We start from the raw sequence: 144,179 nt of genomic DNA, 5'->3' as shown, positions 1-144,179 counted from the left end.
AGGAAGTACAATCAAAATAACTTTATTCCTTTCCCCCACAGGCTTAGTGGGACTGGTTCCTCCCCTTCCCTGTCCCGTGATTTCTCTGGCCAATCTTAATAATTGTTTCAGCCGCAACCCCAATTGGAACTCACATGGGCCAAAACGGAGCAGCTCTTGGGGGCCCCCTGCTGGGCCAGGTGTAACCTCTTTAGTTTCTGCATGGCAGGGCTCATGGAGGGTTCCAGCATCAGGGTCATGGCAGCCAGGGCGGTGAGTGAACACCAGGGGTGCAGGCTGGGGCTATTTACCAACTAGTACAGGAGATTTGAGTGTTTTGACAATGGGTCCAGCCATAAAGGTGTGGACTGGCTCAGTATCAGCTCTACTCTTAGGTAATAAAAAAAAAATCTTCTGGTCTTGTCTAGGGCCAAGCCACTAGTTAAAATTTTATCTCATGCATTAGTCAAAATGCAAATCTTTAGGCCGGGCGCGGTGGCTCACGCCTGTAATCTCAGCACTTTGGGAGGCCCAGGCGGGCGGATCACGAGGTCAGGAGATCGAGACCATCCTGGCTAACACGGTGAAACCCCGTCTCTACTAAAAATACAAAAAATTGACCTGGCGTGGTGGCGGGCGCCTGTAGTCCCAGCTACTCGGGAGGCTGAGGCAGGAGAATGGCGTGAACCCGGGAGGCAGAGCTTGCAGTGAGCCGAGATCGCGCCACTGCACTCCAGCCTGGGTGACAGAGCGAGACTCCGTCTCAAAAAAAAAAAAAAAAAAACAAAAAACACCAAAATGCAAATCTTTAAGATGAAAGCCTTTCCTCTACCCCAACTTGAGGAAAGGTGGGAAGATCAGCCTCCTCTCTGTTTCCTAGCCTATACCGTCTGCTCTTCTTTCCCAGTCACCATGGCTCTGGCAGCTCCACGTTTGACAGGGTGGAGAATGGGGGAAGAAAATGATCAGAAGCAGGAAAGGTGGAACTTCACAGACACAGATGTAATCTGGCACTGCTGCCTCCTAAGGATTAAGTGGCAGGCAGGATCAAATGTTGATATTGCCGCCCAGTGGAAACAAAATGTAATGCAGTACTTAGATCAGGCAGAGCTTTCTCCCCTCAGCCTGCAGCTGACGCAGTGGAAGCACGAATACAAGCGTGAGCCACTGCGCCCGGGCTCAACCACCTTTTCAAATGGTATTTTTCCTTAACTGTAGACAACTGCAAGTATTTTTAAAAAGAGAAAGAAAGCAGTATAATGAAACTCCCTGAACCCATTACCTGGCTTCAACAATTATCAGTTTATGGTAATCGTCTCCATCTTGTCCACTCTTGTTTCATCTGTTCCCCAACCTACTCCTGGCCTTGCCTCTAGGTTATTTTGATGCAATCCCAGACATTATGTCATTTAATCTGTAAATATTTCATTGGAACACCTGAGAAAATCAAACACTTTCTTAATATCCTCAATTATTCATGCAGTCATTATTTACATTTTCCTAATTGCCTTATAAATTATTAAGTTAGTTGGCTTGAATTTGGACCCAAATAAAATCCATGCATTGTCATTGTTGATATGTTTCATTTCTAAGTCTTCCAACAATAAGTTGCCCTCTATCTCTCTGTTGTGCTTACAATTTCTTGAAGAAATAGGTCGTTTGTCCCCTGGACTTTCCCACGGTCTGGGTTTTGTTCACTGCACCTATGTGGTCATTTCGTGTGTTCCTTTGTCGCCTGTATTTCCTGTAAACTGGTGGTTGAAGCTGGAGGCTTCACTAGTTTTGGGATCGGTTGTGTTGGCAAGAAGGAGTTGCAGGTGGTATTCTGTATTCCTGTCAGAAGACAGAATATCCAGATATCTGCTTTGTTTTTGTGATGTTAGCCATCGCTGATAATCACTGCTCAGATTCATTAATTCACTGAGCATCGGGAAATGGTGGCATCTGTTGCTCATGTATTAGCTTTCCAGGTAGTAATTTTTATAAAGAAAACTTTTATCAACTTTTTGGTTACCAAGGTAAGAGTTCTTACAGGAAAGGCAGGACAAATACTTGATCATTTCTCTTTATTTACCAGTTTTCAAAAGCACTGTGTCAGTTTCCTCACAGTGAGTTTTGTTTGTTTGTCTTAATATCATCTTGAACTCATGCATTTAAACATATTTGATATATGTCAGTCTGTTGTAGTGCTGTGGTAGACAGAATAATGCTTCCCCCAAAGGGATCTATGTCCTAATCCCAGGAACTTGTATGCTATGTTATGTGGCAAAGAGGAATTAAGATTGCAGATGGAATTAAGGTTATTTACCAGCTGACCTTAAAATAGGGAGATTAGCCTGGATTATCCCAGTGGGCCAAATGTAATCACAAAGGTCCTTAAAAATAGATAAGGCAGGCAAAAGAGGAGGGCAGAGTAATGTAATATGAAGACTCTACCATTGCTGGCTTTGAAGATGGAGGAAGGTGGCCACGAGCCAAGGAATGCAGGCAACAACCTCCAGGAGCTGGAAATGGCAAGGAAACAGATTTTTCCCTAGAATTGCAGGAAGGAACACAGCTCTGCTGACATTTTGATGTGAGCTCAGTGAGACTTGGGTTGGATTTCTAACCTATAGAAGTGCCACTTTATTGTTTTAAGCCACTAAATTGTGGCAATTTGTTACAGCAGCAATAGAGAACTAGTATCATTACTATCCTTATTGACACTCATATTAACCCATCTTTGGCCAGTGTTATCCTTTTCAAGTTGACTTCCAAGATGAGGGTTTTCTTGCTGCTGATATGACAAGATGTTCCAGGGCCACCTACTGGTTAACTGGTTGGTATTTAACTTCTAACCCAATGTATCTGTTGAAACTTGTCCTCTTGAATGTCATTGGTGATTTTTAAATGGAAAAATCCAGTCCTTGTCCTTTTTGTTTTTTTCTGCAGCATTTGATACTACTCTCTTCTTCATTCCTTTTCCAAATGACATCTATCCTCCCTATCCTGTCATTGCCTTTCTTGGGTTTTATTTCCTAGCCCCCTAAAACTGTCCTTGGGCCTCATTTCTTTTTTCTTTTCTTTCTTTTTTTTTGAGATAGGATTTCGCTCTTGTCACCCAGGCTGGAGTGCAATGGTGCAATTTTGGCTCACTGCAACCTCTGCCACCTGGGTTCAAGCAATTCTCCTGCCTCAGCCTCCTGAGTGGCTGGGATTACAGGCACCCGCCACCATGCCTGGCTAATTTTTGTATTTTTAGTAGAGACGGGGTTTCACCATGTTGATCAGGCTGGTCTTGAACTCCTGACCTTAGATGATCCACCCCTCTCAGCCTCCCAAAGTGCTGGGATTACAGGCGTCAGCCACCGCGCCTGGACTTTTTTTTTTGAGACAGAGTCTTTCTCTGTCACCCAGAGTTGCTGGGATTACAGGTGCATGCCACCATGCCCAACTAATTTTTTTGTATTTTTAGTAGAGATGGGGTTTCGCCATGTTGGCCAGGCTGGTCACGAACTCCTGGCCTCAAGTGATCCGCCCACCTCGGCCTCCCAAAATTCTGGGATTACAGGCGTGAGCCACCGCGCCTGGCCCCTCGGGCCTCATTTCTTCTTTCTCCATACTCCTCCCCAGTAATCCCATCCATGCAATAATCTTTCCATGCCAATGAGACCTAAACAGGTATCTTCCTCCCTATCTCTCCTAAGTACTAATATCTCATTTCCGACAGCTCATTGATAGTTGCCACCTTTACCTCATATTCATGGCAAAACCTTAATTCCCATTGTCCCTGAACTCTTTCCTATTTCTGTTAGTGGTTTTCTCTGACACATAGATTTAAAATCTGGGTGCCATTTAAAAATCTTCCTTGTCCTTTGACTCTCCCAAAATAAGAAATATAACTGCTACCAAATATAGTATTATTTATTTATGTATTTATTTATTTTTGAGATGAAGTCTCACTCTTTTCCCCCAGGCTAGAGTGCAATGGCATGATCTCAGCTCACTGCAACCTCCACCTCCTGGGTTCAAGCGATTCTCCTGCCTCAGCCTCCCGAGTAGCTGGGATTACAGGCACCTGCTACCATGCCCGGCTAATTTTTGTATTTTTAGTAGAGATGGGGTTTCACCATGTTGGTCAGCCTGGTCTCAAACTCCTGACCTCAGGTGATCTGCCTGCCTCGGCCTCCCAAAGTGCTGGGATTACAGGCGTGAGCCACTGCCCCCGGCCAGTACTTATTTATAATATTCCCATTTTTGTTTTGTTTTGCCATGGGAAATGAGAATTTTTAATGTTTGTTTTGTTCTTGAGCACTCCATCCCTGGACACAGACACCCATGAGAAGCCAAATAATTGTCAGAGGTTGCTTTGTGAGTATGGAACCAGAGAATGGGGGTTGGCTGATGTGAAGAGTTAATGGTTTTAGGGAAGTTAATGGTCTCCAGCTAAGACGGTGCAGGTCTTCTTATGGAATTGCAGTATTTGAAGTCATTGCTAAGGCTCCTCCTTCACCGAGAAAGATTGCATGGTCCCTACTGATGCTTCTGTAACCTTTCTTTCTATGCTCCCATGCCTGACCAACCTTTTTTTGATTTCTTTAGAAATGTTAAGGCCAGCCGGGCATGGTGGCTCATGCCTGTAATTCCAGCACTTTGGGAGGCCGAGGTGGGTGGATCACTTGAGGTCAGGAGTTCAAGACTAGTCTGGTCAACATGGTGAAACCCCATCTCTACTAAAAATACAAAAAAAATTAGCCAGGCGTGGTGGCATACGCCTGTAATCCCAGCTACTTGGGAGGCTGAGGCCCGGGAGGCGGAGGTTGCAGTGAGTCAAGATCGCACCACTGCACTCTAGCCCAGGTGACAGAGGGAGACTCTGCCTAAAAAAAAAAAAAAAAAAAAAAAAAAGACCCTCCATCTGGTCTCTGGCAAATTTTCCAGGCACATAAAATCATAAAATTAACTGAGATGGGTATCTACTAAACTAGAGGTAGATATAACTAGGAGAGAAGCTATAAGTCTTTTTAACACTCGGTATAAGTTTTAAGAAATATCGCTTGAAAACAACTATTTGTATACATTGCTGCTTATTTGTATACATGCTGCACGATACTTGTGGGCCTTAGTGGCCTGTGCATCACTGTGGAGTTTAGCGCCCTCTTGTGTTCACTATGAGGCCAAGCAATGCCAGGTCGCCCTGATTTGCCAAGGGGTATTTTTCAATGCATTTTTATTTTATGCGAAGTGTTCGAATTTTGGCTACCAGTTTTTAAAAGCTGCTGTCACCCTCAGAATCACGTGTATACAGAGCCAGATCCAGGAAAAGCTGAGCAGAATGTGAAGTTCTTTAGATCCCTGATTTTTTCTTTCACCCTACTCTCAAGAACACTTTAATTTTTATTTATTTATTTTTTGTTATACTTTTTATTTCCTCATTTATTCCCTTCAGAGCTCCTAGATCATATCTGACCTTATAATGTGTTATTAAATCATCTAAATTTAAATTTGTGTAATTGTTAGGCTTCCAATAGGTATTTTTATGTATTAAGCATCAAAATATGTAGTAGATATTGGTGGATGGATGGAACAAAGAGAATCCAATTAGTTGCATCAGGTAATACAACTATGAGAGGGAGAGGTGGTGAGCAAGAAAGAAGAGAGCTGCGAGGCAGTTTCACTTTTTTGTGATCCACCACATAATACTCTGTGTTCCGAAAGAGCCTAGAAAATGACTCAACATAGGTGAGTGTAAAGACCGTAGCCCTTGACAGCCCTGGGTTTGAAACCTCCATTCCTGTGCTCATCAGTTGTGCACACTTGGACAAATTACTTAACCTTCCTGAGGTCTAATTTTCCTTTTCATTTATTTATTTATTTTTGATATGGAGTCTCACTCTGTTGCCCAGGCTAGAGTGCAGTGGTACCATCTTCACTCACTGCAACCCCCGCCTCCCAGGTTCAAGTGATTCTCATGCCTCAGCCTCCCGAGTAGCTGAGATTACATGTGCGTGCCACCATGCCCGGCTAATTTTTGTATTTTTAGTAGAGACGGGGTTTCACCATGTTAGACAGGCTGGTCTAAAATTCTTGGCCTCAAGTGATCCACCCATCTCAGCCTCCCAAAGTTCTGGGATTACAGGCATGAGCCACCACATCTGACCCCTGAGCTCTAATTTTCTAATCTGTAAAACACTAAAAACACTTACTTCATAGGGCTGTAAGGAAGACCGAGATAATGTATGTAAAATATTGATAGAATATACAAAATGTGTATTTTTATTTATTCATCTTTAGAGATAGGGGTCTCAAACTCCTGGCCTCAAGTGATCCTCCCACCTCAGCCTCCTAAGTAGCTGGGATTACAGGTGTAAACCACCTTGCCCAGCCAAAATATATGTTAAAAATTCATGTTAGCAGGGCACGGTGGCTCATGCCTGTAATCCCAGCACTTGGGGAGGCCAAGGCAAGTGGATCACTTGTGGTTAGGAGTTCGAGACCAGCCTGGCCAACATGGCAAAACCCTATCTCCACAAAAAAAAAAAAAAAATTAGCTGGGCATGGTGGTGCATGCCTGTAGTCCCAGCTACTTGGGAGGCTGAGGCAGGAGGATTGCTTGAACTGGGGAGGCGCAGGTTGCAGTGAGCAGAGATTGCACCACTGCACTCCAGCCTGGGCAACAGAGCAAGACTCCATCTCAAAAACCTTTTAGAAAAATAAATAGATAAATAAATAAATTCACGTTAAATTTTTAAGAAAGACATAAGGCAATACTGAAAGGCCAAATCAGACTAACCTGAAATTGCTTATATTTGTAAAAGCGCTGTCCTGAATGATTCTGAGAGAGGAAGGAACATATCGTCCTGGTGAATGATTGTTTGAAAACAAAGTGCCATAGCTCTCCAATGCACTGGGGAAAATGTTTAAGTTCAAAAAAAAGTCGGCTTTTTAGTCAAAGGCAGGGAACTGACTGTGAAGAGAAAGATTCACAAACTCTTCCAGAATCTCGAAATAACTGACAGATCCTAGTCACAGAATAGAATATTTATATCCTAGCTCAGTGTTAAGGCTCAAACAAATATCTAGAATTTACTAAACAGGATTAAATAAATTATACATAGTCATGAAATTCTTCAGACTCACTCTTCAGATAACATAAATAAACATTTAATTTAAGCCCTGTGTAAGACCCTTATTAGAAATTCCAGTCACAAGGTCTGTCAGGCCCACCAACTGCTTCCTAGGAAAAGTACCTTCCTGAGAGCCCTGAATTAATTGATATGGGCCCTAGGTGGTTTTTGGAGTAAGAGAAGGCTATCAGGACAAAGATAAGCACCAAGCAACCTATGAAGTGGCTTGGTTTAAAAAGCTCTACCTATCAAGGAGAGTTAATTAAGTCAATTGAATTTGCTCACTTATGTGGCTGAATGGGGGCGGGGTCAGCTAGTCAATAACAGGCATAGAGAAGACATCAAAGAGAAGCAAATACTAAAAAGGGGAGCCATATTAATCGTAGCAAATTAGATGAAAGATCCAACAATGGCTGGGCGCAGTGGCTCACGCCTGTAATTCAAGCACTTTGGGAGGCCAAGGCAGATGGATTACCTGAGGTCAGAAGTTCAGGACCAGCCTGGCCAACATGGTAAAACCCTGTCTCTACTAAAAAATTCAAAAATTAGCCAGGCATGGTGGCAGGCGCCTGTAATCCCAGCTACTCAGGAGGCTGAGACAGGAGAATTGCTTGAACCCAGGAGGTGGAGGTTGCAGTGAGCCAAGATCGTGCCATTGCACTGCAGCCTGGGCGGCAAGAGCAAAACTCTGTCTTAAAAAAAAAAAAAAGAAAAGAAAAGAAAAGAAAGATCCAACAACTGCTGAAAGGGCAAAACTGTTAATCTGGTCCCTAAAGCTGCCTCAGACTGAATAGAGTTACTTTTATAGGCCTATGCCATTCTAGCTTCCAACATTACAGTAAGTTTTTTTTCCAGTAAACCCCCATTTCTTGAGGGAGTCTGAGATCTCTGGTTCAGGCAATCAAATAAGATTAATTGACAGCAGTGTGAGATATAGAAATTAAATAAGGTAGTCTCTGCCATCCCAGAGCTTAAATTATTGTTGGGGAGATCATATATATTAATTCATGGAATATTTCTTAGTTTCCTACTGCCAAATAGTATATTGTTAGGGATACAAAAAATCTTTGTTCTATTTACAAAGATAAATAGAACATTGACCCTGTCCTCCAGGGCCTCAGAGACTGTGATGGGAAATATATGATATGAAGGGGATGCCCAGCATGCAATGGGGGTGGGGGGAGTGGGTAAGAGATTGAAGATGATTCTAGTATCAGTGGTTACTGCTTACTACTATTAGAAAAAAAAAATACTACCCAATGTGTCCATCTATGTGGAGGAAGCTCAGTTAATAGAACTCATGGCATCTCCTCATTCCCTTACCTCTTCCTCTGTAAATTTAGGGAGAATTGAAATAGGCCTGTATAGTTGAATTTCTCTTTCCTTTGGGGAGCTAACAGTTCAAGGAAGCAGACGTTCTAACTCCTCTGTCCAGCACTGCTTGCAAGTGGGTGCTGAAATCTGTCTAACTCTGGGATCCAGCTAGTAGGCTCGCTTGGTCTTGCCCTAAGCTTCCCAGCTTCATCTTTATCAGTAGATGAGGTGGTATTTAGTTTCCCACCTAACTTGTTCTTTGTTTTATTTTTCATTTTATTCAGAACTTGTGTGGGGAAGAGAGAGATCATTATTTGAACCCTCCTAGAGGCATCAACACACACATGGAGGTTTTTAAGACCATATGAACTCTTCCAACCACTATTGTCTAAGCCATTGATGAAAATGGAACAAAGCCAGAACACAGATTAATCAGCAATATATGACTTAAGGTCTGGGATAAAAAAGGATCTGGGTCAATTGTATTTTGCACTGAAATTTAAAAACGGATTTTCCAGTTGGTAGCAGGGCAGTAAGACATGTGGATTGTGGCTGAATCCCAGTAACAGTAGTGCTCTAGAGTTAAGATCCCCAAACCCTGCCATCCTCTAACTCCTGACTCAGTGAGACCCAGCCTTCCACACATTCCATGGGTTGGGTGTGTTAGGAGACAGTTCTCCATGAGCCTCTCATGCGTTCACTCATCTTGTGAACAGAGGTACTGTTCTGGAGAATAGAGACTTAGTTCTGGATGATTTTTTTCAAGGATGCTTGTATAATGAACAGCCTTGGAAAATAAAGATAGTGTGTTCCTCTAGAGCAAAAGGCAAGTTTTGTTTACTGACTAGGAAAATAAAGATAATTTCTCCCAAGGGAGCAAAGTCATTCAGGTTTAGGCTCATTATAAAAGATTCAGGTTCCCTGTGCTCTGGGATCCTTGTGGAATGTAACCCACTGCAGGTGTAGGTAATATCTGGCCATCTTTGTGTCACCCTGTGGGACTTGGAGTTAAGGAACTGACACAGAAATGATGATACTCTGGCTTTTGCTGTTCTAGCAATTAATAAATTATCCTTTGTCTCTGACCAAGAGTCTTGTGTCTTTTGCCAGCATCCACAAAATGGTGGCAGGCTAACTTGTTAGCTTCCAAGTAGAGTAAAACCTCAGAATCTTCATTATTATTATTATTATTATTGTATTTTTGAGACAAGGTGTCACTCTGTCACCCAGTCTGGAGTGCAATGGTGCAATCATAGCTCACTGCATTCTTGAACTCCTGGCTCAAGCGATCCTCCTGCCTCAGCCTCCCAAAGTGCTGACATTACAGGTGTCAGCCACTATGCCTGGCCTTCAGACTTTTCATTATTGATAGTATATCTTATTCTTTAAATACCCAAACCTCCAAAACTTGCTCCTGGCTCAAGCGATCCTCCTGCCTCAGCCTCCCAAAGTGCTGACATTACAGGTGTCAGCTACTATGCCTGGCCTTCAGACTTTTCATTATTGATAGTATATCTTATTCTTTAAATACCCAAACCTCCAAAACTTTCCTTTATCTGAGATATCTTGATGAAATCTCTTTTATTTGCTAGGAGCCCTGACTAGAACGTATTTAAAACAAATCATGCTGGAGAAAAAGGCAGTTCCAGCTATAGGAGTGACACAAACGTTAACTGGGTTTGGGAACTAACAGCACATGTAGACCTATCTGGAAGAGTCCGGGGAGTCACTCCAATGAGCGACTAGCTGGGTATTTGCATAGGCCACGATTCCACTTCTTTGTCTACATCTTTTGCTCCTCATCTTTGCATAGCCCAGAGGAAGTCAGTAGTGCCCTTTGACCCATCAGCAAGTCACCAATTATTGTACCAATAATCTCTTTATTTTTCTTTTGAGAGATAATAATGTACTTAAAGCTTCCAATCTTCTTCGTGTGTTCTCAGTCACTAACTAGTACTTAGGCATAACATTTGTATATATTTATGGGGTTCGATGTATTGTTTTGATATATGCATACACTGTAGAAAGATTAATTCAAGGTAATTAACACATCCATCAACTGCTTATCATTTCTGTGGAAAAAACATTTAAACATCTACTCCTACAGCAATTTTGAAATATACATTACTATAGTCACCCTGCTGTGCAATAAATCACTAAAACTTTGTATGCTTTGACCATTTCCCCTTTTTTCACTCTCTTCCCACCCACCGGCCAGCCTCTGGTGACCACCATTCTACTCTTTCCTTCTGTGAGTTCGAGTTTTTCAGATTCTACATACAAGTGACATTATGCAGTGTTTGTTTTTCTGAGCCTGGTTTATTTCACTTAGCATAATGCCCTTCAAGTGCATCCATGTTGTCACAAATGGCAGAATTTCCTTTTGATTTTTAATTTAATTTTATTTATTTATTTAATTTTATTTATTTATTTATTTATTTATTTATTATCATTATTTTTGAGATAGAGTCTCGCTCTGTCACCCAGGCTGGAGTGCAGTGATGTGATCTCAGCTCACAGCAACCTCCGCCTCCTGGGTTCAAGCAATTTTCTGCCTCAGCCTTCTGAGTAGCTGGGATTACAGGCAATGGCCACCACGCCTGGCTAATTTTTGTATTTTTAGTAGAGACGGGGTTTCGCTGTGTTGGCCAGGCTGGTCTTGAACTTCTGACCTTCTGATACACCTGCCTTGGACTCCCAAAGTGCTGGGATTATATTTATTTATATCCCAGGTTCAAGCGATTCTCCTGCCTCAGCCTCCCAAGTAGCTGGGATTACAGGTGTCCATCATCATGCCAGGCTAATTTTTTTTTTTTTTTTTGAGATGGAGTCTCGCTCTGTTGCCCAGGCTGAAGTACAATGGTGTGATCTTGGCTCAACACACAACCTCTGCCTCCCAGGTTCAAGCGATTCTCCTGCCTCAGCCTCCCGAGTAGCTGGGACTACAGGTGTGCACCACCATGCCCGGCAACGTTTTGTATTTTTAGTAGAGACAGGGATTCACTATGTTGGCCAGGCTGGTCTCGAACTCCTGATCTCATGATCTGCCCACATCAGCCTCCCAAAGTGCTGGGATCACAGGTGTGAGCCACCGTGCCCAGCCTAATTTTTGTATTTTTAGTAGTGACAGGGTTTCACCATGTTGGCCAGGCCTGTCTCGAACTTCTGACCTCAGGTGATCCACCTGTCTTGGCCTCCCAAAGTGCTGGGATTACATATGTGAGTCACCGCGCCCAGCCAGAATTTCCTTTTTAAAGGCTATCTAGTACTCTATTGTGTACATAGACCACATTTTCTTTATCCATTCATCTGTTGATGGAAGGCATAATATTTTTAAATTTTATTATCAGCCTCTAAACATGTCCTATGTTGTCACTGCATTTTAACTGTTCAGTCAAGGTGATGGACCATTCTGAGACATCCACATTCTCTCTGGGGACCCATGGGTAGTTACAATGACTGACCAGGGTTTGAAATTATGTAACATCAGATACTGAGAATTAAGGGCTAGAAGGCAGAACTGTATTAGGAAGAGCAAGAGTTTTGAAGTTGGAGAGTCTTGACTTTGAATCTTAGTTCTATAACTTACTAATGAACAATCTAACATCGCTTAGCTTCTGTTTCCTGATTAAATAAAGTGCAGTCAACAGTTACTGCCCCCACCCTCAATATGCACAGGATTAAGTGCTAAATGAGACCAGAAAACCCCTGGTATCCATGCAATTGAAGCACAAAATACCGTAGTTATAAAATAGCCACCATTATTGTTTTTAATAGGGATCTTTGACTTTGCTTAGCAAAATAGTCACAAATTGACTAATTTACAATCCATAGAAGAGAATTCAACTTACGAGAGGGCTATGAAACCTTTTATCTTGGGAATAAATGGAAAAACAGGATGCGATGTATCTGTGAGTGTCCAAATGTGTTTTCTTCCATAATTTACTCCAGGCACAGCATTTACTCCAGAATTTTAACAAGGAGACAGGAGTGGGAACCACTACAAAATAAAATCACAGGATTTAGAAAGCAGGCAATCCTGCTTTTGAGAAAAGTAAAGAAAGTCCAAGTATTATTTACCCTGGCCTGGGATGTAGAGGGAGGCTAGTTTGGGGATCTGGAAATAAATGGGACTGAGATGCCGGGAGATTGTGAGGAAAGACAATGTTATTCTTCTGGCATTAAGGCAGGGCTGAGATGTTAGGCAAGTTCTTTATAAGGGCAGGTCATCTGTAAGTGAACCTGCAGGTCCAAGATAAAGAGGGAGGGCTGGGGGGAGTTGATGAGGCCTGAGGTCCACCTCTTTCTTGTGTGGAGCCAAAGATGAAGTATCTTGCAGCAGAGCACTTCTACTGAGAATGGTAAGAAAAAACCAGGGTTGCTTTTTTTTTTTTTTTTTTTTTGAGACAAATTTTCGCTCTTTTTGCCCAGGCTGGAGTCTGGAGTGCAATGGGGTGACCTCGGCTCACTGCAACCTCCACCTCCCAGGTTCAAGCGATTCTCCTGCCTCAGCATGCTGAGTAGCTGGGATTACAGGCACACACCACCATGCCCAGCAAATTTTTTTGTATTTTCAGTAGAGACGGGGTTTCACCATGTTGGCCAGGCTGGTCTGGAACTCCTGACCTTAGACGATCTGCCTGCCTCGGCCTCCCAAAGTGCTGGGATTATAGGCATGAGCCACCGCCCCTGTAAAAAAACCCAGCCAGGGTTTTGTTTGTTTGTTTATTTGTTTTGTTTTGTTGTCTTTTTAAAAATCTGCTTGAAGATAATGGAGAAGAAATCAGGACTTGAAAGAAGACCTTGGAGAAAGAATTGCAAAGAGAGGTGAGGTGACATTCTGTAGCTGCATTTTTCCTCTGAGTGATTACCAATTCTGGGTGTGAAGCAAAAGCCTAAGAACCCAGGGACAGGGCTGGGGTAGAGACCCTCTACTGAAAGGCAGAGAAACCATAGAGCTCTTGGCAGTATCTTGGGGATAAAGAAACAATAACCAGAGACTTGAAGGAGGAATATCTCAGTGAGAAGGAAGGGGCAGAATATGTGCCCAACAGCCTACCCTTAAGACATTTGCTGCTGGGTACGGTGGCTTACGCCTGTAATCCCAGCACTTTGGGAGGCCGAGGTGGGCAGATCACCTGAGGTCAGGAGTTCGAGACCAGCCTGATCAACATGGAGAAACCCCGTCTCTACTAAAAATACAAAATTAGCTGGGCATGGTGGCACATGCCTGTAATCCCAGCTACTCAGAGGCTGAGGCAGGAAAATCGCTTGAACACGGGAGGTGGAGGTTGCGGTGAGCCAAGATTGTGCCATTGCACTCCAGCCCAAGCAACAAGAGCAAAAACTCCGTCTCAAAAAAAAAAAAAAAAAGACATTGCTACATTTTCAAGCTGAACAAGGCAGGAGGCTAAGAAGCCCAGCGGAAAGTCCCTAAAGAGCTGAACAGAGTTTTTGTCAAAGAAATAAGGTTAAAGACTTGCCTTAGGTTAGGCCCAGTCAATTCCCTAGGCTCTGTTAGAACTCCAAAAAGCTACACTTTAAGAGTGGAGTTGACGGTGGCTCACGCCTGTAATCCCAGCACTTTGGGAGGCCGAAGCGGGCAGATCACAAGGTCAGGAGATTGAGAACATCTTGGCCAACATGAGGAAACCCCGTCTCTACTAAAAATACAAAAATTAGCCAGCGTGGTGGTGTGTGCCTGTAGCCCCAGCTACTCTGGAGGCTGAGGCAGGAGAATTGCTTGAACCCGGGAGGTGGAGGTTGTAGTGAGCCGAGACTGCACCACTGTACTCCAGCCTGGGCGACAAGAGCAAAACTCTGTCTCAAAAAAAATAAAATAAAATAAAATAAATAAATAAATAAATAAAAGAAGAAGAAAAAAAGAGTGGAGTTGAATAGTGAGACCCTGTCTCTACAAAAAATTTTAAAAAAATTAGCCGAGCATGGTTGCACGTACCTTTAGTCCCAGCTACTCAGGAGGCTGAGGTGGGAGGATTGCTTGAGACTGGAATGCTGAGCCTGCAGTGAGCCCTGGTTGTGCCACTGCAGCCTGGGCGACAGAATGACACCCCATCTTAAAAAAAAAGTGGAATTGAGCCAGAGGTAAAAGTCTTTCCACATTTTCAACCCAGCCTTGAGTCAGCACAGTCTCTAAATGGATTAAGATAATCATTCCATCTAACAAAAGAAAGGGTAAACCTTCTCTGGAGTAAGATAACCTACAGAGCCACTATCACTTTTCATAGCCCAAGTCAGCATTCAATTAAAAATGACCTAGCATTTCAAGAAAAAGGACAAAATGACTGAAAATGGAGAGAAATAAAAGCCAACAGATTCACAAATGATCCAGATATTGATGCTATTGAAAAGGGATTTCAGCTGGGCGCGGTGGCTCAAGCCTGTAATCCCAGCACTTTGGGAGGCCGAGGCAGGCGGATCACGAGGTCAGGAGATCGAGACCATCCTTGCTAACATGGTGAAACTCCGTCTCTACTAAAAATACAAAAAATTAGCCGGGCGCGGTGGCGGGCACCTGTAGTCCCAGCTACTCCAGAGGCTGAGGCAGGAGAATGGCGTGAACCGGGGAGGTGGAGCTTGCAGTGAGCCGAGATAGCGCCACTGCAGTCCAGCCTGGGCGAAAAGAGCGAGACTCTATCTCAAAAAAAAAAAGAAAAGAAAAGAAAAGAAAAGAAAAGGGATTTCAAGTTATGATTAATAACAAAATAGATTTAATCAGGGAATTGGAATTTATAATGATTATGACTGGAGTGGCTTAATATGGGAGGTAGGGAGACTAGTTATAAGACTATAGCAGTTTCTCATCCTTGGTGCTATTGATGTTTTGGGCCTGATAATTCTTTGTTGTGGGGGCTGTCATGTGCACTGTGGGATGTTCAGGAGCATCTTTGGCCTCTAACCACTAGATGCTAGCGATTAGCAGCCCCCCACACAGTGGTGACAATCAAAATGCCTCCAGACATTGCCAAATGTTCCCTAGGTGACAAATTTGCCTCCAGTTGAGAACCACTGGGCTACAGTAATAGCACAGATGGAAGATATGCAAGCTTGAATCAGGAACTGATTTGAAGGATAATGCATAGAACCAAAAATACCCAGTGATGAGAGAGGAGGAGGGAATAAGACAATCTAGTATATATGAGTAATTTCTGGTTTGGATGGTGTAAAGGTAGGCAATATAAGAGGATCAGGTTTTGGAAGAAAATCAATGAATTTATTTTGGATATGTTAGGTTTGAGGTGCTTGTGTTAATTTCCCACCACTATTGTAACAACTTACTGTACACTTTATCCTCTTACAGTTTTGGAGGTTAGAAGGCCAAAATGAGCCTCAGTGGGCTAAAAATCAGGGTGAAAACAAAGCTGGTTCCTTCTGGGGATTTGATAAGGGAATCCATTCTGATATGGTTTGGCTGTGTGCCCACCCAAATCTCAACTTGAATTTTAGCTCCCATAATTCCCATGTGTTATGGAAGGGACCCAGTGGGAGATAACTGAATCATGGGGGCAGCTTCCCCCATACTGGTCTCGTGATAGTGAATAAGTCTCACAAGATCTGATGGTTTTATAAGGGGAAACCCCTTTCGCTTCACTTGGCTCTTGTGAAAGGAAAATATCTTGGCTGCAGTGAGCTGAGGAAAAAAGGAAATTCAAGCTGGAAACTGCTCAGGGCTAACCTCCCTCCCATTCTATTCAGTCATCCCTCTGTTCACTGAAATAGACACATATTCTGATTGCCTCCTTTGGAAAGGCTTATCAGAAAGTCAAAAGAATGCAACCATTTGTCTCACTTACCTGTGACTTGGAAACCCCCTAACCAATGTATTTTTATATATATTGATTGATGTCTCATGTCTCCCTAAAATGTATAAAACCAAGCTGTGCCCCAACCACCTTGGGCACATGTCATCAGGACTTCCTGAGGCTGTGTCATGGGTGTGCATTTTCAACCTTAGCAAAATAAACTTTCTAAATTAACTGAGACTTGTCTCAAATTTTGGGGGTTCACATTCTCATTCTCTTTTTGCTAGCTGCCACGTAAGATGCCACTTTGCTCTTCCTTCATCTTACGCCATGATTGTGAGGCTTCCCCAGGCATGTGGAACTGTGAGTCAATTAAATCTCTTTCCTTTATAAATTACCCAGTCTCAGGTATGTCTTTATCAGCAGCATGAAAATGGATTACTACAGTAAATTGGTATAGAGTGGGGTGCTGCTGTAAAGATACCCAAAAATGTGGAAACGACTTTGGAAATGGGTAACAGGCAGAGGTTGGAACAGTTTGGAGGGCTCAGAAGACAGGAAAATGTGGGAAAGTTTAGAACTTCCTAGAGCCTTGTTGAATGGTTTTGACCAAAATGCCGATTGATAGTGATATGGACAATGAAATCCATGCTGAGGTGGTCTCAGATGGAGATGAGGAACTTGTTGGAAATTGGAATAAAGTGACTCTTGTTATGTTTTAGCAAAGAGACTGGTGGCATTTTTCCCCTGCCCTAGAGATTTGTGGAATGTTGAAATTGAGAGAGATAATTTAGGGTATCTGGTGGAAGAAATTTCTAAGCAGCAAAGCATTCAAGAGGTGACTTGGGTGCTGTTAAAAGCATTCAGTTTTAAAAGGAAAACAGAGCATAAAAGTTTGGAAAATTGCAGCCTGATGATACAATAGAAAAAAAACCTCATTTTCTGAGGAGAAATTGAAGCCCACTGCAGAAATTTGCGTAAGTAACAAGGAGCCAAATGTTAATTGCCAAGACGATTGGGAAGATGTCTCCAGGGCATATCAGAGACCTTTGTGGCAGCCCCTCCCATTACAGGCCTGCAGGCATAGGAAGAAAAAATGGTTTTGTGGGCCGGGCCCAGGGCCCCTCTGTGCTGTGCAGCCTAAGTACTTGGTGCCCTGTGTCCCAGCCACTCCAGCCATGGCTAAAAGGGGCCAAGGTACAGCTCGGACGTCAGAGGGTGCAAGCCCCAAGACTTGGCAGCTTCCACATGGTGTTGAGCCTGCAAGTGCACAGAAGTCAAGAACTGGCCAGGTGCAGTGGCTCATGCCTGTAATCCCAGCACTTTGGGAGGCCGAGGTGGGCAGATCACCTGAGGTCGGGAGTTCGAGACTAGCCTGACCAACATGGAGAAACCGTATCTCTACTAAAAATACAAAATTAGCTGGGCGTGGTGGCGCATGCCTATAATTCCAGCTACTCAGGTGGCCAAGGCAGGAGAATCGCTTGAACCTAGGAGGTGGAGGTTGTGGTGAGCCGAGATTGAATCATTGCACTCCAGCCTGGGCAACAAGAGAGAAACGCCGTCTCAAAAAAAAAAACAAAAAAAAAAGACTGAGGTTTGGGAACCTCCACCTAGATTTCAGAGGATGTGTGGAAATGTCCCTGAAGTTTGCTACAGGGATAGGGCCCTCATGGAGAACCTCTGCTAGGGCAGTGTGGAAGGGAAATGTGGAGTTGAAGCCCCCACACAGGTCTCCACTGGGCTCTGCTTAGTGGAGCTGTGAGAAGCGGGCCACCATCCTCCGGACCCCAGAATGGTAGATCCACTGACAGCTTGCACTGTGCATCTAGAAAAGCTGCAGACAATGCTAGACCATGACAGCAGCCAGGAGGGAGGCCGTACCCTGCAAAGCCACAGGGGCAGAGCTGCCCAAGACCATGGGAACCCACCTCTTGCATCAGCATGACCTGGATGTGAGACACGGAGTCAAAGGAGATCATGTTGGAGCTTTAAGATTTGATTGTCCTGCTAAATTTCAGACTTGCATGGGGCCTTTAGCCCCTTTGTTTTGGCCAAATTCTCCCATTTGGAGCGGCTGTATTTACCCAATGTTTGTACCCCCATTGTATCTAGGAAGTAACTAACTTGCTTTTAATTTTACAGTCTCATAGGCAGAAGGGGCTTACCTAATTTCTGGTGAGACTTTGGACTGTGGACTTTTGAGTTAATGCTGAAATGAATTAAGACTTTGGGGGACTGTTGAGAACACATGATTTGTTTTGAAATGTGAGGACACAAGATTTGGAGGGCCCAGGGTGGAATGATATGGTTTGGCTGTCTCCCCACCCAAATCTCATATTGAATTTTTAGCTCCCATAATTCCCATGTGTTGTGGGAGGAACCCTGTGGGAGATAATTGAATCATAGGTTTGGTTTCCCCCATACTGTTCTTATGGTAGTGAATTAGTCTCACAAGACCTGATAGTTTTATAAGGAAAAACCCCTTTTGCTTGGTTCTCATTCTCTTTGCTGGCCACCATGTAAAACACTCCTTTGCTCTTTTATCATCTTCCACCATGATTGTGAGGCCTCCCCAGTAATGTAGAACTGAGTCAATTAAACCCCTTTCCTTTATAAACTACCCAGTCTCAGGTATGTCTTTATCAGCAGCATGAAAACGGACTAATAAACATTCCTTGCCTCTTTCAGCTTCTAGAGGCTGCCAGTACTCCTTGCCTGTGGCCACCTCACACCAGTCTCTGCTTCCTCTGTCACACTGCTGCCTTCTGACTCTGACTCCTGCTTCCCCCATTTATAACGATATTTGTAATTATATCAAGCCCATCTAAATACTGTGGGGTATACTCCCTATCTCAAGATCCTTAACGTAGTCACATTTGTAAAGTCCCCTTTGCCACACAAGGTACCATTCACAGGTTCCAGGGATTAGGGCATGGACACGTTTGAGCCCTTATTTAGCCTTCTGCAGTGTCCGTGGGAGAGCTCAGATAAATATGTCTAAAAGACAGTTGAGTGTATGGCTGTTGAGCTCAAGACAGATTTGCACTGTGGATATGAAGTCATTGGTGTTCTTAAGGCATGCGTGTGGATATTGCCAGGGGAAAAAATATAAAGAAAAATTTTTGAAGGCATAACTTTACGGGTCACTATTACATAAGGAGTGAGTGTAACAGAATTAGTGGCCGGGAGTGGTGGTTCATGCCTGTAATCCCAGCACTTTGGGAGGCCAAGGTGGGTGGATCATGAGGTCAGGAGTTCAAGACCAGCCTGGCCAAGATGGTGAAACCCCATCTTTACCAAAAATACAAAAATTAGCCAGGTGTGGTGGTGGGCATCTGTAATCCCAGCTACTCAGGAGGCTGAGGCAGAGAATTGCTTGAACCTGGGAGGTGGAGGTTGCAGTGAGCCGAGATCGTGCCACTGTACTCCAGCCTGGGCAACAGTGAGACTCCATCTCAAAAAAAAAAAAAAAAAAAATTAGTATCAGCTGCATATTACAGAAATTGAAATGACAATAGTTTAAATAAGAAGGAAAATTCTTAAATTGTTAAAGAAGTCTGAGTCAGCATGGCAGCTTCATCACTTCCCCAGTGTGCCAGGTCCTTCTGTCCTTGTGTTCTGCCATCCTCAGGTGTGTGGCTTCCATCCTCAGTGGTGCCAAAAACCCCAGCTGGCTGCCAGTGGAGCTTCAGCCACTCCATCCCGGTTCTAGGCAGGAAAAAGAGGAAAAGCAAAGGGCAAAAGGGCAGTCCTCCTATCTGAGTCAGGTCTCTTTACAGAAGATTTCCCAGAAGTCCCACCCAACTGACTTCCACTTGACCCATTAATCACGTCTATGGAAGTCAGACAATGTAGTCTCTTACAGGTATGTTTTTCCCTGAAAAGAACCAAAGTTCTGTTACTAAAAATGAAGGAGAGAATGGGTATTGAGTAGACCAACAGCAATCTCTGCAAGACTGGACAAAAAAGAGGCCTGCAGATGTAGTTGAGAAGGAATGACCAGTAAACTAGAAGAACCAATGGTGGGGAGGTTGTGGCTGTTTCCTGAAGGGCAGTTCCCTGCCTTCCTATGAACTCAAAAGGTAGTTAGATTTTAATATAGCCCCTGCTGTGTAGAAGGCCAAGAGTAAAGACATTAGCTCTCCACTTCCAAGGTATTCTGCTGGAGAACCAACTTGGGTGGAGGGGGGTTCAGCTGACAGGATCCCTTAGAAAATCACATACCTTGGCTGTATTCTCTTGTATCTAATATAGGCCTTGGTGCTAACCTGCTTGATCAAGTTTAGCATAAGGAGTAGGAAGCTATCAGAATCTTCAGGCAGTATACCTACAAAAGGAATCTGGCATGTACAGCCTACATTTGCTTTATAATGGTAAAAGACTCTCTGAATCTTTTATTAAGACAGGGTCTCACTCTGTTGCCCAGGCTGGAGTGCAGTGGCACAATCATAGCTTACCATAAACCTTAACGCCTAGGCTCAAACAATGCTCCTGCCTCAGCCTCTCAAGTAGCTAGGGCTACAGGCACATGCCACCATGCATGGCTAATTTTGTAAGAAATTTTCTGTAGAGATGGGGTCTTGTTGTATTGTCCAGCCTTGTCTCAAACTCCTGCCTCAAGTAATCCTCCTTTTTCAGCCCAAAGCATTGGGATTACAGGCATAAGCCACCATGCTCAGCCTAAATGAATCTTTCCCTGACCTTGAGGTACAGCACAAAAAATCCTCCTTCATTCTTATTTTGAGAGATACCAGGTTAGGAGGGGGTGAAATGGGCTGGCCCTGTCACTTCCCACTAAGCACTGGTTCTTTAAATATCTTAACCTAGTCTAATTCAGGAGACTCATAAATTAAAAATCTCTCCCATAGGTCTCTTCCTATACCATCTCTAACCTTTGCACTCAACATACAGTGTTTGTCTGGCTAGCATAGTGATTTTTTGTTATCACCATCACATATGCCCCATTCAAGAATTATAGGAGGTGGGCAGGTGTGGTGGCTCATGCCTGTAATCCCAGCACTTTGGGAGGCCCGAGGCGGGCGGAACACGAGGTCAAGAGATCGAGACCATCCTGTCTAACACGGTGAAACCCCATCTCTACTAAAAATACAAAAAATTAGCCAGGCGTGGTAGCGGGTGCCTGTAGTCCCAGCTACTCCGGAGGCTGAGGCAGGAGAATGGCGTGAACCCAGGAGGCAGAGCTTGCAGTGAGCCGAGATCGCGCCACTGCACTCCAGCCTGGGCAATAGAGCGAGACTCCGTCTCAAAAAGAAAAAGAAAAAGAGAAAGAAAAAGAAAAAAAGAATTACAGGAGGGGCCAGGAGCAGTGGCTCACACTTGTAATCCCAGCACTTTGGGAGGCCAAGGCAGGTGAATCACCTGAGGTCAGGAGTTCAAGACCAGCCTGGCCAACATGGCGAAACTCCATCTCTACTAAAAATACAACAATTAGCCGGGCATGGTGGCGTGCCTGTAATCCCAGCTACTTGGGAGGCTGAGACAGGAGAATCACTTGAACCCAGGAGGTGGAGGTTGCAGTGAGCTGAGATTGCACCTCTGCACCCTAGCCTGGGCAACAGGGCAAGACTCCATCTCAAAAAAAAAAAAAAAAAAAATTATAGGAGGTGCTCATGTTCCAGAATCAAAACTCTAACAACTACTGAACATTGCTCAACACAAGTTAGCAATGCATTGTGACAGGATGAGAGGCAGAACCACTAGTTCTTCATAGATAAGGGCCCTCCAGGTGGCATCCTGCTATGACCTGGATGGAACATCCTAATAAATCCTCCTGGGAGATGGAACAGTGGAGGGTTGCAGCCAACCACCTAAACATTTCCCACTCTAAGCTGCCTCTAATGCACATATTCCCATCTCAATTTGTTTCTCTTCTTGTTAAGATTCAGGAGAAATTGACTAGCGCTGGCATTATACCAGTAAATGGGATATTAAAAACTATGCCTTTCTTAGATTACTAGAGAAACTAGGCACACTTAGAAGATGAGAGTGTATACATATCAGTGTATACATACCTTTTGACTATAAGCCTTGGTTCCCCCCTTAGAAAAGCTTTCAAGGTAAATGAAGTTGATGGAGGTTGAACTTAATTGATTCTTGGTCCAGGTCACTAAAAGTGCATGAGACATCACTTGATGGGTCAATGGTTAGAATTAAGGGCCAGTCAGGAATACAAATCCCTAATTCCAGGCACTTCTCTCCCACTAAACCATCCTGTTCACTTCACTTGGAAGAATCATCTCAGTGAGCATCCTCTCTCCCAGGCAATATGTCCAATTGTTAAACAATTTGATAAATTGTTGCCCATCTAGTTCAAGAATAGCTAATCTTTGAATGTTTACTGACTGCCAGGCAACATGCCAAGTACATTCTCTTGTTTAATCCTTAAAACCACCCTAAGGGCTGAAATAATTAGTGCCAGTTTACAGATGAGGAAACTGAAGTAGAGAGAATGTGCCTAAGGTTCCATTATGCAGTCAGTGGAGTTCTCAGATCCTTGGGCTGTCTTCCTCTAACATTCACCAGTAAACAAGTATAGAAGTTTTCATCTTACTGACAACACAACATGGCCCAACTCAGTGCAGGTGACTTAGAAAATCTAGATTTCTCCTGCTATCCCCAAATTGCAAAGATGTGTCATCTCCTGGTCTGGACGCACTACACATGCCCAATTCAGGTAGAGACAACTATAATTTCGTTAAACTGAATTAGAAAATATTAATTTCCAGAATTTATTTATATTGTTTAAATGTGGCTCCCCATGCAAAGTTCCTGGGCTAAGAAGAAAGTAGACATGTAGTCCTTCCAACTTTTATGGGAGAGGGAGGCAGAGGACAAGGGGGTTGAGAATGGGTGTTAGAATGGCCATGTTGGGGTGTAATATGTAGAGCAACCGTTCTGATGTGATTGACCATTCTGAAACATATCTGAATTAAGAACAACATTCAAAGTGAAGGATGGGGTACAACAGAAACCTTCCTTGTAGTCAGGAAGTAGAGAATTAATATCTGAAATGGGAGGTGAGGCCATCTGCTATAAGAAAGGCAGTAGGGATAAAAATCATGAGGAGCATGATGAACATCTAAAATAACAATAAAGACTGGGATAAGAATGGATACATAAAAGGACAGCTGCGCAAGGTTTCTGCTGGTTCAGCTGAATCACAGACGGTAAGTTTACAGTGGTGCTGACGGACGGCAGTGTGATTTTCTCCTACGGTGTTCAGATCAGGTATGGAAGCAGAGAAAGATTGCTGGGCTGTTCTCAGGCTGTTTGCAGAACAGATGCCACAAAAGAAAACACAAGTGACAAAGGTAGGGGATGTAGGCAATGCAGTGATGGAAGAGATACACTGAGAGCCTGGCCGAGGAAGGGAGGCTGAAGAGTATGATCAGGACCTAGGGGTTTTGGTGAGTTCAAGGAGATACAGCAAATAATAATGAGAGACAAGGAACAATACAAGGTTGTGATCAAAGATTGGTGTATTGGGATTTCTAATTTCAGAGGTGTAGTAGTTCTGGAGTACTGATAAGTCTAAATTATGATGGGAAAGCCCTCAGAAGAGTTAAAATCAAGTAAAAAATTGAGGCTGCCGTGGCATTACGGATAGGTTATTTGAATGTATACAGCTATTACCAGGATAACTTTTAAAAATAAAAAAGCGTTGCGGTAGAGATCATAAGCCAGGTGAAGTGCCCAGTGAATGTAATGGTCTAGAAGTACACAGATGACAGCAAAAGGTCCAAAGGTCCATGCAGATGTCAGAAACCTCACACAAGTAGCTCTGCCTGTGAGAGAAGAGTGATGATTTGGAAGATGCCAAGACTACATGGCCTCTTTTGTGGACCGTGTGGAAGCAGTCTCTATTTGTGAGGGCTGAGAAGTTCACGGGCCTGGACAAAGCCCAGTTTCTATTAACAAAGTGTGTACGTTCTGTGAAGAGGCTAAAAGAGATGACCCAGTTTATGTGGAGTTTTAGAAGGCACCGAGGGGCTGGTGTCAGTACATGTGGTACTGCTAACAAGGGAGTGTATCTGTGTGACCTTTAGCAGTAACAACCTCTGAGCCTGTCCCCAATGCCTTATGAGGTGCTGAGGATGAATTGAGATGTAAATGCACTTTATAACTGCAAAGCAATTTAAGTTCAGCGACTAGAATTTGGGCAAAATGTCATGCTGAAGTATGTGGGTTATCAAGAGATTATTACAGCTACACATACATAAGGATGTTTATGTCTGTTTCATTCTATGTGAATGTGAAACTAACAAACTGAGGGAAGTGAGAAAATAAAAGCAGTCAAGTGTGTCAGATGTCACACAGTCTGAGTCAATTGAGAATAGAAAATATCGACAAATAGGTTAATTGCTAACCTTGGAAGTAGTGATTTTTCACTATGTGACTTTCAAGGAATTTGACATAGATATGAACAAATTTTTCTGTGCTTGCCAGTTACAGGCATTCACACATCATTCAATGAATCTTTTGAGGTGCTTATTCCCATTCTCCACAAATATGAGGTTGTGTTAATCACAGATTGACAAAGCAAAGCTCTAAACACAGAACTGAGAAACTCTGTAAAATGCCACACTAAATATTTTAGGCTTTGTCACAACCACTAACCTCTAACGTTGTAGCCCAAAGCAGCCCTAAACAATACACTAATGAATGTGACTGTGATCCAATAAAGTTTTTTCTTGAGACAGAGTCTTGCTCTGTTGCCCAAGCTGGAGTGCAGTGGTGCGATCTTGGCTCACTGCAACCTCTCCCTCCCAGGTTGAAGCAATTCTCTTGCCTCAGCCTCCGAGTAGCTGAGATTACAGGTGCCCACCACCACACCTGGCTAATTTTTATGTTTTTTGTAGAGACAGGGTTTCGCCATGTTGACCAGGCTGGTCTCAAACTCCTGACCTCAAGTGACCTGCCTGCCTTGGCCTCCCAAAGTGCTGGGATTACAGGCATGAGCGACCATGCCCGGCTAATTCTAGATTTAATAGAGTACAGGGGAAGTACTTTTGTTACAGATCACTGGTTCTAGTCCTAGACCCAGAATGTCAATACAGTAGCCACTAGCCACTTGTGCCTACGTAAATTTAAAATACTTTCTAGTCATACTAGCTGTATTTCAAGGGCTTAACAGCCACATGTGGTTAGTGGCTACCATACTGGACAGCAAAAGTCTACAAAATATCCATCATCACAGAAAGTTCTATTAGACAGCACTGTTCTAGACAAAATAAGCATGCAGGTGGCATTTGAATACCCCTTAAATACATCTGGCCCTTATTTTTGATTCTACCAACCTAGCCACTTACAGTAAAGCACTAGAAATGAAAACATGTGGTTTATAGTGCTAGCTCTTTTTTTTCCCTATTTCCTTACTTCTGAAAGTATATATCCCTGATAGAAATGTCCTTTTTAAAAAATTACAGAATCAGCCAGGTGCGGTGGCTCACGCCTGTAATCCCAGCACTTTGGGAGGCCGAGGCAGGTGGATCACCTGACGTCAGGAGTTCGAGACCAGCCTGTCCAGCATGGAGAAACCCTGTCTCTACTAAAAATACAAAATAAGCTGGGCGTGGTGGCGCATGCTTGTAATCCCAGCTACTCGAGAGGCTGAGTCAGAAGAATCGCTTGAACCTGGAAGGCGGAGGTTGCGGTGAGCAGAGATCACGCCATTGCACTCCAGCCTGGGCAACAAGAGTGAAATTATCTCAAAAAAATAAAAATAAAAAAGTTACAGAATCACATTTTAAACCACCAGAAGTACTTGGGTATAACTGACCTAGAACATGGCAGTTACTCATCTGTGCCAACGCAGACCTTAAGATAGGAGGTATAGAAATGAGAAAAATTGGCCAGACATGGTGGCTCACACCTGTAATCCTAGAACTTTGGGAGGCCGAGGTGGGTGGATCACAAGGTCAGGAGTCCAAGATCAGTCTGGCCAACATGGTGAAACGCCATCTCCACTAAATATACAAAAATTAGCCAGGCTTGATGGCGGGTGCTTGTAATCCTAGCTACTCAGGAGGCTGAGGCAGGAGAATCACTTGCAACCGGAAGGCGGAGGTTGCAGTGAGATTGCACCACTGTACTCAGCCTGGGCAAAAAGGGCGAAACTCTGTCTCAGAAAAAAAAAAAGAAATGAGAAAAATTATAAACCTGAAAAAAAATTAAACCTAAGTTACCACTGGGCTGATTACTTCTGGGTTAAATAATAAGATTTCTGAATTTGAAAACCAGGCAGGGCCTCGTGACTCACGCCTGTAATCCCAGCACTTTGGGGAGCCAAGGCAAGTGGACGGATTGCTTAAGCTCAGGAGTTTGAGCCCAGCCTGGGGCCACATGGCAAAACTCCATCTCTACAAAAAAATTAGCTGCGCATGGTGGCAAACACCTGTAGTCCCAGTTACTTGGGAAGCTGAAGTGAGAGAAATTGCTTGAGCCTGGGAAATGGAGGTTGCAGCCTGCCGAGATCGTGCCACTGCACTCCAGCCTTGGCAACAGAGCGTGACCATGTCTCAAAAAACAAACAAAACCCCACAACTAACCAAGATGAAAGGCTGAACACATTTCTGTATCTATCTTAATATGTTTGCTTCCTGTATCATTTCCAGGATGCCAAAAAAAAATCAACTCGCTACCCTTCACTTCAGGTCTTTCACATTAGTCTAGAATTGTCCCCTTGTAAACTAATTGCTACACTGTCCCTGAATACCACTAACTTTATGCAGTCACCAAGTCCTCTGCTACAAGGCCTTTCAAAGTCTGAAATCTTTAAAAGATTTCCAGGATGCATTTTTAAATTCCCCACCAGAACTCAGACTAGGACTTCAAATATGAATTATAGCAAGCTTTCCACATTTCTTCTATAAATTGCTTTCAGGCCTTAAACACCTATCTAATCATCCCTATCACCTTTGAGACCATGGATTCACATCTTCTCAGTCTTCTCACTGTCCCACAAAGATACAGTTCTCAGCTCCACCAGCATAGATTTATTTTCTCATTATTCTTTATGACTTACCTTGTGATCACCATCTCCATAAAATCTCCAAGGACTACTCTAAATGTGTATGGCACAGACTTTGCATGAAATAATTCAGTATGTAATTATACACTGTTACACATCACAAAACTATGACCAGAGGCATTCCTCTGTCCATGTCTGGCATAAATGCTGCAGTTCTCAATCTGAGCAAAGAAACTAAGAGTCAATTAGTGAAGTGTTATTCTAGTTCAGGCAGTCCTAGAAAACCAAGTAAACAATCTAGCACCATGACTGGTTAACACTGCTGCACTGACATTTAGGGCTCCTGCACTTTCTAATCATTAAAATTTGTGCATCAGTCATGAAATCAAGCACAGTCAAAAAATCATGATCTGTGGTTTTCTTTTTAATTATCTTTAGTCTTGTGACCACACATAATTTTAAAATTTGTGTATATCTCCATTACTTTAATCCTTTTAAGTTGGCAAAAGCACCATTCCCAATCACAAATACACAGTTCTACAGTTTCATGTTTCTGAATGGCTGTTTAAAGACAATCCTAAATTATAACTTAGTTTGACTTAGATTGTAAAGAATTCAAGAGTGAAGTTTAACTTGCTACCATTTTAAAAGCATGTGACCTTATAGATCTATAAGATGTGAGAGGTGTTGAATAATCTTTAATATTACACATAAACCACACGAAAATGCCTTTCAATAAGTAAAAGGAACCATTTTAAATACAGGGAATTATAATTAGATTGGCATAGTTAAGGCCAAAACTATGGACATTGCTACCTTATTTATCTTCAACCTTTGCCTTTAAGAGGCAAATGAACACAAAACACAGGTGAATCTTGCTTGGTTCTAAGACAGTGAAGGAATTTCCCCAGTATTTAAATATATTCACATAACCAGTTATATAAATCTAAATATAAAACGAATCTCCAGTAAGTTTTAAGATGGCACTCACCATCTTTGTGAAAAGTTGAACATGACTAACGAAGTCTAATCATATCTTTAAAAGGGGTAAACAGTGATAGCATTTACTGAATTGGAGTTACTATTAAAATTCAAAAACTGAACATATTCATTTAACCACAAGCCAGTCTTAGTTTTAAATCAGGACTGCCCAACAAAATATTCTGTCAGTCATTCATGATCTGAATTCTGGTGTATGAGATTAAAGGATGGCACACATAAAAAAGTCATGAAACATTTCTGTTTTGTAATAAATAAGGCAATGGCCAATTATTACTCATTAGTAGCTTTTTTGAGATAAGCTATTAAGTCTGCCCTTTCTTCCTTCTTCTTAATGCCGACAAAGATCATTTTTGTTCCAGGGATGTACTTCTTGGGATTCTCCAAATACTCCATCAGTGTATCCTCTCCCCAGATGATGCCTAAACAAGAAAGAATGCATCGGTTAAGTACTTCACACTCCTGATAGTTTGCCACATGTTATATTCCTGCATTTTGTGCTGTTTTATTTAACAAGTGACTTTTACCTTTGTTTTTATTGGCGGCTGTGTAAGAGTATCCAGGGGCCTGACCTGTCTTCCGCCCGAAGAGACCATGGAGATTTGGCCCAGTCTTGTGCTTGCCTCCCTTTTCAACGGTGTGGCACTGCGAACACTTCATAATAAAAATCTTCTTGCCTTTCTCAACATCACCCATATTTAATTCTAAAAACGAAAGCTCCAACTTAGTACATTTTTCCTCAAGTAACAAATACAGTGTAAATGAATGACCACTCTAGCCACTTAATTACCAATCCATTGCTAATTTATGTCATTAAATACCAGAATGAATCTTGTTTTGCTTTAATACTCTTTATAACAAATACTCTTTAATACCAAAAACATTTTTTAGGAGCACCTCCTCAAAAACGTATTTTTGTGTTTAGACGTGAAGGAACTAAGCCCAAGCAAAGAGGGAACCTAATTCAAACTCCAGTTTCAAAAGAGACAATCATGGTCACGAAGTCACAGATCTGAAGCTCAAGGGCGAACACATTAAGCCAAAATCACCACAACCGCAACTTTTAAGAAGACCTAACCATTTAATCTTACTACAATGTAAAGCCACCTCTCCCTGAGGATAACACAAAGCACACAAATGTTTAAAAAGCGGTCCTGGCTGTTTCTACCTGCCCAGGTCACAGGAGTAGCTTGACACTCGAACTTGTGAATGGGAGCGCAGGGGCAAGCTGCACGGTCCCCCGGGGACATCCCAAATCCCCTACCTGTGATCCCCTGGGGCGACCAAGAGGTCACCCGTCCAGGTCGGTTTCAAGGTGACTGATGAAACTGTTTCTAGGATGTCAGAACGACTGACGGAAGAAACATGTGCCCACGAAAAGAAATGGCCCCTTATTAGAAGAGCAACAGCTTTTGCTCTCAGAAGAACGTGAAGCGCTAAGCTTCGGCTTTCCGGGAGGGAAGTCTTGCCTATCATTTCCATAGCCCTTCAGCAACCACTATGGAAGGGGCCGCCTCTTCCTCGAATCTGTATCCAAGCCGCCTCCAGTCCCTGACCAAGACCATACCTGTCCCTACTTAGGGCTCCGCCGCACCTCAAGCCGTTACTCGCCCAGCTCGGTCTGACCACAGCCCAGGGTCCTCACTCCCCGCTCTCCCACCCAGCGCGGTTCCGCTCGGAGGCTCCCCGCGTGGGTCTCGGTCGCTCGCGAGTGCGCGCCACCCACAGCTCTGCCTCTAACCAGGTGCGGCTTCCGCGACCCGCTCTCACCTCTTTTTAGTCGCTGGCGCAACGAAGACTCCCGCTCTGAAGCCGGACGTCCCCACTCTCTAAGTCCAAGGACACGCCGGTCCGCGCTTAAGTACCGGTGTAAGTGCAACCAAACTCGCTCCGCGCTCCCGCGCCCTGACGTGCGGCCGAGCTGGCGGCTACGCAGTAACGTCGGCGCACCTCATTGGCTCCAGTCCCAACGCCTGCGCCAAGGACCTGCGCGCGCATGCTGGCGAGCATGTTAGGGTGTGCGGCGTGCGTGCCCTTCCTCTCCAGGCTTTTCCCGGCCGTTACGACAGGCCTTTGGTCGTACGACAACGAGGTGGTGTCGGGAGGGGTGACGTCACTCGCGGGCCTCTGTGCGCTTGCGTGTGCTGGAGGAGCGGGGAGGGTGGGGTGGAGTCGCTTGGTTGGCGCGTTTCCCTGCTAAAGTATCAGATCTTGGGCGTGGTGATGTAATGAGCTTTGAGCAGGGCGTTTTGCCCGTCCAGGAAAAGACGCCCTAATTTTGGCGCACCTAGAGGTCTCCTAGCTACCATCTTGTCAGCAGGCGACCTTTACCCAGACTCTGTCCTACTACCACAGCTGGCGCCAACAGCATCCTAGAGGGACAGCCTGGAACCAGGAGTTACAGGAGTTGGGCACCAGCTCGTGACCTTGTTCTAGTTCCACCTCTACTCTGTTACTTTCAGTCATATTCCAGCTCTCCGCTTGATGGACGCCCCAAGACTGAGGAAGGTGCTGCATTTGCGGCAGAGACAGGATTATCCCTCTGACCCCTTACCTGTCGGCGTCTTTTCTGCTAACGCCCTCCTCCCCCTCGCGTTCGTGTGCCTAAAGAACACAGGTTTGCTGGCAACATCTAGGAAGAAACATTTTTAGATGATTAGAGAATTCTTAGAAATCTAGAGGATTTGCATCCCGTATGATCTAGGTAAAGGTCATGTTCAAGTAAGCTTAATGCGGTTGAGGTCATATTAGAAATAAAGGCGTTAATACCACAGCTTTTAGTTATCATAGTTATCCTTTAAAACTAGATCCCCTTCCTGACATGCTCAGTTCTGTCACTGGTTTTCTTGACTCCTTTACCCCTCAAATTCTGGCCCCAAGTTCTGATTAATTTTTCCTCCTTTCTTGTGTTCTGTTCCCCGCCCCCTTGTATTCTGTTTGGCACTGCCGTATTCAGTCAAGTGTTTATTGGCCGGGCGAGGTGGTTCACGCCTGTAATCCCAGCACTTTGGGAGGCCGAGGCGGGTGGATCACCTGAGGTCAGGGGTTCGAGACCCTCCTGGCCAACATGGCGAAACCCCGTCTCTATTAAAAATACAAAAATTAGCCGCGCGTGGTGGCGCGTGCCTATAATCCCAGCTACTCGGGAGGCTGAGACAGGAGAATCGCTTGAACCTGGGAGGTAGAGGGTGCAGTGAGCCGAAATCGTGCCACTGCACTCCAGCCTGGGTGACAGAGTGAGACTCTCTCTCAAAAAAAAAAAAAAAAAAAAAAAAGTGTTTATTGAATGCATGTTATGTGTCAGGCATTTTTCTAGGTTCCTGGAGTATTATAAATCAGTGAGGACTCTTTCTGGTGGAGTTTACATTCTGGGATCCTTTCTCCCATCCTGCAACTTAAGTAATAGATACAAGGAGGTTGACGTAGATTATCTTAGATCACTTCCAAACCACTGGTCTTATTATTTCTGCTCCGATCCTCCATCTCCCTATATGACTGGAGTATTTTTTTTGTTTTTGAACCGTGTCCTGACTTCCAGTTCCCCTCTAATTTCACACACTACAGCCACAGTCTTCCTATAAAACAGAGCAGAAATCACAACACTTATTCAAGACCTTTTGTGCTTTTTGGAGGGGACAAAGATAGTGAGCATTTGGGTGTACTCCTTAAGTAGGCTTATTTGGCAAACTATTGAAATTTTTAAAAGACCAAGCTTAGCAACACCTTGAAAATTCAGCACATACTTATGAAGCCAGGTCCTGATATTGCCACTCATACCATTCTAAGGACAATGTAGTCCTTAAATAGGTAACTCTTCTATCATCAGAAGTAACTAGTCTCTGTTCATACTGATGAGGTTTCATGTGCTGTTACTGCAGATCATATAGATGTACCAATAAGTCAGTTAGCCAAGTGAATGGACTGAAGCCATTTTAAATTTATTCTCATGACAGGAAGAATAGAAAACAGGAAGGGTTTTATTTATTTATTTATTTATTTTTTGAGATGGAGTCTCGTTCTGTCGTCACCCAGGCTGGAGTGCAGTGGTGTGATCTCAACTCACTGCAACCTCTGCCTCCTGGGTTCACACGATTCTCCTGCCTCAGCCTCCTGAGTAGCTGGGATTACAGGCGCACACCAACACACCTGGCTAATTTTTTGTATTTTTAGTAGAGACAGGGTTTCACTATGTTGGCCAGACTGGTCTTGAACTCCTGACCTCGTGATCCACCTGCCTCGGCCTCCCAAAGAGCTGGGATTACAGGTGTGAGCCACTGCGCCTGGCCAGTTTTTGTTTTTTAACTAAGGAAACTGTGGATAAAGAGTTGTTATTGAAAGTAATGGGAAGATGAAGAGACAGAAAGAACAACCACAAAAATGAACAGTTAGCACCTTCCTGTAGTAAAGCAGATACCATAAATTTTGTGTTATATATGTATTCAAGAGATTCATGGTACCTACAATTTACTTGCAGTACCTAAGAGAATTAGTTGAAGAGAACAGTAACATTTTGCAAACCACTTTTTTTCATATTCATTTCTGTTATATCTACTCCCCCACCTCCATCTTTTTAAAATTATTTATTTTTTTTTTATTTTTGAGATAGAGTCTTGCTCTGTCACCCAGGCTGGAGTGCGGTGGCACAATCTTGGCTCACGGCAACCTCCACCTCCTGGGTTCAAGCAGTTCTCCTGCCTCACTCTCCCAAGTAGCTGGGATTACAGGCACGCGACACCACGCCTGGCTAATTTTTTTTATCTTTAGTAGAGACGGGTTTTCGCCATGTTGGCCAGGCTGGTCTCGAACTCCTGACATTGTGATCTGTTCACCTCGGCCTCCCAAATTGCTGGGATTACAGGCATGAACCACCATGCCTGGCCTCACATAACTTTTATTACAGTATATTGTTATAACTGTTCTACTTCATGATTATTGTTAGTCTCTTACTGTGCCTAATTTATAAATTAAATTACATCATAGTTATGTATGTACTATATAGACAAAACCACAGTCCAGGCATGTATCACTTAACAATAGGGATATGTTCTGACAAATGTGATGTTAGGTAATTTTGTCGTTGTGAACATTGTAGAGTATACTTACATAAACCTGGATGGTATAGCCTTAATAGGGTTTGGCTTTGTGTCTCCACACAAATCTCACCTTGAATTCTAATCCCCAACATGTCAAGGTAGGGAGCTGCTGGGAGGTGATTGGATCATGGGCATGGTTTCCTCCATGCTGTTCTTGTGATAGTGGGGGAGTTCTCACTAGATCTGGTTGTTTGATAAATGTCTGGCATTTCCTCTGTGCTCTCTCTCCTGCCACCATGTAAGATGTGCCTGCTTCCCCTTCTGCCATGATTATAAGTTTCCCCAGGCCTCTCCAGTCATGTGGAACTGTAAGTCGATTAAACCTCTTTTCTTTATAAATTACCCAGTTTGGGGTATTTCTTTAAAGCAATGCGAAAACAGACTAATACAAGCCTACTACACACTTAGGCTATATGGTATAGCCTGCTGCTTCTAGGCTAGAAACCTGTACAGCATGATACTGTACAGAATACTGTAGGCAATTGCAATGCAATGGTATTTGTGTACCTAAACATAGAAAAGGTACAGAAAAAAAAAAAAAAACATTGGCCGGGTGTGGTGGCTCATGCCTGTAATCCTAGCACTTTGGGAGGCCAACGTGGGTGGATCATCTGAGGTCAGGAGTTTGAGACCAGCCTGGCCAACATAGTGAAACCCCATCTCTACTGAATATACAAAATTACCCAGGCATGGTGGCAGGCGCCTGTAATCCCAGCTATTTGGGAGGCTGAGGCAGGAGAATCACTTGAACCCGGGAGGTGGAGGTTGCAGTGAGCCGAGATCATGCCATTGCACTCCAGCCTGGGCAACAGGAGCGAAACTCCATCTCAAAAAACAAAACAAAACAAAACAAAACAAAAATGATGTATTCGTGATCATCATTTACCAAAACATTGTTATGTTGTACATTACTATATATATATATAGGGTTTGGTACTATCTGCCGTTTCAGGCATCCACTGTGGGTAAGTGGGGACGACTGTATTTTTAAAAACTCTTCTGATTAAAAAAAGTCTAGTAAAATCCCCTACCCTACCCAATCAAAATTGAGACACAAGTAAGAGAAATCTCCAGGTTGGAGACAGGCGGTGAGGTAGGGCATAAGAACTGAAAATGGTGTGATAAGCATAAGCTGACTCCAGGGCCATTTTAAGGACTTATGTTGAATGAAAGAGCCTCAGGCTGTAATAGCAGTGCAGCAAAATGGAAGTAAAGCTCATACAAAATGGTAATGGGCGAGTTGAGGGGAAAGTTGGCAGAGATCCATGCATAATCCTGGTACACTTAAATCTACAGAATAAAATACAGTCTTTCCATCAGCAAAGAGAAGAACCAGGTTAGTCTTGTCTGTCTTGGCCTTAGTATCAAGTGGCAGAAAAAAGTATTCCCTAAGAATTCATAACCACAGGTCTGCCTTCATGCAGGCTTAGAGTTTGATTGTACTCTACTTGCATAGTCTGAGAAAACTTTATGAAAAATGAACAAAGACATTGTGGATGGGCAGTGTATCCCCGTGTCTGGCAGAAGCAAACACAAATCTTCTCCAGAGGAGTATCTCAATCCAGGCCACTGAGGATTCCCATTATCTGTCTGTCTGTCTGTCTGTCTGTCTGTCTGTCTATCTATCCATCTATCCATCCATCCATTATATCAATTCAGGGCTTACAGAGGTTTGGAACCTGGCAAACCACCCCCTACTTTAGGCCAGCATTTAGGCTGCACCCTGGTAGTGAGGGTGAACTGGCCAAAACCCAGATCTTACAAGGTCTGCGGCCTGACATATTTTCTGGCTGGCCAAGGAAAGCCTCAACTTTTGAACTTGGAATAAGGAGTTCTGTTGCCTCCAGATACCTGGTAAAACCAAATGAAAATTATTTCTGGCAGAAGATAATATCAGCTAGACTTCATTTCTACAAATAAAATTTTCAAATGAAGTATTCAGCCAACAACGAAAAATAATTGCATACACAATATGAATGAGAATCAGCAGAAGCAAGAAAAAAGATCATAGGGATTCCTGATTTTGGAATTATCAGGTAGTCTGTAATACATTTACATTTATGATGTTCTAAAGAAAAAAGCCAAAGTTGAAAATTTTTAAAGGGAACTAGAAATTATAATGTTTTAAAAAAAGATTTGAAAAAGAATTAATTAGAAATTCTGGAACTGAAAAATAAAATTAAGAGGATGCAATGATAACGTATATGTACCTTTTAAAATTTTTATGAGTACGAGGTAGGTAAATATATATATACTTAAGAGGTACATGAGCTATTTTGATACAGGCATACAATGTGTAATAATCACACCAGGGTAAACGGTCTATCCATCACCTCAAGCATTTATCCTTTCTTTCTGTTACAAGCAATCCAATTATATTTTTAGTTTGTTTAATGTACAATAAATTATTGTTCAGTGTAGTCACCCTGTTGTATTACCAAATACTAGACCTTATTCATTCTTCTTCAGTGGTGCCATTTAATGTCTCAGCCTCCCAAGTAGCTGGGACTACACGAGCAAACCACCACGCCCGGCTAATTTTTGTATTTTTAGTAGAGAGGGGGTTTCACCATTTGGTCAGGCTGGTCTCGAACTCCTGACCTCAGGTGATTCACCCACATCAGCCTCCCAAAGTGCTGGGATTACAGGCGTGAGCCACCACACCCGTCCCCAGTCTTCTAGCTTTATTTTTGTATCCAATAACCATTCTTAATACCCTCTACCCCCAACCACTAACCTTCCTGGCCTTTGGTAATCATCATTCCACTCTCTATCTCCATGAGTTCAATTGCTTTGACTTTTAGCCCTCACAAATATGTGAGAACATGTGAAGTTGGCCTTTCTGTGTCTGGCTTATTTCACTTAACATAATGACCTCTAGTTCCATCCATGTTTTTACAAATGACAGGATCTAATTAATTTTTATAGCGGAACAGTACCCCATTTTGTACATGTGCCACATTTTAAAAAATCCATTCATCTGTTGACGGACATCAACAGATTTCCAAATCTTGACTACTGTGAATAGTGCTGCAGTAAACATTTGAGTGCAGATATCTCTTTGATATCTGATGTCCTTTCTTTTGGGTATATACCTAAATATGGATCATATGGTGGCTGGATCATATGGTGGCTGGATCATATGGTATCTCTACTTTTAGTTTTTTGAGGAACTTCTAAACCTTCATTAAGTTCCATTAATTTGCATTCTCACCAACAGTGTATGAGCATTCCTTTTTCTCCACATCCTCGCCAGAATTTGTTATTGCCTGTCTTTGAGATAAAAGCCATTTTAACTGGGGTGAGATGACATCTCATTGTACTTTTGATTTGCATTTCTTTGATCAATGATGTTGAGTACCTTTTCATAGACCTGTTTGCCATTTTTAGGCGTTCTTTTGAGAAAGGTCTATTCATATATTTTGCCCATTTTTTGATTGGGATTAGATTTTTTTTTCCTATAGACTTGTTTGAGTTTCTTAAATATTCTCGTTATTAATACGTTGTCAGAGGGATAGTTTGTAAATATTTTCTCCCATTCTGTGGGTTGTCTCTTTAGTTTGTTGATAGTTTCCTTTGCTGTGCAGAAGCTTTTTACCTTGACGTGATCCCATTTGTTCATTTTGCTTTGATTGCCTGTGCTTTTGGGGTGTTACTCAAGGAATCCTTGCCCAGACCAATGTCCTGTAGCGTTTTCCTAATGTTTTCTTTTAGTAGTTTCATAATTTGAGGTCTTAGATTTAAGTCTTTAATCCATTTTGATTTGATTTTTGTATATGGCCAGAAATAGAGGTCTAGTTTCATTCTTTTGCATATGGATATCCAGTTGTTCCAGCACCGTTTATTGAAGAATCTATCCTTTACCCAATGTATGTCCTTGGCACTTTTGTTGAAAATGAGTTCACTGTAGACATATACATTTATTTCTGGATTCTTTATTCTGTTCCATTGGATTATGTGCCTGTTTTATGCCAGTACCTGCTGTTTTGATTACCATAGCTCTGTAATATAATTTAAAGTCACATAATGTGATTCCTTCAGTTTGATTATTTTTGCTCAGCATGCCTTGGCTGTTCTGAGTCTTTCATAGTTCCATATACATTTTGGGATTATTTTTGTTATTCTTGTAAAAAATGTCATTGGTATTTTGATAGGGATTGCATTGAATCTGTAGATTGCTTTGGGTAGTATGAATATTTTAACAATATTGATTCTTCCAATCCAGGAACATGAAATAACTTTCTGTGTTTTTGTGTTCTCTTCAGTTTCCTGCATCAACATTTTATAGTTTTCATTGCAGAGATCTTTTTACATCTTTGGCTAAGATAATTACTAGGCATTTTATTTTATTTGTAGCTATTGTAAATGGGATTATTTTCTTGATGTCTTTTTCAGATTGTTTGCTTTTGGTATATAGAAATGCTTCCGATTTTTGTTTGTTGATTTTGTATCCTGCAACTTTTCTGAATTTGATGATCAGTTCTAATAGTTCTTTGGTGGAGTCTTTAGGTTTTTACAAATTTAAGATAGTTATCATCTGCAAAAAAGGATAATTTGACTTCTTTCTTTCCAATGTAGATGCCCTTTATTTCTTTCTTTTGTCTGATTGCTCTAGTTAAGAATTCCAGTACCATGTTGAATAACAGTGGTGAAAGTAGGCATCCTTGTCATGTTCCAGATCTTAGAGGAAAAGCTTTCAGGTTTTCTCCACTCAGTATGATAATTGCTATGGTTCTGTCATATATAGCTTTTATTGTATTAAGGTATGCTCCTTCTATATCTAGTTTTTTGCGGGTTTTTGCCATGAAGGATGTTGAACTTTATCAAATGATTTTCAACATCGATTGAAAGGATCATATGGTTTTTGTTTTTCATTCTGTTGATATGATGTATCACACTGATTGATTTGTGTATGTTGAATCATCCTTGCATTCCTGGGATAAATCCCACTTGGTCATGATGAATGATCATGATGAATGATGAATGATCTTTTTAATGTATTGTTGAATTTGGTTTGCTAGTATTTTGTTGAGAATTTTTGCATTAGTGTTCGTCAGGGGTATTGGCCTGTAGTTTTCTTTTTTCTTTTCTTTTCTTTTTTTTTTAATGTGTGTTTTGTTTTGGCATCAGGGTAATACTGGCATTGTAGAATGAATTTGGAAGTATTCCCTTCTCCTCTATTTTTCAGAATAGTTTGAACAGAATTGGTATTCTTCTTTACAATACTAATCCAGGCTGGGCGCGGTGGCTCACGCCTGTAATCCCAGCACTTTGGGAGGCCGAGGCGGGCAGATCACGAGGTCAGGAGTTCGAGCCAGCCTGGCCAACATAGTGAAACCCCGTCTCTACTAAAAATAAAAAAAAATTAGCCAGGTGTAGTGGCGGGCCCCTGTAATCCCAGCTACTTGGGGGCTGAGGCAGGAGAATCGCTTGTACCTGGGAGGCAGAGGTTGCAGTGAGCCGAGATTGTGCCACTGCACTTCAGCCCAGGCGACAGTGAGAGACTCCGTCTCAAAAAAACAAAAACAAAAATAAAAACAAATAAAATACCAATTCAGTCTGGTAAAATTCAGCAGTGACACCATTCATTTAGTCCTGGGCTTTTCTTTGCTGGGAGACATTTTATTATGGCTTTGATCTCATTACTTGTTATTGGTCTGTTCAGGTTTTGGATTTCTTTATTGCTCAATCTTGGTAGACTGTATGTGTCTAGGAATTTATCCATTTCTTCTAGGTTTTCTAATTTATTGGCATATAGTTGCTCATAGTAGTTGCTAGTGACTTTTTGAATTCAGTAATATCAGTTTTAATATATATTTTTTCATCTCTGATTTTGAGTATTTTTTTTTTCTTAGTTATTCTGGCTAAAAGTTTGTTGATTTTATCTTATCAAAAACTAACTTTTTGGTTCATTTATCTTTTGTATTTTTAAATTTCAATTTCATTAATTTCTGCTCTGATCTTTATTATTTTTTTCTTCTGCTAATTTTGGATTTGGTTTGTTCTTGCTTTTCTAGTTCTTTAAGATGTATCATCAGGTTGTTTATTTTGAAGTTTTTCTACTTTTTGATGTAGGCATTTATTGCTATAAACTTCCCTCTTAGTACAGCTTTTGCTGTAGCTCATAGGTTTTGTTGTGCTGTATTTCCATGTTCATTTGCTTGAAGAAATTTTTCAATTTCCTTCTTAATTTCTTCATTGACCCACTGGTCATTCAGGAGCATACTGTTTGATTTCCATGTATTTGCATAGTTTCTAAAGTTCTGCTTGTTATTGATTTCTAGTTTTATCCTATTATAGTCAGAGAAGATATTTGATAGGATTTCTATTTTTTTAATTTTTAAAGTCTTGTTTTTTGGCCTAACATATCATCTGTCTTTGAGAATAATCCACGTGCTGTGGAGAAGAACATATATTCTTCAGCTGTTGGATAAAATGTTCTGTAAATAACTCTTAGGTCCATTTGGTCTATAGTGCAGATTAAGTCAGATGTTTCTTTGTTGATTTTCTGTCTGGATGATCTGTACAAAGCTGACAGTGGGAGTGTTGAAGTCTCCAGCTATTATTGTATTGGGGTCTGTCTCTCTTATATTTCCTTTATATATCTGGGTACTCCAGTGTTGAGTCCATACATATTTACAATTTATATCCTCCTGCTGAACTCACCCTTTTATCAATATATAATGATCTTCTTTATCTCTTTTTATAGTTTTGTCTTGAAATCTATTTTGTCTGATATATACATACTCCTGCCTTTATTTTTTAGTTTCTATTTGCATGGAAAATATTTTTCCATCCTTTTATTTTCACCATATGTGTGTCTTTATAGGAGAAGTGTGTTTCTTGTAGGTAACAGGTAATTAGAACTTGCTTTTTGTCCATTCAGCCACTCTATTTTTTTTTATTGGATAGTTCAGCCCATTTACATTCAATGTTATTATTGATAATAGGGACTTACACCTGCCATTTTATTTATTATTTGTTTTCTGGTTGTTTTGTGGTCTTCTCTTTTTCTTTCCTTCCTGTCTTCCTCCTTTTAGTGAAGGTGGTTTTCTCTGATATGTTTTAGTTTGTTGCTTTTTATTTTTCGTGTATCTGTTGTAGGGTTTTTTTTTTTTTTTTTGGCAGGGTTCTGCTCCATCACCCAGGCTGGAGTGCAGTGGCATGATTAGGGCTCACTGCAGCCTCGACCTCCTGGGCTCAATCAATCCTCCCACCTTAGCTTCCTGAGTAGCTGGGACTACAGACATGCACCACCATGCCCAGCTAATTTTTTATTTTTATTTTTTGTAGAGATGGGGTTTCACTAAGTTGCCCAGCCTGGTCTCAACTCCTGGGCTCAAGTGATCCTCCTGCCTCAGCCTCTCAAAGTGCTGAGATTACAGGTGTGAGCCACTGTGCCCAGCCTCTGTTTGTAGGTTTTCTGATTTGAGGTTACCATGAGGCTTGCAAGTAAGTTTTTTTTTTTTTTTTTTTTTTGATGGAGTTTCTTCCTTTCGCCCAGGCTGGAGTGCAGTTGCGCGATCTCAGCTCCCTGCAACCTCTACCTTCCAGTTTCAGGCGATTCTCCTGCCTCAGCCTCCTGAGTAGCTGGGATTACAGGCACCCTCCACCAAGCCCAGCTAATTTTTGTATTTTTAGTAGAGACGGGGTTTTGCCATGTTGGCCAGGCTGGTCTCGAACTCCTGACCTCATGACCCGCCTAACTCAGCCTCCCAAAGTGCTGGGATTACAGGCGTGAGCCACTGCGCCCAGGGCAAATAATATTTTATAACCCATTGTTTTAAACTGATGACAACATAACATTGATTGCATAAACAAAAATCTAACAAACAAAGAGAATACTAAGAAAAACTCTGCACTTTAACTTCACTCTCCCCACTTTTAAAAGTTTTTCTTGTTTCTATTTATATATTATTGTACTATGTCTTGAAAAGTTGTTGTAGCTATTATTTTTGATAGGTGAGGTTAATCTCTAAGTCTTTCTACTCAAGATATGAACAGTTTACACACAATTACAGTATTATAATATTGTGTGTTTTTCTGTGTACTTACTACTAGTAGTGAGTTTTGTACCTTCAGGTGGTTTCTTATTGCTTACTAATGTCCTTTTCTTTCAGACTGAGGAACTCCCTTTAGCATTTCTTGTAGGACAGGTCTGGTGTTGATGAAATCCCTCAGCTTTTGTTTGCCTGGGAAAGTCTTTATTTCTCCCTCATATCTGAAGGATATTTTCACTGGATGTACTATTCTAGGATAAAAGTTTTTTCCCTCAGCACTTTAAATATGTAATGCCACTCCCTCCTGGCCTGTAAAGTTCCACTGATAAGTTTGCTGCCAGACTTATTAGAACTCCTTTTTATGTTATTTGTTTCTTTTCTCTTGCTTGCTTTTAGGATTCTTTCTTTATCCTGGATCTTTGGGAGTTTGATTATTAAATGTCTTGGGATGTCTTCGTTGGGTTAAATCTGCTTGGTGTTCTATAACCTTCTTGTACTTGAATATTGATATCTTTCTCTAGGTTTGGGAAGTTCTCTGTCATTATCCCTCTGAATAAACTTTCTACCCTAATCTCTCTCTCTAGCTTCTCTTTATGGCCAATAACTCTTAGATTTGCCCTTTGAAGCTAGTTTCTAGATCTTATAGGTGTACCTCATTCGTTTTTATTCTTTTTTCTTTTGTCTCTTCTGAGTGTGTATTTTCAAATAGCCCATCTTCAAGCTCACTAATTCTTCCTTCTGCTTGATCAATTCTGCCCTTAAGGGACTGCGTTTTTAGTACATTAATTGCATTTTTCAGCTTCAGAATTTCTGCTGGATTCTTTTTAATTGTTTTAATCTCTTCGTTAAATTTATCTTGTAGAATTCTGAATTTCTTCTCTGTGTTATCTTGAATTTTGTTGAGCTTCCTCAACACAGCTATTTTGAATTCTCTGTTTGAAAAGTCACATATCTCTTTCTCTCTGGAATTGGTCACTGGTGCCTTCATTAATTTGTTTGGTGAGGTCGTGTTTTCCAGGGTGGTCTTGATGCTTGTGGATTTTTGTTGGTGTCTGGGTTGAAGAGTTAGGTATTTAATATTATCTTCACAGTCTTGGCTTTTTATTTTTTGTATCCACCCTTCTTGGGATGGCTTTCCAAGTATTTGAAGGGACTTGGGTGTTGTGATCTAAGTCTTTGGTCACTGCAGCCATATCTGCATTAGGGGCCATCCGAAGCCCATTAAACTGTGGCTTTTGCAGACTTGTAGGGGTACCACATTTGTGGTCTTGGGTAAGATCCAGGAGAATTCCCTGGATTGCCAGGCAGAGACTCTGTTCTCTTATCTTACTTTCACCGAAACAAATGGAGTCTCTGCACTGAGCTGCCTGGAGCTAGGGGAGAGGTGACACAAGCACCCCTGTGACCGCCTCCACTGTGACTGTGCTAGGAGAGACCTGATGCCAACACAGCACTGGGTCTGGTCCAAGGCTTGCAGTGACCACTGTCTGGCTACAGTAGCTTATGTTCCCTCAAGGCCTGCATTCAGAAGCTGGTGAATTCAGCCAGCCTTGTGTCCTTCCTATCAGGGCAACAAGTTCTCTCCATCTTCAAGCGGGTCCGGAGATGCTGTGTGTGAAGCCAGGGCTTGGGGTCGGGAACCTTAGGAATCTACCTGGTACTCTATTCCACTGTGGCTGACCTGGCACCCAAACCACAAGATAAAGTTATTCTCACTCTTCCCTCCTCTTTCCTCAAGCATCAAAGTCCTTCCCCATGACCACCATTGCACTAGCCCCTGGCTAGTACTTCCTGGCTATGCCAACGTTCACTCGAGGCACAGGTGCTCTTCAGTCAGCTTGTGATAAATGCTACTAGTCCCAAGTTTCTCCTTTCAGGGCAGTGGGGTCCTCTTTGGCCCAGGGCATGTCCAGAAATGCTGTCTAGGAGCCAAGGCATGGAATCAGGGATCCAGGAGCCTGCTTGGTGCCCTACTCCCCAGTAGCTGAGCTGGTATCCAAGTCACAAGACAAAGTCTCCTTACTCTTCCCTCTCCTTTCCTTAAATAGGAGTCTCTCCCCTGAAGCCACCACACCTGAAGCCAGCATGGCTGACTACTACTACTGATTATTCAAGCCCAAAGGCTCCTTAGTCAGCAAGTGATGAATCTTGCCAGGACTGGGTTCTTCCCTTTAAGGCAATGGGTTCCGTTCTGGCCCAGGGTGTCTCTAGAAATTTCATGTGGGGGCTAGGGCACGAAATGGGGGCCTCCCCCTAGTGCACAGTTCTACCGTGGCTGAGCTGATATTCAAGTTGTAAGACAATGTCTTCTTTACTCTCCCCTCTCTTCTCCTCAAGTGGTGGGAAGGAGTCTCTCCCAGTGCTGTCAGCAGCAGTGCCTGTGGCTTGGGGAGGGGTGATGCAAGCATTCCCTTGGCCTCCCCGGCTAGCATCTCACTAGGTCATGTACATTCTAAGCCCAATGGCTCCAAGCCCAGCAACAGAACTTGCCCAGGAATTGTAGTTCTTTTGGCCTATTCTGCCTTTCAAGTTTATTTGGGACCGCCAGAGCACTTTAGCCCACGGTGGCTGGGCCTACTAGAACTCAGGTTCTGGCTGCTTGGATGAATGACTCCTCTCTAGCTAGGGCTTGTCTAAATGCTCCCTCTGGGCACTGGCTGATTTCTGCCCAGTGTTGTTTTTCACTGTGACAGGGCAGCACTGAGTTCCAATGCAAGGCCCCGCAATCACTGCCCTGTCCCTCCCCCAAGCACACTGATTCTCTATGCTATGTGGCCACTGCTGGGGGATGTGGAAGGGGTGGTGTAGGCGATCCAAGACTGCCTTTTTTTACCCTCTTCAGTGCCTCTTTCCTTAATATGATGTTAAAACCAGGTACTGTGATTGCTCACATGATTTTTGGTTCTTATGAAGGTTCTTTTTTGTGTGGATAGTTGTTCAATTTGTTGTTCCTATGTCGGGGGCAATTCCTGGAGGCTTCTATTTGGCCATCTTGCTCCACCTCTCCACCAAAATGACTTTTTGGAGGGGAGTTATTAGACTACCTCTGGAAGTGCTGTAACAGCCCAATGGGTTCTTCTTGCCTGCTGCCTAGAAAAGCCAATGCATTGAGAGCAACTGTTTTTTGGAGTAGAGAAAGAGTTTAATTATCAGAGGGCCAGCCAAGCAGAAGGATGGGAGATAATTTTCAAATCTGCCTCCCGAAGAATACGGAAGCTAGGGTTTTCCTTTTTTTTTCTGAGACAGAGTCTCACTCTGTTGCCCAGGCTGGAGTGCAGTGGCACCACCTCGGCTCACCGCAAGCTCCTCCTCCCGGGTTCACACCATTCTCCTGCCTCAGCCTCCTGAGTAGCTGGGACTACAGGCGCCTGCCGCCACGCCTGGCTAATTTTTTGTTTTTAGTAGAGACGGGGTTTCACTGTGTTAACCAGGATGGCCTTGATCTCCTGACCTCGTGATCCCCCTATCTCGGCCTCCCAAAGTGTTGGATTACAGGCGTGAAGCTAGGGTTTTTCAAGGATAGTTGGTGGCTGGGTGTGGTGGTTCACGCCTGTAATCCCAACACTTTGGGAGGCCGAGGCGGGTGGATCACTTGATGTCAGGAATATGAGACCAGCCTGGCCAACATGGTGAAACCTCGTCTCTAACTAAAAATACAAAAAATTAGCCCAGTGTGGTGGTGCATGCCTGTAATCCCAGCTACTTAGGAGGCTGAGGCAGGAGAATCACTTGAACCTGGGAGGTGGAGGTTGCAGTGAGCTGAGATCATGCCACTGCACTGCACTCCAGCTTGGGCGACAGAGAAAGACTCCGCATCCCAAAAAAAAAAAAAAAAAAAAAAGGAAAAAAGAAAAGCAAGCTGGGGACAGTGACTGGTTGTCACTTTTTTTTAATTTGAGATGGAGTTTAGCTCTTGTTGCCCAAGCTGTATTACAATTGCGCAATCTCAGCTCACTGCAACCTCTGCCTCCCAGGTTCAAGAGATTCTCCTGCCTCAGCCTCTCAAGTAGTTGGGATTACAGGTGTGTGCCACCATGCCCGGCTAATTTTTTGTATTTCTAGTAGAAACAGGGTTTCACCATGTTAGCCAGACTGGTCTTGAACTCCTGACCTCAGGTGTTCCGCCCACCTCGGCCTCCCAAAGTGCTGGGATTATAGGCGTGAGCCACCGTGCCCAGCCAGTTATCACTTAACTACACCTACTTCTTAGCAATTCAGGCCCCTCCCTTAATCCTAACCTTGTGACCTTTCATTAGTTTTTCAAGGGTGGTTTTTGGTTCCTGAACAAGTAGGGGGTTAGTTTTGGGAAGGAAGGAGCTATTATTGTCTTTGCCTTACAGTTAAACTATAAATTCCTCCCATAGTTAGCTTGGCCTATGCCCAGGAATGAACACACAGTTTGTGAGGTTAGAAGCAAGATGGAAATAGCTATGTCAGATTTATTTGGCTTTCATCGTTTTTGTAAATGCAGTTTCAGTGACACTGGGAGCAACACACATCCATATCTCTTCAGTGGTTTGGAGCAGGGGCCCTCAATCCCTGCTCTGTGGCCTGTTAGGAACAGGGCCACACAGAAGGAGGTAAGTGGTAGGTGAGCAAACGAAGCTTCATCTGTATTTACAGCCACTCCCCTTCACGCACATTACTGCCTGAGCTCCACCTCCTGTCAGATCAGTGGTGGCATTAGATTCTCATAGGAACTCGAACCCTATTGTGAACTACACATGCAAGGGATCTAGGTTGCATGCTCCTTATGAGAATCTAATGCCCGATGATCTGTCACCATGTCCCATCACCCCCACATGAGACCATCTAGATGCGAGAAAACAAGCTCAGGGCTCCCACTGATTCTACATTATGGTGAGTTATATAATTATTTCACTGTATATTATGATGTAATAATAATAGAAATAAAGTGCACAATAAATGTAATGCACTTGAATCATCCTGAAATCATCCTCCCCAATGCCCTGGTCCATGGAAAAATTGCCTTCCACGAAACTGGTTCCTGATGCCAGAAAAGTTGTGAATTGCTGGGTTAGAGGACATGGAGCTGGAAGACCTGAGAAGGAAGAGAAAAAGGTTCTATTCCAGACTGGTCATATTTAGAAAACACTTCATATTATTGCAGGAGAGGGGTGGTCCTTGCTCCCAGAGCTCCCAAGATGGTGGCAGGCCGCTTCCAAAATGGCAGCGGGCCACTTCCAAGATGGTGGCAAGCCTCGTGTTCTCTGACCTGGGGTTCTTGGCCTCACGGATTCCAAGGAATGGAATCTTGGGCCATGTGGTGAGTGTTATAGCTCTATTAGAAGCCATGGGTCAAGGAAGAGAGCTGTGGAACCCAGTGACTAGTGTTCAGCTCGATTAGGACGAACCCAGGCACTTAGCCATGCAGGAACAATGGCAAGCCTTTTGCCTGATTGGGAGTGGCAATGGGCACCTCGCTGGATCAGGAGCACAGCGGACACCCTGCTGGATCCGGAGGGATGGAAGTCAGTGGCAGGTCTGCGAGGGTGGCAAACAGCAGTGGCGGACGGCAAGCGAAAGCTCAGCTCGAGCCGTAACAAACACGGACCAGAAGAGTGCAGTTCCAAGATTTAATAGAGTGAAAACAGAGCTCCCATACACAGGGAGGGGACCTAAAGAGGGTAGCTGTTGCTGGCTCGAATGCCTGGGTTTATATCCCGATCATTGTCCCTCCCGCTGTGCTCTCATGCAACAGATGATTAGCTATTTCTTTACCTCCTGTTTTTGCCTAATTAGCATTTTAGTGAGCTCTCTTTACTACCTGATTGGTTGGGTGTGAGCTAAGTTGCAAGCCCGTTGTTTAAAGGTGGAAGGGGTCACCTTCCCAGCTAAGCTTAGGGATTTTTAGTCGGCCTAGGAAATCCAGCTAGTCCTGTCTCTCAGTATAACCATTGTTGTCGTGTGCATTTTATTCCTCACTACTGTATATATCATTGACAATGCTAAGTACTTTTTTGAAATATCTAGGCTTTGTAGGTATTCAGTGCCTGATACATACGTTAAAAGTAAAAGTAGAGGTTGTAAAATAATACATTTCGTAAATATCTTTTTGTTAAAATTCCATATGAAATGTTGTTTGGGGGGAGAATGGCCAAACCACCTCTTGAGTAGTACACATTGTGTTTGTGCACTGTTTCAGGGGACGAGAGAGGAAAAGGAAGTGCAAAGAGCTCTATGCTGATGTTCACAGTGAGGCAAGATTAACCATTGTTCCTTACTTCTATGCATTTTATTGTACTTATCTGTGTATATAAAGGATAAACAATACCGAATTTACAACATCTAGTCTTTCTAGATGTTAAAGAGGTTGCTTGTGTATGACAAAAGTAGGGTTAGTAAACGAGTATGTTTTATACATTTTGTTGTAAAATTTCTGAAAATTTGAGCATTATTGACCACTGAGTTGATGGAGATGGGAAGTGTTTTAGGCCAGAATGTTCATATTTTAAAGGCTCTTTCAAATTATAACTACTCTTACATGTGTGCAATTTATTCAAGACTGCTGTACACATAGTGGACAAATTAACTCCTTATGTACGTTAAATGTAGAGGTAGTAAAATATCACTTTTTCTAAAATTCATAGGAAATATTGGCTTTTGGAAATGGAATTGTTACACCACTTCTGTGAGCAGTATATTATTGTCTGTACTTGTTCAGTGGTTTAGAGGAGGTAGGAGAGAAGGAATTGCAAAAGGTAATATGCTAGTGCGTTCATATTTGGACATTTTCAGGAACTGTTTTTTTCTGTATGTTTTGTGCATTTTGTTTTGCTGTATATATAGTGTATATAATGGACAAATGAGTCCTAATTTTGCAGCATCCAGTCTCTAGATGTTAAGAGGTTGCCAGTGTATGAAAGCACTTAGTAGAATTAGCACAGTTTTGTACATTTTGCGTTGAAATTAATAGCAAGCTTGTCTTCTGTAAATGACTTTTGGATATGAATTTGTTCAACCATCTCTAAGCGTTACACATACTTATGTTTGTCCACTGGATTGAAGGCAGAGAGAAGGAAGTGAGGATGGAATGGTTCAAGGCCAAAGTGGTCATATTTAGAAGATCTCTCAGATTGTGACACTTGTAATGCGTGTAATTTAACTGCTGTGTATATAGTAGACAAGTTCTGATATGAAATATCTAGTCTTTGTAGATATTCGGATGTGCCTGATGTTTTAAAAGCAGAAGTAGTAGAGTAACACTTTTTGTAAATAGCTTTTAAAAATTAATGGAAAATACCGTGTTTGGAAGTATGATAGAATTGTTAAACCACCTCTGTGAACAGTGTACTCTTTGTATCATTCATTGGGTTGAGGGAGGAGGGAGGAAATTGCAAAAGGTGTTTTGCTAATGTGTACTAGAACATTTCAGCTTATCCATTGCTCTACATATTATGTTCATTTGATTTAACTTTTCTGTACTGTATATATTGTGCATGTACTGGACAAGTGAGTCTTAATTTTATAATACCGAATCTCTGGATATTAAAGAGGTTGCCAATGTATGACAAAAATAGAGTTAGTAGGCTGGGTATGGTGGCTCATGCTGTAATCCCAGCACTTTGGGAGGCCGAGGCAGGTGGATCATGAGGTCAGGAGTTCGAGACCAGCCTGGCCAACTAGTGAAAACCCTTCTCTACTAAAAATACAAAAAATTAGCCGGGCGTGGTGGCAGGTGCCTGTAATCCCAGCTACTTGGGAGGCTGAGGCAGGAGAATCGCCTGAACCCAGGAGGCGGAGGTTGCAGTGAGCCGAGATTGTACCATTGCATTCCAGCCCAGGCAACAGTGTGAGACTCTGACTCAAAGAAAAACAAAACCAAAAACAAAACACACACAAAAAACCAAAAAGAACCAGTTAGTAAACTAACACATTTTGTAAAAAAAAAAAAAAAAAAAAAAACCACACACACACAAAACAAAAAAATTGAACTTTTTGATGAGCATGCTTGGAGTTTGGTATTTTCTGTCATCAAATAAAGGCAGATTCATTAGCTTTAACAATCAGCAGAGTTAAAGGAAAGGCTGACTTCCTCTTAGTTGAGAAGCATGACCATGACAATGCCTAAAGAGAAGGCTGCGCCACCCTTGCATGGAGGTAGAGTGAACACCATATTTAGAATGTAATTTCTAACTAATTTCCATGCAACCCAGGGAAGCTGGGTACAAAGCTATGAACATTACACAAAACTCTAGGAGTGCAATCAAAACCTCAAATTTTTATACTGGAGAGTTACATCTTCCAAAGTTTATTATTTGGAATTCCATTCCAGTGATGTACTCTGTGATAAAAAGTGTGTACACTATATCTCCCTCACCTCGGACACTCCCAATTGCATTACATATTAAAGGCTATAGAGAACCCAGTGACCAAGTCATGCAACTGACATTGTTGCTCCGATTTCCCCAGTGTTATTTCACCATGTAAACTTTTACTTCCTGTCATAATGTAAACTAGTGCTGTACAGAATGCAGTTGGAAAAAAATTCTCTAACTTTAGCCCAGAATAGTTTTAAGGAGGTTACAACCAAACGACATGTTGGTCATGAAATTAAAATAAATATTCACAAAATACTTCAAGAAATTCCTCTTGAACTTCCACGATAGACTATGTTTAAAACCTACCTCTTGGCACATTAAATGAATTGACTTGCATATGGGAGTTAGCCAAACTCTTAGAGAACACACTCCAGAAATGAAGATTTGGGGCTCTGTAATAACTGACACCAAGCCATCCTTTCTTGCTATAATTAGAACTCACCAGTTGCTAATTAAGGCCATTGCTAGATCTTCAGTAAAATAATTTTATCTGCTTAAAAGAAATAGTTATGTTTCTCAGTCAGAAGGTTAAGAGTAAGCAAACAATTCAATTTGTAATGTGTACATGCAGAGAGTTTTGGGTTTAATTTTTTTCGCTGACTTATTTTCTTTACATGTTTACATAAAGGAACAGAGTCCACATACTTTTAAGACAATATAGTTTGTAGAGGTGTCCATCCCTCAGTTAACTGGGTGTTTGGGTTTTGTCTTTTCTACCTAATGCTACTATGTACAAAAATTTACATAAAGGGACAGTGTTCTCATTTTTATTGAGATACTATAATTTGTGTAGTCATTCATTAATTATTGATCATTTGAGTTCTTTCCAGCTTTTCAATTTTTTTTGGTGAAACAATGATGTAAACTTTGTTGTACACATTTCTTTTTGTGATTTTGGAAAATTTCCTTGTAGTATAATCTGAAGATGAGAGATTAAAGACTATAATTTTTTCTAGTTCTAATATTTTATTGCCAAATTGTTAAACTTTTCAAGAAGTCAGAACATCACCTTTTCTGGGTTCCTCCAACCAGATACTAACTTAAATTCCTGAAAATGTAAACCTCATTAACAAGGCCCTTGTGGTTTAATCTAGAGAACAGAATCCAGCAATACGAAGGAAATTCTGTTATATTTTTTAGCTTCTTGCAAGAGGCTGGGTTTTGAAGGGAACAATGAGTATCTCAATTATAGAAATAATAGGAATTATGGCCATAGAATTGGTGCTTCATCCCCAAATGCTCATTATCCCTAAGGTCTTTATGGTCTTCTAGAATTGATTTATGGAAACGCTTTTGTGCACCAGTTTTTGAAAAAGAGTTCTTAAGCTCCAGCAGGTTGGTCTGAGGCTTGGTCACTCCAGCTCTAGGAATCCAACCAAGAATAGGTCTTGTTTCTTCATTGTTTTCCATATTCAAGAACAACTCTTCTTCTGGCTTACTTAAAAAATGTTCTAAAGTGAAAGCTTCTGTGTCTTGTTTATTTTGTAAAACACTAGGTTTACTAAGGCTAACAGGGTTTGGACACATATTATACTGATCATGTAGGGGAGATTTAAGATTTTCGTAGTGAATCCAATGGTTTGGTTTACAGTAAGGTGTGGGTTGGGTTTTTAGTGACTGCTGTCTCCAGTATAAATCTTCTGTCTTTTTAGTATCTGTGATTTTTGGAAATGGCTTTATGTCATAAATGCTAGTCAGGTCTTTTGTTGGGTAACAAGATGGGAGTTCATAGGTAGACAGCAAGCTCTGTTCTTCTATGATCTTCTCTTCAATATCCTGGTTTTTATGGGTCACACCGGCTGGTGTGTTATCACTAAGTGCCATCATTTCTTTAGAACTGGGTACAAAGGTATGAAAATTACACAAAACTCTAGGAGTACAATCTGTACAGGAACGTGGTCTTTGCTGGACTATAGCCTCCAGAGAACGCCGGTTCTGAATTAATCGGGCAATTCGTCCTTCCAACGGTCTGGGAGGTTTGAAGACAGGATGGAATTTTTCTTGCTGTAGTGGTGGGATAAAAAGGAGAAAAAATTAATCAGGGATATTGCCACAAATGGTAGGTCAAAAGTCATACCCATTTTCATTGTCTGAGTACACGAGATGGGTGTAGGAGTGTACATTGCAACGCTCTTTGATACTAATTTAAAGACTTCGAAATTTGGGTCCAAATACATTTTCCTCCTTTACTGGTTTTAGAGAGTATGAAAGGGGCATGTTTTTTATTTGGCTATACAGAACTCTTTGTGTGTGGGAACTCTGCTTTTAAACTTCAAAGATATAAAGCAATCACTCGAATAAAACTTCTGTCCATCACTAACAGATGGCATTAGCAGTGTGTGCAGTTATTTAATCTCAGCCAAAGTCTTCTTTATTAGGCCTTAGCAAGTGCCCTTAAACCTTGGCTGAATCAGAATCATCTGCAGAGCTGGCATGAAATTCCTAAGCTCCTAAGACCCTCCAAGACTGTGGGTCAGAAGGTCTGTAGTGGGCCCCAGGAAGCTGAATTTTCAACAAGCATTTCAGGTGATGGTGAGGCTGGAGATTTGCTATGCTTTGAGAAACATTGGTCTGAGGTGTCATGTCTGTGCTTCTTTTTAAGTTGTTTTATAAATATTATGAACTCAATTATGTCTGGTAACTGCAAAAGTAGTGAGTGTATTTAAAGTGCTATTAATAGATACATGCTGAGTGGTGGGAAGAGGACGCAGCTGACTGGGAGGGGGTATGAGGAGGAAACTTTCTGGAATGATAGTATTCTGTATCTTGATAGGGGTTTGGATTACAAAGGTGTGTTTGTTAAAACTCGATGAATGTACACTTAAGATTTGTGCAATTGCATTGAACTTTATTTCACCTTAAAAGAAAAAAAAACTGCAAACAAATATTGAACCCTGGTTGATAATATACATGCTGAATGTTTAGGAGTGAAGTATACTAATGTCTGCAATTTACTCTAAAATGCATACAAATAATATATTTTTATTATATCTGGATGATGGATGGTTAGAGGGATGGAAAGATGGATAGATTATGTGATAAAACAAGCATAGCAAAATGTTAGTGGTACAATCTAGGTGGTGAGTATATGGGTGTTAATTATAAATTTTTTTTACTTTTCTGTATGTTTCAAACATTTCATAATAATATGTTAAAGTAAAAAAACTGCCAAAGAATGTATGTATAATGATGATGGAATTGACAGCAGAGATAATACAAATGAGAGTAGTGAGAAAATAATCATTGTAGCTTGGACTTAAAAAAATGGACTTAGGAACATCCTTTTGAAAGCTAATCTGTTCATAGTCAGAGAAATTTCCATATTGAGGTAACAAATTTGTTACAGCCTTTAGCTAATCAAGTTTGAGTAAATACTGTGGTGAAAAAACTTCAGCTCTTTGACATGCTTTGTTAAATTTGTCATAAAAAAGGACAGGACTTATCATATTGTACTTTGACCATATATATTCCTGCATGCAAGAAGCAGTTTTTAGTGCTTTTATTTTACACTACTACAATAAAATATTTCATACACATCTTTATTACCATTAAAACATGTTTTCCCAGTCTGTTCTTTATGGTTTAATAAGAAACCAGCAAGATTCACTATAACTTTCTTTTAAACTTCCAATTATCTTAGGTATATTTTATCTCGTTATTCATAAATATTTAAGAGTTGATTTGCTTGCACAATGATTTTGTATATAGCATATTTGGCAAACATCCTGTATACAATGGAATATGTATTTTGTACATACCATACAGGGTCGAATCTCTGGAAATCTGGACAGTTGTTGAACACACCTGACAATATGTGTTCATATAATATTTTCTATCCTTAGAGAATGCTCATTGCAAATTCAACATAAAAATTATTAAAAACCCTTCAGTAAATGATAAAACACAGTCTATAAACCTGCTCCTGGTGTTATGATTTTATATCACCTTAGGAAATGCTGAAGCAAATGTAAAATCAGTATGTTCAGCTCAGTTTTTATTTTATTTTTTAATTTATTTTGAGACGGAGTCTCACTCTGTTGCCCAGGCTGGAGTGCAGTGGCACAATCTTTGCTCACAGCAACCTCCGCTTCCCAGATTCAAGCGATTCTTCCACCTTAGCCTCCTGAGTAGCTAGGACTACAGGCATGTGCCACCATGCCCGGCTAATTTTCGTATTTTTAGTAGAGACAGGGTTTCACCATGTTGGCCAGGCTGGTCTCCAACTCCTGACCTCAGGTGGTCCACCCGCCTCAGTCTCCCAAAGTGCTGGGATTATAGGCGTGAATCACCGCGCCCGGCCCTCAGCTTAGTTTTTTTGTTTTCTTTTTTCCCCCTGCCCAGCATGATCTTGGCTCACTGCAACCTCTGCCCCATCCCCTCCCCCCGCCGGTTCAAGGGATTCTCCTGCCTCAGCCTCCAGAGTAGCTGGGATTACAGGCGCCCGCCACCATGCCTGGCTAATTTTTGTATTTTTAGTAGAGACGGGTCTCACCATGTTGGCCAGGCTGGTCTCGAACTCCTGACCTCAGGCGATCCACCCGCCTCAGCCTCCCAAAGTGCTAGGATTACAGGCATGAGCCACCAAGCCTGACCCAGCTCAGTTTTTAAAGTGTTCAAACTGAAATAATCTTAGATGTTTTTCCATGTGTTTTTCACAATTTATATATCTTTAAAATGTTAATTTTGTTTTCAAAATTTGTAGTCGTTGAGAATAAAATTTAGGCCTCAAATAAAACAACACATATGCAAACTATTAGGTCATTTCATCTCATTTACATAATTAAACCAACAGATTATACTTTTGCTCATTAAAGGGCTTGATTATTTCTTCCAGGCCATTTCGCATAATCAATTTAAAAGTCTCTATTGACATCTGCAGAGAATGTATTGGCTTTTCATTGTAATTCAGCCAGCTCTCAATTATTATGAATACCAGGAGGAAGCCTTTATTTCTTCAAAAGCAATGGTAATGTACAAGATATATAAATATGCAAAGGGCTGGGCACAGTAGCTCACGCCTGTAATCCCAGCACTTTGGGAGGCCGAGGCGGGTGAATCACAAGGTCAGGAGATTGAGACCATCCTGGTCAACATGGTGAAACCCCGTCTCTACTACAAATACAAAAATTAGCTGGGTGTGGTGGTGCGTGCCTGTAATCCCAGCTATTCTGGAGGCTGAGGCATGAGAATCGCTTGAACCCAGGAGGCGGAGGTTGCAGTGAGCTGAGATCGTGCCACTGTACTCCAGCTTGGTAACAGGGTGAGCCTCTGTCTCAAGAAAAAAAAAAAAAAAAAAAAAGCAAAGATCTACGGAATTTACTAGGAATCTCATTAAATTACTAGTTAAATTCTTTTGTAAACCGCTTCTTTTGTAAGTTATTTCAGCAACAGTAGCATAGTAGAAAATCTGTTAAAAAAAAAAAACCACTCTGAAGAAGAAAAGAAATCTCTTTTTTTTTGAGACGTAGTCTTGCTCTGTCGTCTAGGCTGGAGTGCAGTGGCACGATCTCAGCTCACTGCAACCTCTGCCTCCCAGGTTCAAGCGATTCTTCTGCCTCAGCCTCCTGAGTAGCTGGGAGTAGAGGCGAGTGCCACCACGCCTGGCTAATTTTTGTATTTTTAGTAGAGACAGAGTTTCACCATATTGGCCAGGCTGGTCTCGAACTCCTGACCTCGTGATCTGTCCGCCTCGGCCTCCCAAAGTGCTGGGATTACAGGTGTGAGGCACCGCGCCTGGCCCAAGAAAAGAAATCTTGCTTGTTTTCCCAAACAGCAGACAAAGTATTCAAACCAGTTCAAATCAACTCAGAATTCACTTCTAAAATGAGTAAACATTTCCATTTGCTAACTTGGTTGCAAAACCCAAGACACAAAAAGTGGCAAAGCAAGAAGGAGCCCAGCACTCTCCCCCCAAATAACTGAGAGTTGACTGCAATTACTTACAGGCTCTGGGTCAAATCCTATCTTTCCTGTTAACTCTGCTACCATCTTTTCATGGTAATCATCCAGTTCAAGGGGGTCCATGGGCCCCAGACCTTAATGGAAACATCATCTTATTATTTTGTTAGAGTAAACGAAGAACGGCAGTTATATTACCCTTTATGGGAAAACTTACCCATTCCCTTTGTAATATAATTAGAACCAATAAAATGAAAACCAACCCTACCTCCCAGCTACCTATGAAGAGAAATTTACCACCCACCTTAATTCTTATTACTTAGGATTTAAATACTTAGATTGAGAAAAAGGCAAAAATATGAGAAGTTGAAAGCTTGTCGTAGCATTTGTTAAATATTCCAATTTTGTTCTAATTTTTACTTGTATGAAAGTGAACTCATACCTGTAAAATCATGAGTGTACGAAGTGAGCCAGTGGGACCTCTCAAGATTTCTTTGTATGTTGGCTTCTTTGGCAGAGCAAATAGGGTCCCATGAATTTAAAGAAGTGTTAGGAGCGAAGGTTTTAGGAGGTTTTGGGTAGAATATTGGCTTATTTTTCTCAACACCTCTGGGAAACTAAAATATGAACATAAAGATTACTGCTGTTAATATCATCTAGTAGAATAAGAGCTGATTCATCATCTCAGCAGGAAAGAGGCAAAGGAAATTCCAGGCTGACGTCAGATACTGTTTTTTTTTGTCATTAGTTACTAGTTAATTACTAATTGCTATAATTGGAAACATATATAGAGTTAAACACAATATTCTATCAAATAAATGGTAAGGTCTTTTCTAAAAGTCTTTTGCCTTAGCAGGGACTTTGATAATGTGTATTGGAGAAATATCCCTGAATACTCTACCTCCAGTGAAATTTTATTAGCAATACAAAGGGCTCTGAGGTGGTCTTTTGGCTAAGTTTAGCTAAAATTGTGTGCCTTCTACTTTTCCTTCCATGCCTGAAATGAAACCATTTGATGTCCTTTATGAATTTCCAACGAAGTTTAAATCACTCAAATTCAAATAAAATTTTCATTCTTCAGATGTAACTATAGAGTTTTATTTTATATTTTCAAAAGAGCTATGCATGTAAACATGAGTGAATAAGAGAGTTTCATTGCAGTCTTTTTGGTTACTTAGAAATTCACCTTTTCTCAGTATCTCTCTTATGATACTTAGTATTTACTAAGCACCTATATATGTGCACAGTAGTGGCTGGAAACGAGCATGGATCCGAAACAAATCTTGCCATCCAGGAACATATTGGCTAGTAGGGGAGATAAAGCATGAAACACAACTGACAAAAAGATTTTAAAAAGTAATCCTTTGTCATAAAAGAAGTAAAGACACTTTTTTTTTTTCTTTTTTCTTTTTCCAGAGACAGGGTCTCACCCTGCCACCCAGGCTGGAGTGCAGTGGTACAATCATAGCTCACTGAAACCTCCAACCCTTGGGCTCAGGTGATCCTCTGGCCTCAGCCTCCTGAACAACCTGGACTACAGGCCTGTACCACCACTCACGGCTTTTTCTTTAAAAAATACTTTTTGTAGAGACAGGGTCTCATCATGTTGCCCAGGCTGATCTCAAACTCCTGACCTCAAGAGATCCTCCTACTTCAGCCTATCAAGCATTAGGATTATAGACATGAGCTACCATGCTCGACCATGAGACACAATTATTTGAAAGTTCAAAGAAGAGAGAGATTGAATTCACCTGAATGGGGAAGTGGAGCTGGGAAACAGGGAGGGAGGGTGGAGACAAGAGGCCATGTCATGTTATATGCAGAAACTGGGCCTTAATGATGTGCAGAGATGTGGAGGCCAAAGGAACAGCAGGAGCAGAGGTATGGATAGTGGTAGCAAGTGTGGAACTAGCATTTCTTCAACATTAGGCTGCTGGGTGCCCTCACAGCCAGGCCCACCCTTAACACTTGAGGGCCTGGGATGAAAGTACAAATGGAAGTCTGTATTCCATTTGACTAAATAGTTACATTTATAAATCAAGTAAATAAATGTTAAATAAAATATGTTCCTTTCCCCTGCTTTGACAAAATATCTCTGGAACAACCCGGAAGACCAGGTTTAAATTTGGACTTCTTGGACTACTTCGAGTTCTGCACTGGGACAGGGTGGTTCGGGAAGAGCCAGCCGCTGGCCCCTGGCCTCAGCACCCTGACTGCTTTCTTCTTTACCCGCCCCATTTACCCACCACCCCACTTCTAGCAAACAGGCATGCAGTCATGTTTTGGTCACTCCTTTGGCCATGAGGTATATACCAGCTTGGCAGCACTGCCAACCCTTGGGAAGATGGACTTGAGGAAGAGACCCCAAGAAGGGCCTAGGATTGGGTTCAAAGCCATTTGGTCAGGGAATTCTGTGGTTCAAGATCATGGTTAGGGGAGGGAGACAGAGGAGCATGGGCTCCAGGTGAACATATCCTCTTGCTCCACAGAAAGGGCCACAGCCAGAGGAAGGCCAGAACTGGCCCTCTAAAGTGTGGGGTCTTCTAAAGTTCCTGGGCCTAAGGGTTATGCTATTCATAGCAACCCTGTGAGATTAGAGTGATCCCATTTTACATATACAGTAATCATGGTAAAAGGCACTGCTACCCCTATAAACCTTTAACAAATATGTGGCTTACTTATTCAGGGATAAAGAAAGCCCCCTTTGAGCTCCTTATCTTTTTCATTATTTGCAGAGCCAGCTTACTTGGAAATAAGAAGGACTGTTTTTTTTTTTTTTTTTGAGGTAGAGTCTTGCTCTTGCTCTTGTCCCCCAGGCTGGAGTGCAGTGGTGTGATCTCGGCTCACTACAACCTCTGCCTCCCAGGTTCAAGTGATTCCCCTGCCTCAGCCTCCCAAGTAGCTAGGACTACAGATGTGCGCCACCATGCCCGGCTAATTTTTGTATTTTTAGTAGAGACCGGGTTTCACCATGGTTGGCCAGGCTGGTCTCGAACTCCTGACCTCAGGTGATTTGCCTGCCTCGGCCTCCCAAAATGCTGGGATTACAGGCATGAGCCACCATGCCCAGCCAAGAAGGACTTTTAAAAAAATATTGTTCTACGGGGCTGGATTAATCTTGTGTCTTACACTGGTTGAACTAACAACAGAGACCTACTGAAACACATTCAAGGGCACGGGAAAGGAAATAAGCAATGTGAAATTTTATTGTAGCCTGTGATGTCTTGAGAAGGGGCTAAAGAGGCAGGAAACATTTGAGAGGGGAACTGGCCAGTTTTCAGTATGTTAAAGGGATGTTACTCTGAGAGGACAGTGAGAGAGGGGTGGTGGAAATCATTCACTCCAAAGGTATTCATTGGCTCAATACACTAAACTCAGGGTACAGTTTGTATCTGATATGGAAGATAAGCCCACAGCAGAAAGGAATTCCAGTTCCTGAGATGTTAGTTTCTAGACAGACACTCCAGTCTACAAAGAAGTGACATTAGTTGTTTTGAATTTGGAATATATTCTCAGAGGAATAGTACTATATAAATGGTGGTTACATTCCCAGCATAGCTCATATAAGATACGTAACTCATAACCTATTTAATAAACATTTACTGAATACCTATTGCATGCAAAACCATGTACAAGGTTCTGAGAGTTCTGTGCTAGGCAGCAAAACTCCATAAATTGTCACTAAAATAACATGGTTGTAATATATTAAATGAAACAAAAAAAGCAAATACAGTTTTTTTTTGTTTTATTTTAGTCTTGAATGATGGGGCTTAACCAGGTTAAATAGGGGAGGTTAAAAGGTTTACTGTGGAGACCACATTGCCATTTGCAGAGATGTTAGCATTTGGGAATACTGGTTCTTTATTAGATATTTTAATTAATTCTATTAGCACCATTTTTACACTAACAGGTTATGGTAAGGCACTTCGTTCATTTACATCTGGAATGAAGACAGAGAGAGAGAGAGAGACGGAGCGAGGGAGCAAATGAGAGACTGGCAGAGAGAATTATTTTTGGCATCTAGTCAGGGCTTAGGAAAGAGAGAAGGCTGAAGGGAGAAGAGGACACCTGGTTGGATAACAGCACTGCCTGAGATGGAATGGTGGGAACATTGTGGGTGTGAGACAGAAGATGAGGAGAGAGACAGACAGTTTGTTTCCCATTCTGGGCACCTTGTCTGTCAATGGGCCTGAGCAGGTGGGAGGGGGCACAGGGTGCTGGCAGCCACGGAGAGGTGCACTGTGGACGTCCAGTTATTTGGTAAGATGACTCCTTTCTAAAGGAGGTCCTGCATGATCACCAAATTCATTACGGCCACTTAAGGATGAGTGTGGAGTATGGGTGGTATGTTGGAGAGAGAACTGTCCCTGGAATGAGGAAAGTATCTCTAGGATGGGAATGGGTATTTTAGATTGGAAAGATGGCAGGTGGATCAAGAAGAAAAACTGCTCCCTTTTGAAGGGGTGATATCGGTGAGCTCTCTTTCAAAGGGAAGCCAAGGGTCTGTCCAAATATTTAGGTTTGCAGAAAGCTGGGTTTTAATGAACACTGTGTTATTCTCAGTGAGGCTTTGAAAATGGTTTTGTTAAAAACATTTCAAAAAGTCCAAGGTAAGGAGGTTTATGGCACTTGACCTTTGTGATTATATATCATCTTATCAAAAAATGATTACAAGGTAGATTTCATCCTAGAGACTATTCTCATATCCTAAAAGCTAAGGCTAGACATTCAAGTTCTTGAGAAATAGGACAAAAGTCTTCACTTGAGTAAGCAATGAAACAAACAGCCCAGAAGAGTCAAGTATTAAAACCTATGTATGGGCCGCACACAGTGGCTCACACCTGTAATCCCAGCACTTTGGGAGGCTGAGGAGGGAGGATCACTTGAGGCCAGGAGTTTGAGACCAGCCCGGACAACATGGTGAACCCGTCTCTACTAAAAATACAAAAAGTAGCTGGGTATAGTGGCACACATCTGTGGGCTCAGCTACTCTGGAGACTGAGGCAGGAGAATTGCTTGAACCCAGAAGGCAGAGGCTGCAGTGAGCCGAGATCGTGCCACTGCACTTCAGCCTGGGTGACAGAGCAAGACTCCATCTCAAAATAAAAATAAAACCTATTTATGTTTGCCAATTGGAAAAGGAAAAGGAATGTTGATTGGTTTGGTAATGGATGGAAACGGTCAGTGAGAAGAGATCTCAGCGGGAAGAGAAGGGTAGCAAGAGAGTCCCCGAATAGAGTGATAAGTACAATGATCACTAATGACTCTGGTGGGGAAAACTGGGCCAGTCCAAAGAGGCAAAGCTAGGGCAGCTCTGGGGTCTGGGTGGGAAAGGGGCCTCTGATCTCAGTAGCTGCTGAAGGCACAGCTGCTGCATCCACATGCAATGTGAAAGGAGGAGGGAAAAACGACATTTAACACACTGTTAACATGAAGCCCTGGGACTTAATTTTTAAAAGGTTAACGTTCTTATGTGGAATAGTCTCCTTTCCAAGGTTATCATTTCTTTGTTGCTAGGTCAACAAAGTTTTATAACCATTGGAATAATAATACTGATAGCAGCTAATATTTATTATGAACTAATATTTATTATGTACCAATATCGTGGAAGCTAGGTATTGAAGGATTAAGTATGTTACCCAGGTCACAGAACTGGTAAGTTTTAGAGCCATATGTTATACATATTTTCTTATTGGCTTGGATGGAAAGTACTAACATATGGTTCCCGGAGTTTTCTGTTTTGCAGCGAAGTGACACATTTTTGGACCTGCTTATCAAGTTAGTAGTGTCCCTTCTCCTTCCCTGGGTAGAGCAGAAGGAGAGAGAAGACTATTATCCCAGAAATGCAAGTTACAAGTCCTTGAAAAACAAGGCATTCTTGCTATGAGTCCCATTCTCAGAGAATGGTTTAATTGGTGTGGGGTGCAGCCTGCACCCCTGGCGATTCTAATGTGCAGCCGAGGTTGAGGACCACTGCTCTGGCAACAGGAAAGGTAAATACCATAAAAAAAATCCTCCTGAGCCTGGTGTGGTGCTGCACAGCTGTAGTCCCAGATACTTAGGAGGCTGAAGCAGGAGGATGCAGAAGGCCAGAAGTTTGAGGATACGGTGTGCCATGATTGCACCTGTGAACAGCCACTGCACTCCAGCCTGGTGTTAAATAATTAATAGACCTGAGAAAGGCAGCATGAGACAGAATCTGTCTCTTTTTTTTTGAGACAGAGTCTCACTCTCATCCAGGCTGGAGTGCAGTGGTGCCATCTCGGTTCACTGCAGCCTCTGCCTCCCGAGTTCATGTGATTCTCCTGCCTCGGCCTCCTGAGCAGCTGAGGTTACAGGCATGCCCCACCATGCCCAGCTAATTTTTGTATTTTTAGTAGAGACAGGGTTTCACCATGTTGGTCAGGCTGGTCTCAAGCTCCTGACCTCAAGTTATCCACCTGCCTTGGCCTCCCAAAGTGCCTCCCAAAGGGATTACAGGCATGAGCCACTGCATCTGGCCATCTCTTTTTCTTTTGTTTCTCATTTTTATTTATATATTTTAGAATTTAAAGCATTTAATTAAACAAAAACCAACTCATATATTGGGCAGTCGCCAAACCAAAATAGGTTCAGAGACTCTGCCACCGCCAGGTGGTGGAAGAAGGTTTATGGACAGAAAAAGGAAAGTGACCTATAGAAAACAGAAGTGAGACACAGAAACAGCCAGATTGGTTACAGTTTAATGTTTGTCTTATTTGAACACGGTTTGAACAGTTGGCTGCCTTTGATTGGCCAAAACTAGGTGATTGGCACAAGAGTAGGTTACAGTCTGTTTATGCATCCAGTTAGGCTGCAGTTCATTCTGTATGGAGAAATCTTCAGGCCAAACTTAAAAGACATGAGGAGGCAGCTGTAGGCTATACTTAACAATTCCCCCTTTCTGGTTAGTGGGCAACATAATGAGACCTTGTCTCTTAAAAAGAAAAAATCCTTTAACAGGAATAGAACATTGTAGATAAAGAACATTGTAAATTACCTCCCCCAATTAAATGATGAAAGGCAGGAAAAATAGGAAGGACAAGTATAGGGTATTATCCTAGAGCTTAGAGAAAAAAAAAAAAGGTGAGTCATGAGTTACTCCCATGAAGCTCAGTATCTATTTTAATTTTACTTCTTTGTCCGGGGAAATGCAAAACTTGATTAGAGTTAGGGATGAGCCAGAAGAAAATGTGAAAGGTTGAAAATTAAGAGCAGTTAATAAAGATTAAGAAAGTGGGATTAATCATCAGAAATAAGAAATAAATAAATGAATCAGCCAAAAATATTTATGTACAACGCACTGTGGGGATATACAAATAACATATTCTGTTCTCAAATAACTCATAATTTAGTTGATGAAATATGAAATACGTGAAAAGTTGCTGGTTATAGTATGTGTGGCAGAAGTCAGAAGAGGGAGGTATCATTTCTGCTGGAGTAATAATAATGCCTTATAAATTATAGTATTTTCTAGTTTTGAATCTTTCATATGATCCTCATATCTTGTGAAATTTACAGGACAGATTTTAGTGAAATTACCCAGATATGAATTAAAGCTCAGAAAAGGGAAATAATCTGCCTAGTATCGCTTACACAGCAAATGGCAACAGAGGAGTGACCAGCAAGCACACAGGTCTCCTGACCTGGTTCTCTTTGCTACATAACAGAAACAAGGAGGGTTAAGCTGAGCCTTGAATTAGCAAGTGTTGGGTAGAGAGGCCTTGGGAGGAGGGCATTCCAGGAAGGGAAATGGCATGAACCTGTTTGGGAACCAGCGGGTGGGGCCAGGCTGCAGGCTGGAGGTAAGGGTAGATCCTGAGGGGTCTCTGCACCTCAGTTAAAGCATCGGGATTTACACTCAGGCAGAGGGGAGCTATTCAGGATGGCTGCTAAGGAATGTGACATGAGGAAAACAGGATTTTAATGACTAGGAAGAAACTTAGCTACAGATCTGGAGCCTTTGGCTATAAGAACATGTAATGATAGGATGGGTTCTAGAATAACTTCTCATATTTCTGGGTTGTTTAGATATAGATTTTGCTTAAAAACTGAAAGAGATCCAGTAAAACAGACGCTTCGTTAGGAATTCTTTTTGACATTTAACTTTAAAAAAAACAAACGAGAAATGACTTACTTTATAGATGACTCTGTGACATAGCGGTGACCACATGCTGGGCCTGTCATAATGGTTTGCCAAGTAAAATTCAAATGTTTTCAACCTCCCAAAATTATCACTTGCCTATCTCATGGATTGCTGGATGCCAAGAGATAATACGTGGAGAACACTTGGCACTGCTTCTCACCAACCATGTTAGCTATTATTATTTTCAAACGTCTAGATATTTTCCCTCTTGATTTATAATTTTCTTTTTATCCATGTGGAGTTATGGGTCAGAGACTAGAACTTCACAAACCTGATTTCTGTGATAATGACATAGTCACAAATTCTGAGTCACAGTTTCCTTATCTATAAAATGGAAATGATGATGCTAACCTTAGGAGGTTATTGAAAGGGTTAAATGATGTATTTAGAGTGGTTAGGTGTGTAGCAATTTCTCAATAAATGGTGGCTATTGTTTTATTTCATTTTAGACTTGACACCAATATGATAATAATGGCTGGAACAATAATAGCTTGCAAATCTTTCTGGAAATCTCCCATTTACTCTCTGCATACTTGGAGTGACTGGATGCATTGTAAGTTGTAAGAATAGGGTTGGAGGAACACAGTGTGAGAAATGCAGCCCTCCTCCACCATCTTCCTGGGGAAAATCTTTTTTTTTTGGTAACTGTGGAATGTTCCATAACTACCAATAGTACATGAAATCAGCTAAGAAAACTGAAAAATGTAAATCATAGTCAAAATCTCAAATTTTACATTCAGATAGAAAATGAAAATAATCTTTTAGTTTTTTTTTTTTTTTTTTTGAAACAGAGTTCACTCTGTTGCTCAGGCTGGAGTGCAGTGGCATGATCTTGGCTCACTGCAAACTTCACCTCCCAGGTTCAAGCGATTCTCGTGCCTCAGCCTCCCGAGTAGCTAGGACTACAGGCATGCACCACCATGCCCGGCTAATTTTTGTATTTTCTAGTAGAGACAAGGTTTCACCATGTTGGTCAGGCTGGTCTCAAACTCCTGACCTCAAGCAATCTGCCCACCTTGGCTTCCCTAAGTGCTGGGATTACGGGCGTGTGCCACCATGTCAAGCCTAGATTTTTATAAATGTATTGACTAAAAATATTTGTTACTTTCTTTTAAACACACATTTAAAAAGATACTTACATCGTAATATACACCCTGACCTGGCCAAGTCAGTGCTTTCTTCTTTGAATCCATGGGAATATCAATCAGTTCATATCTATAAGGATTACCTGAAAATTTCAGGAAAAGCCATAAATAAGAACAGTCTTTTAAGGGATTAATAGGTACAATAAATATAAATGAGATAATACAAGGTAGAGATGGATGTTGGTGTACATTTTACCTATGTAGTTACAGCTTTAGAGAGATTCAGCTTGCTCTTGAATTCTTTTTATTTTTTATTTTTTTTAAGATAGCGTCTTGCTATGTTTCCCAAGCTGGATTCGAACCCTTGGGCTCAAATGATCTTTCTACCTCAGCCTCCTGAGTAGCTGGGACTACAGGGCAGGGCAGGCCACCACACTTGGCTTGTTGCTCTTGAATTCTTGAGCATGTACAGGAGCAGCATGTGGGCCACACAGAGTGCAAATGAGTCTTTAACCCTAGTGCTCTCAGTAGTAATAGGAGTCACTAGTACTTCACCTTTCTTCTTAATGAGAGAGATCTTAGGTAAATAATAAGTGTTCCTGGATCCTCTTTCTGGTCTTTTTTCCTGGCCTCTGGGGGCTCAACAAATACATTTCTATATTATCTGTTTCGGCTTTTCTCTGCCTAAATATCAAGTTTTCTGAAACTGAGTTAGTACTTGCTTACCAAAAAGGTATTGAAAGGGAACATCTTAAGCAATACAGCTTTTTAGATTTTGTTTTATATTTGATAAGCTTTACCAAACAGCATGGCTTGCTTTGCTCTCGTGATAAGTTTCAAGTTAAAGAATGTTCTGAACATCCATCTTCATATGTAATAAGAACAAGAGCTGGCGTTTACTGAACACTTACCATGTGCCAATCACTGTACTGTTTTATATATATCATCACACGCAATTTTTAACATTACTATAAGAAAGGTACTGTTATGCCAACTTTAGTGAATAAGGAAATTGAAGCAGAGAGAGAATAAGTGATTTGTCCACATCTCAAAGGTAGACTTCAAACTCAGGCAATCTGATTCTAGAGCCTGCACTCTTAACTTCCTAACTTCCTAACTTCCTTCCTTCCTTCCTTCCTCTTTCTCTCTCTCTTCCTTTTCCTCCCTCCCTCCCTTCCTTTTCTCTCTCTCTCTCTTTTTTTTTTTTTTGAGACAGAGTCTCTCTGTCCCCCAGGCTGGAGTACAGTGGCATGATCTCAGCTCACTGTAACCTCTGCCTCCTGGGTTCAAGAGATTCTCATGACTCAGCCTCCCAATTAGCTGGGACTACAGGCATGCGCCATCACGCCCAGCTAATTTTTGTATTTTTACTAGAGACAGAGTTTAGCCATATTGGCCAGGCTGGTCTCGAACTCCCGGCCTCAAGTGATCTGCCCACTTTGGCCTCCCAAAGTGCTAGGATTACACGCATGAGCCACCACACCTGGCCCATGCTTCTTAGTTCTAATAAAGAAGAATTAAAATAAGTGGAAGAGTAGAAACCTAATGCTGTACTAGTTCCTGGAAAGATTTTTTTATAAGTGTTGTTAGAGTATGCTCATCTTTTAGAAATTCCCTAATAGTGACTGAATGGTTGGAGAGAGGTAGAGGCTTGGAAGAGCAGGAAATTAAGAGGACAACTTGTTTTTTCAGTCCCTTATGTTACTGCATTGAAAACTGTTTTTATGGGCTGGCCATGGTGGCTCACGCCTGTAATCCCAGCACTTTGTGAGGCTGAGGCAGGCAGATCATTTGAGGTCAGGAGTTCGAGACCATCCTGGCCAACATGGTGAAACCCTGTCTCTACTAAAAATACAAAAACTAGGTGGGTGGGTGGATGTGGTGGCACATGCCTATAGTCCCTGCTACTTGGGAGGCTGAGGCAGGAGAATCACTTGGACCCGGGAAGCAGAGGTTCCAGAAAGTACCACTGCACTCTAGGTCTGGGCAACAGAGCAAGACTCCGTTTCAAAAAAAAAAAGTGTTGTTATGAATTCAACACATATTTCTGTGATTTCTTGCTAACTACATGTACTTCAGATAATTTCAGAAATTACTGAATTCAGGATTGAGAAAAAGAAATTTACTTTGACAATTTACGTAACAAAGCCATAAAAATTTTACTTGTTTAGGTATCATACCTATCATTTCCTTTAGAACATTGATAGTTCTTTTGCACGGCACCATCTCTCCCCACTTCTGCTATATAGCTAAGCATGGTGCTCAATACTAACAGCCAGTATACTTGATACAGCTTTCACTGCCTTTTTCCAATGCTGCCTGGTTTGAGAGGCAATGGGAAAGTTCAGCATACATATTGCTGAACTTATATGCAATACATACATATGCAAAAGTACATACATATTGCAGTCATTATATGCTAGCAGGGTAAGAGAATAACTGCTAACATTTATCTCTGTTATTTGATAAGTGGGTTCTATTATTAATATTCCCATTTTGCAGACTGGGAAGCAGAACAGAGAAGTTCAGAAACTCTCCCATGGACCACAGGTGAATAAGTGGCAGATCCAGAATTCTACTCATGCAGTCTGACTCCAGAATCCATGCTCTTACATACTCCACTATGCTAGCTTTCAAAATGTTACTGTCTGCTAATAAGACACTGAGGTTGAGGCTGATGATGGCAATATTCTGTCCTTGCATTTTGGTCCAAATATTTATGTATAGAGGAACTGCAGGATAGGACAATTCTTGAGTCTTTTCTACCTCACTCAACAAAGTTTGCCTTTGCCTACCATCTATCATTTCTGTCCCTCTCTCAAGTGTTTTCACTCTTTCTCCAGAGGTGGCCTCTCTGTTTACGCACATGTGTAGGTCTCCTCAGCAAAGACCGAGGTGTCTAGTGTGGGAGAGATTCGATGACTAGTGTACGGGATTCCTGATAAAACACATTCACAAAGACTCCAAGGTTTGCAGCTGGGAGAACGTGCTCCAGGGTGTTAAGAAGGACTGAACAAACTACTCCTATTGCTTTCTGCATCTTATTTCAATGGGGATCTTTCAATTCTATCACTGCTGCTGCACCCACGTCCAGATTCTATGATTGATCCAAACACTGTCCCTTGTGCTGATCACCTGGGCTAGGACGAAATTTTTAAAAGCTAAACCGTGAGAACAGGAAAGAAATAAAAATAGAAAATAGAAGTGGAATAAAAACCACCAATTCCACAACGTTTTGGTTTCTGATTCTAACATGGGAGGCTGTGTCGAGGGGAAAGTCTGGGAGCACCTGCAGAGAGTCTGATTTGATGGGTCCATGGTGGCGCTCCAGCTGATTGTAAAGTCGCAGCTGTGAACAAGTTTCCTGATCTATTGAGTCACACATTTGTAACTTGAGTCTTTTGTGCTCCTTGCTTTAATTTTATTATTGAAGAAATCCCAATAATAAGAATTAATACAGTTCTGATTCCAGATCATATTTTACCTCTTGTCTTCAAAACTGCTGAATCATAAGCCTTGGTTGGCACCGTGGGAGGAAAGGGCTGCTGGGCACGGGCTTTAATGCCCGTGTAGAGGTCCTCAGGTGACGTGAAGGTGGGGAACATGGCGCCGCGACAGATGTGTGTGTGGTAGGGGTGTTCAATTGGATATGGCAAGCAGATCTCTCTAAGATTTATTGAGGAAGCAAAACAAAATGAAAAGAACAGAAAGAAGTATGATTGAAAAAATTAATCACCAAATATTTATTGGGACCCTTTTTTTAATGGCAGAAACTGTTCTAATGCTGGGGGATAGGACAGTGAGTCAATGTCCCTGTGCTCATGGAATTAGCATTCTCTTGGAATGTATACCACAAACAGGACATTTTCTTAATTTTGCTAGACAAAACTAAATTTAATTTTAAAATAAATCATGCCCAATTCTTTATCAGTGAGTAAGTTTCATAACTGGTATAAAAATATAAAAATAAGTTTCACAACTGATTAAAAAATATAAAGCAGAAAATAAATGAGTTTTGTGTTTTCAGAATGGTACAGGAAGAATTTCTAGTTGCTTTTAATTACTGTGTCTTATTTTAAGAGGCTCCCAGGAATTGTTTTGGGCACTCTGCTTCAGCAAAGTGATCTCTAACCATCTTTGAATGAACTTTCAACCCAGGCCATCTGTTTCTTTAAGCAATCAATCAACAAAATATACCGCCTGTTTATATACACAGTACTGCTTCAAAATCAAAAGCCAAAAACAGCTAGCACACTGAAGGAAAAAATAAACATGTTAAAGAGACCATAGGGATATAATTTTCCTATCATTTGGAGAATTGGCAGAGGTTAAAAAAAACCATGTGGGAGCTGTCTAAACTAGAAGAAAAGCAAAATTAGGAAGTCCATGGGATAGAGAAATGTTATTCATAACAAGAAAATTAAGTAGAAAAAAGCAAGACCAAGTATTTATGTGTTGAATTCCTCCCCTCCGCCCCCATCCATATATTGAAATCCTAATCTCCAGGGCCACATATTGTAACCTTGTATGGAAATAGGGTCATTACAGATATACTTAGTTAAGACCGACTTATTCCATACTGGAGCAGGGTGGCCCCCTAACCCAAGATGCCTGGTATCCTGTTAAGAAAGGGAAAGTTGGACACAGACAAACACCTGAGGAGAATGCCATGTGAAGATAAGGCAGAGATTGGGATGATGCATCTACAAGGCAAGGAGCACCAAAGATCACCAGCAAAGCCCAGAAGCCAGGGAAGAGGCATTGGACAGAGTCTCTGTCACAGTCCTCAGAAGGAACCAACCCTGCTGACGCCTTGATCTCAGACTTCCGGCCTCCCACCTTGGAACTTGCCAGGCTACAAGCAGAAAGGTGAATCCAAGAAATATGACCTAACAAAAAGGACTCTACTTTTCAAACTGTTTATGAAGAGAATTTGAAAAGCTCAAGACAAGGGTTCTTCACTTTGTCATTTTTTAAAAAATAGAAAAACCAAAAAACCTAGACATTAATTTTAATAGCCTTTTGAATAGGTCTTTAGCTGAAACACAGTTTTTAAAATGGCAGCTTAATAATTTCTGTTAAGCTTGACAGAGGACTCCAGTGGCATGGAGGACACTGGGTGCTCAGATCTCGGCTTCTAACACCAGTCCCCAATCAAAGGAGCCAGGGTTTCTGGGAGTTATTATTACTATTATTATTTTTGAGTCAGAGTCTTGCTCTGTCACCCAGGCTGGAGTGCAATGGTGCGATCTCAGCTCACTGCAACCTCTGCCTCCAAAGTTCAAGCGATTCTCCTGCCTCAGCCTCCTGAGTAGCTGGGATTACAGGTGCTCGCCACCACGCCCGACTAATTTTTCGTATCTTTAGTAGAGATGGGGTTTCACCATGTTGGCCAGGCTGGTCTTGAACTCCTGACCTTGTGATCCGCCCGTCTTGGCCTCCCAAAGTGCTGGGATTAGAGGCGTGAGCCACTGCGCCCGGCCACTCTGGGAGCTATTATATAAGATGAGCCTGGATTATTGCAGAGTGACAGAAAGGAAATGCTAAAAGGGGAAAAAAAAAAGCCAAAACCCCACAATGATGGGGAAATGTCAAAGGAATATAGGAGTGAACTCAAAGAGCTCCTCATTGCCAATCTTAGTAACAAAAGAAAGTGGTATTGGATTGCTACTAAGTACTAAAGCACAAAATAAATTTCCATGAGTCTATACTGAGAGAAATAAGTGATTGAATAAATAAACAAATGGAGTGGAATCGATACATCTCCCATGTAGAATGCCAAATAATTTATGCAGGTACTCTGCTTTCAAGAAGGTGGAGTATAAATCCAGATGCCTTAAGTGTGGGCTGCACACAGACACACAGAGAGCTTCTTCTAGAGTGCAGTGTGGAAAGGAGGGAAGAAAGAGTGTGTGTGCAATGGGGAAACCTGCTGAGGACACCTCTGCCGGGCGGTCAGGGTTAACATCACCAGGGATAGATCATGCCGACAGCATGTACCCTTGCTACGATGCGATGAAAACAGAACTTTATCTCTGTGGTCTTCCTTCCGCAAATACATCATCCCAGTCTAACCATAAGAAAAATATCAGTCAAAGCCCAATTTGGGGGCATTCTACAAAATATCTAACCAATAATCCTAAAAACTGTCAAGGTCATTAAAACAAGGGAAGTCTGAGAAACTGTCACAGCCAAGAGGAACCTAAGGAGAGATGGTGACTGAATGTAATGCGGTACTCTGGATGGGATCCTGGGACAGAAGAAGGACATGAGGGAAAAATTGAGGAAATCTGGATAAAGCATGGATTTTGGGTCGTAGTAATGCATCAGCAATGGTTCATTAATTGTGACAAATGTGCCATATTAATGTCAGATGTTAACAATAGGGGAAGCTGCATGTGATGTATATGGGAACTCTCCACACTATCTTTTAATAATTCTATAAACCTAAAATTATATGAAAATAAAACACTTACTAAAAAAGATTTGCAGGGGATATAATAGGAGAGAAATCAAAGTAATGTTACCCTGGACTTGCACCAGCCTTTCCTTCCAACTGTTAAAACATAGTTTTCAGGCCAGGCACTGTGGCTCACGCCTGTGATCCAGTACTTTGGGAGGCCGAGGTGGGCAGATCACTTGAGCTCAGGGGTTCAAGACCAGACTGGGCAACATGGCAAGAACCCATCTCTATAAAAATTACAAAAATTAGCCAGGCATAGTGGTGCACACCTGTAGTCCCAGCTACTTGGGAGGTGAAGGTGGAAGGATCACCTGATCCCAGGGAGGTCAAGGCTGCAGTGAGCTGTGATGGCACCACCGTACTCCAGCCTGGGCGACAAAGTGAGACTCTGTCTCAAAAAAAAAAAAAAAAAAGAAAAGTTTTCATGGAAAGTCTCACTTCTTTTCACACTTCTAAGACATAGGAAATGTCCATTTTTTCTTTGATTATAACAGAGAAGGAAAATATAAGTTATTTACTTACCCTACTGTTGAATTAGGCGGCTTGGGTATCCTAGAATAAAAACAGGAAACAAGTTCTAACTTATATTAAGGGCTTTTAAAGGCTTATATTCCTACTAGAAACTTGATTAATGATGTAGGCTGGGCATGGTGGCTCACGCCTGTAATCCCAGCACTTTGGGAGGGCAAGGTGGGTGGATTGCTTGAGCTCAGGAGTTTGAGACCAGCCTGGGCCAAATACAAAATAGAAAAATACCAAAAATACCAAAAATACAAAAAAAATTAGCTAGGCATGGTGGTGCATGCCTGTAATCCCAGCTACTTGGGATTACCCAGGAGGTGGAGGTTGCTGGGTGACAGAGCAAAAATCTGTCTCAAAAAAAAAAAAAAAGAATAATAATGATATACCCCATTTTCAAACCGTAATGTTATTAAGATAATGCTCTTGATTAACTTTCTGGATCCCTGAATATTGACAAGACAGAGATATGTTGTTTCCTTATCTCAGTTGTCTGTTGATTAATTTTTCCATCCATTTATTCTAACCTCAGTCCTGCTCACCACTGTTTCTGTATTTTCCATTTGCAGTGAAGATACTAAGGATGACTACTTCTAGTGATAAGAGAGCTCTGGTGCTTTCTGACCTTTACTCTCATAATCAGGCAGTAGCCAAAGTGCTCTGAGGAAGCCTGACGTTATACAGGTGGTGCAATTTCATGGCCTAAAGTGATCCAAGTGTGGCCCAGCTGGAGAGGATATTTAAGTACCATGTGTGCTTTCTACCTTTGCTCAGGGTTGCTGATCTCTCGTGATAGTAAATGTTGCCCGATCAGCAGAGAGAGGATAGAACAAAACTGACCAAGTTCCTGGAAGCATGCCTTTTCTGAAGCAGTTCATTCCAAGGCTGTGCATTTACTAATTACTCCGAACCTAGCATGCCAAGAAATAATCCTGTAGCCCTAGAAAAAAGTCGACTAAAGACGGGTAATCGTTCATCTACATTGGATTTCAACAATTCGTTTCAGCTTATGCAAATAAAATTCTGAAAGATTTCAGACATGAGAAATGAACAGAATGTTATCAGTTTGATAGTAAAAATCAGTAAAACTGAATACACTCTTTATTTTTTTAGATGTTCCTCCATGCTAGCAGATATTCCCTAAAAGTGGCACGTAAGCCATATAAATTTATTATCCTGTAATGTATTATAAACACATGATTGCCACGAACTATAAAAGTTTATATCTTTTTAAATTTCAACTCTAAATCTGTGGGCATGAAACTAAAAAAAGCATGTTCTGTCTTCCATTGACATCACTGAGTTGGAGAGATGGTGGGGGCACAGACGACAGGGAAGTAATGAATATATGAATCCAAGGAATCTAGAGTTGTTATTAATAGGTTGGAAACTATATATAATACATTAAGCTAGCATCTAAAATTATTCTCATGTGACAAATTCCACTACAATATTGATAAGCATATGCCTAAAATTGATTTGATTCGAAATGAAAAAAAAAATTTATATTTAAAATATAAAATCTTTTTTAAAACTTCAAGATTTGAAAAGATAAAATGAAAGTAACAAATGCTGAGACACCTCTTCCTTGACCTAAATCAGTCCATTAATTTTACTGCCACCCTTCACATCTGCTTTGCGAAATTCACTAACCCCAAAGGGATAAACCGAGACAACCACAAATTTTGTCTTTTTGGCGCCATCTAGTGGCTAACTTCTATATTAAATTTTGACCTATCAACAACTAGTACTTAATAAAGAAGTGATAGTTTCATTATTTCTTCAATGCTGTTGTGTTTAATATTTATTTATTTATTTGTTTGTTTGTTTGAGATGGAGTTTTGCTCTTGTCGCCCAGACTGGAGTGCAATGGTGCGATCTAGGCTCACTGCAACCTCCGCCTCCTGGGTTCAAGTGATTCTCCTGCCTCAGCCTCCCGAGTAGCTGGGATTACAGGCATCCCATTAGCCCGCCATCACACCCGGCTAATTTTTGTATTTTTAGTAGAGATAGGGTTTCGCCATGTTGGCCAGGCTGGTCTTGAACTCCTGACCTCAGGTGATTCACCCGCCTCAGCCTCCCAAAGTGTTGGGATTACAGGCGTGAGCCACTGTGCCCAGCTGTGTTTTATTTTTATCTAAAAATGAAAATGTATGCTTTTGTAATGTACATGACAAACTACTTAAAAGTGTAATAAAATAATACACTTAAAAAGAACAACTTTAAGTGATGGGTAAATTAACAAGTATGCCTTACGTTAAAAAAGATACTTAGGAAGTGTTATTAAGAGTTATTTGTAGATGATAATAAAAAACCTCTATCCTCGTAAAATTCTGGTTGAAAATTTGTTGAGGGCCGCTATGGCATTTTCTATTGATCTTTTAATAAATGTAGCAGATTCTTAGTAGGTTGGGTAAGTAGGTCAAAGGCAGAGAAATAGACCAAGATAACCTTTAGGAATCCCTTTGAACATTAATATTCATTAGCTCCAGTTTTTTTCTTGATTTCTTTAACGCTAAAAACTATTCGTTTGTTATTTATTTGTTTTTGTTTGTTTGGTCTTGGTTTCTGGCATTAACTGTCTCTATTTTAAAAAAGGAATAATTTGTTTCTCTAAAAGTCCCCATTTGGGGCTTTAAAAATGTCTCGTATAACTCATTTCCACTTAAAAATGTTACTTGATTTTATATAAGGAAAAAAATCCAGACTTACAAAGAATCATTTCCATAGACATCACTTTTTTTGTTCTGGGTCAAATAATAAAACTGTTCAATAGGAAGCTTTCTGAAAATAAAGAAAAGATTAAATTAAACATGTTTTAAAATTAACACTGTATAATGGTGAGATAGTAAAAGACAAATAGATTAATAATATATCCATGTATATGTAGAAATTCAATATATGAAAAGGTGTCATTTTATTTTATTTATTTTATAATAAATAGAGATGAGGTCTTGCTATGTTGTTCAGACTTATCTTGAACTCCTGGGCTCAAGAGATCCTCCTGCCTTGGCCTCCCAGAGTGCTGGGATTACAGGCACAAGCTACTGAGCCTGGCCAAAGATGTCATTTTAAATCAGTGGAAAAAAGATGTATTTTTCTTTTTAAAAATTTTAAAATTATTTATTTATTTATTTATTTTTTTTGTAGAGACACAGTCTTGCTATGTTTCCCAGGCTAGTCTCAAACTCCTGGCCTCAAATGATTCTCCTGCCTCAGCCTCCCAAAGTGCTGGGATTACAGGCATGAGCCACCACGCCCAGCCAGGATGTATTTTTTAATATAGAAAAAATTCAGTATTCATTTGAAAAATAATCCATCTCTATTTACACTATTCAGAAAGATAATTTCAGATGGATTTAAAAATCTAAAGAATTTGGGGAAAAACCTATATAAAAAATTAAAAGAAAATGTATAGGAATATGCTTTTTCTTTGGTGGTAGGAAGGACCTTTAAAACAATAATTTTCTTCTAAAAGTCAAAAGCCTGAAAGAAAATTTGATCATCAAATTTAATTATAAGGCCGGGAGTGGTGGCTCACGCCTGTAATCTTAGCCCTGTGGGAGGCCGAGGTAGGCAGATCACTTGAGGCCAGGAGTTCAAGACCAGCCTGGCCAACACAGTGAAACCCCATCTCTACTAAAAATAGAAAAAATTTGCTGGCATAGTGGCGCATGCCTGTAATTCCAGCTACTCGGGAGGCTGAGGCATGAGAATTGCTTGAACCTGGGAGTCAGCGGTTGCAGTGAGCTGAGAGCATGCCACTGCACTCCAGCCTGGGCAACAGAGTGAAACTCTGTCTCAAAAAATAAAAATAAAATAAAATAAATAAAAATAAAAAAATTAAAAAACCTAAATTTAATTATCAGACAAAAACCATAAAAGTTCAAATAAAATAAAAATTAGAAGAAATGTTTGCAAATATTAATAAAGATAACACATAAAGGATTGTTTCCAGAACATAAAGAACCAACAAGAATCTATAAGTAAAATACAAACAATAAAAATGGGTGAAGAATAAACATAGAAAAGGAAATGTGAATGGCCATACCTAAAAGATAAGAAAAGTACTCAACCCAACTAGTAAGCAGAGAAATACATTCTCATAACCATGATACACTTTATACTCAATAGATGGGCAAAAACTATACATTTTGATAATATAGATGGCTGAGAGTGTGAGGAAATAAATACTTTTAGACACTATCATGACAATATAAATCATTCGGGCTACAAGCACTAAGATTTAAAAAAATCCCTATACTGTGACCCACTTAGGATTTGGCATGTATTTATTTATTTAAATGTTTTTTGAGATGGAGTCTTGCTCTATCACCCAGGCTAGAGTGCAATGGCGCGATCTCGGCTCAGTGCAACTTCCATCTCCTGGGTTCAAGTGATTCTCCCGCCTCAGCCTCCTGAGTAGCTGGGATTACAGGCACCCGCCATCATGCCTGGCTAATTTTTATAGAGACGGTTTCACCATGTTGGCCTGGCTGGTCTCGAACTCCTGACCTCAGGTGATCTGCCCACCTCAGCCTCGCAAAGTGCTGGGATTACAGGCGTGAGCCACTGTGCCCAGCTGGATTTGCCTTTTAGAAACCTTTGAGCATGAGCTCAAGAAGGCTTGTACAAGGATGCTTTTTAAAGTATGGTTAATGTAAAAAGAAACACAGAGAGAAAAGAAACAATACATGATGGCTAAATAATCTTTGATGCATCCATATTGTAGAATACTGTGAGAAATTAAAAAGAATGATGTACATCTATGTTTATCTACATTTACAGACATGTGACTATTTCTAGATTGTAGAGAGAATAAAAACCCAAACTGCCTAATACTATGTATCAAGTGATTCCACAGATATATGAAATAACACTGTATATTTTCAATGCATACATGTATAATAGTCTAAGTGCATAACAAAAGGCATGGAAAGAGACACCAAAATGGTAACAGTGGTTCCCTCTAGGAAGGAGAGTGAGACTGGGGGGTAGTCGTCAAAAGAGAATGGACCTCATCTGTAACCTTTTCATGTAGACTATGCTCAACTGCAACTTGTGGCTGCCCAATTATCTTTTGAACATGCAGCCTACATTTTTTTTTTTTTTTTTTTTTTTTTGTGATGGAGTCTTGCTCTGTTTCCCAGGCTGGAGTGCAGTGGTGCAATCTTGGCTCACTGCAACCTCTGCCTCACAGGTTCAAGCAATCCTCCTGCTTCAGCCTCCTGAGTAGCTGGGATTACAAGCACCTGCCACCATGCCTGGCTAATTTTTTTGTATTTTTGGTACAGACGGGTTTCACCATGTTGGTCAGGTTGGTCTCAAACTCCTGACCTCAGGTGATCCACTTGCCTCAGCCTCCCAAAGTGTTGAGATTACAGGTGTGAGCCACCGTGCCTGGCCCCAGCCTACATTTTTATAGTGCGTGTACTGTGAATGCCATCTACCCAATGTAGATTCCAAGAAACTTGCTTTTTCCAGCCTCCGAATGGCCCTGGAGTGTGAGGGTTATTTGTACCCCACAAGAATGCTCACCTAGAGAACCCCACCATTGAGGATGTTCTCAATAATTAGGTAGATACAACGACCAGCTCTGTGTGTGTCAGGTATTCTCCAGTCACCCCGGTGCTTGCTCAGTGGCTTCATAACGAAGTGATCATGGCGGCAGCACAGAAATTATCACATATGGACTCAGTGACATGAACTTCCCTCACTAAGACTCACCTGGCTATTGGCACATTTGAGTTTGCCAGCAGAAGTGACCAATCGTAAGCACTTGATAGGGTGACCTATACCTGGATATACTAGTCAGCTATCTGGTGGCAGGATAATTACACTGAACCCCTTCCATCATCAAAGAGATAACTTATCCTCATAAGATTAGACACTTCTTCAAAATAGGGATTTCCCTTCCCTTCCCACCATGCCTCTGCAAGTAACATCATCAGTAAACTTACTCAATGTCTCATTCGTTGCCATGCCATCTTAAACAATATTATTTTTGACTAAGGAACTCAATTTACCACAAAAGACATTGGGCAACAGTTGGCTGAATTCAAACAATTCACCATATTTATAGAATGTTATATTTTGCCATATTTGCAGAACATTAGGATGGCTTACTGAATATTCAATCACGGCTGAGTGATGTCCTAAAGAGTGTGGGACATGCTCTGAACCAGTGACCAATAAATAGATTCCCCCTTAGCCAGAATGCATGGTCTAAAAACCAAAGGGTGGAAGTGGGAGTGGTGCTTCTTCCTGTTATACTCATGGTTACACTTGAGAAACTTTGACTCCCTCCCCAGCTACCTTGAGCTTTGGTGGTTCAGAGGTCAAGGGAGAAACGCTTCCATCAGGGGATACAACAATGGTCACAATTGCATTGGAAGCTGAATTGATGTGGTAATTTTGGGCAGGGTGACTGATCCTGAATATCAAGGGCTAGAGGATATTATACAATGATGGGGGAAAGGAGTATTTCTGGAACCTGAGGAACCTTTTGAACACCTAGTATTGTCTTCAGTAGCATGGAGTTAATGAAACACTAGAGCAGGCTTACACAGGCAGAACCACTAAGAAGCTCTCTTAGAACATACTTTTGGATTGTTCTATCACGTAATGTACTCCTACCAGCTCAGGTATTGGCTGAGGGCAAGGGAACCTGGAATAGGTAGTGAAGGAAGGAAATTATTATTATTTATAAAAGCATTTTTAATTTCAATAGTTCTTGGGGAACAGGTGGTGTCTGGTTACATGAATAAATTCTTTACTGGTGATTTCTGAGATTTTGGTGTAACCATCACCCAAGCAGTGTACACTGTACCCAATGTGTAGTCTTTTATCCCTCACCCCTCTCCCAAGCTTCCCCCCAAGTCCCCAGAGTCCATTGTATCATTCTTATGCTTTTGTGTCCTCATAGCTTAGCTCCAACTTATAGGTGAGAACACACAATATCTGATTTTCCATTCCTGAGTTACTTCACTTAGAATAATGGTCTCCAACCCCCTCCAGGTTGCTGTGAATGCCATTATTTCATTTCTTTTTATGGCTGAGTAGTATTCCATGGTATATCTATGCCACATTTTCTCCATCTACTTGGTTAATGGGCACTTGGGCTGGTTCCATATTTTTGCAATTGCGAATTGTGCTGCTATAAACATGTGTGTGCAAGTGTCTTTTTCATATAATGACTTCTTTTCTGAAGGAAGGAAATTATAACACCAATGATAGCCTCATGACCAAGTGCAGGAATGAGGACTATAGTCGCTTCTTATATTTTCTGCCTTGCTGTGTCTTATATACTTTTATGTATTTTCTTTTTTCCTCTTCATTTTCCTTATTATTTCATATAGGATGCATTGGTGATGGTTAACTTTATTAGAGAGCATAGGTATAGAATATCGGGACAAGATTACAACTGAACTAGACCAGAGTGGGCACTTGGAATTGGATATAGCAGAGTTGGAAACTGCTTTCCTTTGGCCTCCGCTTTTGGGGAGGTGAGTGTATTTTCATTTGTATGAAAATTGTTGCTTTTTTTTTTTTTAGACGGAGTCTCACTCTGTCACCCAGGCTGGGTGCAGTGGCACAATCTTGGCTCACTACAACCTCTGCCTCCTGGGTTCAAGTGATTCTCCTGCCTCAGCCTCCTGACCTCGTGATCCACCCACCTTGGCCTCCCAAGGTGCTGGGATTACAGGCGTGAACCACTGCGCCCAGCCACATTTTCTTACATTGAAGCAGCAGTTCTCCAACTTTGCTGCATGTTGGAATTATCTGAGGTATCTTGTTAAAATGCAGATTCTGTTTCAGTAAATCTGGGGTGGAGGCTGAGACGGGGCATTCACCATTTCCTAGGTGATGCTGATGCTGCTGGCCCATGTACTGTGTGTTGAATAGAAAAGCATGTTATTGTTGCTGCTGTTGTTTAGAGTGACAGTCCACTGGCACTCAAGACTATCATCTTTACAATACCCTCTCTATATTTTGCTAGTTTCCCACATTTGGAACACCCCACTTCCCAGCCTTCCTAGCAGCCAGAGTGCAAATGTGCCCCAAGTTCTGTCAATCATCCACATCTATACTAGACTTTGATTTGACTGTGAGTAGCCTGAGAACATGAGCTTCATGAGGGACATCCAAACTGCCAACAGGTGGCAGCAGAGGTGTCCAGTTAAAGAGGCACTTCCTCCCTGAGGAGGCCAGTCCTGGGAGTGGCCTCTATTCCTGGATGCCGAACAATGAGCCTATTTCTCTAGGCATCCCACAGTTTTGTGAGCTAATCTAATATCCTCTCATAATCTTGTTCTTTTTTCTCTTTCTCTTTTCTTTTTTTCTTGAGATGGAGTTTTGCTCTTGTTGCCCAGGCTGGAGAGCAATGGTTAGTTTAAGAAGAACAGGATTAGCCGGGCGCGGTGGCTCACGCCTGTAATCCCAGCACTTTGGGAGGTCGAGGCAGGTGGACTGAGGTCCAGAGTTTGAGACCAGCCTGATCAGCATGGAGAAGCCCCGTCTCTACTAAAAATACAAAATTAGCTGGGCGTGGTGGCGCACGCCTGTAATCCCAGCTAGGCTGAGAGGCTGAGGCAGAAGAATTGCTTGAACCCAGGAGGGGGAGGTTGCAGTGAGCTGAGATCACGCCACTGCACTCCAGCCTGGGCAACAAGAGTGAAACTCCACCTCAAAAAAAAAAAAAAAAAAATTAAAAGATATGCCAGGTATAACTGGCATTCTAAGTGGAACAAGTATTTTCTCTTTCCCTGTCACATTCAGTAAGAGATCATGCACAAATCTCATTTCAAAGTAGATTACTCTTAAGAAACAAGTCTTTAGCTTTCTTTTTACACACTGGAATTCCATATGAATACTTCTAATTCTTATAAAGTATTGTGCATTTTTTAATAATTAAACTTTGGGAGGGCAGTAGCTGTAAATTCCATACAGAGCTATCTCCCCAGTCTCTAGAACAATGCTTCCTATACTTAAATTACTGAGCAGATAAATGAATAAACAGATGCATAAATAAAATGAACACATGAAAAGAACTTGGGTGTTGGAGTCAATACATCTGGACTCAAATCACTATTCCACAACTTTATAATTGTCTGACCCAAGGAAAGGTGCTGAATCTCTTGGGTCTGTTTATTCACTGTAAAACAAGGATGGCAATATCTGCTTCATAAAGACATTACAGTTCCATGAGAGCGTGGGCTTAAACACATCTGTTGAGTGAATGAATGAACGTGAGGTCCTCACTATCTATAATGTGTGTTGATGTCTGAATCTTTCTAATTGGCCTGTGACTGTCAGGGCTTTTTATTTGTCTGCTTTTTATTGCTTTTCTGAGGCTTTGATAAGGTCATCGGCGGCACATGTCCCTGTTGTTAATGTTTCTCTCTCTTGCTGTGGCTTGTCTTCCTTAATTTATTTCTTTTACCTGCTTTAGAACAAAGAACTAGTTAACTAGAGTGTTCATAAACCAGACAATCAGGATTGTTAGATAAAGCAGGAGGAAGCAGGCTCTGTGTCAAGTGTGTGATAGACTCTGCTCTGAGTAAATGTCTTAATCCTTAGGAAATATTTAATATAACATTTGCTATTCAGATTTTTTTCTGCTTTCTGTTGAATTTTAATGTGTTTTGAATAGAGTTGCTGTGTAACTTTAAGATTTATAAACTATTATTGAAAAGTTTTAACACTTGAAAACAATGCCCAGCAGATTCTAGTGACTATCAAAAAGACTGACAAACAAATTACAAATCAAAAGTTCCAAAAACCAAGAGCATCTGTACAGATTAGGCCAGGTCTTTGCTCAAACAAAAATATTTAAAATTTAATTGTTTTCTCTCTTTCTATCTCAGGAACATTCCCATTTAGTTTTAGATAAGATACAATAAGTAAGTGAAGGAATTAAATGAATCCAAATTTCTGATCACAATATTTTAACATCACTAAGGACAGCAAAAACGATTCATTTATTATTATTTCACAATTAGAAATTAATTTTTCATTCTGTGTCTTTTCATAAATAGTAAGAGAAATAAGTTTGAAGACAGATTTAAGCAAACAAAGGACTCACAATAGAAATAAAGAAAAATGGATAATAAAGACCTTTCTGTGAATGGCAGAAAGTTTATTTACCTTGGCCAGGTTTCTCCACCAAATCCATAATGCTGATGTCCTTTGCCCATGACACGAGGAGGCTCACACTTTGGCCTGTGGTCCTCGGGGAGTGAAATCGGTATTATCCCACCATACTCTCTTTCAGCCCCCCAAGGAAGCCTACACTGTTGAAGTGACTCCCTTAATTCCTGATACCTGTGAAAAAAGAGAGACTTTAAAGAGCCTCAGCAACATAACAGATGCACAAAACTGCATAACAGATTGCATAAAATTCCTACCACTTCATAAGTATTTTCAGATTAAATCTTCAGAACACAGAATTCTCAGTGTCAGGTAGATTATGATACTGGTTATTTAGGCATCATGGGACTGCTGAAAGAATGAAGTTAAATTTCTGAGGACTTACAGATTATCCTTTTTTTGGTCATCAGTTATAGTGTGTTTATTTTTTTCATTTTCATTTTTTTTTTTTTTTGAGACAGGTTCTCACTCTGTTGCCCAGGCTGGAGTGCAGTGGCATGATCTTGGCTCACTTCAGCCTCTCCCTCCTGGGTTCAAGCAATTCTCCCACCTCAGCCTCCCGAGTAGCTGGGATTACAGGGGCGTGCCATCACACCCGGGTAATTTTTGCATTTTTAGTAGAGACGGGGTCTCACCATGTTGGCCAGGCTGGTCTCGAACTCCTGACCTCAAGTGATCCACCCGCCTTGGCCTCCCAAAGTGCTTGAGATTACAGGTGTGAGCCACTACATCTGCCCATGTGTTTATTTTTAAAAACAGCTTTATTGAGATTTAATTCACTTGCCACACAATTCATCGATTTAAAGTGTACAATTCAGGCCAGGTGCAGTGGCTCATGCCTGTAATCCCAGCACTTTGGGAGGCCAAGGCAGCAGGACTGCTTGAGCTCAGGAGTTCAAGACCAGCTTGGGCAACATAGCAAGACCCTGTCTCTATTTTATAAATTTATAATTAATTTAAAAATGAAGTGTATAATTCAATGGCTTTAAAATTTATTCACAGATAAGTGCGAGCAACCCCACAGTCAACTTTACAGCATTTTCATCATCTCAAGAATACACTGTATTGCTAAGCCATCATCCCCTGTACTCCCCACCCTCACTCTATCCCTCGGCAACTATTATACTAATCTACTTTCTGTAGATTTGCTTATTCTGGACATTTCCTGTAAGTAGAATAATATAACACGTGGCCTTTTGTGATGGGCTTCTTTGACTTGGCATAATGTTTTCAAGGTTCATCCATTTTGTAGTATATGTTCATACTTCATTCCATTTACTTATTTATTTGTTTTTTTGAGATGGATTTTCGCTCTTGTTGCCCAGGCTGGAGTGCAATGGCACAATCTTGGCTCACTGCAGCCTCACCTCACCTCAGGGTTCAAGTGATTCTCCTGTCTCAGCCTCCCGAGTAGCTGGGATTACAGGTGCCCACCACCACGCCTGGCTAATTTTTTGTATTTTTAGTAGAGACACGGTTTCGCCATGTTGGCCAGGTTGGTTTTGAACTCCTGACCTCAGGTGATCCCCCCCACCTTGGCCTCCCAAAGTGTTAGGATTACAGGCGTGAGTCACTGTGCCTGGCCCTTCATTCCTTTTAATGGCTATGTAATATTCTACTATATAGATATATCACATTTTGTTTTACCATTCATCAGTTGATGGACATTTGGGTTATTTTCACCTTTTAACTCTTGTGAATAATAATGCTATGAATATTCATGTTCAAGTTTTGGTTTGAATACCTGTTTTTAATTCTTTGGGGAATTAAATTAGAAGTGGGTCATATGGTAATTCTGTTTAATTTGTTGAGGAACTGCCAAACTGTTTTCTACAGTAGCTGCTCCATTTTACATTCCTACCAACATTGTATGAGGATTCCAGTATCTCCACATCTTTGTCAACACTTGTTATTTTCTGTTAAAATTAAAAAAAAATTATTGCCATTCTAGTGGATGTGAAGTGGTATCTAATTGTAGTTTTGATTTGCATTTCCCCAATGACTAATGATGTTGAGCATTTTTTTCCATGTTCCTATTGGCAATATCTTTATTGGAGAAATATCTATTCAGATCCTTTGCATTTTTTGTTATTTGTCTTATTTTTGAGTTACAACAGTTCTTTATATATCCTACATATAAGTCCCTTGTCAGATATAATAGGCAAATATTTTCTCCTATTCTGTGCATTTTCTTTTTACTTACTTGATAGTGTCCCTTGAAGCAAAAAAGTTTTTTAATTTTGACGAAGTTCACTTGATCTGTGTTTTTCCTTTTATTGCATGTGCTTTTGGAGTCACATCTAAGAACCCAGTTACAAATCCAAGGACATAAAGATGTATCGCTATGTTTTCTTCTAAGTATCTTACAGTTTGGCCCTGACACTTAGGTATTTGATTCAGGATGAGTTAATTTTGGATACAGTATGAGATAAGGGATCTCATGCATCTATTCTTTTGCATGTGGATATCCAGTTGTTCTAGCTCTATTTGTTGAAAATCCTTCTTCCTCATTAAATGGTCTTGGCTAAAGATTATCTTTGGATTTTCAAAAATGGAGAGTATTGTAAAGGAATATTCCTAATCTTGTAAAGGAGCTACTTACTCATAAGTTTTATCTAGGGCTACTATAACAATGGTTCTCAAAGAGTGGTCCCTAGACTAGTAGCATAAGCATCTCCTAAGAGCTTCTTGGAGATGCAAATTCTCAGGCTCCATCTCAAAACCTAAGAATCAGAATCTCTGGGGATGGGGTGCAGTAATATTTTAAGAAGCCCTCCAGGTGATTCTTGTGCATGCTAAAGTTTTAGAAGCACTATTCTATTCAATAGTTACCTTGTATGGTAATCATGTCTCCAAGTCCCACTCCTTACAACAGTACTATGCAGTGGACTGGCGGTTTCCTAAATTGGTTGGTAGGGCTTATCTAATCTTGAAATTGGTAGCTCAGATGATTTTCTCTGCTTTTTCTTAACAAAGGAGTGAAGGGCAGGGATTCTATTGGCTCACTGTTGTAACCTTTACCCCAGTGCCTGGCACACAGGAAGTACCCAAATAATACTATTGAATAAATGAGTAAGACCAAAGAGATGGATTTGTTTCCTATACTGCTTTCTGTGATAGAGGAATGAAATCTCCTGGTTAGGAACACAGCCTTACAAAAACACCTGCAAATGTATCTGGCAAAAGTTCTGCTTCCTAATTAGGAAGGATTTAATGACTTTCAGTTTCCAGTAATGGTGGCCTAGGTTATTTGGACCAAACTTCCCACTGAAAACAACTAAAAATACTAGGAGGAGAAAAAAAAATCTTAAAAACAACTAGCTTTTTGACAAGACAGAAAGGGATAAGTGCCACATAGAGGGTAAATAGGAACCCAGTGAAGTAAGCAAGCAGGGAAGCCACTTCTGCCCTTAGGGCAGGACCAATCCTGGCAAATTTACATTTTTGTTTTAAGGTGAGGGATATGGAAATCAGCCAAGTGAGGAAACTAAAGGAGACCATCTACACAAGAAGCTGGGACCTTAAAATGCTTACCCTCTCATGTTCAAGGTGAGTCAGAAGTTAACCAGTTCCCTTGTGGCCCCAGTTTGCATCTACCCTAAACTTAAGCTTGGATTTAAGTGGTCCTGGATTGGTATTATGGTATATACCTACAAGGCACTTTGCAGGGCAAACAGGAATCCTTTCAGTAGGAAGGATTCTTGGGGGAAATCACAAGATGTGTTCTAAAGGATGAGTAGGAGTTATCTAGAGGAAACAGAAGAAATACTGGGGCATGCAAGGGAATAGCAGGTAGAAAGGCCTAGAGTTTAATAGACTGGAAAATTCCTGACAGTGTTGACTTCAGTCTAGAATCTCTCTTAGGGAAGAATTACTTTTGTTTGGTAAAATATTCTGCTAAGCCACTTGTAGACACAGAGACTCTGAAAGTATGGCTGTTGGTAGGAGCTCAAGCAAGCTCAGACTGATTAAACTGCTCTGCAGTGGGAGAAACTTGTTTGTCTGCTCTTGAAAGAGGGAGAGGAGAGGAAAGGGGAGTAAGGGAAGAGGGAGATGAGAGGAGCCGGCAGGATGGTGAGGCTACTGGGGACTGCACTGGTTGAAAATCCAGGGAGAAACCCTTGGCGACAGCTGGTTAAAGACCTTTTAAGAATGTGGAAGTTATGGCTAATAAGGTGTTTTGGTTACATGTAGCATGGCATGGTGTGACTCTCCTTCCTGATCCCCAACAGTTCAGTGAAGTTTACCAGGCTCACAAATGCTCTGCATGGACAAGGTCCTTAGAGAAAAATGAGGGATGACTGAGTTTCACATCTGGGTCAGTGTGTTGTTTTAAGTGGAACCAGGAACCCAAAGTCAGAAGTGACCATCAGACTTTCAAATGCTATCCCTATCCTTGTCCTGGGAACTTGGATAAATTTGGAGGAATTCCACAAGACATGGAGTAAAGATCTGAGTAGAACTTACCCAGATCTTAGGGGCTGAGAAAATAGAGTTGAATTTTGAACTATATTAGAAGAATTGATATAGAATTCTAGAACTTGGGGCATGTAGACAAGGGCCATGGAGAGAGGTGGAGCATGAGAGGAAAACAAGGACAGTATCCTGTGGGCCTTCTAAATCCTCTGGACTATACCCTGAGAACAGTGGGATCGAGTCAGAAACATGGAGGAGAGGAAGGGGGTGGTGGGGTGAAGGGTTGGGGGAGGAGGGTGAGAGGAGGAAGGGGGAAGAAAGTGGGAGAAAAAGGGAGGGAGAGAGAGGGGGAGAAAATGGGAAAGAGAAGGGGAGATAGGTAGGTAGATAGGGAGAGAGAAGGGGAGAGACAGGAAGAGAGAGAGAGGGAAAGAGAAAGAGGTATGGACTGTGGAGCTACTTTTTTCTCTTTACCAGTACAGTGCTTGGCTTAACATAACCCCCCCTCCCCTACCTGTAATAATTGTTGAATAGAATGAAGAAGCAATACTCAGGACTATAAGTGGAATGTATTATCTTGTGAAGTCACTAGATTGAGGGTTGGCAAAGCATGGCCCATGGGCCAAATCCAACTCCCTGCCTGTTTTTGTAAACAAAAGTCTATTGGAATACAGCCATGACCATTCATTTATGGACTATATACATACAGTCTATGGCTGCTTTTGCCCCACAATGGCAGAGTTGAATAGTTGGACAGAGACCACAAAGCCTACAATATTTACCGTCTGGCTCTTTACAGAAAAAGTTTGCTAACCCCACACTAGCTAGGCAAGGAGAGTCCTGGGCCCACTGATTTGGGGTGCTGTAGAAGGGATGCTGGCATTCAGCTCTCAGACCTCTACATCCTCCCTAGCAGTCTGACAACGATCAACAGCCATGGTTTGGGGGACATGACAAGTGAAAAATATTTAAATGCATTTGATTAATGACGACCTAAGCTTTAATACCTAAGTTTGTAAAAGTTACATTCAAAACCTAAATGAGTCAATTTCTCAACATCTGACCCCCGTATATTACATTGTCCCCGGAAGATGAGCCGGTAGAAAATGCTAATCAATCATTTGGGCTGGCATCCACCTAAAGCTGGAAAGTTGCAGGAAATCATTTAAAATAAAAGACAATGCATAAATAAGTCATATTTCCCTCTTACTTTAAGGTATCATGTCTTCCTCCCCTTAGCCTTAATACTCACAGAATTGTAGAGAAGGAACCAAATTAAAATAAAAATTGACATTTTAGGATGTAATAATTTAGGATTTCATTATAGAATTTCATTATAGGCTCCCATTTGTTTCTGGATTCACTTCGTTGCTTTCTGATTCTTAAACATTTTTAAAAAATGATAGTTATCTGCCAACTAAAAATGAGGGTTATGTTTTAATAATTTTAATGAAATTTTAAACCTTTCTCTTTCCCTCTCTCTCTCCGTCTCCCTTTCTCTCCTTTTCCTCTCCCTCTCTCTGTCTCTCTCACCTCTTTCTCCATGTCTCTCTCCCTCTCTCTCCCTTTCTGCTAGCCCAGTAGTTCTCAGTGTAAATAAAATACATCTCTATAACAAAGAGAATAATTATCAAATTATTGGTGCTACCATCTCTAGCAATAGAAAATTGTTTACTTGTTTTTGAAAAAGATACATTCCCTATAGATGAACCAATATTTCATTTTAAAGTCACTGTACAAGATTTTATGCATCAAACCCCAAATTCAGTAATTTAGCCAGTAATTACTGGAAGGCATGATTAAAGAAAAGCTCGAAATAAAAATAACCCTCATTTTTAGTTGGCAGATAACTATTATTTAAAAAAATGTTTTAAGAGTCAGAAAACAGCAAAGTGAATCCAGAAACAAAATGGGAACTGATAATGAAATTCTATAATGAAATCCTATTGTATAATGAAATCCTAAGCAATTCTCAAGGCACTTCCTTAATGGATATGTTTGTTTGCTCTGTAAGCTAAGAGAACTTGCTAGAAGTAAGGAGAAGTCAGCTGAATGAAAAAGAGGATAGGAATCTTGATGATTTTGAGTAGTTGTTCCTGCCAGTTAAATTTTCAACAGAAGAAATGAGAAAAAAATGCCACCTGTTTATATACTTAATATTTTTAATGGAGATCAAGCAAGTTTATATAAAATAGTAGCTAGCATAATTGTCCCAGAAAATCCAATTGAGTAAAGTAATTAAAGTGTAGCAATTAACTTGCTCTTGGTCATCAGGTAAGCCAGAACCATAGTCCTGGTTTTCTTACATTTTCAGTGCTGCTAGCCCAGTAGTTCTCAGCGTAAGCTGAAAAACTAAAAAATGCAGATTCCCTTGCCCCACTTCAGACCTGGGGAATCAGAATGTCCATAGATAGAGGAAGCCTGGGAATCTGTTTTTCTAGAAAACTCTTCAGGTGATTTTGAAGTACCCTGTCTGTAGACCAGTCCTGGGTAACAAGGGAGCTAGACCGTGTCACCTATTTTTATATTGTTTTACTTTGTTTTGATTTTTGAGAAAGAGTCTCGCTCTGTTGCCCAGTCTGGAGTGCTGTGGTGTGATCTTGGCATACTACAACCTCTGCCTCTAGGCTCAAGTTATCCTCCCACCCCAGCCTCCCAAGTAGCTGGGACCACAGGTGTGAGCCACCACACCTGGCTAATTTTTATATTCACCTCACCTATTGTGAAAAGAAAAAAAAAGTAGGCTGATATGAGGAAATCGTTTTGCATCACTGTTAAAACTGCCAAGTGAGTGCCATGATGGCTGCATCTAGGTTATAGGTATAGCCTACATGATCTAAGTTGTACCTGGATACATCACGATATTGAAAAGGGTGTCCCTTTAAGTACATCTGTGTTTAGAAAATTAAGCTGCTGAGTGCAAACGTACGCTAGGGCTCACATTCACCCTTACCATTATGAAGGTAATCCTGAAAAACCAGGGGCTTTCTGTTTTGTATTGTTTTATTTTGCTGTTGAGATACCTTGTGATTCAAATTGGGAGCCATGGACCCTGCACCTGGTCTGAAGAAGTGAGCCTCAGCAATGATACAACAGAGTTACCACCAGTATCCTGTTAACACCGTACAGAGCCGTTCCATCACTAACATTGAGAGAAAAGAGACTCTTTTGTAAGCTGTCTGGCTGCTTTTTAAGAGGGGGTTAAGAGGAGGGGTTCTGAGAACACATGATCATCCTGGTTTTCTCAATCTGGTGATTGTGAAAGGAAAGAATTCACGTGAAATAAAAGGGAAAGCAAGTTGTAGTTATTAGGAGCCAGGAGCATGGTTGTACCTAGATAGAGCTTCAAATAATACCTTTTTGTAGTTTATAGTTGGCCATATATCATGTTGAATTTTATAGTCAGCTTACAAAAAATGTGCTTCTCTTAAATTTCATGCCAGTTAAAGGGTTTTGGAGCTGATCACTAACCAACTATAGGACCGTTTAGGTAGAGGGGATCAACATTTCAGTGAAAAGCCTTTGACAGTGCTTTTTGATGGTGCATTCAGATATGGGAGCCCTAAATTCTTGGATTCCTTTAGGCCAAATATAAAACCTCACATTGCTGTTTTTGAGCCAGGGACAACTGCCCATTCCCAGATCACACACAATCCACTAAGGATTTTATTTGACTCAAGGGAAGCTCTGCCTAATGTGATAGCCCTTGGAGTTGAACAAGAATTTAGGGCTGAAAACCACTCTTGTGAATCAGGTCAATGATAGAGGAGTAGGGGCAGCAAGGACTGACCCAGAAGTGACAAGAGCTCCTTTTCCTCCAATACAAGTGTTGAATATGATCTTTACATTTAAAAAAATTGGAGAAGACACATATTAAGATGTTAACACAGTGGTTATTATCTCTGGATAAAGGAAGTACAGAGGGTTTCTTTCCTGTGCTTCATTTTCATAATTTTTCTGTTGGAAAAATAAAGAATTTGTTTTCCTTACAAATTTCTAAGATTTCTACATTATGAGGAATGTGTGTTAGTTTTATAATTATGGAAAAATAATTCTTTTTCTTTATTAATATAAAGAGCATGTTTGTAAACTGGAGAAGATCTGTGGAAGTCTGATCAAGATGGTGAAAGGCTAAGTGCAAGAAGAAAAAGGAGATGAATCTGTGAGAACCAGTGTTTAGTCTGGCAAACAGAACTCTCACAGGGGCCAAGAGAATCTTCAGACCTTGAAGGGCTGCTAGCATGGGACAATGAATTACTATTTTGCATAGCTTCAGAGGGAAGAACCAGAATCAGCAGGCAGAAATTACAAGGGAAAAAATTGTTCTCATTAGAAAGAAAATGATCTGACAATCAGGAGCATTCAAAAATGGAATGGACTGCCTGGTGTGGAAGTGCTGTCCTTTTTGGAAGTGTTTAAACTGAGGCTGGGTGACTTCCTGTCTGGTTTCCTAAAGAATTCTTAAATGATTGGGAGGCTGAGGCGGATGGATCACGAGGTCAGGAGATCGAGACCATCCTGGCCAACATAGTGAAACCCCATTTCTATTAAAAATACAAAAAAATTAGCTGGGCGTGGTGGTGTGTGCCTGTAGTCCCAGCTACTCAGGAGGCTGAGGCAGGAGAATTGCTTGAACCCGGGAGGTGGAGGTTGCAGTGAGCTGAGATCATGCCACTGCACTCCAGCCTGGCAACAGAGTGAGACTCCATCTAAAAAAAAAAAACAAAAAAACAAAAAACACAAAACAAGTAGACAACCACTCAGGCTATTTTTTCACTGTCCAGGTGTTTTGAGGTGTTTTTTCTTTTCCTTTTCTCAAAATGATTCAAGTAAATACAATACAGGAAATGCTGACACTAAGATCTTGGCAAATTACTTGTGTGTATCTGTTATTTCATATGCAAAATGCAGATAACAGTAGTACTTATAGGGTTGTCATGAGGATTAAAAGAATTACTACATACAAAGCATTTGGTAGAGTGCTGACATATTTTAATCACTAGATATGTTAGGTGTAATTTTTTTCACTGTAATTTTTTTTAAAAACTTTTTTTCTAGGTTCAGGGGGATATATGCAGGTTCGTTATACAGGTAAATTGCATGTTGCAGCGGTTTGGTGTACAAATTATTCTGTCACCCAGGTGATAAGCATAGTACCCAAGAGGCAGTTTTCTGATCCTCGCCTTCCTCCCTCTCTCCACCCTCAAGTAGGCCTTGGTGTCTGTGGTTCCCTTCTTTGTCTCCATGTGTACTCAATGTTTAGCTCCCACTTATTAAGTGAGAATAGGTGATATTTGGTTTTCTGTTCCCGTGTTAGTTTGCTTTAGAATAATGGCCTCCAGCTCCATCTACGTTGCTGCAAAGGACATGATCTTGTTTTTTTATGGCTGCATAGTATTCCATGGTGTATATGTACCACGTTTTCTTTATCCAGTCAACCACTGATGGTCATTCAGGCTGATTCCATGTCTTTGCTATTGTGAACAGTGCTGTGATGAACATACGTGTGCATGTGTCTTTATGGTAGAACAACTTATATTCCTTTGATAGAACAACTTATAAGAACAACTTAGAATCCAATAATGGGATTGCTGGGTCAAATGGTAATTCTGTTTTGAGTTCTTTGAGAAATCACCAAACCACTTTCATAAATTAAATCATAATGTATAATTAATGTGTTACAGGGAATTTGGTGAAGCAAAAATTTACACAAGTATAAGCAGCAAATTCTGGGAGTATTTTTGGGCAGATGGTAGAAGGGCATGTTAGGGAACCAATACAGTACTATTTATAAAAGTCTTTGCTTACAACATATTAATTTCCCAATGAAGGAACGGACCATTCTAAAATTTTAGAATGTAGTGGATGAATTTGATGTGTGGCTTTTATAGTAGACAGCCAGTTACTTCTCGAGTTCCTTACAGACCCTTGAAGGTTCAGTTAATTGCCACGTTTTGCCTTCCCTGTGATATGATAAGCAGAAGAGCCCCGGCCCGGTGCAGTGGTCACGCCTGTAATCCCAGCACTTTGGGAGGCCGAGGTGGGTGGATCATTTGAGGTCAGGAGTTTGAGAACAGCCTGGCCAACATAGTGAAACACTGTCTCTACTAAAAATGCAAAAATATTAGCTGGGCATGGTGGCGCATGCCTGTAATCCCAGCTACTCTGGAGGGTGAGGCAGGAGAATCACCTGAACCTGGGAGACAGAGGTCCCAGTGAGCCGAGATCGCACCACTACACTCCAGCCTGGACGACAGAGCGAGACACCGTCTCAAAACCAAACAAACAAGAAACAGAAGAGCCCCAGAACAATAAATGTTTTTCCTCACATAATAAAATACACTAAGACATTAAAACTGCTTTTTCTTGTTTGCTGTTTCTAGTTTTTGTTTTACCTGTCCTCTGAGGCAGTTGGGCGAGTAACCGTTTGGAGGGGGGTGTGCAATTCATTAGAGTAAAAGGTGTTGGACAGTATGTCAGCTCCTTCAAGCTCCCTGCAACAGTAGGGCCTGCCGTGAATGACTTCCATGCTTCTTGGCTAAAAAGGCACAACCTGGAAAAGAAAAGGAGGGCACATTTGGCTTGTTGAGTCAAGGCAGGCAGAATACACATTTTATACTGCTAAATTGTTCAACCTGACGCTGCACAGAAGTCACAGGCTTCCCTCTGCGCTGAAAGCCGTCAAATCAGTAACAAATAGAGACCTAAATAAGTTCTATGGAAATAAATTTCAACTGAAACAAATTCACAAAGTGGACAGTGCCTCCAAGTAGTCAGCAGAATGACTATCCAGTAGGTTCGTACCAGTCCGCTACTTTGTGGCCATCAACTGACGTTCAATTCTTGCCTCAAATTTAACTATAACTATTCAAGAAAACTCAGTTGACTTTTAGCCTGTGGTCTTTCCGAAAATTAGAGACTCTTCATTCAACAAAATAAGCGCTGTCCTAAAGCCTTCGGGGATTCTGGACAAGAATCCCTTTGCAGATGGTGGAGTCAGTGGTGCAGCACGAACGGGACCCTAGAGGGGATTCCCGTTTCCACCTGCGTCAGGGAGAATCCCACCTCTCCCTCGGACTTGGGGGAAGGCCAGGAGGCGGCGCAGCTGGGACCAAGGGTGCCGGGGGCCGAGCCTCGCGGGCTGTCATCGCCCTGCAAGCGGTGCCTCGGGGGTCTGGACATACCTGGGACATGAGCCTGGGGGCGCTGCGGGACCGCGCCTCCCCTCCCCGCAGCTGGCGGCCTTCGCGGGCCGAGGAATTTTGAGGTCGTCCGCACCTGCAGCCAGGTGGAGCTGGCAGGCAGGGGCGGGGGCGGGGGCGGGAGAAGGACGGCCGGCAGGCCGGGGTGGGGTGGGGTGGGGTGGGGTGGGGTGGGGCTGGGGGCGCTTGTGACGGTGGCCGTGACCGCGGCATTAGGTGATGCGTCCTTGAGGGGCTGGGGGCTTCCGGGCGGCGAGCGGGGCGCAGTAGGAGGCTCTTAGAGACCTCGGAGGAAACCAGCCCAGCGCTACGGGACTGGCAAGAATACGAAGAGGCACCGAGAGTAAAGAGAGCGCTAGGCGCCGTGTCGGAGGCGAGAGGGGCTCTTCCGCCTTGCGGCCCCTGGCCCCGCCTCCCGGTCCCTTGCCCCGCCCCTCTCGGCTCACCGCCCTGCCTCCTGTCGGACCCCGCCTTGCCCCACCCGCGCCCCGCCCCCACGCGCCCTCTAGCGGCGGCGGCGATGGCGATATCAGTTTGTTTTTCCAGAGCTGCCAGGTCTGGAGCTGTCTCAGGGCCGGCCAGGGAGCTCTCTCATGTGGACTGGGCGGAGGAAGAGCTCCGGTCCAGTGGAGTCCCTGGTGAGGTCGGAGCATCCGACCTGTCCTCCCTCCCCAGGTCACCTCGCAAAAATTGGGAACAGTGTGGCCAGATAGAGGGTGGAGTCTGCAGGATTCTGAAACTGCAGCCCCTGGCATGGCGCCCTAACAGAGTCTCTGCTCCTTCCCTGGTGGGTGCGGACTTGGCAAAGTCCTTTACTTGCCTCGGCCCCAGGGCCTAGCTCCACCTTGATTACCCCAGTTTTCCCCAAAAGATACAAATGTGAGCCACGAATCTGCACCTACAGGGTCATGAGTGCCTGAATGGAATGTGGGGAGGTTAGGGTGTGTGTATGATATGTATGATATGGTTAGGCTTTGTGTCCCCACTCAAATCTCATCTTGAATTGTAATCCCCATAATCCCCACGTGTCAAAGGAGAGACCAGGTGGAAGTAATTGGATCATGGGGGCAGTTTTCCCCATGCTGTTCTCGTAATAGTGAGTGAATTCTCACGAGATCTGATGGTTTTATAAGAGGCTCTTCTCCCTTCTCTCAGCACTTCTCCTTCCTGCCGCCTTGTGAAGAAGGTAACTGCTTCTCTGTGGCCTTCTGCCATGATTGTAAGTTTCCTGAGGCCTCCGCAGCCATGTGAGATTGTGAGTCAACTAAACCTCTTTCGTTTATAAATTACCCAGCCTTGGGCAGTTCTTTATAGCTTTGTGAGAAAAGACTAATACAGTGTGGGAGGCTAGAAATGAGCCTGCAGGAACCAGAAGGTGAGGGTGAGAATGACCACCTCTGAGAAGAAGGGCGTTGAAACTGTGTGCCAAAGAGTTAAAGAAAACAGTCGTAGAAATTCTTGAGTTTACAGGATGGCAGATAAAAGAAACAAATTGCTGAAATGCTGAAATGCCTGGGCTTGTAGGTTAATAAAACTGGCTGAAATCCATTGGAACCTATAAGGCCAGCTAGAGTCTGCACAGATCCAGCTTGCTGACCTTACAGCTGAATTTCTACTGCATGTTTCATACTAACTCCTCACTGAATTTGCACGTGGAACCCTTAGGTAGCATGAAGAGATAAGGGCACATGCCCAAGGACTTTCCAGACTTCCTCTTTCCTTCCACCAAGCACCTGCTAATCCCGGAATCCACACTCAAAACCATTTCTAATAAAATAATTGTCCTAAAGCCAGCACAGGGAGACAGATTTAAGCTGGACTTCCTATTTCTTTGTTGGTTGACATGCAATAAAAGTTTTTATTTTATCAAAAACCCAGTGTTATAGTATTGACTTCTAGTGCTTCGGGCAGCGAGCCTCCTTTGCTTGGTAACAGTATGATGGTGCCTTCGCTATTCTCTGCCTACTTTACAACTTTCTACTAACCAACGAATGGGCATTCATTTTGTGCTGTGCCTTCTATGTGAGTGTTACCTGGAGTGGGGGAAGAAAGGTGTATTGAAGTAGGCACAGTGGTAATTTTGTAGTCTTGGTTTATTTCTTAGTTCCTGCACCTCTGCCAACCTTCCAGTAGTTACCACACACTAATCCTAGAGGAATAGATCCTGCTGGAGACAGAGTTGTGTATTAGGTGAAATATTAGGTGAAATTGGCTTTATCTTTGACATCTTTATTTTCCCTCCAATTTCTGGTAGTTCATTGTAAGCTTTTGCCCCTTTTCTGCTCCTGTGTGTTCAGGATCTCCCATTAAATTCCTTGTCTCCCCAGCCCATTTCATGTCCCCAGTCTTCCAGTACTTTCCATACTTCACCTTTTTCTCATCCTCAACCTTAGTCCTATTTTCCCATGGCTTGATTCTTCCTGGGAGGAATAACTGAGCATGATAGGTTTAATCAGAGGCATCTGATGAAGATGCATCACTAGCCATGTATGTACATGGATGGTGGTGACACTGGAGAAAGTGTGTCAACTCCAGGTTGAATGATCAGGATATGCCATGTGATAGCCTCCAGGTTCTAGGGGATTTGAAATTTTATTTTAGGTCAGATGAGTGTAAAAGGCAGATAAATGTAATTATTTTTATCTTTATCATTTTTCAAATAAAATTTACAGGCAAGAAAAATTCATTGTCAGATTGTTGTGAAACAATTGTTTTCTTTGAAAATGCTTCTCCATCTGAAATTCTCAGGTATATCAGGATTGGGTCTATTTGTTTGACCAACATTCTTCACTCTTAGCTTTTGTGATTTAACTCACTCCATCTCAGCCAGCAGGTGATGTGGATGTGACCTCAACAACACAAAGTAGCCTCCTACCCAAGGATGCTCAAGTGACTGACTTCTTAGGTATAACATGGCCAGGGGGTCAGTAGCCTCAGATTGCCTTCTTTTGACTTCTCACATGTTGATCTTGTCACCACCTCATTTTGCTAGTAATCCTTCAAGCAGGGAAGATGAAATTTGGCAATGAAAATAATATATGCTTAGAATACTGTGGGTTGATGACGTTTCCAAATCACAGTTAGACCTTTCACCTTCAGGTAAAGAATAAGTAGGAGGTAGATAATAACATAAAGCATGAATTACAGTCTATAACCTTTCTTTTAAGTCTGTTATAGAGACCAGTAAAATGAATGGAGACCAGTAACATGATTTTTTTTTTTCTTTTTGAAACAGAGTCTCTGTTGCCCAGGCTAGAGTACAATGGTGTGATTTCGGCTCACTGCAACCTCTGCCTCCCCGGTTCAAGAAATTCTCCTGCCTCAGAGCCTCCCAAGTAGTTGGGATTATGAGCGCTCGCAACCACGCCTGGCTAATTTTTTGTATTTTTAGTAGAGACGGGGTTTTGCCGTGTTGGCTAGGCTGGTCTCGGACTCCTGACCTTAGGTGATCCGTCTGCTTTGGCCTCCCAAAGTGCTGGGATTACAGGCGTGAGTCATGCGCCTGGCCCAATGAATATTTTTTACATGAAAAAACAATCTGGAGTCTGGTGCCTTGCTTAGAAGATGTGTTGGAAAGTGTCTCAGTAATGTTAAAATATGCATCTTTAAAAAGTGAAAAACTTAAAGCCTTGTTGATTTCAGTATATGTATCTTCTTAGTAGCATGACAATTAAAAGTATGTATATACTGCTGACTTTAAACTACAAATGAGTTAAATTACACTTTAATACTTTTTTTGTACTAAATAATTTAACCTAAGTTCAGTACTTTAAATTTTTCTCAAAAGATATTTTCTTTCTTTCATAGTTGTTTATTATAAAAATGCAATCAGCTTTTTTGTGTGTGTCATTTCAATTTTTTTCTTGAATAGAGTTATTTTTAAAGAGCATTGTAATCTCAACAGTCTTTATGGTTGTAGTCATGTCAACTATGATCAATTGAATAAGCCTAGAAATGTAATGTGCAGCACAAGGATTATAATATTCATAATATTGTATTGCATACTAAAATTTTTCTAAGAATGTAGATTTTAGATGTCCTCCTCCTCCAATAAAAAATTAACTGTGTGAAAAACAATAATATATTTTTTTTGCCTTGAGTAGCTAAGGAACTAGGTGGTCATTTAGTAGTGAACACTGAAGTGACATTGATGCACACATTTATAAAATGTGCTATTTAGTAAACAGTCACCAGTTACCTAGAATGCATCAGGGGTTGTCCTAGCACCTACAATCTATGGGGACATGGAGCCGTGGAGAGTCATAATCAGTGAGGTAAGTGCTTGACTGGGGCCAGCGATCTTGCTGTAGGGGTCCATGGTCACCTAACCAAAACTCTTATGCTTCTGATATCATTCCCTTGGAAATGTCTGAAAAGCAATGTAAAGTTCTCCTATTTAGAAACATGATCATCAGAACCCTTTAGTGAGGTGACCCGGCCATGTGCCCTTGGTTACATGCAATTGTTTGTCCTTGTGGCCTCCATGGCATCTTTCCATTTATCTTTCTTTGCATCTTCCTACATGGATATTCATTTTGTCCCATGAATTTGAGTTCCTTCTGGGTAGCATTTTTCTCTCTAATCTTAAACCTCTGCTCAGAAGACTCAGTGGTCAGTCTCTATTCCTCTGTCATGATTCAATGTCTTTGAACTATGACCTATATACAGACAGCCCTATGTGCTATCCCTACTGCCTGGTTGAGTGAAGTTATGTAGAATATGTGTTCCACATACGTATTAAGTTCCACTACTTAAGTTTCATCTTCACTTATCCACACACACAGATATGGATGAAACGTGTATTGGATAGAAAGGGTGGGCATGGCGCTTCCAGATGCAACTGACAGGAAGACATGCTGTGCCCCGGGGGCTCCAGCTGATGAGGACAGTCCGAGAGCATCCTGTGGTGTCACATTCTGCACTCAGGGCATGGTGATACCTAGTCAGGGAGGGAGGTTGTAGGGGCTTCCTTGGGTGTACCTGGCCCACCATATGTTCAGCTGTCTTACCAGAAAAATATTGACTCAATCATTCTCTATATGAAAAAGGTAATCAGTTACCCTACTCAGTCATTTGGGTATTATGTGGGCTTTCTTGGCAAGATTGAAGCTGTAGGGCTTCAATCTTACAAAGCATTACAAATCCAAGTGCTGTGATTTCTCATCATGTTAAAATAATGAGGAGACTCTCTGCTGAAATGAGGAGTGTCCTCACATGGCCTTTTTTTTTTTTTTTTGAGACGGAGTCTTGCTCTGTCACCAGGCTGGAGTGCAGTGGCGCGATCTTGGCTCACTGCAACCTCCGCCTCCCGGGTTCACACCATTCTCCTGCCTCAGCCTCCTGAGTAGCTGGGACTACAGACACATGTCACCATGCCCAGCTAATTTTTCTATTTTTAGTAGAGACGGGGTTTCACCGTGTTGGCCAGGTTGGTCTTGATCTCTTGACCTCATGATCCACCCGCCTTGGCCTCCCAAAGTGCTGGGATTACAGGCAAGAGCCACTGCACCTGGCCTCATGTGGCCTTTTAAAGCCCTGGGTTCCTCGGGTCTCTGCTGGGTGAATGCGCTCTTCCCTTGGAGAGTCCCCATCTTTGGAGTGCACAGACGTTAATCCCAGAGCCATGGTCTGTCCCCAGGTGATGACAACAGGAAGAAGGCCAACAACCCCAAACACTGCAGCTGCCTCATAGATCAGATCTTCACTGATGGGCTGCAGTTGGACATCACCTGCCAAGTCTGCCAGTAAGTGACAGGCCGTGTGCTTGGTGCCGTCAAAACCCACCGGGGCTGTGCTGACATCTCCCAGTCTCCAGAGCTGCCAGTCTCCAGAGCTGCCAGTCTCCAGAACTGTGTGTGCTCTGAGAGGTCTTTAAGGAGGCTACAAGAGAAATGGTTAACAGACGCCCTAAGAGCGAAGGTCATGGGGTAGAGGTGCCTTCCTCTTGGGGAGATCCTGGGGCAGGTGTCCCAGTGGGATGTGAGACCTCCATGTGGAGGTCTTGGCTGTTGTCCACAGCCAGTAGTATGTTCTTGGAAGCTTCCCCCACCATTTCTCTTCTTTTAGTCCTTGACCAGGAAACAAAAAAACCCCTCTTCAAGATGGGGTGGATCACGCATGGCAGATTATTTACATATGTGCTTTGAAGTGTGTTAGTTTTCATTATTTTATGGTTTCCTGTTCCATTTTCTCTATGTAGCGGCCCTAATTCTTTTGAGGTGTGGTCTTTGCTTATAGCTCCAAGCATTGAGTGCAGGAAGAATCTGCTGCTTTGTTAGATTAGAGGGACCCTCTCAACCAACCTCAGTACACGCTGCTGGGTTTTGTTTTTATTTTAAGGCATGGGGTTTTATGTTGCCCAGGCTGGCCTTGAACCCCTGGGCTCAAGCAATCCTCCCACCTCAGCCTCCCAAGTAGCTGGGACTGCAGGTGTGCGCCACGGTGCCTGGCTCTGTTCTTTACTCCAGTTGAAGTTTTAAAAACCCTGGACATGATCCACTAAAACGATTTCAGAACCCATAATGGATTGCCATCTGCAGTCTGCATAACACCAACGAAAAACGGGGAAGGCCACTGCTGGCTGTGTCACAGATGCAATTTTCTGTAAGGAGCATAGACCGTTAGGGGCCTTGGCTCTAAGCATTAGAAAGCGAGTTTGCTCTGAGCAGTTTGGACCTCCTCGCTGGCCCTCAACTACTGAATTCCATCAGCAGGAGATTGTCTCAGATTTAAATCCTGTATAAATATTGACAGCAAATTTCCCAGTCTGTGAGTTTTTGTTTTTAGTGTTGTCAAATAAATTTCTAGCAAGGAACTGGCCTTGTGAAATGCAGCATTAAATGTCCAGCTCGGGGCTGGGCGCGGTGGCTCATGCCTATAATCCCAGCTCTTTGAGAGGCTGAGGCAGGCGTATCACTTGAGGTCAGGAGTTCAAGACCAGCTTGGTCAACATGGCGAAACTCCGTCTTTACTAAAAATACAAAAAATTAGTTGGGCGTCGTGGCGGGCACCTGTAATCCCAGCTACTCGGGAGGCTGAGGCAGGAGAATCACTTGTACCCGGGAGGCGGAGGTTGCAGTGAGTCAAGATGGCACCACTGCACTCCAGCCTGGGTGATGGAGTGAGACTCTGTCAATTAAAAAAAAAAAGAGTCCAGCCTGGCTGGGGCACACTCTGTGAAGTGTGCAAGAGGTCTCCAGTGTCACCTAGATCGCAGGCCCCAGGTTCCAGATGCAGCTGAAATAGACCTGTGGATTCAGAGCCTCTGACGGGGTCCATGAGTTTATCCTCTTCCAAAGCCGCTTAGTGACTATGATGGTCTCCAGGCTGGGAAGCCCTTGCTTGAGGAGCAGCCCTTGGCTACAGGGTTCACACACACCCCTCCCCGGGGCCACCTTGGGAGCCAGGACAGGTCGGGTGTGAGCACTGCTGCTCCTGATCCGTCCCACCGTCCCAAGTGTCCCTGAGACAAAGGGTGCTGCGGGGAAAGGGTGTGGGCGCAGCCTCCTTCCCAGGATGCCTCTGGAGCTGGGAGGGCATCAGTCCTCATGGGCATTGTTCCCTCTCTTTGCTTCCAGCAGAGTCTCCACTACCATAGACCCCTTTTGGGACATCGGCTGGGATCTGCCCAGCTGTTCCACCCTGTTCTGGCCCCTGAGCCCAGGGAGCAAGGGCAGCATGGCGAACAAGGAAAGCCATGTGTCTGGGAACCACCACAATCATGGACTGCCTCAAAGATGAGAAGCCTGCCTGCACCCACATGGAAGGGGCATGTCTTCCTGGCGGGGAGGCTGTACTTGATCAGGACCAAAAGAGGGCTTTTCTTTCACATGCCAAGGACAGAGCCTGAGCAAAGATGCAGCATTAACCTGGGTTGGCTGCAGTCTCTCGTGCTAGTTTGTATTTTGTTTTGGCCGGTCACTCGATATTTCTGTTCCCCAGCTTTGCACAGTGCCGGGTGTAGGTGTCAGCAGCTGATACTCCAACCTCCTCATGTAAATGAATTGAGAGCCAGACTGGACGCTCCTTTAACCTTTGTAGTAAACACCGACCCTGGAGTGGGAGCTGAGAAATGTCCAGCTCTCTCCCTGTGGTCCACAGCCTTCTCTGCACCTGATTAAAACTTAGTTGAGATGTTCTGTGCTTAGGGCCATTTTCGAAATTGTTCACTTACTGCTTTAGTTGGGATAAGTAATAAGATTGAGGAAGTGTTTTTTTTAAAATGTATTTTAGGAGCTGTAGCATACAATTGTAGAAGGAGCAGAAAACCTCCCTAAACTTTGTCTAGTGTTTTATAGTCTTTGTTTTATTTGCATTAATTAAAAGCAATACAGAATAGTCCTTGTTGAGTGGAAGTATTCCTTAGAAGAGGTATAAGCTTTTGGTTTCTGTCTGGCTGCATAGTCAACAGGACCAAAGTTGCATGTTTATTTTATTTTTTGAGATAGGGTCTTGCTCTGTTGCACAGGCTGGAGTGCAGTGGCATGATCATAGCTCACTACAGCCTCAATCTCTTGGGCTCACACCACCCTCTTGCCTCAGCCTCCCCAGTAGTTGGGACTACAGGTGCGTGCACCAAGCCCAGCTAATTCTGTGATTTAAAAAAAGTTTTTTTTTTGGTCGAGACAGAGTCTTGCCACATTGCTCAGGCTGGTCTTGAACTCCTGAGCTCAAGTGATCCTTTCAACATGGCCTCCCAAATTGCTGGTACTACAGACATGAGCCACTGTGCCCTGCCAAAAGTTTGCATGTTTAGAATTTTGAAAGCATCAACTTTGTAACACTAAGTCCACATAATAAAACGGGGTATCACATTTTTAATTCAGAAACGATGGAAACCAGAACCTTCTTAAAGAAGGTCTTTGCAACTAAATTAAACTTAGTCATAAATTCCAATAAAATGAAAGTGTTGGCCAGGCGCGGTGGCTCGTGTCTGTAATCCCAGCACTTTGGGAGACCGAGGCAGGTGGATCACAAGGTCAGGAGTTTGAGACGAGCCTGGCCAATATGGCAAAACCCTGCCTCTACTAAAAATACAAAAAGTTAGCCAGGTGTGGTGGCAGGCACCTGTAATCCCAGATATTCAGGAGGCTGAGGCAGGACAATCACTTGAACCTGGGAGGCGGGGGTTGCAGTGAGCCAAGACTGTGTCATTGCATTCTAGCCTGGGCAACAGAGTAAGACTCCAAATCAAAAAAAAAAAAAAAAAAAAAGAAAGCATTGCTAAAACAGTAGGCCATGAGAGAGAAACCACACTTCAGAAACTACAATGTGTAGGGGAAGCCTGTGTTGTTAGGAGAGACCTGGCATGGTGCTGGCTCCTGGGAAGGTGGAGGAGAGGGAGAGTGCACCCTTCCCCACTTGGTATTGCAAGCGAAGGCTCCTTTTGAGTCCTGTGGAGAGCAGATCCCAAAGCTAGCAAGGAAACAGGCACCACTTTGCCCAGAGGTCTTCTCATCTTGCCCTAGGTGAGATGGCAGAATTTCCAAACCATAAACAAAGGCTTTCCATACATGGCTGTGAAAAGATTGAGATTTTTGCTAGTGTTTCAGCTTTAAAATTTTCAGCTTTAAAAATTGAATCATCTGTTCCGTGGGTTTTGTCGGTGGCAGCTGCCACCCGTGCCAGATGCACTTCTAACATAGCCCTCCTACCTCTTGCCTCTGCACCGTCAGGAAATTACCTTTCCCAGCCCTCTCGCCTCTCTACATTAAACTGTTCATGTTGAGATCATTGTAGATTCACATGTAGTTGTAAGAAGCAATCTGCTACCCCTTGCCCCGGTTCCCCAATAATGACATCCTGCAGTGCTGTGGTGCGGCGCCCTAGCTGGGATACAGAGACGTTCATGCGGAAAGTACCCAGCATCTTCATTTCCTCCTCCCTCACCACTCGCTCTGTAACCCCAGCCACCGGGGACTCCTTCTCCATTTCCATAAACCTGACATTTCCAGAATGTCATGTCAACTGAATCATACAACAGGGAACCCTTTGGGATTGGCTTTTCTTGCTCATCATAACTCTCTGGGGATGCATCCGGGGGCGGCTGGGGTCAGCCGTTCCTTCCTTTTCGCTGCTGACTTGTGTTCCGTGGTACAGATGTTCCACAATTTCTTTATTCATCCATGGGAAGAAATTGTTTCCAGTTTTGTGATTATTATGAGTAACACTGTGGTACACATTTGTGGACAGTTTTTGTGTGAACATTAGTTTTCATTTTTCTGGTTCAAATTGGACTGCTGGGTCATATGGTACTTAGAAAATTATCACTTTCCTAGGTCTTTTCTTGAAACAAAATATCTAAGATAAATATTCTTTAAAGAGATAGGCAGCAAAGGTGGAAAACATTTTCTCTTTTTTTTCGTTGTGAAATTGTAACCATTCATAGTTGTATGTGGGTGTTTTTGGTAGGAAAATCAACCCATTGAAAGAGAGAAAATACCCCTTTTCTCTCTTTTTCCTGTCTCTTACATCTCCCTTACCACTCCTGTCTTTTTAAAACACCTTGTAGATTCACCAGACCAGAGTACTTGGGTAGCAGTGTCAAGATCAAGCACAGTGATTGCCATAAGTAACAGGAGTCCACGAATCAGCTCACCATGAAGAAACTGCCCATTGTAGCCTGTTCCTATCTCAAAATAGTTGGCTTTCCAGAAAGCCAACTCTAGTGGCAGACTCGGTTTTTAACTCACAGTACAACTTGCAGCCTCTTGGTTTGGTGTGCAGAGTTTTTTTTTTTTTTGAGACACAGTCTCACTCTGTCACCCAGGCTGGAGTACAGTGGCACAATCCGGCTTACTGCCTCCTGGGTTCAAGCGATTTTTCTGCCTCACCCTCCTGAGTAGCTGGAATTGCAGACATGCATCACCACGCCCGGCAAATTTTTGTATTATTAGAGACGGGGTTTCGCCATGTTGGCCGGGCTGGTCTTGAACTCCTGACTTCTGGTGACCTGCCCGCCTCGCCCTCCCAAAGTGCTGGGATTACAGGCGTGAGCCACCACGCCTGGCCAACATTTTTTGTAATTGCGGCAAGTCAGCAAGAACACAGAGGAAACGAGGGTGTGAGTGACTTGTCCTTCTGTCTGTGCTGTGGTAAACAAAAGCAGTGGCCTCACAGTGAAAGTAGGATGTGAGCTACTCTTCTAGGGGAGGGGAGTGGTTGTGAGAGAGTGGTTGTGTTTTTATTACTTCTACCCAAATTCCTCCAGCTACTCCCTCCTCAGGTTTTCTGTTGTTCTTTTACTTCAGAACAAAGGCCCTCAGCATTCGGATCCAGTACAGGAGTTGGCAAGCTCTTTCTCTAAAGGCCCAGATAGTGAAGGTGCCAGGCTCCACGGGCCACATGCGATCATACAGTCTCTGTTGCATGTTCTTCTTTCATTTTACAACTCTTTAAATGTGGAAAGCACCCATTCCTAGCTCACTGGCTGGAATGCGTGACTCCCGATCTAGGCAAAAGACTGTCTTCTGTCTGGTGAAAGAAACAAGTTGTTCATTTATTCTGCCACGGGTCATGGGTCTTTGTTTGGTTGCCTATGCTTTGCTGGGTTTGCTGTGAGATTACTTTTTGTATCCTTGGTGTTATCATGGAACAATCCCATCATTTGAAGACTTGACTGGAACCCTGTAAATGAGGACTTGTATGGATTACCATTTGTTATTGAATCTGTAATTCCAGGTGTAGCTAAAAGGCAATTCAGTAAAATACAATGAGATACACAGACACGTTATCGGAGGAAGCCCCTGAAGCCTCCAGTGACATTTCTGGTCTTCTTTTCTCTTCTGTCTGCCTTTTTCCTGTTTCTGCAGTGATTTGAACACTCAGCCAAGCTGTGGCAGAAGATCACCACGTACATGTTCCTTCCCCTGGAGCTGGACATGACCCCTTTCACGGCCTCCAGGTAGGCGGGAGTGTTGGCCTGTTCTGCGTCCAGAGGGACTGTGATCAGGACAGGAACCCAGCTCGGAGCTCCTGTGATAAGATGACTGTTGTTATTAAAATAAACCCCACCTTCCAAAAACCTATTTATCCTAATCTTAAGATAAGACACGTTTTAATGAGTTTTTTTTTCCAGATACACTGTTTTTGCTTTGAATGTTTCTCTAACAATTTTGGATCCACTTTCAAACCGGCAAAGTCATCAAGGTGGGATCACAGCGAGAAGGCAGAGGTTTAATTGGTGGAACAGGTGTTGAAGTACAGACAGACATTGTTGCTTTTGCAGTTGTAGATTGCGTTTTCCTTTTCAAATATGTAATATCTTGGGGCCCTTGGAATTTAAGCCTCCAAAATACCACACTGTTTACTAATGTGTGAGACACATATGAGTTTCCTATGGATCTGTGACAAACAACCAAAAACTTGGAAGCTTAGAACCACAGAAATTAATTTTCTCACAGTTCTAGAGGTCGGGAATCTGAAATCAAGGGGTTGGCAGGGCCCCACTTCCTACAAAGGGTCTAGGGGAATTCCATTCCTCACAGCCTCCAGCTGCCGGTGTTTCCATATGTTCCTTCTGTGGCCGTGTCCCTTCTCTGGCTTCCTGGTCACACGGCCGGCTCCCCTGAGTGTGTGTCCAATCTCCCTCTGCTTCTCTGTCAGAAACAGTGGTCATTGGATTTGGGGCCCAGGCAGATCATTCCAGGAGTGTCTCATCTCAATATCCTTACCTTGATTCCATCTGCAAATACCGTTTTCACAAATGAGGTCCCAGTCTCAGGTTCTGAGGGTTGAGACGCGGATGTTATGATTTGGAGGATGTTATTTTTTAGAGGGCCACCGTCCCAGTGCCAGCACTGTGAAAAGCATGTTGCCTTTTGTTAGTTATCAGCCTCTTCCTGGTGTCCTTTCTCATGGCTGTCCCACCCATCTTGTGGCACACAGATGTGCTCTTGAATAAAACAAGATCACCAGAGTCAGAGCTCCGTGTTGTCAGCCTGACCACGATGTCACATACTGAGGGAGGTGACTGTACTGTTGCTAAGGCCAGGGTCTCAAAGATCTTGTGTTTTTGGCCAACCACAGCCATGGGAAAACACAGAAATAACGCATGGGACTTCCTATTCCCAGCACCCGCGTCTCCCCCATCTCACCGGGAGAGGTGCCGGTCATGAAATAATGAGCAGCAATCTTTGCCCCTTTTGAGGAAGCAGCTGTCTAGGTTGTGGAATGGATTTGACTTACCCTTTTCAAATGAACCCTTTACATGTAGGAGGAAGAGTGCCCTTTACCATCTCTGTGTCACAAACCAAACTCACATTTGTCCCAGATCCAATTCCCATCACCAGGCCCATTCAAGACCCAAGTTGGAAGGGCCAGGGGCCAGGCCAGGTGACCCTGGGACCCAGGTGTGCTCTGCCTTGGTATCCTCACAAAACATGGGGTGATTTCTACCTGAAACATAAAGTGTGCCCCAGTGCAGTGTCTGCATGGTCAGGCCTGGATAAGCGTTGGTATCATGAGAGCCCTGTGTCTCTGTGTCTGATGATTTTAAATGATGCTGAATTCTGCTGTTGTTTGTTATAGCAAAGAGAGCAGGATGAATGGACAGTCCCAGCAGCCCATGGACAGTCTCAATAACAACAAGTAAGTGGTGCTCAGCGGTGCAGGTGTCAGGGGCCTCTGGCTGAAATCCAAGGGTGGGCTCCTGTCTGCCCTGCAGGATGCCCAGCAGAGCTCCTGCCACTGACCAGCTTCCCGCCTGGCTGCCCGCGGCTCTGCTAGGAGAGGCTGCTCCATGCCGCGCCACAGTTGCTCCCTCCTGTTGGAGGAGCCCATCTCAACTCCTGGCTTCTGGGAGAAGGGAGGTTCCATCTGGAAAGCTCAGTGTCCATTCTTCTTGCCTTGGGGTTGTAGAAAGAATGAAAGGCCGGGGTATTCCATGATCCCCGCTGCTGACTGCAGTCACCACTTCCACTAGCTGTGGTTCCAGGAAGCAGCTGGACCTGGGTGAGAGTCAAGCGGGGTAACCAGGCTCTCCTTGTCCCTGTAGCCTCCTGTGCATCAGCCTGAGTCCCTGGGGATCAACAGCCAGGCCCACAGGCCTCCCCTTCCCTGCCCGGGCTGCCTGGTTTCTGACAGTGATGAGTGACAGCATTGAGTCAGCTGCGCTCTCCCTCTCCTTTTCTCCTGCACTAGGTATTCCTTATTTGCTGTCATTAACCATCAAGGGACCTTGGAGAGTGGTCACCACACCAGCTTTATCCCGCAGCACAAAGACCAGTGGTTCAAGTGTGATGATGCGGTTATCACCAAGGCCAGCATCAAGGACGTGCTGGACAGTGAAGAGTGCGTCCCGTGGGGTGGGAGGAGGGCCCTGGGGCAGGGGAGGCCCCGCTGTGGCAGTGCTGCTTCCTCTCCAGTATAGCTGAGACCAACTGACATCTGAGCCTAGAACCGCTTGAAGGTGTTGACCTTCATTTGCCGAAGTAATGAGGGCCTGCTCTGGATATTTGCCGAAGTAGTGAGGGCCTGCTCTGGATAGGATGCCAGCCCCGACGAGCTCACAGGAGGGAGAGAAGGTGCCTGACTGAAGGCCCTCTCTGGAGGTGTTCCCTTAATGCAGAGAACATCTGAGCAGTTGTTTTTTTCACCGCATGACCTGAACACATCAGTTCTTTATCAGCTCCTCTCTTCTTTCCCAGTTTCATTCATTCATGGCACAGAAACCTGTTGACCCTCCATGGATCAAGGGGACCCCAGCTGTCAGGAACTCCCTGAGGCCTTTGCACTTCACATTCTGAGCAACACGGACGCCCCCTTGAGAGGTTTTATTTGGAAGGCTTTGTGGGATGCTGGATAGCCTTCAGGGTGGCAAGGTGGATCTGGGCTAGACCCCCATGATCCTTGAAAACAGTGGGCCCCACACAAGGGCGGGGCTGTCATGGGTGGGAGAGAGGCTGTGTGAGGCTGGGTGAGGCAATGGGTGACCTTGTGGCAGGTGGGAGTGTTGGTCAAGCTGCGGTGATGGGCAGAGCCAGTGCCACCAGCCAGCTACACACTCGCTCCTCCTTGGAGACTGAAAAGCCAAAACCTTCCAGCCGTGAAATCAGGCCTGGCAGACCTGTGCAGAGCACAGAGCATGCGTGCTCTTGTGTAGGGCAGGTTGTTCTGGCTTTCCCGTCTTAGGAGTTAGATGCGAGCATCCTCCCTCTCTCTGCCTCTGCAGGTACTTGCTGTTCTATCACAGTTCCTGGAATAGAATAGATTTATCTGCAGCTGGCCAGAAAAAATGAAAGCAATGCATTGGCAAGCCTCACAAAGTGATACCCCCCATCCACCCCCCGCCTCCCCGGCCTGGTGACACTATCTCCCATGCAGATGTGGCCCCTCTGCACCTGGGACCTGTGGGGTCAGGATAGACCACACGGATGGGGAGGCTCCAGGAACTGTGCTGAAGATGGATCAGGTGACGGTTGTGCTCTGGGTGGGAGGAGCAACGTGCACCCATCACCAGGACATCTCCTGTGCTCCTCATAAGGGCCGGCGGGGGAGGGGGGTAGCGGGCGACGGGGGCTTCACAGCATGGAATGACCTCTGCCTGGCATTCCCTAGCACTCAGTACAGAAAGATCCCTGTCTGCTGTAAGATTATGGGTTCTTTAAGTAGTAAGTCGAAGACACACAGATGGTGTGTGGGACAGAGGACCTTGCAGACACCTTTCTGTTCATGAGTTTTAGTGTTAAATACGGAGAGTATGGAACTCTTCGCCTCGTCTTTCTCAGCAGCTGTGAAGCAGCCCCTAGAGCTTTGGAACTGAGGACACTATGTTGGGTTTCCAAGTGTGTCTGCTCTGCAGATAACTTAGCATCAAGCTGCATGTGGAAGCATCTCACAGGTTTCTAGAAACAGGCATTTTCTTTCTTTCTTTTTTATTTTTCGAGATGGAGTTTCATTCTTGTTGCCCAGGCTGGAGTGCAGTGGCACGATCTCGGCTCAGTGTAACCTCTGCCTCCTGGGTTCAAGTGATTCTCTCCTGCCTCAGCCTCCCGAGTAGCTGGGATTACAGGTGCCCACCACCACGCCTGGCCAATTTTTGTATTTTTAGTAGAGATGGAATTTCACCATGTTGGCCAGGCTGGTCTCGAGCTCCTGACCTCAGGTGATCTGTCCACCCCGGCCTCCCAAAGTGCTGGGATTACAAGTGTGAGCCACCCCGCCCCGCCTAAAAAGGCATTTTCTTATGGCTCCCCCTTTCCTCTCATTTTCCACAAAGGTGAACTTCATAAATGTAACACTAGTGAAGTGAGTGAATTACTGTTTATACTGAAATTTAGATAGCTTCTCCTTTAGTCTTGAGAGTGAGTCTTGCTTTTTAATCGGTGCTGCTTATGCTGCCCCTGCCCTGTGCACCTGGCTTCCCTCTGGACAGCTTGGTGTCTGCTGGTGGCTGGCAGTGGGCGCAGTGCAGGAGTCGAGCTGCAGCTCACAACATGTTTCTGTCATCTCAGTCTGGAGTAAATGCAGCATTGCTGGTGTCTGATCGTTCCTTCTCTCGTATTTTCCTTCTCAGCTTTCTGTCCCATTGCCTGGCTGCTGCTGCCTGGTGGCCAGTGTGTTGGTTGCAAAGCTGGAGTGGCCTCGGGTAGAGCCTGCGACTTGTGGTGTCTGCCTCGGCTGAACATTTGGTGTACTTTCAGGCATAGTGGGGGTAAAATGACATCATGACCAAACTTGTCGCAGAGCCGAAAGAGGAAGTAGAAGGATGTGCGTTGTTCCTTGTAAGATATCTTGCATGTATCTATGTATTCAAACTCAAACATGATGGTGTGTCCATTTGTCCACTGTGAAATTACAAACTAGGGACAAGGGGGAGGAAAAATACTTAATATAATTTATGAAACAACCATGTCTCAAGCTGTGCTTGTCCTGGGAGCCCTGTCTGCATCTGAACCGAGGGCTCTTCAGTCCTGCCAAGAATAGGATCCCCTGTCTCGGGGGTGGGCAGATGTTTTCATAGACAGCCAGGTAGTGAACACTGCCAGCTCTGTGGGCTATATGGTCTCTGCCATAAATTACAGAAGTGTGGCTGTGTCTGGTACAACTCTTAGACACAGAGATCTGAATTGCATATAATGTTCGGTGTCAAGAAACTTAGATTTTTGTTTAACTATTTAACAATGTGAAAACTATTCTTAGCTCACAGGCCACAGGGATGCTGGTGGGGACCACATCCAGCTCTTTAGCTGGTTAGGCTGGGGAGGGGGCAGTGACAGTGGCAGCTGAGTAGCTACTCACTGCTCAGCAGAGAAAACATCAGAGCACAGGAAGCGGCGATCATACCCGGCAGAAACATCATGTCCGGCAGAAGCCTTAGAGTACTCATGTGCTCAGTTCATTTTCTGTTGTTTTTCTGCATTTAAAGAATTCAAGAGGAAGCATGCTTTATAATAAGAATTATCAGAGAAATAGGGATGGGCCCAGATTTTCAGAAGTGGCCCCAAATGACCAAGTTCTGCTGTTTGTGTGACAGTACTATAAAGATCTCTTTTGGGGACAAGAGCTCTCTTTTAATCAGGAACAAATCTAATGAAAAAGAGAGTTGACTGAAGTTGGCCTGCAGGATTGCAAGCCGCGTAGCGCCTTTCTTGAAGGCTTGCCACCTCAGGGCACCCCGGTTTACTGGGGTGTCCTCTGAAGAGTGTGGAAGGCAGGTGTGAGGGCCTTGGGCCTTTCTGGTAGCTGCTATGGTTTGGTCAAACCTTGCCTCCCCACGTCCCCCTGGGCCCCTTCCTGTCTCCATTTGGATTCAGGGGTGGCTGTTGCTCTGAGAACATTGGAACTGGGAAGAGAGATGGAGCCACATGCATTCCTGGTGGGCATTATTCTAAACTTTTGTATCCAAGTTAATCTCCTATTCACTGTGACATTGCCGTTTTGGGGTTCAGGAAATCTCTCCTTTTAGCTCCCGATCTGGCTATGAAATTCAGGAAACCTGTTCTCCCGTTGCCTAGTAATCACCTCCTGTAGGCGTAAATTGTGACAAAGTGCATCTGACCACTTAGGGACTCCCTGGTGACCCCCCCAACACACTCCCACCAGCGTATTAAAGATCGCCTGCATGTCTGAGATGCTGGCTGTCCTTTCAGTGCTTCACAGGAAGTCAAATTGGCTTTCCCGCTTCAGATGCCTGAAGGGAATGCTTTGAGGCGGGTGATGTGTTGGGAGTGTGGGTGGCCTCCTTCCAGCCCCGGGGCCCTCCATGGGGCACTGGAACCTTCCTGGACGTTCCCTCTTGTGCCAGCACCACTGCAACATATAGACCCGAGAGCTGTTGTATTTTGGCTTGGTGTGTATGCTTTTCATTGTGTAAAATTGCTGTTCTTTTGACAGTTTGACTGTTTTGTTTGCTGTAAGTTTGAAAATAAAAATTAAGAAAAATATTCCAATGACCGAGCTGTGGTTGGAGACTTTATTTACCAAGATGTTTGCCCCTTCCTTTCCCCTCTCATTTTCAGGAGCTGTTTGACTCCTCCTCCCCAGTGGCTTGCAGTCTTTCCTATGTCATAATTAAGCTACACTTTGTTCTGAAAACTGGCTGCTTCTCCTTTTATTGACACAAGCAGTCAAAGAGAGGGTGGCAGGAGGGAGAAGAGCCAGGGCAGACTGGCCTGGATGGGGGCGTCCCTGGTCTGAGTCAGTGGCCAGAGCTGCAGCCTCGATTTGTGCCCAAAGACTTGTTTGGGTGTCGAGAAGGCCATACACTCACATTTCTTCCCTTTCTGTGACTGGCCTGCTGCTGGCTGACCCTTGTCCTTTTTTTCATGGGCAGGTGATGACATCCAGGATTCAGGACAGCCATGGACCTTCAGACTTGGGTGTGCATGAAAGCCACCGAGGCCCTTGATGTGCAGGAATCCTTGCCAGGCTTGGATTGCAAGACCTGGGCTGTGGTATAGCAAAGTGCATTTTGTAGCAAGCTCCCTGCATGATTGGAGAGTAGCAAATGGAAAGAAATACTATAGTCAGTGGAGAGAAAATGTGCACAGCTATTTAAGTGCATGGTTCTGTGACAGGTCACGAGGCCGTGGTGGATGTCTATGAAGTGCTCTCCCACCTGCCCGCACACACTTCCCCTGCCCTCAGAGAGTCAGGACTCTCCTGCTTGGCCTCATCTTCAGTTAGCCTCTGAGAGTTAAATAGCTCTCCCTCTCCATGTTCAGGTGCCTCTGTTGCAAACCTGTATGGCAAGTTATTTGACTTCCTTTACATGGAAACACTAAGGGCACCAGAGAATGTCCCAGGTCCCAGACTTAATGCTTTTTCCATGTTAAATACAACCATTTTTTGTGTGCCCTCTGGGGAGGCTTCACTCTACCTGGGTCCTAAGACCTGCAAACCAGTGAAGCTCCATTTCTCCAGGACAGGAATAGGAAAACTTTGTGACTGAAATATTAGGTGCAATACAGGCCAGGCTAGGGGAGGACAAGGCTTCTGTCCTAGGAGGGCTGATGACATGGGCCCCTGGAGCTGAGCTGCTGGGCTGGGGAGGGCCAGTCAGTCTCCCTCGCAGATGGGCCCAATGCCAGGGGATGCCCTTGAGGACCCTTGCTCCAGTTTGGCTGAGTAAAAAAGAAACAGATATGGTCAGCATCTTCACTGAGCCCATCGGATCCCCTCAGGGATGAGTCCCACAGGCCTGGGCCTCTGTAGTCCTCGGGGTCCCTGTGTGGCCCCCTCGTCTGAGACTGAGGATGCCCCTGCAGGCTGCTGATCGCAGAGGGAGTGCTGTGTGCAGCCTGGGGTAGGGGAGCTTTTTGGGGTGGGGGAGCCTCAAGTCACTCCTGGTTTGGCAGCCCTGATTCATAACTCAGATGGGAGAGGCCTTCACTGTCACCCAGCCCACTTGCCACCTCACATGGGGGCCTGTCTCCACAGTGGGTGAAAAGGTCCTGGGCACAGGGCCCCCTCTGCCCTCCAGGACGTCCACTCCATGCCAGGGCTGGACCCATCCCACACCTGGCTAAACTCTTGTTTCTGGCTCTGGGCCAGGGGATCTCCCCATGCCCTCTGCCTGTATTCTCTCTGGGCCAGGAACTCTGATTCTCTTGTCTCCCTGGCTTGTTGTCTTGACACCCTTGGAGGGGCACTCAGGAGTGAGGGGTCCCTGCTGCTCTCTAAGGAGGTGTGGGTGGGGCCTTCCACAGATGGGTCCAACTGCCCCAGTGCCCTTTAGGGTCCTTCAAGGGGAAGAGGGGGACAAAGTGGAAAGTGGAGAAGGGGTGTTGGGGAGGGTCCAGCCCACAGCCTCCCCAACCTCGTCTGCCCAGCATGTCCAGCACACGTGTGCTCAGCACCTGCCCTGAGGACCGGCAGACCCATGTGACTTTCTTAGAGGAGGAAGAGGAAGTGCAGAAGGAAGCTCCAGGTAATGTCACTGGTGGAGGGTGTACAGTTTCTTGGCGTCTTGAACAAAGAATTGGACAAAATGCACAAACAAAGCAAGGAAGGCATGAAGGGATTTATTGAAAATGAAAGTACACTCTACAGTCTGGGCAAGGGCCCAAGCATGGGGGCTCAAGAGCCCCATTACAGAATTTTTGGGAGTTTAAATATCCTTTAGAGGATTCTGTTGGTTACTTGGTGTATGCTTTATGTAAATGGAGAGGATGAATTAAAGTTACAAAGTCATTTACTTGGTGTATGCCCTATGCAGAGGATACTTGCTGTCATAGCTGAAGTGTGAATCGGCCTCATTTTCCCTGCCTCCAGACCCTACTTTCCTGCTTCATTTTCCCCCTGAAAGATGTGATTCCCATAAATCTTTATGGGAGACAGAAGGACCAATGGTCTTTCTTCTGTAACTGCTTCATGCTGGCTTGGGACCTAGTCCCTACATACTGGGGATCACAGAAATCTCGCCCTGCTCTGCCTAGTGGAGGCGGAGTAGCTTCTTGATGGCCAGGGGTGGTGTCTTCACCTGGAACAGGCTGGAACCTTTGTTGCATGACTATCTGAAGCTTGATGGTCTCTAGGTGAGAGGAAATGATTTGGTTAAAAGATTTAATGGGAACTTCAGGAGGTGGATATCAATGTTGTCAGGAATGTTTGTTATAGAGATTTGCAGGAGAAAAAACAAAACCTGGTCTGTTCTAGAATCTATGTGTTTCCTTAAACTCTTAGCACAGATAACTCCCTTTCGGCTTGTTTTGGTCTGCTGGGGCCTAGTGCATGAGCTTAGTCCAAAACAATGGCCTCCTAGAATTTTGTTTAAAAATATTCCCCCTTTTTGGTCACGTTCACACTTAGGTGAGGGTGTCACCAAAACTTAGGGCCTTAGCACCACTCTGTTACCATCATTTTGGGTTTCCATCTCAGCACGTCATTGATAGGTTGTGATGTCCTCAAAGTTGCACATTTCTTTCAGCTCTTGTCATTCTGGTTGAAGGGAGACCATGTGATGTTCTAGAGATGGCTGCATGCAAGCATTTAAAACCTTCGAGAGAATACAGTGCACCAGGGAGACTATTCTTATGACTATTGGGAGGATAATACAAAGAGTTTGGAATATGTTCCTTACCCAAGGTCCCCATAAGTCAAACATCCTAAAATCAAATAGAGCAAAGAATGAGCTAGATAAAGAGTCTACTCACTTAACAAGTAGTCTCTTTGTTAATCCCCTACCACTGAATTTCTATAATTTTCACCTGATGTATTTTTCCATAGGCCACAAGTGCCAGCAGTGGCACAGATACTTCTTGTTCAGCCAATTCTATTATAACTTTCACAAGAGAATTTAAAGTTTCTTGTGTCCTTTATGGTATAATTTGCTATAGAGTCTATCACGAGGGATACATTTCTAATCATTGCTTTTTTTACTTTAAACCATGGAAAAAGGGCCTAACAAATGATGCCCTTCTAGAAGAGTGAAGACCTCCTGGCGGCGTTCTTTTTAACCCATGATGTGGGTTAAAAGGAACGAACCAATATTTTGTTCATAACTGATTACGAGGCAATGTATGTACCATTAAAGTTTTGTACCTACATTGGGTCTTCATCTTTTATCTATCAAAGTATAAGTTTATCCATGTATAAGGCTGGCTGTAAACTTCTTCACAAATAAAAGTATACCCCATAAGTGCACATAACAGACTGACCCCCTTTCCACTTCTATTGTTTATAGAGGCATTAGCAAGAAAAAATATTCAAAGATTAGAGTTTCATGATAATAGAAGTCTTAATCTGTGAACGTGGAAAAAGCTGTTCACATCAAGATGCCATCTTCTTCTGGGGAGAAACTTTCCTGGTTAGTTTTACCTTAAGGATTTCAATGGGTGTACAGTTCCAAGAGTGATGAGGGACCCTTCTCTGTTGTGAGATTATGAACCCAAAGTTCAAGGTCCTGAAGTTTTGTAATAGTGTGGATGGCAAGGACAGTTTTTCTTTGACTTTCTCAGAAGATCCAAACCATAAAAAGTTTTCTTTACCTAGTGAAACTACTCTGTAGCATAATAATCTACTGTGATAACGTCAGCCCTCTGGCATGGGAAAGCTTTTTTTTTTTTTTGGAAACAGAGTCTTGCTGTGTCACCCAGGCTGGAATGCAATGGTATGATCTCGGCTCACTGCAACCTCTGCCTCCTAGGTTCAAGTGATTCTCCTGCCTCATCCTTCTGAGTAGCTGGGATTACAGGCACCCGCCACTATGGCTGGCTAACTTTTTGTATTTTTAGTAGAGGCAGGATTTCGCCATTTTGGCCAGGCTGGTCTTGAACTCCTGACCTCAGGTGATCCACCTGCCTCAGCCTCCCAAAGTGCTGGGATTACAGGCATGAGCCACTGTGCCTGGCCAGGAAAGCTTTTATACAACCAGAAAACATGCACTGAAAATAACAGTTGAGTGAAATCCCTTTATGAAATGTTCAAATGGCCCACCAGGTGACCAAATGTACCTGAAGCTTTAATTGTTTTCCCACGAATATAGAGCCAGACATTGGTTATACACTGTTTTAGTAATTTGTAAGTTACTACATGAATGTATTCACTTTGGATTAGTTTATCTTTTCCATGATGAGTCGTGGAATGCAGAACTTTTAATAATAAAAACTTTAAAGACTCAAGAAGGACAAGGTGGTCATCCTAGTTCTCCATGAGTCCATGCTTATTAACATTAGACGATATATGCTCTCGAATACCAGTTGTTTTTCTAAATTAGGTGCATAGCACTGACAACTGATGAGTTATCAAAAGTAATTTGACTTAGACTGTGAAGTTTATTCAAATTGTATATCTAAACAATTTCAGTATCAGCTGGTTTAACATGAGAATCTGACTTTTCTTGGCATTTAATTTTTTTTTTGTTCTACTTGGGTTAGTAGCTTTATATAAGGAAATTTGGTTATTTCTGTGGTTTACAGTAACTTAACATAATAACCATAATTATAATTGATAGCATATACTTACACATTAGAATTTTAGAAATCTCATACAATTTTGGAATATATATTAGTATTATTTACAAAAATATAACCTAAAGAAGATTGAACATCATTTTGGCAATCCCATATACCTAAACGTGTCAAATAATCTTGTTTACTTCTTTTCCAGATGTTTTCAAGGGCCCTCTGATCCATTCAAAAAGCTAGGCATCAGGAAAGAAAATTTTAAAACTGAAGTTTGATTTTGGAATTCCAGATTATCATAAATTATTTATTTTGCCAAAATGATAACTCAGAAATTTTAAAGAAGCAAAAACCTTTTATAATCTTTTACAAAAAAAAATTCTACTGTTCTTACACACCTTGCATGTAAAACTGTTTCTAGTAGTCTTAATTACATGTTATAATGGTGACTCTCAGCAATTTTAATTTTAATGTAAAACCTGGTTAGTTATGTTCTGATAAGGTTTGACTATTTCCAGCATTAGCTAGGGGTGTGGCCACCTCCACATGTCCTCAGGCCTTACCTGGGGGAAAGCAGAGAAGTTAAACAATTTTCAAAAGCTAAAGAAGGAGTTTATGACCTTAAAGCATTTAGCAAACCTAATATTTGAACATAACTTAGGCCACATGTTACATTTGGAAGACATTTGTATTTTACCAATAATCTTTAAGACTGTCTTCATTTCCCAAAGATTACACAAGTCACATGAACTAAATAAAAGGCATTACATTTTTAACTTTTCTGACAAAATATTTGATTTACGCTCTTATTATTATTAAACCAATTAATTAAAGCTCTTTTGTATTAATTAAAACTTTACAGAGAAGATAAACAGTGACTTTTACTATTTATTTAACCAGTTTGTACAGAAAGAAAGAGGCCAGTGACTGGCTGGTAAGAAATTCTTACCCTTTTGCCAGCATGCCACGTTTCTGGGTTCTCTCTCCCTGAGCGGCCCTAGTTGACCCCGCTTGACTGTATGCAAACAAACACATTGCCATGAATTAAGAATATTCACAAATAGTACAAATTTTGGAGAAATTAGGCAGAGAGAGAGAGAGAAATGTGACTCAAATTCTATTTATTAGAGTATACTCAACACACTTAAAGTATGAGGGAGCCTAGAATTCAAAAAATTAGTTTAAGGATAGAAAGCTGGTGTGCTCCATTAACTCCTGTGGCCCAACAAAGGCAGTGTAGAAATTCCAGATAAATGGAACAAATAATGATTTGCTAGAAATGCGTAGGAAACAAAATAACTATTCACAGAACCAAGTAAAAGCCTTCCACCAGGAACTAAAAAAAAATCATGGTTTTATATATATGCGTACACATATACATACCCACAAAGCTAGAGGAGAATAAACAGCAAATGAATGAAAACTAGAAGCAGAAACAAAAAACAGGAGACCAACTCCAAATTTTCCTACTCAATATACCTTGGAGGCTACAGTGTTACTGATCCCCAAAACCCACATATTACATATTTTATTCCTGACACAATTTAATATCCTTAAGTTCATCAATATTATTATAAATTCTGTGCAATTAAGAAATTCACTTTAGGCACATGACCAGTAAGTACTCTAGCACTATCCAAGCAAAACGGTAAACAGTGTGAAGTAATGCAAGCATGTATGTGAAATTTGGCTCCACACTAAACCCAGCTTCATGCTTAACTATATTTAAAAAAGAATTGCCAAACTGCTGATTCATTTCTTTACAATACTTCTTATTTTACTTTAATCAAGACTTGGCTTTAACAATGAAAATGTTAATTAGCCAAATGTCTCCAATTCTCTATCAGGTTTTAAAGAATATTTTATTATTTAAACTTTTTTTGCATCTTTCTCCCCTACTTAATGATTCCTTACTACATTGTTTCATAAATAACATTTTCAAATCTGTAATTTGAACTAACTTTCAGATAACTTCTGAATTAGACAAAATTATTCTTTTTTTCCCTAATAGCATAACCCTTTCTAGCACGTTTTGTATACAGAAGTATGTGTTAAATTTTTGGAATTTTTATTCTTAGTAACCTAAAACTTTAGTGAAACCCTAAAAAGCAAGAAATCCTGAACTATCAGATAAGGACATTTATAGATAAAAACAACTCCACAACCTTTTTCCAGAGTGTTGTTCTGGGAGGGACGGTCCCCCTGAGTCTTCTCCAGGACCAAGGCCCCAGAGTTCTCTTGTTCTTTTTCAGTGACCCAGGAAAACGAAGACCCTTCCTGTATTGACAGCTGGGAATTGTGGAGTCTGCCATCCCTCCTCTTGAGATGGAGTCTCCACTAGCACAGAGGCTGCTTTGGAGTCAATAGATCATTTTTTCCCCAAACCAAACACCCTCCTTGCTTGGCTGGTGTTGTTCCTAAGGCAGCTTCACTGGTGAGAGTGAGTGAGGACCGAAGTAGAATAGAGCACTCACCAGATGTCTTGCTTCATACAGAAAGCTGGATATCTTCGTGGTCCCTGAATGATCTCAGGAGGCTGATCCTATAAAGATGTCCAGTCCCTGACCCCATCTGCCTCCAGGTGCCCAGAACAGCCTATCATGGGCCTTCACCGTCGGCAGGTGGACACTGTTGTTTCAGCTAAGATTGAGAACTACCAACCTGGATAATTTGAGCAAAATATTGAGGACCAAATAAATATGGCTGGGAGAAATCTCATCCTCATCCATCTCCTTTATTCCAAAAATAAATTTTGAGAAGCTTCCAAAATCATATGTAATGTGGTAAGATGTTTGAACTTTTATGGGATCAGGGACAGGGGAAACTTTGGAAAGAGGGGAGGGCTGTCAGAGAGGGTAACCTTTGAACTGAGGATTGTAGGATAAGGAACATCCCCTCTGACCTGAGTGAGAATGGAGGAAATAGCATTCCTGGCAGAGGGAAAAGCCAGGCAAAGCTCTCAGGCAGGAATGAGAAGCGGAGGACTTCTCTGAGAATGAACTTCATATGGCCGGGGACAGTGGGCCCTGGAGAGTCAGGAGGGCTGAGGTTGAGAGGACACTAGGGCCAGGCCATGTGGAGCTTGAAAGCCCCCCTGCACCAAATGGAGATTTCATTCTGATTGTGTTCAGCATGATTTTCAGCAATGAGGAGATGTGATCTGACTGATGTTTGCAAACATTACTCTGGCTTCCATTTGCCACCTAGGAAGTAGAAAATCAGAATGGGCCTCACTCCTCCGGTAGCAGTAAAACAACAGATAATCTATAAGATCATACCTTTCCCTGAACCCATCAGAAGCTGAAGTCACAGGGCAACCATTCAGCCTGAGGTTGAAGGAAGGCAGGAGCCTCTGAGGAGAGGAGGTGTGAACACTGCTGTCTGTGGCCAAGCATGAGAAGGAGACAGCCCTGCCACACAGGTGGAGAAGACTGGCTCAGTCGATGCCTTTAAAGAATCACTGAAGGTTGTGTGTGAGTCAGCCTGAAAGTGTGGACCTCCTGGGATCTTTGGACAAGCAGAGTTCACACTCGCTTGCAGGTGTTTCTCTATAGACGGCCACTGAGCCCCCCTCACACATGAATGTATTGGGCAAAGAGTGGGAGACCAGAGATAGCCTCCCACAACAGTGCCAGCCTGGGGCAGGGGAGCAGCTGCCACTGCAGGAAATGCACAAAGCTCTTCCAGACTATTCTTCCGGAACAAACAAAAGCCATACCTTCTGGGGAAAGGGCAGAAAACCCTGCTGGCCTCAGGCTGCAGGAAAATCCCACTGAGGTTGGTGGTGTGAAAGGTAAATAAATCTTGGTGCCCCAGAATTACTAAGCTAAAAGGAAAAGTCAAGCTTGGAACTGCTCAGTGGAAACCTGCCTCCCATTCTGTTCAAAGTCACCCCTCTGCTCACTGACATGAATGCATATCTGGTTGCCTTATTTGGGGAGGCTAACCATAAACTCAAAAGAATGCAACCATTTGTCTCTTATATTCCTATGACCTGGAAGCCCCCTCCCTGCTTTGGGTTGTCCCATTTTCATCTTGAGTTGTCCCACCTTTCCAGACTGAACCAATGTACCTCTTACACATATTGATTTATGTCTCAAGTCTCCCTAAAATGTATAAAACAAAGTGGTGTCCCTACCACCTTGGCACATGTCATCAGAACCTCCTGAGGCTGTGTCATGGGTGCTCGTCGTCAACCTTGGCAAAATAAGCTTTCCAAATTAACTGAGACATACCTCAGATTTTTGGGGTTCACATTGGGAAGGAAAAGAAAAACGCCCATGGCAATTGCGGGCAGGAAATTGTCCCAGTCCTTTAGAGTGCCCCTCCTCCTGGGGAAGAAAGGATGAATAAAAAGCCTCATTCTCTGGGCCCTGGAACACTGGGCCTGCCTCACACTGAGACTGGAACAAAACAACAGACAGTGGCCCTGACCCCACATCAGGTCAGCAAGCACCAGGTAACAAGTAATAGTTGTCTACAGCAAGGGATGGCCAAAAAATATGGATGAGCACATGGGGAAGGTGTAAATCTGAGGGTGGAGCATGAATATTGTGAGCCCAGCCCTTATCCAGGGATGCAGTAGCACTAGGGGGATTTGAAGCCAGTGGTGCGTTGAACTAAAATGGCAACAGCAAAACACAGACCCAGTTCAACTCATCAGTAGATCAACTCAACTCCTCACATCAGCAGGTAGTAGAAGGAAAGGCATGCCCATTTCCAGGCATAAATACTTCTTGCTTCAGTCTCTACTGTCTTACACATATCAAACATTCAATCAAAGATCACAGGACACACAAGAGCAACTAAAAACAACCCACTGTCAGGAGAAAAATCAATCAACAGAGACAGACTCAGGTAGACCACATGCATGAATAGATGGGGAATGTCAACAGAGAGATGCAAGCTGTAAGGAAGAGTCTAATGGGAATGCCAGAAGAAAAAAAAAGTGATGGTAGCAGAGATGAAGTATGCATTTGACAGGCCTATCAGTAGACTCAACCCTGTAAGAATTAAAGAAAGAGGAAAGAAACACAAAAGGTGGCTTGGCAGTTAAGGACAGGTTTATTTTAGAGAAAACAAACCTGAGAGGGGCTTTTGGCTGAGTTAGGGTAGAGGCACATTTTTTTACAGACTAAGAGTGTTTAAGGATTTAGGGTAAGAGAGTTTATTGGAGGCTTGGATGCTTTTGTGTTTTTTTGTTGTGTTTATTTGGGAGGGAGAGTTGTGTGTTTGTTTCCACACTTTTTTTTTTTTTTTTGCAGCTGCAGGCATACCTCCTGAGTTTGCATTTAGCTTACCTATCTTAGTGCACCTGAAGGGAAAGGAATGTGCTTATTAAGGCCCACTGTTTTACTGGGCCTATTGTATGAGAGTGAAGTTTGGCAGTTACCCAAGAGACTCCCCTACTTTCCTCTGTGCCGAAGCTGTGTTATTTGTGTTTTACTGTTTGCTCTTTCTGGCTGATTGTAGTTAGAAGAGAAATGATTTCCTTGAAATGCATGAGGCTAGAAAGGGAGCTGGAATTTAAAGTGACGGTGTTTGTCTGAGATGATGGTGCTCCTGCTCTGTGAAACACAACTGAAGAACAAAGCAGTGAATGTGAAGGTTGATTGAAATTACCTAAACTGTGACAGAGTGAGACCTTGTCTCAAAACAATAAATAAATAAATAAATAAATAACCTAAACTGAGACACAAAGAAAAGAGTGAAAACAAAACAAAACAAAAAAAATAGGGCACCAAAGCTGTGGGACAACATAAACAGTTTGAAGAGATGATGGCCAATAGTTTTTTATTTTTATTTTTGGTGACAGAGTTTTGCTCTTGTCTCCCAGGCTGGAGTGTAATGGCACGACCTCTGCTCACTGCAACCTCCGCCTCCCGGGTTCAAGTGATTCTCCTGCCTCAGCCTCCTGAGCCACCACATCTGGCTAATTTTTGTATTTTTAGTAGAGACAGGGTTTTGCCACGTTGACCAGGCTGGTTTCGAACTCCTGGCCTCAAGTGATCCCCCTGCCTCGGCCTCCCAAAGTGCTGGGATTGTAAGCGTGAGCCACTGTGCCCGGCCACCAAGTCAGCTCAATTTCTTTACTTATCTGGTCATGGATCTGTATTTATTACTGGACAGAGACCACAATTTGAATAGCAGTGATCTGAGGACAGTGTTTGAGAGCTATGGGGGAAATTCTTTTGACAATACTCAGCTTGGATGTTTTTTTGCTCTCTTGAAGTTAAAGCTGTCTGTAAAATTCTTCTCCTAATAACAATAGTGTACAGAAAAAACATACATATTTATATGTATACATATAGAAGATGATTTTAAGCTGTTGTGGATCACCAGTATTTGATCTTTGTGTGAACTGATGTGATGGCAAATGATGACAACCATGGTTGAATCGAGGCTGTGAAGTGCCAGGCAGTTGGTGTTTATTCTTTCAAGACTGGTTTCCAGATTGAGAGACACAGAACTCTGTATTAACCTTAGGGACACTTCAGTGTATTCATCCAAGAGTTTGTCATCTATGTCACAAACTCCATGTTTAACTATTATTCTGGCTGAAAAGAGAGAGAAGAAAGTCTCTGCATGGAGTCAGGATAGACAAGTTCATAGTGCAGGAACATGTAGCCCCAAATCTAAGTGGCCTAAAATCCCAGTGGGTTGTTTCTCCTTATGCTCCTTAAACCGAGACAGCAAGGGGCTGTGTATTGTCATATTTTGTCATTCAGGGCCCAGGTTGGTGGGGAGTCCACTGTCTCCTAACTGTCTTCTCAATATGAGGCTTCAGGGTTTGTATCAGCAGAAGAAGGGAGCATGGATAATTAAGCACCGGTTCTTAACTGCTTTGACTCATAAGTAATTCACATCAGTTTCTTCATAATTCAGCAGCCAAAGGAAATTAGGGGGCCATGCATAACATTAACAAGCTGGGAAGTGTAATGTTCCTGTGTCCTGGGAATAGAGGCAACTGGAGGTGTTCGTGAGTTCTAGAAATGTCAGTCAGTATTCTTTTACTGCTCTGCCTACGTCTAAGTTTTATACTCATCCTGTTATTCTTACACTGCCACCCAGGAGATTTTTCTAAAATGCGAATCTGTCATGAATCTTGCTTGAAATCCACCATGGATCCCTGTTTACAGAATTAAAGCAGAATTCATAACTTAAAAAAATTCCTTCAGAATCAGATCTGTCTTCATCAGCCCTGTCCCACCCACAGCCCACCCTCCAGTTCTATTGAATTACCTACTTGCAATTTCCTGACAGCCTTTTTCTTTTCTGCATACCTTTCCACCTGCTATTCATTCATACCAAGTTTTATTCTCTTTGGTAAACCTTATGTATCAGTCTGTGTTCAGCAAGGAGACAGAAACCACACCCATTATTTGAACAGGACAAATTTAATAAGTTAAGGCTTGTTTACTAGAGGAAAGTGCTTAACTACTCAGAGGGACCAAAGAGGACTTTAAGGAGCTATAACTTGTAGGCTGAGGTAGAGTAAACAATAAAGAAACAGGACCAGAAGGGTCTCCCCGCCTCAACCAAGGCTGAGATGCAAACTTCTTGGAAGACAGCATGACTTCCAAGCCTTCAGATGGAGAAAAAACTTGCCAGGGTGCAGGTGGCGGTAGTCCCTAGAAGTGGAGAAGTGGTCCACTCTTGTTGGAGGGTGTGAGCTGAGCAGAACTGGTCTGTAGATGTGGCTTGCCATTGCTGGTGGATATGGCTGCTGGTGGAGGGAGTGGCCTGAGGGCAGAGCTGGAACTCAACATGAGGCCACTGGGCTCCCATGCTGAATAATAATAATAATAATAATAGTAATAATAAAAACATTAGAAGACAAGAACCTGAAGCTGAGGTGTCTTCCTGTTATCTTTGCCTTTTAAGGTCACTCCAGTGCTGTCTTTTGGTGAAGCTTAAAATTCTGCCAGCTGAGAAAGGAGAAAGGTTTGCAGAGTCTCACAAAGCAGGGTGAAGAAGAGTTGATTTGGAGCCGAGAGCCAATAAACAGATTACTCACACACCATAATAATAATGATAATTTATTTAATGTATATTACGTGCCAGGTGCTGTGATACAATTATATGTCTGTAAATGTGTGTAAGTGTATGTAGTTTTAAATTCTATAACAGCCCTGTGAGATAGATATTATTAACATGTGACATGTGAGAAAAATGGTCCAGGTTTGTCTGGGCATCAAAGCTGTGCTCTTGTCCACTCTGTTATCCTGATTTTCCTTTCCTCTCTTTGGAAATTTAAATATTCTCTCTTGTCTTCCCCCTTGTGACATGAGCAGCCCTGTTTATTTATTTATTTATTTGAGATGGAGTCTTGCTCTGTCTTCCAGACTACAGTGCGGTGGTGTGTTCTCAGCTCACTGCAACTCTGCCTCCTGGGTCCAAGTGATTCTCCTGCCTCAGCCTCCTGAGTAGCTGGGATTACAGGCGCCCACCATCACGCCCCGCTAATTTTTGTATTTTTAGTAGAGACGGGGTTTCACCATGTTGGCCAGGCTGGGCTCAAGCTCCAGACCTCAGGTGATCCACCCACCTCTGCCTCCCACAATACTGGGATTACAGGTGTGAGCCACCACTCCTGGCTGCAGGCCAGTTTATATGGAGTTTATCCAGGAGTACCTAGAAAGCAGGAACTGTGTTTTTCTATTCATTTTGGGTTTCAAATGCCTATGATTAGTGCTTGGTACCTAACAGGCACTTAAATGTCCACCAAAAGAACAATTGGTTGGATGTTTTATCTTTGCAGTTAATGCCAATGAGGTAAGTAACTCTGGAAACACGTCTGTAGGTGCTTAATAAATCCGTTGCATTGAGTTGAGTATTTGCCATTGGAAGGAGCAAGTCAGCTCTTGTTGAGTCTTGGGAATAGGGAATGCTGGAAATTCCTTTTTTTATTTTTATTTTTTGTAGTTTGGTTTATTTATTAATATTATAAAATGTTAAAAAATTCTATCAATTTCAAATGTCTTTGATATGTTTTTGTGTTTAACAAAGCTTTGATTTCTTTCAAAATAATAGCCCACAGCATAATAGTACCATTTGGTTCACACTCATGGATAGATTCTATTCTTGACCATTCCGTTAAATTTCTTTCAGATTCACATTCTATCTTTTTAGTTATTCAAGTAGAAAACTTTGGAGTTATCCTCAGCACCTCTCTTTTTCTCATATCCCTCATCCAATTTATAGCATGTCCTATTAATTCTACCTTCAAAATACGTTCAGAATCTGGCCACTTTGCACAACCTCTGACAATGCCAACCTGATCCAACTTCCATTATCTATTCTGTGTTATTTTTAAAGTCTTCTAACTAGTCTTCTTGCTTCCTTTCTTGCCATCTACAGACTGTATTCCACTCAGAAGCCAAAGTGATACTTTTAGGTCTACTATCTTGCTCTTAGTTTTCTATCTCATCTCTTTTGTATTCCTTTATGCCTATTTTGCTGCCGTTTGTATTAATCAAGGTTGTGTTATTCAATTTATCTCCTCCATTAACCTTTTATTATATCTTTTAGTGTCATTTTGTTAGTGGCTGCAAAATAAGTTCCAAAACATATCTTTATTACAGTTTGTTTACATTAGTAATTAGTGCTTTTCCTGCATCCCGAACAATGCGGAAAATTTACAAAAGTTTAATTCCATTTGCCTTCGACCTCACCTTGTTTGCTATTGCTGTCATTGATTTGACTTCTGTTGTACAGCTCACATGACATTGCTATTATTGTTTCTTTAAATGATCAATAATTTTAGATTTACCCACATACTTTCCTTTTCTGGCATGTAGTCCCTCTTGCATTTCCATGCTTCCATCTAGGAACATGATCTTTTAGCCTGAAGAATTTAGTATTCCTTGTAGAGTAAGCACAATGGTGAAGAGCTCTTTAAGCCTTTGTTTGTCTGAGAATGTCTGACAACTTATTTACTTTGCCACTTTCTTCTTCTTCTCCTTCCTCTTCTTTCCTCCTCCTCTTCCTCTTCTTTCCTCCTTCCTCCTCCTCCCCCTCCTCTTCTTTCTTCTCTTCTTCTTTTACTGAGACAGGGTCTCACTTCAACGCTCAGGCTGGAATGCAGTGGCACAGTCTGGGATCACTGCAACCTCAACCTTCCAGGCTCATGTGATTCTCCCACCTCAGCCTCCTGAGTAGCTGGGACTACAGGTGTGTGCTGCTATGCCTGGCTAATTTTTGGGTTTTTTGTAGAAATGGGATTTCACTATGTTGGCCAGGCTGCTCTCAAACTCCTGGGCTCAAGCCGTCCACCAGCCTTCGCCTCCCAAAGTGCTAGGATTACAGGCGTGGAGCCTGCCTTCATTTTTGAAAGATGTTTTCACTGTATAGGTTGACTGTTTCTAAACATTAAGGTGTCTCTTCATTGTCTTCTGGCTTCCATTGTTTCTGTTGAGAAGTTAACTGTAATTTGCATTTTCCCACTGAAGATAACATGTAATTTTTAACAGAGTCTCACTCTGTGACCCAGGCTGGAGTGTAATGGCGCGATCTTGGCTCGCTGCAACCCCTGCCTCCTGGGTTCAAGCAATTCTCCTGTCTCAGACTCCAGAGTAGCTGGGATTACAGGAGCACACCACCATGCCTAGCTAATTTTTGTGTTTTCAGTAGAGACAGGGTTTCGCCATGTTGGCCAGGCTGCTCTTGAACTCCTGACTTCGGGTGATCCACCTGCCTCAGCCTCCCAAAGTGCTGGGATTATAGGCGTGAGCCACCATGCCCAGCCTACTTTTAAGATTTTCTCTCTAACTTTGTTTTTCTCCACTTTGATTATAATGTGCATAGGTGTAGGTCTGTTTTTATTTTTCCTGCTTAGGGTTCTTCAAACTTCTTGACTCTCTAGATTGATGTAGTTAATCAGTTTTGGATTATTCTCAGCCAGGATTTCTGTAAGTACTGGCTTTATCAAATTCTCTCCTACCCTTTGGAGATCTTCTGACTGTGTCTCACATTTCTCTTCTGTTCTGTTCTATTTTCATTATTTTTAATCTCTGCTCTTGTTTCAATACTGTCTATTGATCTGCTTGAAGTTTACTCATGCTATCTTCTGCTGAGTTTAGTTGGCTGTTAAGCGCCATCCAAAGGATTTTAAATTTCAGATTTCATATTTTGCAGTTTATCATTTGATTTTTTTTATAGATTTAAATTATGTTTTAAAATACTCCATGTTTTTATTCGTTCTGCCCATTAAAAATTTATTTGTCTTCCCCTGGCTCTTTTCAAGTGTTTGGTTTTTGGCAGTTTGAGTATGCGATGCCTAGGTGTAGACTTTTTGGGTACTGCTTGATGTTCTCTGAACTTCCTGGATCTGTGGTTTGGTGTCTGTCGTTCATTTTGGAAAGTTCTTGACTATGATTATTTCAAATATTTCTTCTGCTCCATTCTCTCTTTTTTCTTCTGTTATTCAATTATGCATATATTTCACCTTTTGAAATTATCCCATGTTTTTGGATGTTCTATTCTGTTTTTTTTCCTATTATTTTTTCTCTTTGCATTTCAGTTTGGGAAGTTTTTGTTGACCTGTCTTCAAACCCACTGGTTGTTCCTTATTCATCTCCAGTGTACTAGTGAGCCCATCAAGGTCATTCTTCATTTCTGTTACAGTGGTTTTTATTTTTTTTTTTGCTAGCATTTCTTTTTTGTTTCTTTCTTAGAGTTTCTCTCTCTCTCTGCTTAGATTAAATTACATCTCTGCTTACATCTGCTTTTCATGTTGTCTACTTTTTTCATTAGAGCCCTTGACGTATTAATCATAGTTATTTAAAATTCCCTATATGATAATTCCGAAGTCTGTGTCATATCTGAGTCTGGTTCTGATGCTTGTTTTGTCTTTTCAGACTGTGTTTTTTTTCTTTCTTTTGACATGTCTTGTAATTTTTTGTTTAAAGCTAGCTATGTTAGGTTGGATAATAGGAATTGAGGTTAAATAGGTCTTTATCGTGAAGTTCTTTGTTAATCTGGCTAATAGTTGGGTTGTATTTAATACTTCTGTAGCTGTAGGTACCAGAGGCTTCAAATTACTCCAGTGTCCGTGATTTCTCCTCTGTTGTCTTTGGGCTTCTCTAAGAACTCCCTCTTTTTTTTTTTTTTTTTTTTTTTTTTTTTTTTTTTTTTTGACAGCATCTTGCTCTGTTGCCAAGGCTGGAGTGCAGTGGTGCAATCTCAGCTCACTGCAGCCTCAACCTCCTGGGCTCAAGGGATCTTACCACCTCAGCCTCCCTACTAGCTGGGACTGCAGGCATGTGCCACCATGCCTGGCTAATTTTTATACTTTTAATGGAGATGGGGTTTCGTTATGTTGCCCAGGTTGGTCTTGAACTCCTGGGCTAAAGCGATCTGACCGCCTCAGCCTCCCAAAGTGCTGGGATTACAGGTGTGAGCCACCACACCCGGCCAGAATGCCTTCTTAAATAGAATCTGCACCTTGCAGCTCTTTCAGATATAATTCATTGTTATTATACTGGAGGCTGTTGATATGGTGGTAAGGTGTAGGGGAGGGGAAGTTATCTATAATATTATAATTAAATTTCATTTTTATAGTAGGCCTGTGTTCCTGGACAATGTCCTTCACGAGTATTACTTAGCCATAACTCTCCTCCCCCGAGTAGGTGAGACAGAAATCCTAGACAAGGATCTGGGCATATGGTTATAAATGGTTATAATTCCCCTTCTCCTGCTATAGCCACAATGGGATCTTTCTTGACTGTTGACTGTAAGAACTCGGTTGGGTTTGAGGAAGTAAAATTTACAAAAGGTTATGTCTCAGACTGTAGCCCCCAGGAATTTTTCACTCTTATGCTAATCTACACTCAGCTCTCAACAGTTTGTCAAAATTACTCCTTGTGCGTTACTACCAGTTTATAGCTCCAGTGGCTTCTGCTCCAGGTAAACATAATCTTAGTTATGTTTGTGTGTATGTGTGTTTTTGTATTCAAATGTCTCTTTAGATTTCAGGATGGTGGTTTTCTCTGTTGCCTCAGTTGTCTAATGGGTCTAAGATAACTCATTGATTTTCCATTTTTTCAGCTTTTTTTTCCTGTTATTGTAAGAACAGGAATGACACCTTTTACGCACTTCACATGTCAGAGCAGGAACTAGGAGTCTAATTTATTTAAAAGCTATTAATCACAGTTATTTTAATACCTGATATATGGATTGTTCCTGGGTCTGCTTCATTGACTGCTTTATCTCTTATCAGACACGTTTTTCTTCTTTGCATGTCTAAAAGTTTTTTAAAATTGTACTGCAAATATTATTGATATAGACTGTAGAAGCTTTGGATTATGCTATGATCCTCTAAAAAGTGCTGAGTTTTGTTTTGGCAGCAGTTAAATCACCGGCACATTGCTTTGATTCTGTTGAGGCTTCTTTTTAGGTTTTAGGGTGGGTTTTTTTCAGTTTTGCCCCCACTTCTAGGACATGGCCTTTTACAAAAGGATCTCAACTAAAGGGTCAGGATGTTCATCAAAGTTCCTCTGGCTGGGCCTGAACTACACTGTCACCTCAGTACTGTTAAGTGTCCAGAATCTCTGCTTAGCACTTGCACCCCGGCAGCTGTTCTCCTCTCGGGCTCCTGGAGTCTTACTCTACGTTTGAGGCTCTCCACCCCAAGAGGTCTGAATCCAAGCTCCATGCATCTTCTCTGAGCTTCTAGGATTTGCTAATTTCTAGTTTTTCCTCTGCTTCCCCAGCTGTATGGGTGTTATCTGCTTACTGTCATTATTATTTTTGATTTCCTATATCCTCTTTTTGCTTTTCTCTCAGGCCTCTAACATCTGTATAACCAGTTTTCTGTATTAAATTATCTCTGCTGAAATGCCTAGTTTGGTTTCTGTTTTTCTAACTGTGCATATTGCACCGTGGATAGATAGAAAACAATGTTGACTGAAACAGTAAGAAACAGAATGAGATCTAAAGCACTGTATCACTGAGTTGAATTAAACACACACACATAGAGGATGCACGCATATTTGAAGACTTATATTGAATCCATTTAGAGCCTATGGGGGAAAGAGGGAATGGAAGTGGTAGTCAGTGATAAAGGAAATAAAATAAAATGAGAGGGGCATGATAGCAAGCCCTGAATTCAGGAGTACAAGTAACCCAACTGTCTGCAAGCACCTGATGTCCAAAATAAAAGAAAGCAAAACAATAACAACCAAAAAGTGCTATTCTTCTGACATATGTTAGGGTGATTTGTCTTTTTGGAAAGGCAATTCTCTGCAAGAAAGATAAAGATCAGATGTCAGAAAAGGAAAAGAAAACCATTTATCTCAAAACATTTAAACTATTCTAAAAGATAAATGAATGGCCACGTCAGGGTCAAGAACGGGCCACTAATTATTAAACTAACAGCCTTTGGTGAATAGGTGCTCCAATGAGGAAAATGGCAAATTTAAGAGTAGCTAGGCAAATTATCAACATTATTGTCAGCAAATCTGACTAAAATGGAAAGCTATAACAAAAGCATCTTATCCGATGCAGGTCATGGGTAAAGTAAGAAGGAAATAATTTTCGATTCCCTGATATGGAAAATGCAAGCATCATTATTCATTGCTTAATTCCACATCAGGACTATCCACATTGTCTCCTATGCCATGGAGGAAAATAATAGCACCAAGACACAATCTTGACTTTCTGTATCCAGAGCAACTCAGTTATTTCCATTGTAGGTGGTATATCTTTTAGGATACAAAATTCAGGAGCTCAAAAACAAACTGTATCTGTTTTTTATATATAAATTTAATTTTGTTTCTGAGCGGTCAGCCTGCAGGCTGTGGGAGGGTTTTACATCAATTACTCTTGAGTATATCCTCCCTCATCAGGATTTCATGGAGATTGTGGAGGGTGTTGTGCAGTGACCAGAAGCACCATTCTGGTAGTCAAGTTGGCAATTTTCACTGTGATGTCAATTTTCTATATTTGTATGTCTTCACTCTATGATGCATGGGAAACCCAACTGGCTGTGGCCTCACTCCAGTGCCCTGGTTCCCACTGCTTCAGGATCCACAAGAGTTTCTTTCTGCTCCTCTCAGCTTGAAGGAATATTTTGCTCCATCCTCCTCTTTTCAGACATTCTGCTGCTTCTTCTTAAAAAAAAATGCTATCCTTGCTCTGAGGCATATAGTTTAGGAAACAGGGCTAGAAAGTTGGTTCTTTACTTTCCACCTTACCACAAACCTCCCCTGAGGCATGCAGCATAAGAAAGAGCAAAGGAGAAATACTGGGAGGGCTAAATCTATAAATTAATATCTCACAATATTAGCCATGTACGTCTTTTTTGCAGGATCAATCCATTTATGTGACAAAGTGGATAGAGAAGGAAGAGAAAAAAAAGCAGATGGGAGAATGGGCAATATATTTTATAATTGATGAAAATTCGAGCATAATCACTTTACTTGTAATAATCATGGAATCAAATGTCAAGATAGAAAAATGATAGGGAGGTACTGAATATGGTCAGTTTGCCAACATTGAAGCTATAAACCAAAAAGTATTCGAGACAGATCTCAATCAATTTAGAAGTTTATTTTGTCAAGGTTAAGGGCATGCCTGTGACACAGGAGGTCCTGAGAATGCGTGCACAAAGTGGTTAGGCTACAGTTTGGTTTTATATGTTTTAGGGAGACATAATACATCAATCAGTACATGCAAGATGTACAGTGGTTTGGTCTAGAAAGGTGGGACAACTCCAGGGGGTGGTATTTATTGATTGGCAGTTGGTTGAAAGAGTTTATCTAAAGACTTGGAATTACTAGAAGGAAGTGTCTGGGTTAAGATAAGGGGTTATGAACATCAAGATTTTTATTATGCACATGAAGCCCCAAGGTAGCATACATAGTAGGACCTTAAGAAATCTTTGCTGATCAGAAATGAACTGGACATATGTGAAGTGTGGATGGCAAAGTGAAACGTATTTCAGTGGAATATGCTGAAGATGGGAGTAGTTTTTGGCAGAACAGGTGGAGAGGTTTTATAAAAATCTACTTAATCTAAAGAGGCACATCATAGATTTTGACTCCCAGAAAGCAAGATTGATAGAAATTTATTGATGTGGGCAAAGAGATGTTTAAAATATTTTGATTATACACTCAGTAAAAGAATTTGTGCATTAGGTCCTCTGTGTGTGTGTGTGTGTGTGTGTGTGTGTTTTAGTCACACACATATCGCTTTACTAATATATACTATACATATGGACACAACTCTTACCCATACTGGTAGTAAAGTATGCACTTACAATGAGGCGTACCATATATTTGCCTTTATGGCTGCCTGGTTTCTTTCATTTTTTTGTCATTACTTTGTCCATTTCATAAATGTTACTTGAACAACTACTGTTCAGGCCTGATCCCTGATCTCAGAAAACTCTTCAGTTTAGTAAACCTTTGGCTTCCAAAGTAAGGTGAGACATAACCAAGACGACACAGGATGACCTAATAGGGCCTGGAAAGAAAAGATTAGAATACTATATATTTTTATCCCAACACTTTAAATTTATATTTTAGTTTTAAAACACTTAAAGTTATATTTAAATTTATATCTTTATTATATTATTCTTATTATATAGAGACAGGGTCTCATTCTGTTGCCCATGCTGGAGTACAATGGTGCGATCATAGCCCACTGCAGCCTCGAACTTCTGGGCACAAGCAATCTTCCTGCCTTAGCATCCTGAGTAGCTAGGTCTGAAGGTGCACACCACAACTCCTGGCTAATTAAAAAAATTTTTTTTAGAGATGGGGTCTAACTATATTGCTCAGGCAGGTCTTGAACTCTTGGCCTCAAGCAATTCTCCTTTGGCCTCCCAAAGCATTGGGATTATAGGTGTGAGCCTCTGCACTTGGTTAGTTTTTGTTTATATTTAATATGGTACTTCTTAATTCAGTTGTACACATAAAGGAAGGGTACGGAGAAATAGGCTCTCATATGTTTTCCAAGGGAGTGTGAATCAGTACAGTGTAGATGGAGGGCAATTTACCAATATCTATCAAAGTTATGACTGTATAGCACTTTGACCTAGAAATTACCCTTCTAGGAATTTTTCTTTTACACACACATTCACAGAGCTTGAACACACACAGAGTATTCAGTTCAGCATTGTGTGTAATAGGAAAAGCTTTGATATAACTTAAATGTCCACCAAATAAATTATGTTACATCTATGTAATGGAATACCAATTAGAAATAAAGATACTTAAAGAAATTCTATTGTGTATGTCTAAGACATGTAACATGATGTTATTTGGTTATATATACATATATATAGTAAAGAAGTTCTTATAGTGAAGCAAATTAACACATCCACCATTTCACATAATTACCCATTTTCTTTTGCTTTTTTGACAAAAGCAGCTAAAATCTATAGTCTTAGCATGAATCTCATATCCAGTACAATTTTGTTACCTATAGTCCTCATGTTGTACATGAGATCTCTAAACTTGTTTGCCCCACATATCTGCTATTTTGTACCTTTGGACCTATATCTCCCCATGTCCTCCCTACCCCATCTCTGTTAACCACTGTTTTGTTCTCTATCTCTGTATATTTAACTTGTTTTTTTGATGCTACATGTAAGTGAGATCAGGATCATGTCATATTTTTCTGTTTGTGTCTGGCTTACTTCACTTTGTATAATGTCCTCCAGGTTCATCCATGTGTGATAAATGGCAAGATCTCATTCCATTTTAGGGTAGAATAATATTCCACTGTATATGTGTACCACAGTTTCTTTATCCATTTGACTGTTCACAGAGACTTAGGTTGTTTCCATAGCTTGGCTATTGTAATGCTGCAATAAACACAGGAGTATAGATATCTTTATGAGGTGGTAATTTTATTTCTTTTGGGTATATCACATGCCCAGAAGAGGGATTGTGGGGTCATGCGGTAGTTCTATTTTTAATTTATTTAGAAACCTCTGTACTCTTTTCCATAATGGCTGCACCAATCTGCAATCCCCCAATAGTGTACAAAAATTTTCTCTTCTCCACACCCTTGCTAACATTTGTTATCTTTTGACTTTTTGATAATGGCCGTCCTAACAGGTGTGAATGGTATCTCACAGTGGTTTTCATTTGCGGTTCCATGATAATTAATGATATTGAGCACCTTTTCATATACCTATTGGAAACTCTTATTTCTCCCTTGGAGAAATGACTATTCACCTCTTTTGCCCAGTTCATAATCAGGTTATTTGTTTCCCACCTATTTAGTTGTATGAGTTTTTTATGAATTTTGGTTATTAACCCCTTATCAGATATATGGTTTACAAATACTTTTTCCCAATCCATAGGCTGCTGTTTCTTTTTCTTTTTCTTTCTTTTTTTTTTTTTTTTGCTGTGCAGAAGCTTTTTAGTTTGATATAATACCATTTATTTAGTTTTACTTTTTAGGTCTGAGATTTCAGTGTGATATACAAAAAGTTATTGCTGAGGCCAATACCCAGGAGATTTCCCCCTATGTTCTCTTCTAGGAGTTTTATACTTTCTGATTCTATATTTATGTCATTTATCCATTTTGAGTTGATATTGGTGTATGGTGTATGATGGATATGGGTCTAATTTTGTTCTTTTGCATGTAGAATTCTAGTTTTCCCAGGCATCATTCACTGAAGCAACTATCTTCTCTCCATTGTGTCTTGTTGGTGTCCTCATTAGAAATTAGTTGACTGTATATGTTCAGATTTATTTCTGGGCTCTCTATTCTGTTCTCCTAGTATATGTTTCTGCTTTTATGCCAGTACCCTACTGTTTTGATTTCTATAGCTTTGCAATATAGTTTTAAGTCAGGAGTGTGATGCCTCCAACTGTGTTTTTCCTTTTCAGAATTGTTTTGGCTGTCTGGGGTCTTTTATGGTTCCATTTGAATTTTAGGAGTGTATTTAGAAGGCAAGGTAAATGGGTATCCTTGCCTTGTACCAGGTCTTAGTGCTAAATATTTTAGTTATTCCCCATTGATTATAATGTTAGCTGTGAATTTTTTGTAAGTGGCCTTTATTATGTTGAAAGCTTTTTTTCTATACCTAAACTGTTGAGAGCTTCTATCAAGAAAGGATGTTGGATTTTGTCCAATGCTTTTTCTGTACCAGTTGAGATGATCATGTGATTTTTGTCTTTCATTCTGTTAATGTTATGTATGACATTGATTGATTTGCATATATTGAACCAGCCATGAGTGCCAGGGATAAATCCCACTTGATCATGATGTATAATTGTTTCGATGTTTTGTTGGATTGGGTTTGCTAATGTTTTATTGATAATTTTTGAATGAATTTTAATCAGATAAATTGGTCTGTAGTTTTATTTTCTTGTGATATCTTTGTCTGGCATAGTTATCAAGGTGATGCAGGCCTCATAAAATGAGTTTGGAAATATATTTCTTCAGGCTCTATTTTTCCTTTTTTTTTTTTTTTTTTTTTTTTTTTGAGACGGAGTCTCGCTCTGTCACCCAGGCTGGAGTGACAGTGGGGTGATCTTGGCTCACTGCAATCTCTGCCTCCTGGGTTCACACCATTCTCCTGCCTCAGCCTCCCCAGCAGCTGGGACTACAGGCGCATGCTGCCACACCCAGCTAATTTTTTGTATTTTTAGTAGAGATGGGGTTTCACTGTGTTAGCCAGGATGGAAAAAAAAAGAGGGGCTCTATTTTTCAGAAAAGTTTAAGAAGTACTGGTATTAATTCCTCTTGGAATGTTTGGTAGAATTCAGCTATGAAGCCATCAGATCCTGGTTTGCTTTGTTGGGAGGTTTCTGATTACTTCTCCAATCTCTCTCTTTATTATTGGTCTGTCCAGGTTTTCTGTTTCTTCCTGACTCAGTCTTAGTAGGTTGTAGGTTTCTAAGACTTTATTTCCTCTGGTTATTCAATTTGTTGGCAAATAATTGTTCATAATAATCTCTTATAATCCTTTTTATTTCTGAGGCCTCTATTGCAATTTCTTCACTTTCATTTTTGATTTGAGTCTTCTTTTTTTCCCTCAGTTAAATTAGCTAAGGGTTTGTCAATTTTGTTTATTTTTTCAAAAAACTGTTAGTTTTGTTGATTCTTTCTATGGCTTTTCTGTGCTTAATTTGATTTATTTCTGTTCTGCTTTTTATTGTTTTCTTCCTTCTGTTTAATTTCATGTTTAGGCCAGGCATGCTGGCTCACACCTGTAATCCTAGTGCTTTAGGAGGGTGAGGTGGGAAGATCTCTTGAGTCCAGGAGTTCAACACCAGCCTGGGGAACACAGCAAGACCCTGTCTTTACAAAAAATAAAAAGTTAGCTGGACATGGTGGCACACACCTGTGGTCTTAGCTATTTGGGAGACAGAAGTGGGAGGATCGCTTGAACCTGGGAGGTAGAGGCTGCAGTGAGCCAGTTGCACTACTGCACACCAGATTGGGTGACAGAATGAAACCATGTCTCAAAGAAAACAAAAATGTGTGTTTTGTTCTTTTTCTAGTTCCTTATGGTGTAATGTTAGATGGTTTATTTGGGATCTTCAGCTTAAAAAAATTTTTTTTTTCACTGTCACAAATTTTACAGTCTTTCTTCTTTTTTGATGTAGGTATGTGTTGTTATAAACTTTCCTCTTAGGACTGCTTTTGTTGTATCCCATGGGTTTCGTTATTGATGATACATTTTATGTACTAATGTGAAACCTCCAAAATATATCTTTTTTTTTTTTTTTTTGGGATAGAATCTCACTCTGTCTCCCAGGCTGGAGTGCAGTGGTGTGATCTCGACTCACTGCAAGCTCCGCCTCCCTGGTTCACGCCATTCTCCTGCCTCAGCCTCCTGAGTAGCTGGGACTACAGGCGCCCTCCACCATGCCTGGCTATTTTTTTGTCTTTTTAGTAGAGACTGGGTTTCACCATGTTAGCGAGGATGGTCTCGATCTCCTGACCTCGTGATCTGCCCGCCTCGGCCTCCCAAAGTGCTGGGATTACAGGTGTGAGCCACTGCGCCCGGCCGGTAAGTTCTTTAACCTTTGCCTTTTCAAGCTTGGCAATGTGAGCCACAGATTTGGGACCCAGGACATTGCCTCCCCAGTGACGGTGGATTTCATTGTATCTGTTGTTGTAGTTGGTCCTCATAGCTTCCGCCAGCTTAGCCAAAGCTCCTTTGTCTTCCGAGTTCACCTGCGTGAAGGCAACAGTGGTGCAGGTCTTCCTGTGGACTACACATCCCAGTCTTGCCTTCCCCTTGATAATGCAGGGGAAGAGACCCCATTTTACGACATAAGGCAGGCAGGAAGACAACCAGCTCGATGGTATCCACATCGTGTGCCATCACCACCAGCTGAGCCTTCTTGTTCTCCACCAAGGTGGTGACGGTGTTAACTCCTGCTTGAAGGACAAGTGGTCTCCTAGTGGGGATGTCCCCTTTGCTGGCAGCTTTCTTCTCAGCCCAGGCCAACAGCCTCTGCTTCTTCTCTTGCTTTGTCTCTGGTCTGTAGTTGTGGGCCAGCTGAAGCAGCTGAGTAGCTGTTTGGCGGTGCAGGGCCTGGGTGAACAGGTTAATCCCACGCAGGAGGCACTTTCAAGCCGCTTACAGAGGATAACTCTCTGCCACTGCAACCTGATATAGCCGGACAATTTCATGAAGCGGGTGAGGTCTTTTTTGGGCTGGATGTCCTGTCCAATGCCAAAATTCTTAGGCCTTTTGTCAAACAGGGGACTCACCACTTTCTTAACCTCCTGTTTCTTCACGACAGCGGGGGCCGGAGCCACCTTCTTCCCCTTGGCCTTCTTTCCTTTTGGCATCTTAGATGGCAGGAAGAGAGAGCCATATTTTCTTATAAGTTACATACACACACAATTTCTTATATACCCAATAGAAAATTTCTGGAAATATGCACAAGAACCTGGCCACATGGGTTGACTTTGGCCAGGGGAATTGGTAACTAGAATTGAATGGAGAGAGGGAGAGGTTTCACTATATATATATATATAGTGAATATATCTCTCTCTATATATATTTTAACAAATATATATATATTTTTGTTTTTTTTGCACCTTTTGAATTTTGCAAATATATATATTTGGTTTTTTTTTTTTGCACCTTTTGAATTTTGAACTGTGTTACTCATTTGGTACAGGTTGGTTTTTCTGGAAGCAGATGCTGAGATGCAGTCTGGAGTACAAGATGTTTATTAAAGATCAACACCTGAGGAAGAAAGATAAGGAAGAGAAGAACTGGGCAGAAAAAGAAGTCCATCTGTGAGGAAACCTTGGCAAGATCTTGGCTAACCCTCTGTGGCGCTCCGGAGCACATATGGCCTACCAGAGCAATCCCAGGTGGGTGTAAATGGCCTTTATACCCCTTTTTTGACAAGGTATTGGATGCCATTGACCTGGGAAGGCATTCTGGTGGGCCAGGTAGCTCTCTGCAGCTGAACGTTCCCCGCTAGATCCGACAGCTTGGGTAGCAAATCCTACCCTGAAGGGAGGTGTACGTATCATGTCTCAAAAAGGACGCAACTTTTCCTGTCCCCTCACTTTGCTGACATTTTGGTAAATTCTAACAAAATTTAGAAGTAGGAAAATTTATTTTCAGATGAATAAATCTTCATGCAACTTACCTCTCAGGCACTCCTTTCTATTTGTTTAAGTCAATGATATTCCCCCTTGGTCTCTAAATTAGTATCCAAACGCAGTTTTTTTTTGTTTTTTTTTTTGAGACGGAGTTTCATTCTTGTTGCCCAGGCTGGAGTGCAATAGCACAACCTCAGCTCACTGCAGCCTCTACCTCCCAGGTTCAAGTGATTCTCCTGCCTCAGCCTCCCGAGTAGCTGGGATTACAGATGCCCGCCACCACGCCCAGCTATTTTTTTGTATTTTTAGTAGAGATGGGGTTTCACCATGTTGGCCAGGCTGGTCTCGAACTCCTGACCTCAGGTGATCCACCCGCCTCTGCCTCCCAAAGTACTGGGATTACAGATGTGAGCCACTGCGCCCGGCCATCCAAACACAAATTTCAGCTGATGCACCTGGTATAGTCATGAGTTTTAGACTTTTGTAGCCAAATAGAGGAAGTCATAACAAATGGAAAGTAGTTGCTTCTGGGGAAGAGGAATTGGGATTGGATGAAGTTGGGACTTGGGATGGTCATTTTCCATCCAACTGAGACATTTTTTGAGAGTGAAAGGGGTCACTGTTAATAATTACACTGGGATAATAGGCATAAATTGTGCTATTAAGTCATTCCCCCCACCCCCACCACCCCAAGTTTATATGTTGAAGCCCTAACCTCCAATGTAATTGTATCTGGAGAGATGGTCTTTAGGAAGTACTTAGGGTTCAGTGAGGTCATAATGATGGGTCCCTAATCCTATAGGGCTGTGTCCTCATAAGAAGAGGAAGAGATAGATAGCTGTCTCTTCATGTACATGAACCAAGGAAAAGATATGTGAACACATAGTGAGAAGCGGCCATCTGCAAGCCAGGAAGACAGCCCTCGCCAGAACTCCACCATGCTGGTGTCCCAATCTCAGACTTCCATTCTCCAGAATGGTGAAAAAATACATAAAAGTCTGTTGTTTAAGCCACCTAGTCTATGGTATTTGTTGTGGCAGCTCAAGCTGACTCATACAGATCAGAACGGTCCCTGGGAAACTGGGGTGATTAATTTGATTAAAAGCCTTGTGGAATTCTTTGGAATTTTAAAACTTTATACATGTATCTCTTTGTTAAAGATAAAATTAATTTTAAAAGAAGAATTATAAGGGTTTAGAAGTCAACTCATAAATCTTCACATCTCATGCAGAAATGGCATCTGTGATATTCCTGTTGTATAACCATTCTTGAACGCCTTCTTGTGGCTCATGTTAGATCTATTTCTGGTGGCTATAATTGTTAGAAGATTCTTTCAAATTTGCCAGTATGTAACTGCCACCAATAGGTGATAATACAGAAGCTTTTCTCTTCTGTGACTAGCCCTGCTTTTAAAAGTGCATTGCTTTTCTTAGTCCACTAGGAGTGACACCTCCACCCTGTCCCAACCCCACCTTAGCTGTAGCACTGTGCTGTGTTTATTAGTGTTAGAGTGAAGAGTGGGGAGACCTGAAAAGTGGGGAGAGCAGGTTTGTGTAGGTTAAGAAACTAGACCTCAGAAATGATTTCATGTCTTGGATAAAGTCACGCATAACCCCGCAAGGTAAAAGCTGTATCAGGTTTGACTGGCAAGTGAGTGCCTCATGCATCAGAGAAGTCACCGACTGCAGTGATGTATAACCCCTGGCTCCCTGCTGGCTCCGTTCCTCCATCATCCTGCTGCCATTGCCCTCTCGCTCTCCCATGATGTAGGACATAGCTGAGATTGACAGAGAGAGAAGGTTGAAGGGGCAGTAGTTAAAATGTCACCCACCCACAATGAAATCCAAATGGCTTAATTTACCATGATGTGTTTTAATTAATGAGAGTGAAAAAGTGAAGGGGTTGTACTTTCTAATCAAACAAAGTAATGCCTTAGTTACTGAAATGCAAATGGCTTCATTGGGAGGGAAGCAAAAGTTAATTAGGTCACATAGATAAATTAGGAGGAAACCAAAACCATCTTTGCCACAATTAGATCTTTGCCACAATTAGTTGGTTTGTAGTAAAAGAGAATACATATAGAAATTAAAGATTCAAATGTAAATATTTTTGCATTAGATTGCTTTGTGACTTTGGTGACTTTCAATTTTATAATAAATACCACCTTTGCATTCCACTGCAGATATTTTAATGTAAAAATAGTCTTGCTTATTCTCAATGGGTGCTGTTTTAAGTCCTCTGCCTTTTCTAGAGGATGTGCTGATTCCTCACTGCTAAGAAATGATCCTTAACGTGTAACTAGACTTAAGATGGAACAAACATTTTTACTTTTGCCTTCTTTAAACTGTTGGTGTTTATATTTTAGTTTAAATTTTAAAAAGTTTTAAGGTTATTAACTGAGACTTAAGTGTACAGTATAAAACAAGAAGGCCTTTTTGTTGTGCTGGTAGTGTTTATTGTTTTGGTCTAAGGATTTAAAATTAGTTATATACAAACGTGGGGTATTTTTTGCCCTCTAGTGGTCAAAAGTAATTTTGCAATATTGTCGCATCTCAGTGCTTTCAATTACAAAGGAGAAGCTAGGTGATATTTTAAAAGCAGTTTGAAAATTATGTTGGTGCGTTGCTGTAGCTAATTATTGTTGTTGCATATTTTAAGAAAGAGAAACAATAGTTTTATGTTTTATTAACCACAATATACCAATGCCTAGAAATCTGGCAAGAAGTGAAATAAATTTTAAGATAATTTTTCTTCAGGATTAAAATAATATTTCTCTACTTCTACAAAGAGAGTATTAATTTGACATTAATCTAGTTATAATTTAATTCCACTCCTGATTCTAATCGTGATCTTCCTGTTTGGCTTCTTTCATACTTTAGTTCCTATATTTAGGAAGAGAATAATGGGTGATAATACTTTCTATTTCCTAAGCTACACATAGGATTATATGTGTCACGTTTGTGTTATATTATGAAAAGAAAATGCCGTGGCATATTTTATGAGCAATTATTTTTATTAGTTATCCTTGGGCATCTATTTGACTAATTATTATTATTATATATTCTAAGATATTAAGTGTAAAGGTTCTAAATCTTATTGACTGCAATATAAAAAGATCAGGGAAGCAGATGAGAAGCAAAGTATAAGTAGGCTATTAGGAAGAATGTGAAGGAGCCCAGAAGGTCAAAGAAAAATGCTGTAAAATAGCAGATGAGTGATTGTTGACCATTCTTCATTTCTTAGGAAAATTAAACTAATCAACTCTTCATTTTCATTACTGTGCTGAAATTAATGTCTCTCCATCTCTAACTGCTAACAGAAACCTTTGCTGTCCCAGGCATTTCCAAAGACGCAGTAGCTCTTGTCTCAGGTGAATCTAATAATTATAAACTGGTGAAATGATAAAAGAGTTCAGGAGAAAAAAAGATTAGCAACAACTACCCCATTTTAAGACAGGCTTAACAGGGCTGTAGGAAAAATTTAATGTTCTGGTGAAAAATGTGACATTACTAAATAAGAGTCTGTCATTTATAAAACCTTATTTTTCTCATAGGATTTTTTTTTTTGTGGTAGCCAAAATAGCACTTAAGCTTTGGGTGTGATTTTGTAGGTATTAATAGTGTGAGCATAATTAGTGAACAGCATCAGACTATGTAAAAAGGCAAGTGAAATGTACTTAATGCCACTGAATTGTACACATCAAGATGGTTACAATGGTAAACTTTATGTTAGTATATTTTACTACAATTTAAAAAATTTAAAAAGGGCAAATGAAATCTTTCTGATTTTTAATATTTCTAGCAATGGTGAATAAAATGTGCAACATCTAATAAACATTTCAGGAACTCTGGGCCACTTAATGAGAAATCCAAGTAAACAGTGGATATGATAAAGAGGACAGATGCTCACCGCATAATATTTTCTGAATTCAGGCCTGACTCCAAGAAGCAAAGTGATTCTATTTTCCACAGAGCTTTCACCTGCACACACTCATCTGAGTGAGAGGGAGGGAACGGCTACTACAATTCATACCAGTGCGCAGGAGCAAACTTATTTCTGATTTATTTTAATTCCTTTACTGCTTTGTCCTAATTCATGAGTGAGATCTGTAGCAGACTGCAAATAACCCAGGGAGGCAAGACCCATCCAGGCAGAAGTTTACCTACTGGCCGCCTTTGCCTTCACTCCATTTGCCATGACTGTATATTTCAGTGGCTCTCTGGACCACTTCAATTTCCTTTTATTACAAAATTAAAAAAAATAGAGATGGGATCTCACTTTGTTGCCCAGGCTGGTCTCGAACTCCTGGTTTCAAGTGATCCACCCAACAGCCTCCCAAAGTGCTGGGACTACAGGTGTGAGCCACCGTGCCTGGCTTGGACCACTTCAATTTTACTACTGAAGCAGAAACTGACAGTCAAATTTTATCATCAACAATAGCACCTTGTTTGCTAAAGGATAAAAATCAAAAAACATGACTTGCTCCTTGAGAGTCTAAGATAAAAATGGTCCAGCTTGTATTCTGTAATGCTTTTACCTTTTACAATCACTCATGACTGGTAAGGTAGGCATCTCCTTGCTTTCTCTAGAAGTAGATACCTTAAAGAACAACTAAACTAAGGCTCTTCAGGAATCTATGGTCCTTCTTTCTTCCCATTCTTCCTCCCTTCCCCTCTCTTCCTTCTTCTCCCTCTTCCTACCTTGCTCCCTCTCTTCCTTTCTCCCCCCCGCACCTCCCTCCCTTCCTTCTAAAATCTTTATATAGTGTTTTAAAACTCCAAGGATTTATTCCTGGGCTTCAGCGTATCCTTTT

At 42.0% G+C, this 144,179-nt stretch overlaps 2 protein-coding genes and 2 pseudogenes across 3 annotated transcripts; 1 reads left to right on the top strand and 3 right to left on the bottom strand.

The window, feature by feature from the left end:
* Positions 1-27,564: 27,564 nt before the first annotated feature.
* CYCS (cytochrome c, somatic) lies at positions 27,565-29,986 on the bottom strand. The gene is given in 3 exon segments (NM_001131167.2): positions 27,565-28,576; positions 28,682-28,858; positions 29,925-29,986. Coding segments are annotated over 2 exon segments (318 nt in total). The 5' UTR covers positions 28,851-28,858; positions 29,925-29,986; the 3' UTR covers positions 27,565-28,427.
* Positions 29,987-50,535: 20,549 nt separating this feature from the next.
* On the bottom strand, positions 50,536-95,347 carry SPMIP4 (sperm microtubule inner protein 4). 2 transcript variants are annotated; one of them, XM_054559366.1, is made up of 11 exons: positions 93,468-93,630; positions 92,679-92,836; positions 81,865-82,041; positions 74,431-74,502; positions 71,722-71,751; positions 68,221-68,402; positions 64,791-64,879; positions 55,930-56,104; positions 55,533-55,624; positions 55,230-55,322; positions 50,536-51,593 (listed from the first exon to the last, which is right to left on the bottom strand). In XM_054559366.1, the coding sequence occupies exons 2-11, from the start codon at positions 92,810-92,812 to the stop codon at positions 50,772-50,774; spliced, it is 1,866 nt and encodes a 621-aa protein (XP_054415341.1). In that variant the 5' UTR covers positions 92,813-92,836; positions 93,468-93,630; the 3' UTR covers positions 50,536-50,771. The 2 variants fall into 2 exon arrangements, with proteins under 2 accessions (XP_054415341.1, XP_009241213.2); XM_009242938.3 differs by lacking the exon at positions 55,230-55,322 and having other exon boundaries at positions 93,468-95,347.
* A 2,959-nt stretch (positions 95,348-98,306) lies between these two features.
* LOC100440580 (ubiquitin carboxyl-terminal hydrolase 22-like) lies at positions 98,307-108,721 on the top strand (annotated as a pseudogene).
* A 1,206-nt stretch (positions 108,722-109,927) lies between these two features.
* On the bottom strand, positions 109,928-138,595 carry LOC100451725 (large ribosomal subunit protein eL8-like; annotated as a pseudogene).
* Between the last annotated feature and the right edge of the window lie 5,584 nt (positions 138,596-144,179).

Source organism: Pongo abelii, chromosome 6 (genome assembly GCF_028885655.2).
Source record: "Pongo abelii isolate AG06213 chromosome 6, NHGRI_mPonAbe1-v2.0_pri, whole genome shotgun sequence".
NCBI classification, from domain to species: Eukaryota; Metazoa; Chordata; class Mammalia; order Primates; family Hominidae; genus Pongo; species Pongo abelii.
The sequence above is the reverse complement of the archived record's forward strand: the minus strand, read 5'-3'. Positions and strand labels throughout refer to the sequence as shown.

Bases quoted from the DNA above. Each gene is read 5' to 3' on its own strand.
- SPMIP4 (XM_054559366.1), bottom strand. From the start codon at position 92,812: ATGGAAGTCATTCACGGCAGGCCCTACTGTTGCAGGGAGCTTGAAGGA. The intron at 64,880-68,220 runs GTAAAATATGAT...TGAAATTTTCAG, and splicing joins AGCAGTTTTGAAGACAAGAG to GTAATCCTTATAGATATGAA. The intron at 55,625-55,929 runs GTATGAGTTCAC...GTTTCCATTAAG, and splicing joins GTACACTCATGATTTTACAG to GTCTGGGGCCCATGGACCCC.